The sequence below is a fragment of the Rana temporaria genome, chromosome 13 (genome assembly GCF_905171775.1).
Source record: "Rana temporaria chromosome 13, aRanTem1.1, whole genome shotgun sequence".
In the NCBI taxonomy this organism is placed as follows: Eukaryota; Metazoa; Chordata; class Amphibia; order Anura; family Ranidae; genus Rana; species Rana temporaria.
The window spans coordinates 42,046,907-42,177,520 of record NC_053501.1 but is presented as its reverse complement, the minus strand read 5'-3'; the positions used below and the strand labels follow the sequence as shown (position 1 = coordinate 42,177,520).

Below are 130,614 nucleotides of genomic sequence, written 5' to 3'. Positions count from 1 at the left end.
ATATTTACCTTCGGGTTATAGCGTTTTCAAACATGCGCAGTAGCAAGCATTCATTTTTTTTTTTGGACGAAAAACGCATTAACCTTACGATTTATCGTTCGGCCGTTAAAATTTTTCCAAACTTGCCGTTCGTTTTTTTTTTCCACAAAAACATCACAAACGATTAACGATTTGTGCCCATTATCTTATCAAAAAACAAACAAAGTGTCTCCATGAGCGATTTTCGGCCGATTTTTCGTCTAGTGAATGGCCAGCATTAGCTTTTGTTCACACTATGAATAGTATGTGAATCACACAGGAACCGCATTCCTGTTCAATTCACATGCAATTCAGTTCGGTGCGATTTGAGCCCGTTCATTTTGAGATTTGAGTATGCTTTGACACTAAAGAGCATAACCCAATCCTAATCCGCAGCACATCTACACTGAGAACCAAGTGATCGAACACTACTAATCAGGGCTCAAGTCTTGCGGGAACGCGTGGGAATGGAGTCCCTGCCCTTTCTTTCTTAGCAGGAACGCAGTTCCCTTTGCAGGACTAGAGCAGCCGAGAGCAGCCGAGCAGCCTAGCCGCCCGAGCCAATCCTTCACTAAGCGGCGATGCCCAGCTCGAGTCACTGTCAGGGGCAGGCGAACCTTCGTAATCCTTTATGTTACTGGCCGCTTCCTGTATATGGATTTATCAGGTAGTGTGCGGGTATTCCGTCACTTCCTCGATGCCGCAATGTCTCCTGGGAGCTTTTGTCATGGAATACCCGCACATTACCCGATGAATCCATATACAGGAATCGGCCAGTAACAAAGGATTACCAAGGTACAGTGGATCGAAAAAAAAAAAAAAAAACATGCGGTTTAGTAATTATGCATATGAGCGTATCTTTTTTTTTTTGGTGGGTGGGAGTTCCCACACTTTTTTCCCCAGGACTTAACCCCTGCTACCAAATCGCTCGGTTCTCACAGCTTCCCAAGCAGAGAGCAGCATACTATCAATCATAGATCCCTGCTCTGCCCCTCCTCGCTCACTGGAGCGCTGAATTGTGGAGGGGGCAGGGGCGGTCGACTCAGGCTCTCAGTGGCTCGCTGAGAGGCTGAGTCGGGTGTCGGTCGAGGGATCTGGCGGATCCCGACTCCGTGATGACACGGAGCCTTGACCGACTTCTGTGATGTCAGCAGAGCGCGGACTTCAGCCCGCTCTCTGTCGAAAACGGGTCACAGGAGTGCAAAACGAACTGCAGCCAATCGAGCATTGGCTGTACTTCTCCTTTAATGCTAATGACCAGGTCATTGTGCTGCAACATGAAGCCAGTATAACTTATATACACTTGCTGGACTTAAATATCAAAATTCAAGAGGGTACAATTGTCACCTCTACTTATTTTAAGGAGACATAGAGATAGATGCGGGGAGTTCCCACTATCCCTCCTGGCTCAGGTCCGTTTCGAGGAGTACATTTTTAAGGCTCAACATAAATTGTGTTTGTAACGGGAGGGCCCGTGGGACCCAGAAGCTCTTAGAAAGCATGAACCAGAAAATAATGGACAGTCAGAATATATCTTGGACTACCTGAGATGGGACTATTATGTAATTATTATCCACAATATATTCCAGGATAACTGTGGAGAATTGGCTGCTGTTTGTTAATTGAAAAAGTGACTCATTCATAATGTGGGGACACATACTGTTAGGTGTTAATGTCATCAACTCAAGTCATCTGTCTGTCTTGTATGATGTAAATGAATCTAGGATGGCTTGTGCTAATTGACCCTGTATTGTGTGAAGGTCTATTGATGATACATATGTATTGTGAGTTAGCAGACAGCCTGAAGGTCAGGTGTCTGAATTATCCGCTGTAGTCAATTAGCTCATGTAAATGTCAGAGACGGAGTCATGTCGTCTACCAAAAAGATGTGTATTGGGCTCCTTGTGTAATGTTGTGGGTGGAGATGGGTCATTGTTCATTTTGGTTACCAACTGTATATAAGAGCCTGAATTTCTCAATAAAGGCTATTCGTGTGGAACCTCAAACAGAGCTGAATCTTGTTATTGGGGTTCGTTTGCCTGACTGTGGAGTGTGGATAGCTGTCTTGGGTTCGGGAATGGAATATCTTAAACGGCGTTAACCCCTGTGGTATGATTCCACAGCTTTAAAGGACAGCTACAGGAGGACACAGGACAATGGAGGCACAGTATGAATGGCTGAAGCGCTCTACCCTCAAGGACTTACTGGAGAACAGTCCCCACTTCCTGGTTGTCTGAGAAAAGACACACAAAGCGAGAATTCCTGCTGTGGGGAGTAACGTGCTCGCTCCCTCCTCTGTACACTACATCTCTGCGTCTGGACGCTGTGTACGTCTTCCAGACTGCAAGGAGGTGTGAATTACTGGGTGTGTCTGTAACACCCCAGCACCTCCTCTCTTTCATTAATTACAGTACAGCCGAATGGAAGGGGGTGGGTCCGCTCTGCCTCCTCCAGCCCCCTCTCTCACTGTGCCCGCCCACACTTCAGCCAGCCTGTGTTATCCATCGTTGGGCGGTATAGTGGGCGGGCTATTCAAATCTTTGCACAGAGCGCGCGTCCCGGTTTTTTAACTGCGAATGCGCGATGCGCAAAGGATTCTGGGAAATGCAGTTCCCAGCATGACGGCAACGTCGTTTTCATGAACGCGCGCCGAAAATGAGGAAATCAAATGCAGAAACGAAAGTAGATCGCAGAAGGTAAGAGATATGAAGGGATTTAATCCCTTTTCACCATTTTTAAAACTAAATCAATAACCTATTAAGACTTTATACGATACTGCAGTGCATTTTAGCCCAATTATTTTTTTCCTTTAGTGATCCTTTAATATAATTTATGTATTAGGTTGCAATTTAGTCTTTGTACCACAAGATGGCGCACATTCCCTTTCCGCTCTGGGATGAGATGACATTTTTTCATAGTAAATAAAATTTACTTTTATTATTTTTTCCCTTTTAGGATTATGCTTATATTTATTAATTGAAAGCGTTTTTTATATAGAATTTATAATGTATATGCCAGATATTTGTTTGGTATTGATGCTAGTGTGGCTGTCGGGCCATATGGTGTATTTGTGTTAAATATATCTGGGTTCCAGCATCGGGAAAATTGCTTTTCCACCTTCTGTGTATATAATGCAGGTTTGCCGCAGCTTAGCCAGCCCCTGATGACATATTTTTATGACAAAACACGCAGGGTGGAGCCTTAGCACGTGAAGTTATTGCGTAACGGTAACAGAGCCGAGTGCGCCTATTTTATGGGTTTGAAACTTCCACAATTGAGCCATCATGCTGTTTTAACTTATGAGTTGCTTTTTAATGTTTAATAAATTAAAGCTTATAAGCATATTGCACTATGAGGACCTGTTTCTTCCCTTGAGATGCATATACTGTGGATCCAATTCTGTGTACCGTTTACTGGGAAAATACCTCTGCATGCCGTTTGACCATCCTGATCTGGAAGGGCTTAAAGTTGGATGCAATAGCCAATGAATCGGATCGTCCTTTGAGCCAACTCTGGGAGCATTACTGTGTGTTTTGACCACTTTTAATAGGGTGGTCAATCGCAATATCGGGGAACTGGAGAAAGTGCAGAGAAGGGCAACCAAACTGATAAGAAGCATGGAGGAGCTCAGCTATGAGGAAAGATTAGAGGAACTGAATTTATTCACTCTTGAGAAGGAGAATAAGGGGGTTTATGATCAACATGTACAAATATATAAGGGGTCCATACAGTGAACTTGGTGTTGAGTTATTCACTTTATGGTCAACCCAAAAGACAAGGGGACACTCTTTACGTCTAGAGGAAAAGAGATTTCACCTCCAAATACGGAAAGGTTTCTTCACAGTAAGAGCTGTAAAACTTTGGAACAGACTCCCTCCAGAGGCGGTTCTGGCCAGCTCAGTAGATTGCTTTAAAAAAAGACCTGGATACTTTCCTAAAGGTACATAATATAACTGGGTACTAGCATTTATAGGTAAAGTTGATCCAGGGTAAATCCGATTGCCTCTCAGGGGATCAGGAAGGAATTTTTTCCCCTGCTGTAGCAAATTGGCTCATGCTCTGCTGGGGTTGTTTGCCTTACTCTGGATCAACTGTGGATATAGAATTTTGTATATGGGATTGTACTATTTTTTTTTTTTTTATGTTTGAACTGGATGTGTCTTTTTTCAACCTGACTATCTATGTAACTTTGTAACTGGTAATAGGCTGTGGGTGCTTCTGTTGCATGTGGTGGTCTTCTGCCTGGGTTATATCCCTACTCACCCTATCAAGGACTGTTTGGGGAGAACGCAAAAGGACTTTATATTCACTTTGGTGTGATATCTAAAGAGCGCTACATTTCTTAAAATCCTTCCATACATTATATGGAGTGTGAATTCAGCAGGCACATGAGGTGGAGGGGTCACTAGCAAATTTTACATTTTTTTTTCAAATATGATGAGGCTGAGGTGAATAGAGAAAATTCTGCACCTTCAATTACTGTGTTTACTAAGTTATGCGTTAAACAGCAGATGTACAGTACATGTCAGGTGTAGACAAAGCTTGTCTAAGGATGGAGATTGCTTCTGACTGTTCATATTCCTTTTAGGTCACCTGTCTACTGGGAGTTTGGACAATTCAATGGATTTAAACATCCAGGCCACACAGTATATACCATTACAGTAGGTACAGTAGACCAGAGCCTACCAAAAGGTTTGTTTCTGGTTCCCACAAAAAAGGAACAATCTTTCCACTGTATAATACTGATGTAGCGCCGTGCTCCCAATGACTGGGGCGCTATTCTAAATTTAGAGAGTGTCTGCGCAAAAAGTGGGCTCAGACTGTTTAATTTCATTAAATTAGCCTGTTCTGGCTATGGTTGGGTTTGATAGGATTTCCCACTGCTGCCTGTAGATGGCGTTACCACCTCGGGTCAATGTTGGAACACAAGCAAACCATAGTGTATTGGGTGACCCTTCTCGGGAAGCAGCCCAGTGGGAGTGGTGCTCGGCTGTGCATGCCAGAAAGGGGTACTTAAGGGGCAGACGCCGTTTTTCGGGGTCCTTTGCCTCGTGGTCCTCCTGATGCGAGGTATGTGTGTGTGATTCCAGCCCAGGGACCACATTGGTCTGAGGCTGCATCTCTATTGAGAAGGCCCAGCTATGTTGGCTGGGGCCTATGATTCTAAAGGGGATCCCAAGCTGTCCATCCAAGTGAGGGAAGCGCTTAACAAAGGTAACCGTGGGAGGACCTGCCCTGGAGGAGACCAAGCAAAGCAAGCTAATGTCTCGGGATAGGTCTGGTGACTTAGTTATACAGGGATCCACAGCTCTACTTGTCTTACAGTTTGCCGGATCGGCTTAAAGGCTCTTTACTGTAAGGCTAGAAGTTTGGGACTTAAATCCTGTGGCAGAGGATTTCTGGCTATCCATGATCATTCTCAGACGGTCTGTGGCAGAGACTGTTCTCATACTGGTTTGTGCATCATCCCGGCTGCTAGGCCATGTGAGAGGGGTCTATCCTGAGCAATACCCACTCAAGAGGGAGTGGTGACTGATTGGAACTTCAGATATTTTTGTGCATTGTGTACCGTGTCCTTGAACCTTCCCCTTCTCTCTATACTCTCCACTTTCTTTACAAGTTTCATGCAGCAAAAATAAAACCCAACAGTTGAAGGTTTTACATCTTGTGTGGACATTGCAATTTCTATAGATTTTCTTCCCCTGGCAACGAAATTAGAGGTAATGTGCAAAACCCAAATCTAAACCAGCAGCTCCTACGGGGGTAGTGCTACACTGAGATGAAATAAAAAAAAATTAAGGATAGAACAGAAGAAAGCAGTCACCAAGAAGTTCAAACCCACTTCTACCATCTTAACTGTCTAGCAATCTCATTCCCTTTTTGTCTTTAACAATATAGTGCATTAAGCCACTGAAGCCCAACACTAATTAGCATTTAATTCTTGAAGCTGATTCGATTGGTTGCTGTATGTTGAAGTTAGTTATTCCAAAATGTCTTTATCTTACCTCTTTAAATATCACAAAATGCATCCTTTGAGTGCATGGGATTTGGTTGAAATTAATGGGCATCTTTTGACCTTTGTAAGTTTGTAACACATTGTAGAAACATTATAGCAGATCGATCAGTGTTATTCACCTTGAAACGTGTGGCCTCTAACTCTTCCTGTCAGTGACTTGCCTAAAGCAACAGAGAGCAGTACAGTATGTAAGAGAGTGTGAAGCATGCTATGGTTTCATAATAATCCTTCGTGCTGATGCAGCTGCTGCTGTCATTCCCTATCCCTCAGGATCCCATAGTAGCAGATCTTAGGTTTTGCACTCCTCCACAAATCAGCTGATGCCCGATTTCAGTTTCAATTTTCTATTTTACTGTATGAATCTGACCCAAAGAAGCCAGAAACACGAGATAATTACAGGATGACAGAAAAGCTAAAAGGGCCTTGTTGCACAATTTATTAAATGATCTAGAACTAGAAATGAGTGACATGATTCCCATGAACTGGGTATTGACTCAGATCATACCGATTTGTTTAACCACTTAAGGACCGCCTCCTGCACATTTACGTCGGCAGAATGGCACGGCTGGGCACAGGCATGTACCTATTCGTCCCCTTAAAGGGTCACTAAAGGAAATTTTTTTTTTAGCTGAAATGACTGTTTACAGGGCATAGAGACATAATAGTTAACTGATTCCTTTTAAAAATGATTAAAAATTGATAAAAAAAACAATCATATATTGTGCCTGCAGTGTAGTTTCGTTTTTGCTGTTGTTTGCTGGTTCTCTGATGTACAGAGAGCCACTAGAGGGCAGTCAGCCAATAGAAAGCAGTGATACTTTGTCTAAAACTCCTCAGCACCAATCCAGTTTCGTTTTACACACAGTAATCACACCTCCTTGATTAGTGACCACCGTGAGAAATCTCCCAGTACTGTGGTTATCAGGAAACAGGCAACCAGGAAGTGTCCAAAACAGAGAGGATTTACAGCAACATCAGAGCAAAAACGAACAATGAGGACATGAAACCAGGACTGCAGAAAGGTAAAGGAAGCTATTTAGCTAAAAAAAAAAATTCCTTTAGTGACCCTTTAAAGTGCCCAGCCACGGGGCCATGACCGCAGGACCCGATCGCCGCCGGTGTCCCGCGATCTGTCTCAGGAGCTGAAGAACGGGGAGAGGTGTGTGTAAACACACCTTCCCCGTTCTTCACAGTGGCAATGTCACTGATCGTCTGTTCCCTGACATAGGGAAAGACGATCAGTGACGTCACACGTCCAGCCCCATCTCCCTACAGTTAGAAAAACATATGAGGTCACACTTAACCCCTTCAGCGCCCCCTAGTGGTTAACTCCTAAACTGCAATTGTAATTTTCACAGTAAACAATGCATTTTTATAGCACTTTTTGCTGTAAAAATGACAATGGTCCCAAAAATGTGTCAAAATTGTCCAATGTGTCCGTCATAATGTCGCAGTCACGAAAAAAAAAAAAAAAAAAAAAAAAAAAAAAAAAATCGCTGAGCGCCGCCATTAGTAGTAAAAAAAAAAAAAAATATTAATAAAAATGCCATTAAAAAAACTATCCTCTATTTTGTAAACGCTATAAATTTTGCGCAAACCAAATCGATAAACGCTTATTGCGATTCTTTTTTGGTGGTATTTATTATAGCAAAAAAAAAAGAAAGTTATTTTTTTCAAAATTGTCGCTCTATTTTTGTTTATAGCGCAAAAAATAAAAACGGCAGAGGTGATCAAATACCACCAAAAGAAAGCTCATTTGTGGGAAAAAAAGGACATCAATTTTGTTTGGGAGCCACGTCGCACGACCGTGCAAGTGTCCGTTAAAGAGACGCAGCGCCGAATCGCAAAAACTGGCCAGGTCCTTTACCTGCATAATGGTCCGGGTCTTAAGTGGTTAAGATGGAATATCTGCCCACTTTTGATGGTTAGTAAGCAAAAGTTTGTACCATTTTCAGTTCTCGGTAAGCTTTGGCATATTGTCTTGTGTGTTCTCCCTTTCTTCTCTGTCTTCATTTCCTATAGCCAAACAAAAAGGCCTGTGCAGAGGCAGCTGCCTATAAGAGCATCAGCCATTGTCATTTTCTAGGCACTTGGAATTGGGGGCCTCTCTTCATTAGTCAGTGCTTCACTGTCATGTCAGGGTACATTTTGGCTCTCCTATCATCCTCACATTAAAGTCAAAGATACAATGCTTGATGCTCAATATTCCCACCCACGGCAAACATGGATGGATGAATCTGCAATGCTGGTAATTCTGACAGCTCAGTACCCGCATCTGTCAGAATACCCAGTGCCATCTTAAAGGATCACTAAAGGAAACATTTTTTTTTTAGCTAAATAGCTTCCTTTACCTTACTGCAGTCCTGGTTTCATGTCCTCATTGTTCGTTTTTGCTCTGATGTTGCTGTAATTGTTCTCTGTTCTGGACACTTCCTGGTTGTCTGTTCCGTACTGGGAGATTCTAGTTTCATTTTCCAAACCATCACTGCTCTATGGCTCTGTCCAGCAAAAATACAGCATAACATGCTAAATTAAAACTAAATGCAAAAACAAAACTAAAAAACTACAGGTACATTATATGATTGATTTTTTATCTATTTTTAATCGTTTTTAAAAGGAATCAGGTAACTATTATGTCTCTATACCCTGTAAAGTCATTTCAGCAAAACATTTTTTTTCCTTTAAAACTCTTGTTTTACGGAAGGTTTTACCCCTTTCATGGCAAGGATGCTAGTTGCTATTTAGCACTGTGCTACTTTAACTAGAAATTTCATGGACTTGCAATGCTGTACCAAAATGAAATTCATATGTAGCGCCCTGGGGTTTAGTCAGGGAGCTCCTCACCAAATTCCTTGTCAGGAGTAGCTACTGTAGAGTATTGTTAGCGATGCATTAAATTCTCCCTAAGTTAGGCCATGTTGCTTTTCTCTTTTGCCACTAGGTGGCCAGGCACTTGGTAGCATTAGATGTCAGAACATTTCAAGGTCACGTTATGGGTATACGGGATATCTCAGCCAATGGGCAGCGGTGTTCTTGAATCCCTTAGCCTGCTGGGTGCCTCTATATATTCGGGTGGAGTCAGGTGATCTGTGTTCTGTGCCAGGGCTGCTAGGCCGGAGATTGGGCCTATCCCAGTGGCATCTGGCTGTTAGGCTGTGTGAGGGCCTATCCAGACGTAAGAGGGCAGTCCAACCAAGAGTGATGGTTCACCTGGCCGGAGAACCTGTCGTGGTCGGAAGAAAAAAAAGGAAAGCTGTCGCCACCAAGTGACCAACCACCTTTATCAGGGACCACAGTGAGTAACTGAAGTACCAGAGCAGTATCCTCACCGAACTGGCATGGTGGAGAATTGGGAAATTTCAGGTGGAGTTCAAGTTAGGGACCCATCCAGTGGAGGTGAAACTTGCAGAGCAGCCTTATGTGTCAAAGCAGGGACTGAGCCGGTCAGCAGGGATGAAGCTTGAAAGGAATCTGGAGTGCCAAGCTAGGGAGCCAGCAGGGAAACGTGGGCGATACCACAGCAAAAGCCTTGAGGAGCTCACAGGATTCACTCAGTGACTCATGGAGTTCAGTGAGAGACTAGGAGCTCAAGGGGCTGAAGAGCTACAAGTGGATATTGTAGTGAGGCTGAGAAAACTGTTGAACTTTGTGAAAATAAAAATCAATATTTGCGGTAAAAAAATCAAAACGCTCAGCGCCAGATAAGATGCAAGAGCTTCTTTTGGTGTATTTGTCACATGTAGGACAGCCCATTTGAATCTACACTGTTGTACAAAAACATGGGTTAGCGTGACGTGCAGCTGTGAATGGAGCCTAACGATCTCAAGTTATCAATCATAATCCGATTATTTGAAAAAAGGATCGTATTCATGAAAAAAGTATTTCAGTGATGCTAACTGATGCAAAATGTTCAATAATATTCTGCCCTCACCAATTGATTGATAGGGAAGTTATGGCTATAGTTTTGACCGATTTGCACATCGATCGAATAATGTATGGTCACCATTAGGGTTGAGCGAACCCAAACTGTAAAGTTCGGGTTCGGTACGGGTTTTTCTCGAACCCGGACCCAAATAATTGGAAAAAGTTCACCCGCAGCCGTCGCAGGATCAGGACAACGTTGAAGCAGGAACGAGTGGATTATCATCGCTGGAGTTTTTTTCTTTTTTTTATTAATGAAGGACTTCACTACACTGTACCCCATTACCATTTCACACAGGGGGGGTCAGGATCTGGGGGTCCCCTTTGTTAAAGGGGTCTTCCAGATTCTGATAAGCCTCCCGCCCGCATACCCCCACAACCACCGGGCAAGGATTGTGGGGAGGAGACCCTTGTCCCCATCAACATGGGGACATCCAACCCATGTTGAGGGCATGTAGCCTGGTGCGGTTCAGGAGTGGGGGGGGGGCCGCACTCTGTCCCCCCCTCTTTTCTGTGTCCGGCCAGGTCAACGTGCTCGGATAACGGGTCTGGTTATGGATATTTAGGGGGAACCGCACGTCATTTTTGTTTTAAATTGAAGGGTCTGGTTATTGAATTTGTGGGGACCTCCGCGCATTTTTTTTTCTAAAAGTCTGTGTCTCGTTGACTACAATGGGGTTCGGAGTTCGGGTTCGGGTTCCCGAACTTTTTTTTTTTTAAGTTCGGGTTCGGACCCGAACATCCAGGTGTCCGCTCAACTCTAGTCTCCATTAGGAGGATTAAAAAACTTTTGGAACTGAATTACTATGTTAAATATTAGTTTATCGATTGGATTTAGCTCTACTTAGGTTACTATGCGCTATGTTAATAAAAGGTTCACTTACCCGTTTCTGGGGCGTCCAGGATGTGGTCATAGTTCTCATGTATGTAGAATAAATATCTGCAAAATCGGACAAAAGAGGAGGCCAGGGATAGCAGAAAACAAGGCTCCACGTTGTCACCGAGAAACTGCAGACACCTTTTGGCTCACAGCAGTATTGTTAATTCTAAGCCGGCTGGTGAAAATAGGACAAAGGGCAAATTCAATTTCCTGGATTTGTTAGACTTTCTTTAGACCAGGGGCCTCTACAATAACAAGGGGGTCAGTCCAGTGCACAATATGAGAATCTTGTATGACTCCATTGTGGCAGAAATTAGGTTTTGAGGTGACAAGAAGCTCTGGATTAAAAAAAAAAAAAAAATATTGCTCCGACGGACCATTTTCATCGGCTCACCGCTGAAGCAGACTGATGGTCTGATGTGCGTGTACGTGTGTACGCGGCCTTAGACTGCCAAATTTCCAATTTTTTTTGGACTGACTTTCTGTTAAAAGGGTGGCTATGTTTGATCTCCATGGTCCCACTGTATGTATTAAAGTAGCCACCGTCTCTTGCTTACTCTCAAGATTAGGACAATGGGATGTGTAGTGCGCATACAGCAGTGCACGTGACCACAACCAAGAACGTGCACGGCTAGTTCCAAACAAATAGGAGCGAGTAGAAAAGTAGAGGTTCGGCAGCTCTCCGAGGATGTTACAAAAAGGTTTAAATAAAAAACAGATTACAAGGCCATTAAATTAGAACTATAGGCAAAACCTTTTATTATCAAGGAACAGTTCACAACACATACAGTCCAGTGTGGATAGTTCATGCCAGTGCTGCCAGTTCCAGGGCGATCCAGTTCCAGAAAATAAAAAGAAGTGCATCCGGAAAGTATTCACAGTTTACTTTTTCCACATTTTGTTATGTTTCTACAAATTTGATTAGAGTCCACCTGTGGTAAATTCAGTTAATTGGACATGATTTTGAAAGGCAAACACCTGTCTATATAAGGTCGCACACTTGCAGTGCATGTCAGAGCACAAATCAATCCATAAAGTCCAAGGAATTGTCTGTAGACCTCCGAGACAGGATTGTTTCTAGGAACAGATCTGGGGAAGGGTACAGAAACATTTCTGCAGCATTGAAGGCCCCAATGAGCACAGTGGCCTTGATCATCCATAAATGGAAGAAGTTTGGAACCACCAGAACTCTTCCTAGAGCGGGCCGCCTGGCCAAACTGAGCGATCGGGGCAGAAGGGCCTTAGTCAGGGAGGTGACCAAAAACCTGATGGTCACTCTGACAGAGCTCCAGTAAACACTGGAGCTCTGTCAAAGTGACCATCAGGTTCTTGGTCACCTCCCTGACTCTGTGGAGAGAGGAGAACCTTCCAGAAGAACAACCATCTCTGCAGCACTCCATCAGGCCTGTATGGTAGAGTGGCTATACAGAAGGAGGGTTTAGTTGAACCAGGAGGAAAGCTTATAGGTTAGCAGACTCCTGAGAAAGATATTGCAACATGCATGTTACATGCCTCTCCTGCCACCTGTGCAGCGCCAGACCATAAATACAAGTATTAAGACACACTGGCAGTGTGATTCTATCCACTAGGGATTGTCTGTCCATTGCTTGTTGGCCTTAACAATTAGTTTTACTTGCTTTGCTGGCACTATAGCATCTTGTCAAGTACTGTGTCCTGTGCAACCTCCTTGCCTCCCAGAGATTGCAAGCAAATAAAAGGATTTCCTTTATACTGAACAGGGGAATCAAAGTCAGTCCATACAAAGAATGTCTGTCAAAATGGGTAGATAATCAGTGAAAGTCACCAACACATCCACTGTTCAATAGGAGCATTTAATTTGTCACAGAGACATCCTACAGCATGGATTTCCACAATAAAAGTGGTTATTGACCAGTTTGGTGTGCTAGTACTGTTTGCCGATTATTGGCTCTGTTGAGATCAGTGCCATCCATTGGCTAATACACAGGAGGTACCCATCTCTTCCATAGGAAGTTTTCTCTTTTTATTTGCTATAAGAGGGAACATGTGTCAGAAATGGGTGAATCTGCCCAACTGGTACAAAAACATGACAGATATACACTTCCAACCAAAGTCTACACACCCCTGCTAAAATGTCAGGTTTCTGTGATGTAAATAAATGACAAAAATAAAAATTTTCAGAACTTTTTCCACTCTTAAATGTGACCTCTAAACTGTACAACTCAGTTAAACAACAAATTGAAATCTTTTGAGGGGGGAGTTAAAACTAAAAAAACAAAAATAATGTGGTTACGCAAGTGTGCACGTTGTTCAGAATTAAGCAATTACATTCAAACTCATGTTACTTAGGAGCCAGTACACACCTGTGAATATGCCTAAAAATTCAAATAATCAAAAATAGATACATAATAAAAAATAAATACATAAAGTCCATAAAGTGCAAAGTGATAAAGGTGCTCCAAAAAATATACAGTGGTGATATATAGTGCAGAAATCTTCATCAGATCTGTGACCCATAGGACAGGATAATCCTCCACCAAGGCTAATGGATGGCCTCTCACCTCAGCGATTCGACCTGTGGCTAGGTCAAAAAGCAAATATTATATCCTCCACACAGTAAATGGCAAGCAGCTTTCAGGGTTCAACTCCAAAAACGTCCACCAGATGGAACCAGCAAGCAATAAACAAATAATCTCCCATAGATCATTCAATGGACCGAGAAAGAGTAAAAAACACTCTAAGTGTTCACTGCTTAAAAGGTTTAATAATCACAACAAAAGTTTAAAAACCACTCACATTGTAAAGCACTCTGGTCCGAGTGCAAAGATAGCAGCTTGTACCGCAGCTCAGAGGCCCGGATCAATGTGTACAGCGTGTGTAGGTCTCTGTGAGGCAAACGTGGATGACGTCGTCGTAGCTCCTCCCCCTCGTACGCGTTACATCCCAATGTAGGCGGGACTTCATCAGCATGGGGCGGGGATCAACGCAGACGTCCCACAACACTATATATACACAATACGGTTGCCATAGCAGCACAAAAGGAGCCAATTGACTAGCGCCATCTGGTGTTTGCAAAGCAACACGCCAGGCAAAGGTAAAATAAAATCGAAATAGTATATTTAAAAATAGCCTGAGAATAGCGCCATCTTGTGTACAAACACAAGACTGAAGATACTTAAATCTTAAGGGACAATATTCAGTCGGGCAATCAGGTTAAAACCAACCAATTATTTAAAAATATATAAAAAATATATAAAAAATATATTTAGACGTCATCCGCATCTACCTCACCTAAGACCAAAACATTTACATTGCAAGTTTACAATATATAACTGCATCAACATATAAAGGCAGTTCAAGCTAGAAAAGCAATTATAGTAAAAATTATAAATAATAAAAAATTATATAATAATACCCAAATAAAAATTTTTATTTGGGTATTATTATATAATTTTTTATTATTTATAATTTTTACTATGGTAGATGCAGCATCATGCTTTGGGGCCGTTTTTCTTCAGCTGAACAGGGGCCTCAATCAAGGTAGAGGGAATTATCAACTGTTCAAAATACCAGTCAATATTGGCACAGAACCTTCAGGCTTCTGCTAGGAAGCTGAACATAAATAAAAAGGAACTTCATCTTTCAGCATGACAACGACCCAAAGCATACATCCAAATCAACAAAGGACTGGCTTTACCAGAAGAAGTATAACGTTTTGGAATGGCCCAGACCCAAATTCGAAAATATGTGGGGTGATCTGAAGAGGGCTCACAATCTGACAGATTTGGAGTGTTTTTGCAGAGTATTGGGCAAATATTGCCAAGTCCAAGATGTGCCATGCTGATAGACTCGTACCCAAAGAGACTGAGTGCTGTAGTAAAAAACAAAAAGGTGCTTCAACAAAGTATTAGTTTAAGGGTGTGCACGCTTCTGCAGCCATGTTATTTTAGTTTTTAGTTCCCTCCACCTAAAAGATTTCAGTTTATGGTTCACGAATGTATTTGCAAATGCGTGCAACTAAACCCTTGTTTTTAACGCACTGTGAATTCAGTTGGTTGCTGATTGGTTGGTAAGTTGAGCTTGGAAATTCTGTGTGTTTTTTTAAATGCGTTCGCCCCTTCCAGTGCTCCTTGCTGTGAAGGCCAGTTATAGGTAGGGGCAGTAACTGTTATTTTTTGTATTGTCATTGTGGTCAGGCAACGCACTAGCACCTTTGCTGTCATTGTGCAATATGCTGGGTGTTTAGTGTGCTCCTGCTCCTTTAAGGAGGGTTGGGCTCCCTCCAGTCATCTGCCCTTCATCTATCCATCAGCATACATGTGCTTCCACTGAGGAGACTCTTTAAATTTTAGAGTAAGGGTCTGCAGTACACAGGGAGCCTTGACGGGGCCTGCAGCTTACACATGTATTTGCAAATGCGTGCAACTAAACCCCTGTTTTTAACGCACTGTTCGACAGGTGAATTTGGTTGGTTGCTAAGTTGAGCTTGGAAATTCTGTGTTTTTTTACATTAAAGGTGGAACACGTTCTGAAATTATTTATCTTTGTCTCATATTTTAATTTTTTATATCGCAGAACCCTGACATTTTAATAGGGGTGTGTAGACTTTTTATAGCCAACCAAATATGAAAAATGTATTTAACTGGTGTTTAGCTGAACCTGTGCTTTGCCAATATGGCAACCCCTTCAATTGAATGGACCCTCCAAAGCATATGCTTACCATTTTCCTTTCATGTTCCTGCAGTGCTTACAGTCATTTGGAGCAAGGAATGAATAAAGAAAAAAGGGTGCAACAAGTTGAATCTATTCAGTGCATGTCAAGATTAAATACAAACAAAAATGTCCATATTAAGCAGATCAATACACAGGCCGTATTAATATAAAACAGTGTTGAATTCGGGTCTAACAGCCACCATCGTGCTTACTTTAAAGTGAAGTGTGCATAAACAAGAAGTACTTCACCCGAGGTGACAAATAAATGTACTCACCAGACATAGAAGGCCATAAATGACCATCAGGCATATAGGAGGACTTTAATCCGGATCCTTTCCTCTCAATCAATCTACCACGGGCTGTGATTAATGTTAATTCAAACACCCCATCAATCAAAAAAATTCAGAAATAAAACTCTTCATAAGCTTGGATACAAGACCGTTTTAAGCCCCTTAAGTGTTGCTGCAGTTATAAGGCTCCAATGCATTGAGCCACATAAAAAAGCAAAAAGATAGTATAATAACGTCTTATTTATTTATTTGTAAAAAAACACTTACAGGGCTAAAAAACATGTGCCAGGCATAGCAGGATGGAACTGCAGCTGGAGCAAGGAAGCTCTGTATAGACTTAAAGTTGCTCTAGTCAGAGATTACATTGAGAACCGTCTCTCTCTCTATCACTTGACACCCCTGGTCCAATGCTCCACTATACCCCAGGTATTTTCTTTTGCTTCATTTAACTTAAAGCGATAATATAGGATTTTTTCATTTTCAAACAAACAAGTCAAATGTACCTGCCCTGTGCAATGGTTTTGCACAGAGCAGCACCAATTATCCTTCTCGGATGCTTAGTTGTCGGTCTGGGCTCCTCCGCCCCCCCATTGAGTGCCTGCATAGCAAGACACTTGGTATAGGGGCACTTGAATGAATGAATGAGTGACTTGTAGAGCACTACACATGCAAACTGAATCGCCTCTAGGCACTTGTGTGCACTCAGACCCGAGTCCCGCTCTGTGTGTCCTTTGCCAATGACTGCCACTGCTGTGTCTGAGCAAATAAGGAGGGAGAGATCTGGGAGAACAGCTGCTCTCGTGCACAACGCTAGATCAGGCATAGGTAAGTATTAATCTTCAGCCTTTACCACTTACCAGCAAAACAGACAGGTCACTTCCCTGCCAACAGCCTATGACTGGACAATGAAGGAGCAGCATCAGACTGAGCTCAACTCTGCTCCCCCACCCTGTCAGTGCACACCCGATTGGCGCCTAATACTGCCTGTACTTCTAGTCTGAGGGGTTTACAAGAAGCGGATCACATGTTTAACAAACCACAAAAATATCTTAAATCAAGCACCCATTTTGAATAGAATTATGTAACACTTTTATTTATTTTCACACAGGTAACTGAAAGTGAAAAAAAAAAAAAGAAAGATGAAATTGAGTAAGCTTTCAGCCTCATGAAAAAAAGTAGAAACTGTTTTTTGTTTTTAAGACATGGAAAACATTTTACTTAACAAATACTTTAACTTCAGGTACAAAATTTCCATAAATACAAGCCAAAAAAATTCACAAGTTTCTTGGAATACTAAATAAATATCTAGAATAGTCAAAATACTCTGCGCTTGAATTCACCCCACAAAAATAAACCCCAATGAATTTACTCAAGTAGTGTTTGGGATAAGTAGACTCAACTATATATTTTTTTTTAATGGTACGGTATTTTCTCTGGTCTCTCTCTGGTTCTCAAGTTACTTAAGAAGCTAGCCCTTCTTGTAAAGCCAAGTAAAGATCTCAAGCCTGCTGCTGCATTCTTTGTCATTAAAAAGAAAACAAAATGAGAACCCACATGAATGAAAGAAACTTTGCTGTAGAAAAATCTGTGCCAAAGAGATGATAATCTGGTGGGGGTGATTCAACCTGCTTGCATCCACCCAAAACTGAAATGTCAGTTTTAGCCTAGACATTTTTCTCCCAGCTATCCACAAGAAAAAACAACTAAATTTAGGAAAGAAAGAAAAAAAAAAAAAAGGCAGCTCAACAGTAGTTAAACAGTTGTAAATCTGATATACATATACAGTATATATACTTATATAAAATACACATACGTGGTTGGACCCTAATTAGCAGTTATTTGCTGCAATCAATCACCCTGAGTGCTATGTGGTGTAGGAAATCAGTGCTTGGTCATTAGAAGACGGCTGGACTTATTGCTTTACGCGGATGAGTAGCGGTTGGTGATTCAGTTCAGCAGGAAAATAATTTTTCTGAAAACAGAAACTGCAAACCATGACTCCACAAAGTCTCACGGATCAAAAACGGAGATCATCAGATGTGCGACTTTTTGGTGGGTTCAGGAGGAATAATCGGCTTGCTAATAGGAACTTCTAAGCCCAGTTTCTGAGCCTCGTTGACGAAAAAGGATTGCAACCGGAGTGCGGCATTGGCCTCATTGCTTGCGGGTTGGTTATATTCAAAGCAGTTGGAGAACATTAACTGAACATCTTCTATAAATTCAGCTGAAAGCAGAGATACAAAATCACATGTCAGAAGACAGACCTAGACACTTTAAAGGCTAAAATAAAAATGATCCTTTGTTATGTAAAATCAAGAGTAGTTAGATACACCCTGGAAAATTGTGGTCATAGGATAACTAGCACCAGTTCTGAGAAGCAACCGAAAAGCCAGCAAAAAATAAATAAAGGTTTTGGTAGATTTCACTGCCTGTCTCCCAGCAAATCGGAACCGATGAAAGGAAATTTGTACGAAAATTCTTACAAATGTTCTCGTACGACAAAGGCTTTTTTGTTGTTTATTGTTTCTGATCATGCACAGTCTTTCTTTTCTGATTTTTCTTGTACGAAAATGGTACACATTAAAACCAAAAATCATTCGTTCTGTTCCCGTACAAGAAAAATTTTGGAGTTCGCCCCTTTGAAAATTTTAGTAAGGCAAATTCGGCATAGGCTGTCAAAGGGTGTACACCAGGGGTCTCCAAACTACGGCCCGCGGGCCACATCCGGTCCGCCAGGCCATTTCTTCCGGCCCGCAGCTTGAATCCTTAGTTCCCCTGTTAGTTGTGGAACCTGCGCTGCATATTCGCCCCAGGCAATAAGCAGCGCAGGTCCCGCAATCCCTTCCGGCGTCTCACTGTGTTCTTGGCTGCTGGGACCAGGGCATCCCAGCAGCCAATGAGGTGTTTAGTGCAGACCCGTAGCCGCCTCCCGCCTCGCTGTTAACCAGTAACGAGTGTGTAATACCAGCGGGGCGGGAGTTGGGAGGTGCAGCAGCTCTGCAAAGCCAGTGATGAAGACGCGCTGGACACATGCAAGGAGGGGGGCTGATACACTTGTGTGGGGGGGGGGGGGCTGACTCTTATGGGGACACAAATGTGGGGGGGTTGAGGACTCTTATGGCTCCGACGGGGACACAAATATGTGGGAGCTGATGACTCTGATGGGGACACAAATGTGGGGGGGGGGGGCTGATGACTCTGATGGGGACAAATGTGGGGGGGGGGGGGTGATGACTGAGGTACACAAATATCTGTGGGGTCTGATGGGGACACAAATGTGGGGGTGCTGGTGGCTCTTATGGGGACACAAACATGTGAGGAGGGGGAGAAACAAGTAAATAATGCGCAAAGGATACACAAATCTCAGGTGTCAGAACAGCATATATAAATATGAGAACAAGGGGGATGGATAAAAGATGGTTAATATAAACCAATCAAACAGTCTGTGGTTAGTATGTTGTGGGTATACACTTGCAGGGCTGCCATCAAAGGGGAACAGAGACCATGTTGCAATTCTAGGAAAAAAAGCAAGGAGAGAGGCGCCTCTGGGTGTAGTAGATTAAAACAATTTAATTTATAAAAACATGACAAAGGAGTGCAGCAGCCAATCCACTCGCTGCTTTGAAACTCGGAAACGCGTCGCACAGCGGTGACGTCATCCATCCTCGCCAGCTCTCCATCTGCGCTCCACACCTCGGGTTGAGGAAATCCTCCATTCTAAAGGACGTTCATCGCTCCATAATGAAGTGACATCCCCCCCGCACAGCGCTCCCACTGACTGGAGAAGGAACTTACCATCGGATGACAGCTCACCTTCCCAAAGGAAATTCTACATGCTTATTTTACACTACTCAAATGTGAGTGAAACGATCATGTTTTTATAAATTAAATTGTTTTAATCTACTACACCCAGAGGCGCCTCTCTCCTTGCTTTTTTTATGTGAGGAGGGGGGCTGATGGCTCTAATGGTGACACAAATATGCGGAAGGGGAGGTGATGGCTCTGATGGGGACACAAATATGCAGGTGGGGGTGGGCTGTGATGGAGACACAAATATGCAGGTTGGGTGGGCTGTGATGGGGACACAAATGTGCAGGGAGACTCGGATGAATGATGGGGGGGCTCTAATGGGGACACCAATTTGTGGGGATAGCCTGAGTGATGGGGACACTGATGGATGGGGACACGGGTGTAAAGCCTCGTACACGCTGGAAGTTTCGCCCCGCTGCATGATGCTCCAGCGTTTAGGTGCCAGCAAAGAATATAGGAGCACCATCCAGTCCTGCTGTCAGCAGTAAGTCAAATTCTATTCTTCTTCTACTGTGGATTTATTTATAAATTATTTTTCCGGCCCGCGAATATGTGTAAAATATAGAATGTGGCCCTTGAAGTAAAAAGTTTGGAGACCCCTGGTGTACACTATACGAAAATTCTTTGAATGAAAATGTTTGCACTATTTTCTTATAGTGTGTACAAGCCTTTCAATTTTAACCACTTCAATTAAGGGGGCTTTTTCCCCCTCCCTGCTCAGGCCAATTTTCAGCTTTCAGTGCCATTGCAATTTGAATGATAATTGCGCGTCACTGTACCCCCAAAAAAATATTTTATTTCTATCCCCCCCCCCACACAAATTGAGCCTTCTTTTGGTGGCATTTAATCACCACCATGTTTTACATTTTTTGCACTACAAATAAAAAAAAGACCAAAAATGTGGAAAAAAATTAAAAATAGTTTTTGTTTCGGTTAGAACATTTTGTAAATAAGTACGTTTAATCCTTCAGTGATGAGGAGGCACCAATATGCAGCAATGATGGGCACTGATAGACAGCACTCATTGGCTTCACAAGTGGGTATAGGTTAGCATCGATTGGCATTACTGGTGGGGCATCGCTGATCGGCTCTTCTCTACCCGCATCATGTCAGTGCGAATGGAGGAAAGCTGATAAACGGCACTTCCCGATTACCATGTGATCAGCTGTGATTGGACACAGCTGATCATGTGGTAAAGGGCCTACATCTTAGGCTCTTGACCTAGATCAGAGATGCAGTGTTTAAGACGACACACCGCACCACCGATCGCCAGGGGTTAACTGTGTTCCCTCATGTGTGTCCTAACTGTAGGGGGGATAGGCTGCCAGGGACATGGCAGAGATCATTGGGAACAGTAGATTTGTCATGTCACCTATCAGAATGGGGAATCGCCTGGTTTACAAAAGCAGTTCCCCGAACTGCCTCTGTAATAGGAGATCGCAAGTCGCTGGCAGACATAGTCTGTTCGACCTGTGGGCACGTTCCTGCAGCGTGCGCGAGAGCGACACGCGCCCACCATCACGCCTGTGCGAGCCGCCGTACAGCTACGGTGATTTGCACAGGAGAGCCGTCATGCCGCCGTATAACGATGGCTGCTGGTCGGCAAGCGGTTAAAGAACTAATTCAAGACACATTTAACTGATCCATCACGTTACTTACTTGCAGAACTGTATTCACATTTGTTCACCTTCTCGCGGATTATATTTAAGGCAATGGGCTTCTGGATAACGTCAAAATAATCTGGAACCTAAAAAAAAAGAAAAGAAAGAAAAAAAATATATTCTCTTTGAGAAATCAAGACAATTTCAGATGCTAATTAAAAAGCTGTGGTGCTTATATTGGTCCAGCAGTGCACCAACACCTTTGCAGCCATTGTCCTATATGCTGGGTGTTTGGTGTGCTTCTGTACCTTTAAGGAGGGGTGGCTCCCCTTCAGTCCACCTGCCCCTATCTATCCATTAGAATGCACGTGCCTCCACTGTGGGGATGCTCATTGTTTAGTGTTAGGACCACAGATTACAGGGTGCCTTGGCGCGGCTCTGTGGCTCACGCATGCATTTGCAAATGCGTGCAGACAAAACCCCTGTTTTTAACGCATACTGTTCGACAGGTCAATTGGTTGTTCTGCAGGCTGGTAGGTAAGGAGGCTTGGTTTTTCCCTGGGCATTCCCCAGGTTTTGTTGTTAATTAAAAAGCTATCCTAAACACAAAAAAAAAGAAAAGAAAAAGAAAAAAAGACGGCAATAATAAAAAAAAAATCTAACTGGTAAGAGGTAACTGGTAGTGCGATACGTATGTATGTATATGTATAGCGATGACAACACGTCTGTTTAGATTACCTGGGCTTTGGAAACCAGTCTCATGAAAGGCCAGCTGTCATCGTGCCTCACCAAATCTACCACCAACTGTTCACAAGCAGATAACTCATGCACACCTTGATGTCGACCAGAGCTTCTCCTGTTTCCTTGATCGCTGGTAGAGATTTCTGGGAGGCAAGCAAAAATAGCCTGTTAATAAAAGCTGTAAAGTTATTTCCTAGAGCACAGGTGTCAAACAAGCCCGCGGGCCGAATCCGGACCTCCAGGCCGTTCACGTGGCCCTCGCTCTCCTCTGAACCTCCTCAAGACCCATACTTTCTGCTTTTAAGCAATGCATCCAGCTTCTTCCCAGCAGCAGCTTAAGGAAAGAGGGGTGGACTCAACTTCTGATGGTGGAGTGGCTCTTAATATCCAATGTAAAAGGGGAGGCGCTGGACATCTAATCTTACAGATACTACCGGCCCTTTTGAGGGCAATCGTAATGCCGATGCGACCCTCGATGAAATTGAGTTTGACACCCCTGTTTTAGAGCATCCCACTATTTAGACATGACTTGCACAAGGTTTTACCCTGTGTTGCAATTGTTGCAATGGAGTCCCACAACATTTACCAGAGGGTAAAACTAACTTGACTGACAGCACAAAATTAGTCTAGTGAAGCCTGGGGGGGAAAAAAAAGGGACATGCTCTCCTGTTTTTCCTTCAGAGATATAGTATATATATATATATAATAATGTGTGTGTGTGTGTGTGTGTGTGTGTGTGTGTGTGTGTGTGTGTGTGTGTGTGTGTGTGTGTGTGTGTGTGTGTGTGTGTGTGTGTGTGTGTGTGTGTGTGTGTGTGTATATATATATATATATATATATATATATATATATATATATATATATATATATATATATATATATATATATATATATATATATATATAAATAATAATGTGTATATATAAATATATATATATATATATATATATATATATATATATATATATATATATATATTAGGGCTGCGCATCTTCACCGATCTCACGATTCGATGCGATTACGATTATCAAGTCCACGATTCGATTCGATTCCGCGATGCATCACGATTGCAGCGCAAGTGCGCATGGCTTTCATCAAAAAAAAATTAAGTACTCCATGTTTTTTTCTATCTGTTCTTAAAAAAAAAAACACACAATAACACTTCCTGCATGTAGCAAAGTCTAAACACAGCAGACATGCTACAGGAGATGGTCAGAGACTGCAGACATGCTACAGGAGATGGTCAGAGACTGCAGACATAATACAGGAGATGGTCAGAGACTGCAGACATAATACAGGAGATGGTCAGAGACTGCAGACATAGTACAGGAGATGGTCAGAGACTGCAGACATGCTACAGGAGATGGTCAGAGACTGCAGACATGCTACAAGAGATGGTCAGAGACTGCAGACATAGTACAGGAGATGGTCAGAGACTGCAGACATGCTACAAGAGATGGTCAGAGACTGCAGACATGCTACAAGAGATGGTCAGAGACTGCAGACATGCTACAAGAGATGGTCGGAGACTGCAGACCTGCTACAGGAGATGGTCAGAGACTGCAGACATGATTCAGGAGATGATTATTCTACCCCATGCACCGTTGCTACGTGTTAAAACAATGCACCCTCATCTTATCTGTGATCTGTGCTACTGCTAGCCACCGTGGTCACTCAGTGAAAGTGAAACGGTTGGTAAAGTGATCTCTATCTCTCCTTCTCCAATCTTCGTGGCACACTGGCATTGAACAAACAGCTACAACAACATATGCCATTTAATTAATTATGGTTTTATGTATTCATTCTCTTAGTGATTGATTCACATAACTTCATTACTTACCTTGTTTGTATGATTTATGGGTTTGCTCATCACTGCCCCACACATGCACTGCATTGCATGTGTGGGGCAGTGATGAGCTAAATCATACAAAACAAGGTGAGTAATGAAGTTTTGATCAATCAGTAAGACATTGGACAATAGATTAGAGCTAGACCTACATAAACCATAATTAATTAAATGGCAATGGTATGGTCATAAACTCAGTTTAATGTTTAGAAATACAGAATAATTCAGTTTACCCAATCACCATCATTAATATTTATTATTTACAATTATTATTACAGTCATACATTTGCCATATTTGAATTTTACAGTCCACTCCACATGGTGCATCAAAGATATGATAATATATTATATTATATACCTTGATTACAGTTATAAGTGTACTAGTAGTACTACTGTGACAGTCAGTGTCTCTGTTGTGTACCTGATGATGATGATGATGATGACGAGTCAGTTCTGCACTCACTGCTGGAGGTCTCCTCTCCTGTTGCCTGTGAGGAGGACAGAGGACAAGTGCAGCCTGTCTCGCTCGGGGTCTCTCTCCCACAGTCCTGCAGCTGCTGCCCACAGCAGCCAGTTGTGAGTCGGCAACGTTCTCCCCCTGTACCAGGCAGCCTGCAGTGCACGCTGCATAGTAATGGTAAGGAGGACAGCTCTGGGAACTGGGACCGGAACTCACAACAGGTGTCACTCTGTCTCCTCTCACGTGTCTGCCAGTGAAGCAAGTGACACAGGGCGGCTGTGGATGACGTCGGCGGAAGGCGGAAAAAGACGGCGCTTACTTCGGCTGGGGACTCGGAGGAAAGCTAAGTGTCTGAGTGCTCTGGGGGGGGGGGGGCTCCGGGGGAGGGCTACGCTGTGCTGGCGCTGCACGTGTCCGTCTCCTCTCCTCAGGACTCCGAGTGTGACACAGGGGAAGGCGGCAAAACTTCGGCTCCGCGCGGCAGGACGCGACGATGACGTCATCAACATGCATCGATTATTTAAAGCAACCGCATCGATGCAGAAACGCCGGGGGTGGAATCGCGATGCATCGCTGCATCGATTATATTCAACAGCCCTAATATATATATATATATATATATACACACACACACACACGAAACTCGAAAAATTAGAATATCATGGAAAAGTTCATTTATTTCACTAATGCAACTAAAAAGGTGAAACAGATATACGAGATAGACTTATTACATGCAAAGCAAGATAGTTCAAGCTGTGATTTCTCATAATTGTGACGATTATGGCTTACAGCTCATGAAAACCCCAAATCCACAATCTCAGAAAATTTGAATATTATGAAAAGGTGCAATATTCTAGGCTCAAAGTGTCACACTCCGATTATCTAATTGAGCCATAACACCTGCAAAGGGTTCCTGAGACTTTACATGGTCTCACAGTCTGGTTCAGTAGGAATCACAATCATGGGAAAGACTGCTGACCTAACAGTTGTGCAGAAAACCATCATTGACACCCTCCATAAGGAGGGAAAATCTCAAAAGGTAATTGCAAAAGAATTTGGATGTTCCCAAAGTGCTGTATCAAAGCACATTAAACAAAAAAACATGAGAAGCGTCTTTACCTGGGCTAAAGAAAACTAGACCTGGTCTGTTGCTCAGTGGTCCAAAGTCCTCTTTTCTGACGAGAGCAAATTTTGCATCTCATTTGGAAACCAAGGACCCAGAGTATGGAGGAAGAATGGAGAGGCACACACTGCATGATGCTTGAAGTCCAGTGTGAAGTTTCCACAGTCTCTGTTGATTTGGAGCCATATCATCTGCTGGTGTTGGTCCACTGTGCTTCATCAAGTCCAGGGTCAACTCAGCCTTCTACCAGGGGATTTTGGAGCACTTCATGCTTCCTTCTGCAGACAAGCTCTATGGGGACGCTGACTTAAAAGGATCACTAAAGGATTTTTTTTTTTTTTAGCTAAATAGCTTCCTTTACCTTACTGCAGTACTGGTTTCATGTCCTCATTGAAGTAGCTGTAATTCTGCTCTGATCTCCACACTTCCTGCTTGTCTGGCTCCTTATGAAAAATACAAAGACAAATCTCCTGCGCTCCGGTATTTTTTGGGAAGATGTTTGAAGAAAAGGTGAAACTCAATAGCAACTCAATAAAAAGGTATCTTCCAAAGTCTTGCAGCCCTCCTCCGAATCGTTGGAATTCATAAAACTAAAGGAAACAAAAGAGGAAAAACGGAGGGCGCACCGACCTAGTGTGATACTGATTGGTGGATTTTATTAAATAAATAAAAACAAATCATAATACTCACAAAAGGAGTGTTAAAAACAGGCCTTGAATCACAATGCAGCAAAGAACCATCACCATCGGCATAGCACGATATTGTTTTGATCCGTGACCCTAGCCACGGTCACGGATGGAAACAATATCGTGCTATGCCGATGGTGTTGGTTCTTTGCTGCATTGTGATTCAAGGCCTGTTTTTAACACTCCTTTTGTGAGTATTATGATTTGTTTTTATTTATTTAATAAAATCCACCAATCAGTATCACACTAGGTCGGTGCGCCCTCCGTTTTTCCTCTTTTGTTTCCTTATGAAAAATCTCATGGCAGCTTTTCACTGTGGTCCAAGCTGTGTGTCTAAAACTCCTCATAACCAATCAGATTCATTTTAAAAACAAAACACTGCCCTGGATTTGTTTGTTTTTGTTCTGTGGGTCTCTTTACTTCACAGAAACCAGTTTAAAAACGAAAGTGAAACTGCAGGTACATTATATGATTGAATTTAATCTATTTTTAATCATTTTTAAAAGCAAATCAGTTAACTTTTATGTCTCTATACCCTGTAAACAGTCATTTCAGCAAAAAATTTTTTTTCCTTTAGTGACCCTTTCATTTTCCAGCAGGAACCTGTCCACACTGCCAAAAGCACCAAAACCTGGTTCAATGACCGTGGGATTACTGTGCTTGATTGGCCAGCAAACTCGCCTGACCTGAACCCCATAGAGAATCTATGGGGCATTGCCAAGAGAAAGATGAGAGACCCGAGACCGAACAATGCAGAAGAGCTGAAGGCCGCTATTGAAGCATCCTGGTCTTCCATAACACCTCAGCAGTGCCACAGGCTGATAGCTTCCATGCCACGCCGCATTGAGACAGTAATTGCTGCAAAAGGGGCCCAAACCAAGTACATAGGCATGCTTCTACTTTTCAGAGGTCCGATATTGTTCTTTGTACAATCCTTGTTTTAGTGATTGCATGTAATATTCTAATTTTATGAGATTGTGGATTTGGGGTTTTCCTGAGCTGCAAGCTATAATCATTACAATTGTGACAAATCACGGCTTGGACTATCTTGCTTTGCATGTAATGAGTCCATCTCATATATTGGTTTCACCTTTTAAGTTGCATTAGTGAAATAAATGAACTGTTGCATTATATTCAAATTTTTCGAGTTACACACACACACACACACACACACACATATACATATGTGCAACCTTGAGGCCGCGTACACACGGTTGGTCCATCCGATGATAACGGCCCGACGGTTAGGCGTCCATCGGTTGAATTTTAAAGCAGGTTCTACATTTTTGGACCAAAGGATAACTGACCGATGGGGCCCACACACGGTCGGTTTGGACCGATGAAACTGAACTTCAGTCCGTTTTCATCGGTTTTGTCCGATCGTGTGTACAGGGCCTCAGAGTCAAAGGAACTCACATTTTCTAGGCGCTCACATTTTAATCCCAAAAGAAAATTTTACCAAGTAGTATGCAATGGTATCCATTGCATGAAAATCTGGGCATGGCTGAATTTATCAATACACAAACTTCCCAGGAAAATAACATTTCCAGCACTAGATTATGCCCCACCATGAGAAAGCGTTACCCTGACTTGCAAGAATTCTTCAATGGGCCTTTGACAGACACCCTAAGGAACACATGCATGGAGAGAACATTTACATACGTATATAATAGGAATCAAACACAACGGTTACCTATAGTGACCTATTAGGTTTACCCTTTTAATTTCCCATAAAATTAAACAATTGATCCGATTGATCACCGTGGAAACAACTTTAATTTTTCCCAGTTTCGTTCCTCTAATATTAAACGGCCTCCCTAATATAAGTCTTCACAATAAACAGTAGCTGCTCATATCTCCTCTATTTCAAAAATGTATATTACAATGGTGGCTAAGATTCTGCCAAGTTCTTCTTTGCCATTTTCTGTAAACACTAAGGGCAATTAATAAAATGTTTTATTAGGTAATCGCAGTGCAAATACAGCAACATTCAGGGGCCAAAAAAACTTCTACACGCCAATTTGCTTACTCATGCCAAGTTTTTTCTTGGATTCCGTAGCTGCAATTGCCTTGTGTTTACCTAATCAGCCACTCTGATGAGCAATATCTGCCAAGTTTGAATCATTGACTTCTAGAAGCAAGTCAATTTCTTATACAGGAGAAACTGAAATGGCAGTTAACATCTGACAATAAAATCCAGAGCCTCATCTGCTACAATAACAGAGCAGATATGGAAAAGAAAGGGAATTCATCATTGTTTTTACAAGCAGATGAGAGATGACCATTTGAAACCAAAAGAGGGAACCTGTCATAAAAGAAATTCAAGACTGCAACTGCAGACCTCCTCCTGTGAATATTAGAGACTTGGCTGTCATATTTTGTGACTACTGACCAAAACAAGTGTGCAGAACAAGAAAGTGTGACAAAAGTATTTGTCTGCTTGATCCATGTGCCATGCCTCCACCAATAGTAGAAACACGCTATAGAAAGGTACTATTGGTGGAGGCATGGCACTGTGGAGTTGTTTTATGGTGAAGGACTGATGTCAGTCTTTATTTTTCACTGAGGACTTTACCGTATATGATTTAAACGATTATGATTTAAACATTATTATTTCAGTCATTAAGTCTTATGGACACTGATCTTAACTACTTGCCGACCAGCCGCTGCAGTTATACAGCGGCAGGTCGGCACGGCTGTGCGAGATCACGTAGCTATACGTCATCTCGCCTTTCAACCAATAGTGGCGCGTGCGCACGCCCCCCGCCGGGCACCCACGATCGCTTGTTACAGAGCAAGAACCGAGAGCTGTGTGTGTAAACACACAGCTCCCGGTCCTGTCGGGGGGGAAAAGACCTATCACCTGTTCATACAATGTATAAACAGCGATCTGTCATTTACCCAAGTCAGTCCCACCCCCCCCTTCATTTGGAACACACCCAGGGAACATACTTAACCCCTTCCTCACCCCCTAGTGTTGACCCCTTCCCTGTCAGTGTCATTTTTATAGTAATCAATGCATTTTTATAGCACTGATCGCTATAAAAATGCCAATGGTTCCAAAAATGTGTCAAAAGTGTCCGCCATAATGTCGCAGTACCGATAAAAATCGCTGATCGCCGCCATTACTAGTAAAAAAAAAAATAATAAAAATGCCATAAAACTATCCCCTATTTTGTAAACACTATAACTTTTGCGCAAACCAATCAATGGCCTAAACTGAGGGAAAAAAAATAGTTTTGTATATTTTTGGGGGATATTTATTATAGCAATAAGTAAAAAATATGAATTTTTTTCAAAATTGTCGCTCTATTTTTATTTATAGTGCAAAAATAGAAAAACGCTGAGGTGATCAAATACCACCAAAAGAAAGCTCTATTTGTGGGGGGAAAAAAGGACGCCAATTTTGTTTGGGAGCCACTTTGCACGACCGCGCAATTGTCAGTTAAAGCGACGCAGTGCCGAATCGCAAAAAGTGGCCTGGTCATTGAGCAGCAATATGGTCCGGGGCTGAAGTGGTTAGAGGTTGTAAACCCTCGTGTTTTTTTCACCTTAATGCATCCTCCTACAACACAAAACAAAATAGATTTTAACGTTACATGCCACTAAACCTCCAGGACTAAACAAATCTTTAAGCGTCAAGTCCTGCCTTTAATTTCCATTCAATCAATCTTCATTATTTTCTATCACTTAGCTTCAATGCTTCAGCCAGGTGCATAATCTTACAATTTTAGCCACTATTGATTTAAGTGACTGTATTCTAATAAAACATTTTTTTAATTTCAATATTTTTTTTTCTATACAAATGTTGTGTCTTCAAGAATTTCCATGCGTGCTCCATTGGTCCTAATGTATACAAGCTTTTCTCAATGCAAGTTGCCAATCTTTTAATTAATGTTGTTTTAACCGATTTACTACACTCAGATGGCACTTTGTTTCTCTGTTTTGATTTATCTTGCAGAATTGCTTCCTACTCCTTCAGCTAGCAGCCATTTGTACAGTGTATCTGGATTTATACATGGACTAAACTCTGGACTTATTTTATACTGCTTTTGTTACTGGTCTCCCTTCCCCTTTTCTCTCTGTTCTCAGAAGATAATGACAACTCACCCGTTAATCGCCTTTTGCCCCTTCCTCTGCCTTTCCGAGTAGGTGTAAAGATCTCAAACTGTTCCTCTTCTTGTCCAACAGGTATCTGTTTAAGGTTTTCCAAAGTAAATGGACGAAAGGCAAAGGGGCTGAACTCTGGGGTATTATCAACAGATTTAATCTTTTTTCCTCTTCCTCTACCCCGGCCAATGCCTGGTGCAGATACCAACTCTACCAGAGATGTCTCGTGGCCTTCAGCACTGGGCTGTGGAGTGTGCACAGAATGACGAGCTCCACCTTTCTTTTCTTGTGGAGGGGCAGAATGGACTTTTCTTCCTCTGCCCTTTGAAGCAGGTGGAGTGGTTTTTGGAGTTCCTTGCTGACTTTTCGGTGATTTCGCAGACTTTTTCTTAGGTCCAGGCTTTCCTTTTACCTTTAAAGGCAATTGTACTTTGGCTTTGTTTTTCTTTTTTGTACTAAAAAGAACAAAAAAGGTATAAAGTGTAAAGCAAGACTAAAATAGTCACACTTGAATCGAAATTCCACTTTCACTAAAAGACATTTGTAATTTAAATCTATTTCAATCTGCAGCCAATTAGTATTCTTTACAACTGCCAAATTCCAATGGCAGTGGTCTGTACACAGCATGCTTCAGAAATCCCACTCCCAGCTCATTGGATTGGCTTACTACATTTCCTAAAATGTTGACTATTGTCCTAACATTCACTTGTTTACTGCAAGGATCTATTGATATACTGGGAACACATAGGTCTACTTGAGTTCTGGATAAGTATGTGTTCCCTTATTACAACATTGGAACTTATTTATAACATCAGGTACACCAGATCACCCAGGATTGAGGAAGTTACCTACTACAGTGGGCTATCTGTATCTACAAGATAGCGGGCAGAAGAAAAACCTCAAATGTACTCCTGAAAAGTTCAGGCACTGTTTGGAGAACCAACATATGGCAGCCTGTGTAATGAATGTTAGCCTTCTGCAGCTAGAGGGGTAATGGCTACAAACCACTTGGAGGTATACCTCAGAAAAGCTTTAAAAATGTCTATGCCACAGCTTGTGAGTAAAAGATTTATTATGAAAGTCAAAGGATTCCAAGAATGAAAAAGTTAAAATATGGCTGACAATCAACGTTAAACATCATGCTCGATTATGAACCTTGATCTTACCCAAACCTCGGCAGGCTAACTCAGGCATATCAGGATGCTGCAGCTTGTGTAGTAGGGAAACACTCACCACAACGAGGCTTGGGATGGAACCTAGATGTGGTAGTAGAGCAAATGGAAGGCTGTTGTCATGACTAAAGCCTGCTGACAGATATCCTCTACTACCGCATCTGCATCCCATTCCGTGGCGAGTCAGTCCAATATCGCTCCGTGCTGGGGACGTCACATCCGGCGCACTGTCGGACTACACCAGCTGCACTATCTGGCAGTTTGGAGTCCTCTGCCTGGTCCCATTAGGGGCCTCTTTACATCACAGACCCTTACAGGTTCAACCAGTGGTCTTCCATCCCTTCGATTGGGATGATGCCCAGGGAACATTTTGTGCCTACACACCTTTTGGGTGCCCCCTGCACCGCCCTGATATGCCCGAGTCAGCTGAGGTTTGGGCGAGATTGAGGTTCATAATCAAGCATGATGTTTAAAGTGGAGTTCCTCCCAAAAATTGAACTTCCGCTTTTCGGAACCCTCCCCCCCCTCTGGTGTCACATATGGCACCTTTCAGGGGGAGGGGGTGCAGATACCTGTATAAAAAAGGTAATTGCACCCACTTCCGGGGAGAAACTCCCACGGGAGTCAATCCACTTCCCGTTCCCTCCCTGCTGCCTTATGGGAAACACACTGGTCCCAGGAGACAGCGGGGATCACTGGGAAGGCGCCTTCGCAGCAGGGAACCGGGCAGTGAAGCCGCAAGGCTTCACTTCCCGATTCCCTCACCGAGGATGACGGAGGGGCAGCCGAGAGACGAGCGATTGCTCGTCTTCTGCTGCCGACATCGCGGGCACCCTGGACAGGCAAGTGTCCATTTATTAAAAGTCAGCAGCTGCAGTATTTGTAGCTGCTGGCTTTTAATATTTATTTTTTTCGCGGGACCTCCGCTTTAACACCGTTTGTCAGCCATATTTTAACTTTCTATTCTTGAAATCCTTTGACTTTGATTTCAGAATAAATCTTTGAAATCACATATTGTGGCATAGACATTATTATTACTTTTCTGAGGTATGCCTCAAGTGGTTTGTAGCCATCAGCCACCAGCACTGGATTAAGAGGAAACTTTTGTTGTTTATTCAGCGGCAGAAGAGACTCTGCAATAAAGTTTTCTAAAACCTGTGCAATGTAAATTGCTGTCCTGGCTAAGGTTACGGTTTTGCCGCATTTACATGCCACGTTCTGAAGCTTTTTTTCCACAAACATTTTTATTTATTTTTTTCAAATAGCCCAAAATTTAAAAAATGCCTGCAAATGAAATGTGCATAATGCGAGTTACTGTGGTTTACAAGCTGTTACAGGCATTTGGCGTTTCAAATACTTCTGAACATCCGTCCTGAACGTATTTTATTGCGTTTCAAAAAATGCTTCTAAACTCAACTGCCTAGAAATGTGTACATGTGTTGACAAGATAACAGAGGGGAGTTCAGGGGCAGCTGAAAAAAATTGAGAGGATAGAATCTCTCCTTGCACAGGTTCAGGGGCAGCTGAACAAAATGCCCAACTTCTCCTAAACATCCGTTAACCAGCAGCAGTGTACACAAGGCTTTAAACTGATGCAGTCTTGCAATTTTCTGAATCAGTACCTCAAACAACAAAAACCCAACAAGTTCTAAAAAGCAAGGAACCAAGATTATTATTTTTTTTTCTGGGCTGTTATCAAAAATAGAGAGTAAGAGCAACAGCTAGGAGACTTATTTCCAGACAGGGGTCAGCAATGGCTACCTCCCATGTCTCTCTCATAACATGTTTGCTACTGCTGTGAATCTCCTCCCTTTCCCTCGCCTACCTCTCTTCCTCACACACGATTGTCTCCTCTTCCTCCTTCTCAAAATCTCTCTGCAACGCATCTTCTTCTGCAAAATCCTCCTCTTCCACATCATTATCCACAGGGGGCCTTGGCTTTGGCTTTGGCCCAGGTTTGCGGCCTCGTCGTCTAGGTCGGCACACAGCACAGAACCAGTCTCCATCAGGAATAAACTGTAAGAAATACAAAATTCTTTTCAGCATTCAGGACCTTAGTTGGTGGATCTATGAACTCTTTTTGCATTTCTGTATCAGTATGGCTTCAAAAATTACATTCATCTAGGCAAATGTTTTTCAACCTTTTTTCAGTCAGTGCACCATTCAGAACTGTGCACAATCCTGGGGCACACAAGTTTGAGGGCTTGTTCAATAATAGTCTGCTTTATGCTCTTGAAACACACAAAAATGGGGCTGGGATGATTTTTAAATTGCATCCCACCAAATTGCATGGTACTGCGGTACCAATCGTTTTGTGGGAGCAAATGTACATGCAATTATTGGGTGCGTTGCAGTACCATTAAAAATAGCAACTGTGTGCATCTACAAAATGCAGCGTGTTGCAGTGCAGGAAAATGGGCGATTTTACATGCATTACCACACTGCACATGGTGTGAAAAAAAGCCCTAAAAGTTTATAAATGCAGAATTAGGTGGTCTGTAAGTTGTAAATCTACCCCCTCCAAATCCTGCTGCCGGTGATCTGTCGAGAAGTGCCCGGCTATCGAACAATGCCCAGGTGCAACTCGATTGCGACGCACAGAGCGGCAGAAGAGCCAAGTTTAGGATTAGCTGTTGTCTCGCGTGGCACGTTCATGTAGGTGAGAGGCGGATATTTACATGAAGGGGCAGGATTTTTCAATGATGGGCAGTGCTGGGGGGCAGAATTTTTATCAATGGCCAAAGAAATCTTTATGTGCTATTCATTTTGAACGCTTGCAAGGCATGTTTAGTTAATTGAAGGGCGGCTTTTTCTAAAGATTTCTTTAGCAGATTTGTTTGGCCATTGATAAAATTCCGCCCCCAGCACTGCCGATCATTGAAATATCCACCCCTCACCTAAATGAGCGTGCCTCGGCCACACGCGACAACAGGTAAAGTAAACTCTGCTGTTCTGAGGCTCCGTTCTGCGCGGTTCTGACCGGGCATTTCTCAACAGAACACCAGTGCACACACACCCCCCCCCTCCTACAGGAATAGTGACAGCAGCAGAGGGAGTGCGCACCCTCTTCAAGCCCCACTACCTCTCCCCTCTGTCAGAATGTGCTTGACAAAGGGGTCCTGCATGGCTCCAAAACGTTGCACATTTGTGATGTGATCTCTTTTCATTAAAACTTTCTGGATAAAATTTGTCGATCCATGGTGTGCTGGAAAAAATGTACGCTTATCTGCTGTATACAGACAGAGGGGAGAGGTAGTGGGGCTTGGAGGGGGTGCGCTCTCCCTCTGCTGCTGTCACTACTCCTGCGTGGCTTTAAAACATTGCACCTTTGTGATGTGATCTCTTTTCATTAAAACTTTCTGGACAAAATTTGTCAATCCATGGTGTGCTGGCGAATATGTACGCTTGTTTGATGTTTCCAGGACCCAACTGGTAATCGCTGCAGCACCCACCATTTTTATGAGCCATATCTACCAGGAACGCGTGCGATAAGAATATTGGTCAGACTTTATACAACAGATAACCTAGAACTCCAAGATCAGACTGTACAGGTTTTGGAAACATTACATTTGTACAAATATTTATATGCGATATATCACTATTCCTCTTTTTCTAGCCAATACGCCCTTTAAGTATTGTTGAACATCTCTTTTGTGCATGAGGCTATTGGGAGAAAACATATTGGTATTAAAAAGGTACAAACTTTTTAATGTTGCTTTGTGTTTAATCCGGTTTGTTTTTTTGTATGGGTTTTCAACATTTATGCATTAGCCAATTACATAACCATGATTTGGAACAGACTGGGGATTCCTATAGAGGTGGTGCAGCTGGGGCCTGTTGCTGCTGTCTGTGGGCCCTCAGCTGGTTCTGACCTATGAGCCCTTTATTTCCCCCCATCTTGTGTGTGCCCAGGGGTGTTACCCTAATAACCTATATACCGAGATGAAGCATATTGAATATTTTTGGTTGTTTCTGTTTAGATTATTATTTGAACAAACATTTGATGACTCCTGAGGAAGTGGATCAAGTCCATGAAATGTGTTGGGTCGAAAGGAATGAATCATCTTTGACGTAATATGTTGCTTTATCACACTTTGACGTTTAACATGTGTATTATATGATGTTCTATGGATTAATATGGAAAATCTGCTTTATGATCAATGATCATTAATAAAAATAGGATTTTTGTACTCACTGTAAAATCAATTTCTCCGAGTTCATGGACGGACACAGCAGCCTTTGACCTTAGGGTTATATACGCTTCCTTCAGGAGAGTTAGGCAGAAACAAAGCACTTTAAGTGTTAACAACACTTTCCTCAGTGCAGCTCCTCCCAGGGGGCGTGGGGTGGGAAAAACAACACAGCAAACCAAGCTTACACCCCAAACAAAACCGGAGATACTCAAATGGAGGAACTCCAACTTTAAACTACCGCCTGCAACACCTTGCGGCCGAAGGAGGCATCAGAAGATGCACTCACATCCACCTTGTAAAACTTTGAAAAAGTGTGGACCGACGACTAGGTCGCTGCCTTACACACCTGTAACACAGAGGCTTGATGCCGGAAAGCCCAAGAGGCACCGATCGCCCTGGTCGAATGCGCCGTAACCCGAAAGGGAGGCGCCCGCCACTTCAGGGCATAGGCCTGAAGCACAACCTGTCGGAATCCACCAAGAAATGGTGGCTGACGAGACTGCTAGACCTTTTTGGGGACCAGCCACCGACACGAACAGTGAGTCCGACTTCCGGAACGGAACCGTAGCCGATAGGTACACTAGTAGGGCCCGAACCACATCCATGGAATGTAAAGTGGCCTCCTTCTGGTTTTTAAGCTGAGGACATAAGGATAGAAGAACAATGTCCTCATTAATGTGAAAAGCCGAAACCACCTTTGGGAGAAAAAAGACGGCTGAGGTCGCAGTACCACCTTATCCTTATGGATGACAAAGTAGGGAGCCTTGCAAGACAAGGCCGCCAGTTCAGATACTCGTCTGATCGAGGTAATTGCTACCAGAAAAACCACCTTCTGTGACAAAGTCAACAAAGGGATCTTTCGCATGTCCTCAAAGGGAGCATCCTGAAGCACCGAAAGGACTAAATTCAAGTCCCATGGGGGTAGAGGATGGCGCACCGGAGGGGCCACATGCCGGACCCCCTGCATAAACGTACACACCAAGAAATGCGACACCAAGGGGCGCTGAAAGTAAACGGCCAGAGCCGAAATCGGACTCTTAACCGTACTCAAGGCGAGAGCCTGATCCACTCCCCGCTGTAAAAACAGCAGAATCCTGGATACCACGTATGTACGGGGGTGCCACTTCATCTCCTCACACATAGAGATGTAGGCTTTCCACGTACGATGGTAAATCCTTCGTGAAGTAGACTTCCGTGCACAGAGCATGGTAGAAACCACAGAACCAGATAGGCCCCGGTCCTTCAACACCTGGCTTTCAACAGCCACGCCGTCAAAGCCAGCGACTGTAAAGCAGAGTGGAAGATCGGACCCTGCGACAGAAGATCTTCTCCCAGGGGTAGACGCCAGGGGGCGTCTGCCACCAGACGCACCAGGTCCGCATACCAGGAGCTTACCAGTCTGGGGCGATCAGGATTGTTGGAATCCCTTCGGCTTCCACCCTGCGCAGCAGGCGAGGAAGAAGCTTCAGAGGAGGGAAGGCGTAAATTAGGCGATAGTGACCCCAAGGTGCCACCAACGCATCCGCCCACGGGTCCTTTGACCTGGCCACGAACCGTGGCACCTTCCGATTGAGATGGGACGCTAGGAGATCCACGTCTGGAGTGCCCCACTTTTGGCACAGACTCTGAAACACCTCTGGGTGGAGTGACCACTCTCCTTGGTCCAGTGTTTGGCGACTTAGGAAGTTGGCTTGCCAATTCTGTACTCCCGGAATGTACACGGCCGACAGAGCCGGAACGGACCTTTCGGCCCACCGAAGGATGTGCGCAACTTTCAGCGCTGCAGCCGAGCTTCGTGTGCCTCCCTGATGATTGACGTACGCCACAGCCGTGGCCTTGTCGGACTGAATCCTGACCGGTCGGCCCTGCAGCTCCAGGGACCACCTGGCAAGGCACAGCTTGATTGCTCTGAGCTCCAGTACATTGATTGGAAGGCGGGACTCCTCCTGAGTCTAGCGCCCCTGGGCTGACTGGATGCCCCAAACCGGAGAGGCTGGCATCCATCGTTACTACAGTCCATTGGCACGGCAGAAACGACTTCCCAGTCCGAAGCACCGGAGATGTCAGCCACCACACCAGGGAAGACTTGACTAGTTGACTCAACTGAATCTGGTAATCCAGAGAAGACGGGAGCTTGTCCCAACGTAACAGAATCTCCTTCTGTAGTTCCCTGGTGTGAAATTGGGCATAAGGAACTGCCTCGAAAGACGCCACCATCAGACCCAGAACTCTCATGCAGAATCAAAGAAACTACCACTTCTGGGTCAACAACTGCTGCACCGCAGAATGCAGTGTCTGGAGTTTTTCCGGTGGGAGAAAAACCCTTGCCTCCACGGAATCCAGGACTAGCCCCAGGTATTCCAGTCGCTGAGATGGAACCAACACTGACTTCTGGATATTCAGAAGCCAGCCGAACTCTTGGAGAGTGACACGTGATAGACACGTCCTCCTCTAACTCTGAGAGGAAGCTCTCAGGAGAAGGTCGTCCAGATATCCCACGATAGCGATCCCTCGCTGTCTCAGCAGGGCCAGTATCGGGGCAAGCACCTTGGTGAAAACCCGTGGTGCCGAAGCCAGGCCGAACGGGAGGGCCACTAATTGAAAGTGGTCCTCTTCGATCGCAAAGCGCAGAAACCTCTGGTGCTTTGTGCAAATGGGAACATGCAAGTATGCGTCCATGATATCCAAGGATGCCAGGAAGTCCCCCTGATGAAGTGCTGCTATTACAGAGCGAATCGACTCCATCCTGAATTTTTTCACCTTGACAAAAAAATTGAGGGCCTTGAGGTCCAGGATTGAACGGACCCCTTCCTTCTTGGGGACTACGAACAGATTGGAGTAGAACCCTTGAAACCGTTCCAACGAGGGAACTGGTACAATCACTCCCCTGTCCAGTAGATTCTGGACAGCCCCTGACAGAGCCTGTCGGAGAACCGGAGGAAGCTGGAGGTTGGAAGGAAAAAATCTGTTCGGTGGACAAGAGAAACTATCTTGTCCCCCGATGAAACTACTTCGCAAACCCAACGGTCGGAGAGAAGAGACCTCCACCGAGCCGTGAATTCGCGAAGCCGGCCCCCCACCCGAGACACGGGCGGGGGCAGACCTTCACGCGGAAGCAGGTTTGTCCGCAGGCTTGCGGAACCAGGGACGCTTCTGCCCTGCAGCGGGCGTCTTAGCACCTTGCGAATTCTTTACCGTCGCACTGGGCGCACAAAAAAAACGCTTTGGGGTAGTAAAAGAGGGCCCTTGCCTACGGCGAGGCTCCTTGACCTTCCCAGATTGTGGAAGCAGTGTGCTCTTACCACCTGTGGCATCCTTAATGATGTCATCCAGGGACGCCCCAAAAAGCCGGCCACCCTTAAAGGGTAAACCCACCAAAGCCTTCTTTGAGGATTGGTCCGCAGACCAGCATTTCAGCCACACAAGGCGGCGTAGTAGTACCACCGCATAGGCGGAGGCTCTGGAAAGCAAGGGAAGCGTATCCAGGGCCGACTCAGACAAAATTTAGACCCTGAACCAATTGTTCAGCCAGGTCCTTGCAGGTCTCGGAAGCATCGTGCTCCTCCAGCTTCTGCAGCAACAACTTTGCCCGTTCAATCAGTGTCTGCAACACCAGAGACCCGGCCACAACCGGTCTCACAGCCGAACCCACAACTGTGAACATAGAGCGGGCCACAGCCTCCACTCTATCAGTGGGGTCCGTAAAAGTGGGAGCCCCTTCCACAGGCAATGTGGTGGCTTTACTCAGTCTGGACACGGGAGGGTCCACTGATGGAGGAGAGACACACTTTTTCAAAAAGCCCTCCTCAAAGGGATAACGGACCGCAAAGTTTTTAAGAACAGCAAAAACTTGCTGTGGCGTGTCCCATTCCTTACAGAGCAACTGCTCCAAATATGGAATACAGGGAAATACTTTTGCGGTGCTGGGTGGTTTACGGAACCCAAAAGGGACCGGCACATCCGGTCCCCCCGCCAAATCCTCAAGTTTATGAGTATCACACACCGCAGAAATAAGAGCTCCAACAAATTCACTATCATTCACTGACCCCGAGACAGAGTCATCCTCACAGTCCTTGTGGGTTAAGCCTGCATCATCTGACATTACAGAACCAGATTCTGAAGCAACAGCTGGCAATGAGTCTGTGTCAGAGACATCCCCAGAAGCAGGCTCAGGGAGGGGGCGCTTTGTACCCCCCTTCTGGGCACTAGCTGCTTCAAACCTGGCGAGAAACGCCTCAAGGACAGCCGACATTGCCTCAACAGATGCGGCAGGGGGATTAAAGTATAACTCAGGCATTGTTGGGGCAGAAACACCAGGTTCAGGTTCCATGTTGCCCCACCGCTGTGTACTGCAAGGCATAACAACCCACCGGTCTCCTCCTGGCTGCAAAAATAGAAGCAGAGGCCTCCCAGGGACTCACCACCCCACCCGGTTACAGAGAGCGCTGAAAACCTGAGATGTGCTCTGTTGTGCTGGCTGTGCTGCGTCTGTCACCTCGGGGAAGATTCACAGCGTTTTGCAGCGCTAAAACTGTCACAAGAGGCCAAGACATTTCCAAGATGGCCGCCGTCTGAGGTAAAAATCACCAGCGGGCTACAGGAAAATGGCCGCCGAGCTATGTAAACCGCGACCACGGCAAAATGGTTGCCGTGGCGCAGTTTCAATTCCCCAGTGATGCACCAAACACTACACAGCAGCACCCCCCAGAGAAAAAACACAGTCCCCCACAACACACGGGCCCCGGTTGGTAATAAAGAAGCCCCAGGAGGGCCCCCCCCCTCACAGCCGCTATCCAGTCTGGGGAAGGAGGGAGAGGAAAGGGAGAGAGGAAAGCAGGGCGGACCCTCAGTCGACCCCCCCCCCCCCAGGGAAAACACCAGCCAAACCACCTTGCCAGGGCAAGGGGCCACTACTTACCCGTCCTGCGACTACCGGCTGGAGGTATCCCGGACAGAACCAACGTCCACTAACGGCATGGCTGTCGGCCAGACACACTGTGACAAGGCCATAGAGACCGGTCATGTGTGTGTCCTGGAACATGTAGTTCCCCGGCCGCCCCTGGGGCCTGTCGTGGACGACCCAGGGCTGAGTCAAGACCCAGCCTGTCACCCAGGATTAACAGTTGACTCTCTCAATTCTCCAAAGTCGCCCCAGAAAAATTGCTAGCAGCTACTAATTTCTATTACAAGCATTGTTTTCCTACTTTCCTTTCCTATGGTAATCCACTAGAATCCTTACATCTCATATAGGGTACACATAATTTATGCCTATTTGGAATAACCCCAAAATTACCATAATTGGCAAAGTTAGAGGGGGTTGAGTTCAAAAAAAGAGCAGGCATCATTCCTTCACCAGTAGTACGATAAGGATGTTTTCTTCCCTTTGAATGCATTGGCAGAGCGTTACCAGCTCCCTAACAAGCGATTTTTTCAGTATTTACAGTTGCGCCATGCTTTACAGTGGTGTCAGGCCACGACTTTCCAGGTAAAATTGAATCCCTCTACATTACAAAAACTATGGCGGTCATTACTTCTAGCCCCAAAATAGGGCTTATAAGGGACCTTTACTCCACACTACAGGTAGCCGTTAGTGCTCAAAACACAAGTAAACAGTCTCCATCTCTGGCGACAGGACTTTGATTCAATAGACGATGAATGTACTCAGGCTTTGGAAATTATAACCAGAGTATTCTTTCCCCTCCCTCGCAAAAATGTACCCAATTGTTTATTGTTCACAGGGTGCAGAAACTACACTCTTGTGGGAGGGCGGCATCTCCAACTTGCCCCAAATGTATTACGGCCACAGGAACACTTATTCACATGTTATGGTGCTGACCCAAACTTCATCGACATTGGATGTCTTTTTTTTTGCAAACACTTAACACGGTTTGTTCAACCCATGTGTCTTTAGATCCCACGCATAATCCTGGAAGAAACCCTTAATGAGGAAATGCATTTAACCACTTAAGCCCCGGACCATTTTGTTGCTAAATGCCCAGGCCAGGTTTTGCGATTCGGCACTGTGTCGCTTTAAGACAATTGCGCGGTCGTGCGACGTGGCTCCCAAACAAAATTGGCGTCCTTTTTTCCTCACAAATAGAGCTTTCTTTTGGTGGTATTTGATCACCTCTGCAGTTTTTATTTTTTGCGCTATAAACAAAAATAGAGCGACAATTTTGAAAAAAAATGAAATATTTACTTTTTGCTATAATAAATATCCCTCAAAAACATATATTAAAAAAAAAATTCCCTCAGTTTAGGCCGATACGTATTCTTCTACCTATTTTTGGTAAAAAAAAAAAAATCGCAATAAGCGTTTATCGATTGGTTTGCGCAAAATTTATAGCGTTTACAAAATAGGGGATAGTTTTATTGCATTTTTATTAATTTTTTTTTTTTTTTTTTACTACTAATGGCGGCGATCAGCGATTTTTTTCGTGACTGCGACATTTTGGCGGACACTTCGGACAATTTTGACACATTTTTGGGACCATTGTAATTTTCACAGCAAAAAAATGCATTTAAATTGCATTGTTTATTGTGAAAATGACAGTTGCAGTTTGGGAGTTAACCACAGGGGGCGCTGTAGGAGTTAGGGTTCACCTAGTGTGTGTTTACAACTGTAGGAGGGTGTGGCTGTAGGACTGACGTCATCGATCGAGTCTCCCTATAAAAGGGATCACTCTATCGATGCAGCCGCCACAGTGAAGAATGGGGAAGCCGTTTTTACATACGGCTCTCCCCGTTCTTCAGCTCCGGGGAGCGATCGCGACGGCTATAAACGAATAGCCGCGCCGTCGTCCCAGATCGCTCCCCGCGGGTTACCGACCGCCGCACGTACCGGGGGGGGGGGCCCCCGACCCACGGAAAGGTGGGGACGTACATGTACTCCCATATGCATGTACGTGCCATTCTTTGGACGTACATGTACATGCGGCGGTCGGCAACCGGTTAATGTGGACAAGTTCCTTGTTGCTGGTCTGTAAACTTAATTTTGCAAAAAAAAGGATATTGCCCTCGCCCCCAACATTTTTACAGTGGTGTGAAGTGCTACATTTAGATTTATGAAAAAGAGCTCTCCTATAAAAACTTAGGGGATGTCCCAAGAAATTTAAAAAAACTTGGGCCCTGTGGTTATCCTCTAATCAGTCCAAACACCCCTATTCATCCACAACAAATGAATAAGGGAGGGTGGTGGTGACTGCTCTGCCAATTGCATGTGGTATTCCATCAATTCCACTCAATTACTCCTGGAATATTGAATAAGACATTGCATTGGTGATCTTGTGCAGGTATGCCTCTTGCTGTACACAGTTGGCAATTGTCATAAGTTACGTTAAATTATTGTGTGCACAATAAGGAGGAGTTCAGGCGTGTTCGCAAACCGCACGTGCAGAGCCCGCCAGGAAGTCGGCACTGCACAGCGCTAATCACAGGCAGCGAGACTTTTCCCGATCTCTGCATCGGGAGAATGTCTCACTGCTTGCGATTATCGCTCCGCAGTGCCGACTTCCTGGTGGGCTCTGCACGTGCGGTTTGAGAACACGTCTGAGCTCATCCTTAATGCACAATAATTGTTCTGTATATCTTTTATACCATCTTGTTTATATTGGGCTTAGTATTGTATCTCTCCTCTAAACCAAGACACCTCTGTTGAATTGTTCATTATTTTCTAACTGCAATTGTTGGAAGAAAAATTTTCAATAAACATTACCCAATTTAATAAAATCAAATAATAAAAAAAACAATATCCAACCAATCTGCGTATCAATTAAAATAGTCTCTGAAAATACCTGTAAAGAACACAATGAAAAGATTTTCGTCAAAAGGCCTCAAAAGAACTCACCTTCAGTTTGGGTCGTACACAGTAGATGTGGTGAACTCTCTCGCAGCCTTCACACAGGATCATACTCTCGCTATCTCCTTTCTTACGGCACACCTTACATCTGAAGTTCAGAATGGACCGTGACCACAAGATGCTGCGGTCCAAGGTGGACAAATGAAGGAAGATCTGTGACAAGTTACCAGATGACTGTAATGATTCACGCCATCGATCCAGTACTGTCCTTGGAATGCGACCACTTTCATTAGTATCTATGATGAGAAGACAAAAAGGAATTGTGATGCAGCAGTAAATTTCATATCTTGCAGTACAGGACACAAAAAATCTCTTAGGTCATGGATTATATGCCACTACCTTCAGGTGATTGGACACTGGCAAACACTTTGCTGGGACCACTCCACACTGTATCCATTTAACCCCGCTCACACCATGAAGCTTCAGTTTTCTTTTTCGTACGGAGATCAAGGGGGGGGGGGGGGGGGGGGGAAAGGAAAAGGGTGATACGTCCGAGGGCATCCTGAGCAGATACCCAAGCATCCCTATGCTCCTCGGTGGGGTCAGCAACAAACTTGGCCTCCAGCTCAAGTACCAATTTTTCCACCCCCTCCCTCTGTGCCCCCGACTTTTTTAAATACATTAATTTCTGTAGTGAACAATCCTCGCAGAAAGGCCTTACATGCTTCCCAAGCCACCCCCTCCTCCGGGTAATCTGCCTGGTCTCCCCAATAGTCGATAATTTTTTGCTGCATCAGCGCAGAGTCCGGCAGGTCAAGCCAAAAGGCATTTAGTTTCCAGGGGGCTCTGCGCAGAGACGAGGGAGGGCAAACCTCCAGCTCTATAACCAGCGGGGCATGGTCTGAAATTTCTCTAAGTGCATACGTTATTTCCGTCACTGATCGCATCGCTGCGTCTGAGCATGCACAGGTCAATACGAGACAGGGACATATATGTTTTAGAGAAACACGAAAATTGGCGCTTCACAGGGTTTCTACTCCGCCACAAATCCACCCACTCTACCTCCTCCGCTAGTTTCCTCAGGGCCGTGCGACTAGTACCGCGCCCCACCGTCATCGGGGGGTGCTTGTCCAGCCGAGGATCCATGTAACAGTTAAAGTCCCCCAAGATGTACAGAGGTACCTCCAGGCGTTCCAACTGAAAGTCCAGGACTGCCCGCAGGACCTGGTGGCTATACAGAGGCGGGATATAAACAAAGGCAAGTATACATTTCAAAGAAAACAAACGGCAATGTAATATAACATATCTTCCCTCTGCATCGATCACCATGCCAATTTCTTGATAATCCAAAAAACTGTGCATCAAGACACTCGCCCCCCTGGAGAAGGAGGTATGGGTGGAATGATACGCTTTCCCCACCCACCAAAAGATATTTTCGCAACAATGTTGAGACCATCGTGCGCTTGAGGGGGTCACCAAGCCCCAGAACATTCTAGGACACCACCTTCTTAAGTACATTAAACCCATCTGCCATATTTGACTTAAAACCATGTCCTGAAACAGTAATCCACTCCAATTCAGTGTACCTCCCCTCTCCCCCGACTCCATCCCCTGTGAACCGTAGATGTGGCAATGTCCAGAAAATTTGCCCATGAAAGTGTTGCAAGTTCGGTGCTGCACTGTAGAAATACATCAAAACAGTTTGAACCTCTGAGCGCGATGGCACTCTAACTTCAGCATGAACAATCCCTTGAAATACGGCCTTAATACAGACTGCCAGCAGGTAATCTAGTGCCCAGGCCCCCACTAAGACGCCGGGGCCCATCAGTAGGAAACTGGAAACCTGGGATTGCATCGTAGAAACAGTACTAGGACAACATGTCCTGTCTCCCGCTGGCATCACAACCACCATACGGATGCCTGCCAATTTCTGGGCATAGTATCTAATGTCCGTAGGGAGGGGGTCAGCGCTGGCACCCTTAGGAGTTTTGGGAGGTTTACTCACTCCGTCCTTCGTTTTGGAGCCACGCAGCTGCGGTCCCCCTGCGGCGCCATTTTGGATCTCCGGCCGCAGGGGGCCCTACCATGAAGAATGCAGTGGGAGCCAAGGCAGAACTGAAGTAGTTTTTTTTTTTTTTCTTTCAAGAGGCCCTTATAAGAGAGTAACCAATTTGAGCACACATAGAGGGTTCTGCATGGGGGGCAACAGCACATAAGTAAGGCCCCAAGGTGGCAAAGCAAGTCACATTGGCAACAAAGAACAGCAATTTCTTGAAAAGAGGAGTGCACAGGAAGTGCAAAATCAAAGTGTTAGGAAGGTTGGAATGTGCCCAACTGAAGAATATGAGGGAATTAGGGATGCTGGGAAATCCATGGGTGGGAGTCTGTAGACATAACTGACGTTTCTTGAGATGGGCAGGCAAGTGCCAAGGTACCTACTGACTGAATGTGGAGTGAAAACAAACACCTAAGATGGGGCACCGACAACAGGAGCAAAGTGACCTTTTCTAGTACTAGAAGCTGACTGATGCCAAGGCACGTTCTTCTGAGGAAACAAGAATGGAAGGACCTCGGAGTTCACAAAATAGATAGCTCCATGATCCCTGATACAGGGATCACATCTCAAAACTCAGGGCAGAGCCTAAGAGTTTATAGGCTAGAAAAGTCTGTGCAGGAAAAAAAGGGGTCCATGTAATGAAGCTAATCTCTGCACGAGTAGGGTTCCAGTGACCCGAGTAGAGAAGCTAGGAATTGTCTGTTTCAAAAGAGTTCGCCAGTAGAACCAGAGATATTCTATGAAGATGCAACAAAGGGAGTCACGGACAGCATGTTCTTGAACATGGAGTCAGTGACAAAGTGTCATTACAAAGTAATGTAATTGTAAAAAAAAAAAAAAAAATTTACCCAGACATCCCGAGTAGTACAAGGTGGGAAAGAACCCAAAAGGTGCAGTGTCAACATGGATGGAAGTGATAGCATCCTTGCTTGGGCCTGTGAACAGATTTGACTCAGGGACTTTTGAAGGAAGCAAGGGCTATGTAGGTAAAGGGTTTGATTAAGGATCCAATGATATAACACCACAAAGTGGTGGGGTGTTCACTGAAGTACAAGGTCCCTTCCACATGGGCCAGCCCTCCGTTGAGCAGGCAGAGGGCTGGTTCGTGTCTGCTCTGCTTATGCGGACACAGAGACGGCCCACTCTCCCCTATGGGCGTTCGGATGTAAACTGACCGTCTGTTCGTATACACCCGACTGACCTGCCCCGTCTCTTGCTAGTGTATTAAAGCTGACTGACCTTTATAGGTTAGGTTGACTTTGTTGCAAATATCTTAAAAGGACTTAATAAGTACAACTGCAGTAAACGCATGCTGATAAATGGGCAGGCAATGAAATATTCACATACCATCTTTTTCACTAGTTTGATCATCTTCTTTCTTTTTCTTCTCTTCCTTCTTTTTCTTGTCCGATTTTGAGTTTTTAGTATCGTCTGCATCCCCTATTAAAAATAACAAGCAGTGGAAAGTTTTTATTTTAGCTGGGGATGGGGCCCTTCTTTAAAATCATGAAACAAAATCAGACGTCTATCAAAGAAAGGTCATGTAGGGGTTAGCAAAACAGTAATGACAAAGTTGTTTTACAAAGTAAAAAAAAAATCTTAACTAGCCCAGGATCCTTGCAAATTAAATACCGGTATACTGCATTTGTTTGTTACCCAAATCAGAGTGTACATTGTAGCGGGTCCTGATACCTAAGCATTTCTCTCTCAGGTCACCATACATGGTAATTCTTAGGCGCGTTTTACAGATAGAAAGTTTGTCTCTTGAAAGTTCTTTCTGATCTCAGTATCAAGTGAGTATTGCAGCAGCCGCACAGACTATCCATCCGCTAATGGTTAGCTGACATAAAAGGGAAGTCATGTGCAATCCCCATGGTCAATGATAAAAGGCTAGACAGCTATATGAAAGTTAGGTTAAGCCCAGGATCACATTTGAGCAATTTGGTATATGATTTGACACGTTTGATTTGACTTGACATCCCATATTGCCATCAATAGCACTGTCTGAACTGGTGCAGCGCCGCACCGATTTCCTAAAGTAGTGCCTGAACTAATTTTGGCAACTTTGAGGGGGTGGTTTGTATAGACATCTGTGCAGGAACCCGCACAGATGTCTGTCAAATCACCTCTAAAGTCAGACTGCATTGTCTGGTTGAAATCGTGTGAGTTCAGCTGAACTCTAACCTGCAGCAATGTGAGCCTAGGCTAAAGATGTGTGGAATGTTGATGCCAATATGACAAAAAATAGGCTTAGCTTAGCAGATACATCATATGAAAAACGGTCTGATCCCTCCAAAAAAAAAAAAAAAAACAACACACAAAAAAAAAAAAAACACGCATCACCTGACAAAGACCCCGTAATGCAAGGATGTAAATGTTAAGGATGAGTCAGTGGGCGCTTGAAATAGTACTTAGTGGTTAGCTTTTCACTATTTATTGTCACTACACAGAACTGCCAGTACTGATATGGAAGACATCACCAAATTGCAATATCGCACAGTTCTTAACAAAACCTTTAAAATGTATTGCCATTGCAATCTGCATTGCTAGCTGCCTGCAATTCTTGCCAAAACCATCATACCAAGTGGAGCCTTTAAGTACTTGCGTTCCACGCCTTGCTCGATCTGTAGTAATGCTCGGGCAAGATACTGTAATGAAGTAGCTACTGGCTGAGGGGTGCTGGCGTTTGTGGATGGAACACTTGACTCCTCATTTTTCACACCTTGTAACCTACAAGAAAAGATGTAAAACAATTATAAAACAGATATAAGTTGCCCGGGTCTTATATTAATTTTGGCAACAGAATACACACACAGAAGGGCTTATTTTCGGGGTAGGTCATTCCATCTAATGTGTCGTCTTCTCTCCCCCTCTCTCTCCCTATTATGAACCAAGTTAAATTGCTTGTAAAATCCTATAATCCACTCTAATACAGTACTATATAATGTACAATGTGTGCGTTTCTGTAATATATTTGTGCCAAATACCTTCGTTAGAGCGCTGATCTGCGCTTCTGTGACCCGCCGGAGCTCTCTTCCCTGCAATTATATTACAGAAACACACACATTGTACATTATATACTACTGTAAGAGAGTCGATTATAGGATTTTACAAGCAATTTAACTTGGTTCATAATTTTTTGTTTATGTTCACAAGATGAATTACATGAAAAATGGATTTGTTACTGCATGCCACCATCTGTACAAAAAAATACAACTAATATAATAAAACTGAAACAAGGGGGGTGATCCTCTTTCCAACTCGGCGGTTTCTGCTTTTTAATATATATATATTTATTTTTTCCTGACATGTCGGTGTTCTATCTTTCACTTGGATGTTATAAAGGTGCACTGACTAAATTCAGCTGGATAAAACAAAAACTCTGTCTTCATTTCAGGCAGCAAAGCATAAAAATTTGATTTTAAGGGGGGGGGCTTGATTCTTTTATATACCCACTGTATGTTGCCCAGAGATAGACTGTACTATAGGGTTTTAATATAAAAGAGGTATTACAGACAATTATGCAAAGTTTCTAAAGCTTAATGTACAAATACACCAAAAAGTATACAACTAACCCATCTTTAATGCTTTGACTGCCATCCACTTCCATCTCCTCCACATCATTGTCTTCTACTTTCAGCGATTTGTCCTTCGGGTCATCGTCTAAGAGTTCATAAGAACAATTCTCCAGTGCTGCCCTCCACAACTGCCTGTCTGGCACCTGTACACAAGAATTAATCAATGACCAATAAATCTACAACACAAAATTAAAGCACCACAGTCATATCAGCTGCCAATTTAAAGCAGTATTAAACCCTACATGTAATATATTGCAGATTATCGATTCTTGGATGTGGTGGCTGCATTTGTTTTCTCCATTTTAAGCTTTTCTCCTTTATTTTCACAGGTTGATTTGGTCAGTAAGCATTATTTTTCAACTTCCTTGAACAGACCAATGCTGTCTAGCAAAACTGCCAGTTAGAGGATTGGGACCAACCATTGCTTACAATAATCAGCTTTTATTCATTTATGGAAAACCTTTACCCCCCCCCCCCCCCAAAAAAAAGCAAAAATGTTGTTGCAACTTCTTTAAAAATGTTACCTTGAGTTCGGCTTTAATTTAGTCAAAAATATCTAAATTTGCTAGTGCATCTAACAATAATCTCTCTAGACTGTAAATGCTGCTGTCCAAAGTTGTCTCATGTAGTGATCATGTATAGTGTCCAGTACTCCGGTCAGATAATTAATATTTTAGATGTTTAGTATAATGACCATAAATTATGTTGTTCCGCAGCAACTCACACGAGGCTCTCCAGAGAACGCATTTAATGGATCTTCCAATAACATACAAAATCCAAATTCCACAGATGATACAAGAGTCCAACAAAGTAATGTAGTGTCAAAGTCTCATCTTAGAGAATACATGTTCTGATCCCTTCTAGATCTGTGCCTTCACATGTTCTGTGCCCACCAACAGGCCAGGTATGCAAGATAACTGAAATATATCACAGGTGATGTCATTTGCGTCCAACTTGCTGATAATAGCTTTCTTGATCCTCTTCAGTCGGGATTTCGTCCTCAACATTCCACAGAAACTGCTCTCCTAAAACCAAACAATATATACTAACGGCCAAAACTAAGGGACACTATTCTGTACTCCTACTCCTGGACCTCTCTGCTGCCTTTGATACGATCGACCACCCCCTCCTCCTCAAAAAAACTCCATGCCTTCGGTCTCTGTGACTGTAATCTTCGCTGGTTCTCTACCTACTTATCCAACCGCACTTTTAGCGTTGCTTACAATCCTACTTCCTCCTCTCCTCTTCCATTCTTTGTTGGGGTCCCCCAAGGTTCTGTTCTTGGACCTCTCCTATTTTCAATCTACACCTCCTCCCTGGGTCAGCCAATAGCCTCCCACGGCTTCCAATACCATCTCTACGCTGATGACACTCAAATCTATTTCTCTACCCCTCAAGTCACTCCTTGAGTTTCCTCACTTATCACTAATTTACTATTAGATATATCAGTTTGGATGTCACGCCACTTCCTGAAACGCAACCTATACAAAACCAAACTCATTTTTCCTCCCCCACGTGCCTCTTCCCCTTGATCTCCCTGCCAAAATTTATGGCACAGCTATCAACCCATCCCCACATGCGAAGGTCCTAGGAGTAATCCTGGACTCTGAAATCTCCTTTAAGCCCCACGTCCAATCAATGTCCAAATCTTGCCGCCTCATCCTCCGCAACATCTCCAAAATACGCCCCTTTCTAACCAACCAATGACACAACAAAGCTCTTAATTGACTCCCTGGTTATCTCTCGCCTTGATTACTGCAACTCCCTCCTCATTGGCTTACCTCTGCATACTCTAACCCCCCTTCCGTCCATCATGAATGCTGCTGCCAGACTCATCCACCTTACCAACCGCTCTGTCTCTGCTACTCCTCTCAGTCAATCCCTCCACTGGCTTCCGCTCACCCAACAAATTGAATTCAAAATACCAACTACCTACAAAGCCATCCACAACTCTGCCCTAGTGTCAAAATACCAACCTAATCGTTCTCTTCGTTCTTCTCAAGACCTCCCACTCTCTAGCTCTCTCATCCCCTCCTCCCATGATTGTCTCCAGGACTTTTCCAGAGCCTCTCCAAGTCTATGGAACTCCTTACCCCAATCTGTCCATCTATCTCCTTCTCCATTAGCTTTTAGAGGATCCCTGAAAAGCCTCCTCTTCAGGAGAAGCCTATCCTTCCCACACCTAACCACTGTATTTTCATTTTGTCCATTTGATCATCCCCAACAGCTACTACCCTTTGTCCTACTTGATCCTCCCTCCTAGAATGTAAGATCTAACGAGCAGGGCCCTCTGATCCCACCTGTATTGAATTTTATTGTAACTGTACTGTCTACCCTGATGTTGTAAAGCGGTGCGCAAACTGTTAGTGCTATATAAATCTTGTATAGTAATAATAATTATTTGCTGTTCAGTGATTGCAGTATTCAAGTCTCAATCTCCCCAAGGAAATACATAAAATCTGGCCTGTTAGTGCGCCCTGATGACAGGGTTGATGACCACTGATTTAGAGCATGCAGTAACCAACACAAAAACCGTAACAGGTGCTACACTATAAGATAGATAGATAGAGATATCTCTCCATCTATATATTTTTTTAAACCAAGTGATAAAATCTAATTAGGATGTTATAGTGTGCTGTCCGTTACAAACATGAACAGATGTTGCCAGAGACCCTCAGACACATGAGAAAGCAGACAATATATAGACTGACCATGTACATATCCACTAATGATCCTTCAACTCATCCCTATAACAAATATCTTCAATCCATAAAATGACAGAACATCTATTCTAAGCAGCCAGAGTGCAGTATACAGTGCTGTGGTAATACCTGAAGGCTTTATCTTCAAGCTCTGACTACATACCTTTACAGTACCAAGACTGCCATGGTAGATGCGATCTTCAATGTCCAGCAAAAGCTCACACAGCCGCAGTTCTAGCTGCTTGTCTCCTGAAATTGGGGTGGAACCAAGTGCATTTAATGATCTTCCCCGTCCAGGTTTTGTTTCTTCAGAGGATGGTGGATTTTCTACATAAAAAATTATATGGTCTTGAGATTTAACAGTACTATATATAGTACATGCAAGTATACAAGTTTACAGGAATGTAAGTCTGAACTCCAGACAAACCGCTAAATACATCAGCCAAAGTATGTCAAAATTTGTCAATTCACTTCAGAGATTCACACATTCCTGACACAGCACAGTCAGGCTGTGACCCCGATATATATCTACTGCCATTAAGCAATACAGCTTTTGGACATTCAGCCAGCAACTGGGCAATTAGCAGCACATTACAAACTTCAATATCGGCCACTTTTATCCACTTCCTGCCCAGGCCAATTTTCAGCTTTCATTGCTGTTGAATGACAATTGCACGGTCATGTACCCATAAGAATTTTTTTCGCACAAACAGAGCTTTCCTTTGGTGGTAATCACTACTGGGTTTTTTATTGTTAGCTAAACTAAAAAGACAGAAAATGTTTCTTCTTTTCAGTTATAAAATTTAGAAAATGTTCCTGCAGTACTGCGTTATAACATGTGTGGCGATAATAAGGGACACTGGTGGTAGTATGACCCCCTTTCACACTGGGTCACTTTGCAGGCGCTAGAATGCAAAAAACAGCGCCTGCAAAGCGACCTGAAACAGCCGCTGCTGTCTCGCCAGTGTGAAAGCCCCAAGGGCTGTGTATATACTAGAGCTGCACGATTAATCGCGGAGAGAATCGGAATTTCTCCCAGCCCGCGATCTCCCCGCGGGATGACCAGCGATTCTTCTGTTTTCACCGCTGGTTCCACGTAACCAGCGTGGAACGCAAAAGCCGTCGATATCAAAACCGACGTCGCTTCAAGTCTCACAGTTCTGTACAACAGTAGTTTGTATCCATGCGCCACCCAGTGGTTGCCGGCGATACTGCTTGTGATGTATTAATCCTTCTCACAGTTCTGTACAACTGTGTGTATCCATGCGCCAATCAAACTTTGATTCTGCTTTTTTCATAGGAGTTCTATGATCTTTAACATTATAGACATATCACTGGTCTCTTTTTTTATATATTCATATTTTTCAGATAAATCACAGGTTTATTTATAAAAAAAAATTGGGGGAGGGGGGGGGGGATTCTGGCATAAATTTTTTGAGAATCGTGATCTTTAGTCTAAGCAAAAGAATCGTGATTCTCATTTTGACCAGAATCGTGCAGCCCTAGTATATACATGTATATACAGTGTGTGTGTGTGTATATACACACACACACACGTATATATATTTTGAAGGGGGACTCGTTATTTTAATTACATTAACCATGCGGTCTGTCAATGTAATGAGCTGTGATAATTTATCGCTGCTCAATAAATTGACATCTCGGTTTTTTTGTGAATTTCTGGTACTGTAATCTCGTAAAGTCTCACGAGATTCCAGTATCAGGGGCCGTTCTCCACTGTTTGAAGCGTTGGCAGATCACTTCACTCCTCCAAGGGTGAAGCGATCTTCTCTGCTTCATAAACAGGCACACAGAGGAGAAAAATCTTCACTGTGAATGCCGGAGAACAAAGCCGTGAATAGAATTCACTGCTTCATAAAAGGACACCAAAGTCCTCACGAGTTATCACTATTTGAACACATTTGCCACCATATGCCTCTCTCCCCTAAACCGATCTATATTCTCAACTGAATATTTCAAACCATCAGAATGATCACGTTTATGTTTCCAAGTGGGAGACATATCTCTGGAACACCAGAAATAGGGAAGATTGGTTTCAGATCTGGGCCACGATAGCCTACTGGCTCTATTAATGTAAACACTATCGAGTCTGCATTAAAAACAGTTACCAGATGGTACCTGGTCCCATCACACGTAGCCCATACTGGCCTGTACTTTCATGGCTGCTGGGCAACCTTTTACATACATGGTGCACATGTCCCATGTTCACATGGTTTTGGACCATGGTCTTAAAGCTGAAAGCGCATACATTCCGTGTTCAACTATCCTTTCCTCAGGAAATCTTTAGTATGCCTTACTATACCTTACACCAGATATGGACCCCATGGATACAACACGCCAATCCATCCATCCATGGAGATCTATATTTCATTAGATCAGTCCAATTTTGGGGTACTGGTTTTGGGCATTCTTGACGTTCACTCCCCTCCTTTACCTTTTCACCCCACCTTCCTACTGTGGCCATCCTTTCTTCCCCTTTCCTTCGCTCTCATTTATTTGTTGCAGATTATGTTTGTTCACACTTGACATCCTGATCTGCCTAATGTTTTTCGGGACTGCCGCAACTGCTTGTTAACCACCGGCCATCATATGATGGCCAGACGGTGCATCTCTCGTTCTGGGCAGGTGTCATATGACGTCCTCGCCTTCCCGAGCCACTAGGGGGCGCCCGCTCCCCCCCATGTCACTGGGAACCCGATGTGCATGCTCGGCGGCCGCGATGTCCGCCAGGCACCTGCGATTGCCCAGTAATGAAGCAGGGCCATGGATCTGTGTGTAAACGTCCTGTCAGGCGAGAGACCGATGTGTGTTCCCAGTACAGGAACACAGATTGGTCTCCTCCCCTTTGAGTCCCCTCCCTCTACAGTTAGAATCACTCCCTATGACACATTTAACCCCTTGATCGCCCCCTAGTGTTAACCCCTTCCCTGCCAGTCACATTTATACAGTAATCAATGCATTTTTATAGCACGGATCGCTGTATAAATGTGAATGGTCCAAAAATCACGTCAAAAGTGTCCGATATGTCCGCCGCAATATCGCAGTCACGATAAAAAAAAAAAAAAAAAAAAAAAACAGAGATTGCAGCCATTACTAGTAGAAAAAAAAATGCTATAAATCTATCCCTTATTTTGTAGGCGCTATAACTTGTGTGCAAACCAGTCAATATACGCTTATTGCGATTTTTTTGTACAAAAATATGTATTGGTCTAAACTGGGGGGGGGGGGGGGGGGGGGGGGGGAATGGATAATTATTACAGCAAAATATAGTGTTTTTGTTCAAACTTGTCACCCTTTTGTTTATAGCAGAAGAAATAAACGCAGAGGTGGTAAAACACCTCCAAAAGAAAGCTCTATTTGTGGGGGGAAAATTATAACTTCATTTGGGTACAGCGTTGCATGACCACGCAATTGTCATTCAAAGTGTGAAGCTGGAAGCTAAAAAAATGGCTTGGGCAGGAAGGGGGTGAAAGTGCCCTGTATTGAGGTGGTTATTGTGCCATTAATACTGTTGGATGTTTTTACATTCTCGGCAGCTACGTTCCAGCTGTCTAACATCTCCCTGTCCATTTCAAAAACGTTTCTTACACTATGCTTTGTATCGCAAATTTTTTTCAATAAAAATGTATTGAAAGTGAAAATCCCTTCAACTGGCGATTAGCGCCAAACTATCACAAAAGGAGGCAATAGCCACATTAAATGCTTTGAACTTGACCATGTTACATTATTAAAATTATTGTCTTAGAACTTGTTATCACCCCATCTACAAAGTGCCTGAGGAACCTTATGCCTTAAAAATCTGGGAAACACGTTTTACGCTGAAAAGCCCAAACAGCAACCTTATGGTGTCCATTTGGGATTACATCTTTCACAGCGTGAATCACAACCTAAAACTAAATAAAAAATTCCACCCAAGTTTTACTTTAAAGCTGAAGCGTGGGGAAAATCCAAAAACTGCCCTTGCAATGGGGCTCCCACTGCACGGGTTAAATGTACTTTTTGCCTAGTGTACAATTGAAATCTTGATGCACTGCTTCTATTGCTGTAGTAGGAAGGAAATGACGTTGATTAAAGAATCTGAAGTAAATAAGAACTAGTTAAGTATAGAAACGACTTCATAAGGGTGATGTGATCCATCACCTATAGGACACCAGCAAGGATAGGGTTGGGTTATGAAGGTACGCCAGAAGGGGGCGTGTCCAATCGCCTGAGTGTAGCAGCCTATAACCCAGGGTCTATGAATACATAGCCGTTCTATGTCTATATATCCTGTATAGCACTTTTACTTAACACTTGGCTCTCTTATCTCCGCATGACGGGTTCCCCAGGGCCACTGCTCTTCAGTGTTCGGATGGTCACAGGCACTCAAATGTTATTTTGTACAAAGCATGAGCAGCAGCAGGCACGTCCACAACCCAGAGTGTCACAGGAGAAGAGCGACAGCTGCTTGGAGATCGAGGGATAAGCTGGTAAAACCGCTTTTTAATGGTATGCTAGACAAAAATTGTCAAGGTCTCTGCCATGAAATGCAAGGGTAACATTAATACAGCTTTAGGGGCACTGGTTACCAGGCTTCTGGGAGCGTCCATGCCTGGTTATACCCCAATTTTAAGTTAACCATTTAAATGGCACCTGTAGAAAACAATTGAATGTTGTAGGACTGTAGTGTTTAAGAGCGGGTTCGCGCTAGTGCGCTGCGATAAGGGCGGAGTGTACCTGTATGCACGTTTTACACAAGGCTTTAGGTGCGATCCCATTAACTTCTATTAGACTGTACGTTTTCTAAAAGCGCATCAAGGATGCTTCTATTGTTCTATTCTATTGTTAAAATAAAAAAGGATGCTGCATGCAGGACTTTGATGCACTTTCATGAAAATGAACAGAAGCCAAAGAAAGCACCTAAAACCACAGGTAAAATGCGCCATCGCACTGCACCCAAACCGTACCACACCAGTGTGAACCCACTCATTTTTTTAATACATACCTGAAACATTGAAGCATTCAGCTGGAAAGTTACTCAGTTTCTGACATATTTTTGATTTCTCCTGTACCAATGCTTCCTTTAATGTGCTCTCTCTGTATCCCCGTGTGTTCAAACTACCAATCAGCTGCTCCAACTGTTCAACTGAGCTGTAGTAGCACCAACGATTTGCTTTGTTCACAGGTTTGGGGGCCTCCGGTTCCTCCTTTATATCGTCCACAGAATCACCATGGCCATTGACTATAGGTTTTGTTTCTGGTTCTCGATGTGAGGCAGGACGAGGTTGCAGCATGTCTTCAGTAATCCCAGAATAGTCCTCTTCCACAAACAGTCCCGGAATAGAGAAAAAAGTCCAGAACCGCCTGTACCAGCGGTCTCGGCCTAGAGGGGTGATGTTCGTGCAGGCTGTGACTTGCTGGATCTTCTCTATTAACTCTTGCTCTTGTCTCTCAGTTTTCTGTTTTTCCTCATCTACAGGTTCTGTTTCCTTATCCAGATTTCTGGATCCATTCTGACTTCTCATGCCTATGTAACAGAAATTACAAAATTTAAAAACAATTTCCAACATGTATTTAGAGCATATATAAACCAAAGAACAAAAAATATAATCTATAGCAGATTAGCTGTCCTTAAAATGTGGTAGCTGCATTAGTTTACTTTATTTAAAGCGGGGGTTACGCAGGTTTTCGTTTTTTTTTTTTTTTTTTTTTTTTAATGCTTTTGCCGCTCTTACCTGGTTTAAATAAGCACCCATGTATCCCAGTTTTTGCTGCCCGCAGCATTGCATTTGTCACGAAAAGGAGATGTTTTAAAATCCCGAGATGGACATTTCCATGTTTACTGTGGGCACTGTGAAGCCCATCAGCTTGTCCTTCCGGGATACAGTGAATGCGGACGTCCCAGCATTCACCGCTCTATCCCGCGCATGTGCAGTGTTGACGGCGAGCGTCGCCGTCAAAACACTGCACTGTTGCCATCACAACGGCCGGTGTAGGTCACGTGACCCGCGAGATATCGCGGGATTTCAGCACAGCGCGTCTCCTGGGATTCTCCTCACTCACTCCCAGGAGACAGCGCTGCTCCTGGGAAAATTGAATACACGCCCACTCCCGCGGGGAAACATTGATTGACGGGAGAGAAATGCTCGATTAACAAGGTAAGGACGGCAATTAGAAAAAAACAAAAACCGGATTAGGTATTATCAATGGCTGTTGTTTTAATTCAGCCAAACATGAAATTTAGGGTGAACCTCCGCTTTAAGCCAAATACATTTTCTGCAAGGACAGAAAAATCAGTTGATCATGACAGAAATCATGTGTTCTTGTAACTTCCTGTGGACGGAACTAAAATCTCAAACAATCAAGTTATCAGCCTTTCCAGCTATTTTCTGTGAACTTCAAACACGGCCTATATAAAAGAGATAAGGAGGGGGAAATAGGTTTGCAGTCCAAATCAGAACAGCAGCCTAGAGTGACAATGCTGCTCCTTAGTAGATACAGTTGGGCGAGGAAGCATGGTCACTCTAAGACAAGAAAAGTATTACTGCACTCACCAGGTAAAATAAAAGCCTAGGAAAAAAAAAAAAATGCCTTCACTCTCCTGGGTGACTTATGGCCAGTACACACGATCCGAAAATCGGACGACCGATCGTGCGACTTTTTTCGCTTAATAGTCGCAAGTAGAAAATTGAATAACTTACTAAAGTCATGAAAATTCTCGTACGACAAGAAAAAATAAAAAATATCGGAAGTGATGTCACGTGTTGTAAAATATTGTCCGGTATTTGAATTTTCGGACGACAACTATACTAACTAAACGAAAATCGTACAATCTGGCATCATACGAGGAAGATTTTCATAATTGTCAGGATCGGCTCTCGAAAGCTCAATACCAACAATCCGATTATCGTACGATTCTTCTTTAGATGACCGTTTCCGTACGATATTCGGATCGTGTGTATGGGCCATTAAGGTCCCTGCACTTGCCTATATCCACTCCTGCAGTCTCCTTTGATTACCTTGTCACATATCTCAGGAGGCTGCAGGAGTAGAGACACCAAGCAAAGGGCAGACATGTCATGTGTCAACGTGGACCAGCTGCCTGAACACAGGAAACGCTGCATAACAGGTAAGCAAAAGTTGAATAAAAAAAAAAATTAGGGGGAAGTGAAGTTCCCCTTTCATGTACAAGGAAACTGCTACTTGGTCCAAAAGTGATAAATGCTTCGCCCATACAGGGGAGCAACAGATTCAATTTAACCGCTTGCTGTCCAGCATACATATACAAATGCCCTAGGCAGCAAGTGGTTAAACCAAAATTTAAGGATGCAGCTATGATCCTGGAATAGTTTTGTCAGCCGATGATCAGTTTTCCTGTAAAACCGATAACTTGTTCAGTGATGCAGAGATCTCTCTGTTCCTCCCCACTGCTGTTCCCACAGTGGGCCTGGGCTCCTGGGAGGTTGGGTTGGCTGCCCACAGAGATGGAGGAAAAGCTTTTCCCCCCAATTTCATCTGAGATGAAGTAGCAAGCATTTTTACACTACCAGTTTCAGGTCATTGCAGTCAAAGAATCATCTAATCAAAACAGATGTTCAGACCCCTGATACCCCCACATAAAGAGTACCTGTCATTGCCTAAAGCTATTAAAAGGGGCTTATGAAATTACAATCACCCCCTGTGCAATTGCAAAAGCACACACAGGTCTGGCACACACCTGTAAACAATTTCACCACACACAGGGTATCCCTGTAAACATCAGCATGAGAGCATCAATTCTAGCACCATAGTACATGGTTAACGCTAAACTGCTAATCTCTAAAGGCTTTTAGAGTCACCTATGGACAATTTTAGGTACTGTAGTTGGCATTTCACAGGCTTGTACAATTTCAAATCTTGACATGTTTGCCATCTGACACATTACCATATTTTATATATGTTACCAAAAAATTGGGTATTATATTGTGTTTGTGTGCATTAAAATGCATTTAAGAATGTTTCCCCAAAATTTTGTATTTGATAAAACAGCTGTACAAATATTGCGCGATTTAAAAAGTTGCAACAGCCACCGTTTTATTCTCCAGGGCTTGCGTTTTTAGAAAAAAAAGAAATTTTCTATCAAAAAAATAAAAAATTATGTTGGTGCAAGTGTAACCCCGACAACGATCATATTTGTGTTCTTTTGGTCGGGGAAATACACCAAAGAAAGCGTTCCGTTACATCTGTTCAATTAAAGCAAAACATATATTCTCAGAAATTTACAGCCGTCTTGTGCACACTTCCTATGCTGTCTCAAATTGTCTAATAAGCCCTCCCAATTCTTCTCTTGGGACTACAGATCAATAGGGCTGGCCATACATTATACAATTTTATTGTACAAATTTACCAAAACTATATGGGAGGTCAAACCTAAACATTTTCAATTTGTATGAAATCAGGCAGGCCCTCGAACTACATAGTTGAAGGTAAAGCTAAAGGAAAGGGAACTGGATTTTCTGATACGCAGCGTAAAAACCCTTTCTCAGAGTTCATTGATGGACACAGCTACTTCTTTATTCATGACCAAACAGGGTTTTATAGTCCCACCTACAGGAGTAGGACACTAGGCAGGAGAAAAAAAAACCCCTCCTATGGGTAGTCCTCTTGGGGCATAAAACTCCCTCTCTGCTATAGGTCTCCAGTCAGTCACAAGCAGTGTCAAAAAAATAAATAAAAACACCACCAGATGGGTGGGTGCTGTGTCCATCATCAATGATCTCAGAGAAACTGATATTGCAGTAACAAAAAAAATCCAGTTTTCTGTTAAGGTCATTGACGGACACAGCTTCTTCTTTATCCGTGAGCAAACAGGCAGGGCCCCAAGCAGTGCCACAATGAGGGGTGGGCAAACCAACTAATGGAGAAAACAACCCCCAGGGCAACATGCCCACACTCCAAAAAACACCAGGTGCCCGAGAGTCCCAAACAGCCACCTGCAAACTTTTGCGGCCAAAACCAGCATCGGAAAATGCCAAAACACTAATGTTATAAAACTTTGCAAACATGTGCACAGACGACCAGGTCGCCAATGTGCCAGCATAAGCATCAGAAGCCTAGTGTCAGCACGCCCAGGAGACGCAATCCGCCCAGGTGCAGTGTGTCGTAACAGGAAAGAATGGTTTCGGTTCATAATGGCATAAGCATTCACAATCTGCTCCCAATTCCAACGGCTGCCAAAGAGATCACACAAACCAAGTCCAATGAACGCAAAGCCAACCTCCTCAGTGTACCATGGGCCAAGGACACAGAGAAGGGACAATGTCCTCGTTCAAGTCAAACTCCAACACCCCCATTGGCAGAAAAGAGTGGGAAATTCAAAGCACCACCTTGTCCAAAACCAGAGAAGATGGCTTCTCATGCTGAACCCCCTGAATGAAAGTGTGAACCGAAGAATGCATGGCCAAGTGATGCTGAAGGAAAGAATCGCCAGAGCGGAAACTTGACCCTAGATTGCGATGAAAGCCGACACTCGAGCCACAGATAGGGCGAGGATGGAACCTCAAAGCTTTGCACTAAAATATATAAGTTTCCCTTAGGTACGATGACAAATCTTCCTGGAGGTAGACTTACGAGCCTTTAAAACATAGTCGGAATCACTGAGCCAGACAACCCCTGCCATTCAGAACCTGGCGTACAATAGCCATGTCAACAGTAGGGTTTAACACTGGCTCCTGAAACAGAAGATCTCTGCAGAAGCCACCAGGGAGCATCCACCACCAACCTTGCCATGGCGGCATAACATGAATGAGGAGGTCAGTCTGGAGCAACCAGGACAACAGGAAGCCTTCCTGCCTCAAGCCTACGCAGTGGGCGAGGCATCAGCCGGAGGGGCAGAAGGCGTAGATGAGACTGTATGGAGCCCACGGCACCACTAACGTCTCTATCGCATCTGCCAAGCTTGCCACGAACCATGGATCCAGATACTCCAAAACGCAGGGATGAAGTTAACAGACTCCCTGGGGCTCAGTATCCTACCGAAGTCCTGCAGGAAACACATGGAGATCCCCAACCTGTCCATCAAAGGCAAGCAAGTCTCTGCATGCAAAAGCAAAGTGCCTAGGAAACAGAGCACATGCCAGGCCATGACCGTGAGGACACCCAGATATCAAAGGCACAAATGAAGAGCAGCACTACAAATCAATAATGCACATCCCTGATAGCAAGGTGAAGGACAATGTTGATGTCCCTTGCAATCTGAACCTACAAGGATGAAGACCGTGCCTTGAGGTCTAGGAACAGGCGAACTCTGTCCCATCTTGGAACTGAAAACCGAGCGAAGACAAAACTGCTCAGATTTGGGCAATGGGACAATCGCTCCTCAAAAAAGTAGATCCCACACAGTCCCATAGAAGGCCCTCTAAGTGCAGCATTATATTCCAAGGATAAGTAATAAAACTCACAAGGATATCATCGCATGTAGTAGTATTACTAGGTTCATTCACTCCAGGAGAGGACGGTCTGCGGTAAAGGATAGAGGTTGTCGCTGGTTCCGGCTGTGATTGTGGCTCCCAGCGCTTCCTGGGACTCAAGTACACTCAGAGCTGCTGATATCACATCCAGGTTGATGGTGGAGCGGGCGGTGCGTGTGTTCGGAGCATGCGTGCTCCTTTGTCAGGCAATAGGTTCGGCCATCTTAGAACAGGTATAAGTAGGGGGATCTGGGTAGCCGGGCGTGTCGAAGCAGCACCATGGTAAGAGACCCGCAAACACACCCATGCTAGGCTAATAATCGATGGAAAGTACATTTAAAAACTAGTACAGAAAGAAGTGGATTACACAAATGGGTGACACGTTACAGTTAGAGAAATACATTTTCCAGCACAGAGGCTGCACAGGAAAATTTGACATGATGATCATACCTTCTTTATTCTCAGGTATGTAGGATCCTCTGCATCCCACCCTGCTCTGGTCACTATCATCTTCTCCTGATCAAGTGTGGCGGGCTGGGCAATCTGATTGGCTAAGGGGGTGGTGATAGGTGGAGCAACTTAGAAGTCACGCCCTCCGACTCAGAAGAGCAGCGCTATTGGCTGCCTGACACACTGGTCTGTCCCTCTCCCTCCAGCATGTAAAAGCCGTGGGAGGGAGAGGGGGGAAGCTGCACACCACTCTGCAATTAATAACACCCGCAGTGAGCGCCTTGCTGTCCGTGGCCCTCAATCCTCTGCCGGGAGCCCTGCTGCGACTCAAATTTTGTGAGCTGTGATGGCCGCACGGCGCCCCTGTTGCCCATGGCGCCCTGTGCGGCCGCACAGCTCGCACACCCCAAAGGCCAGCCTTGACTGAGCTGCAGGCTCAGAGGACTACAGCCCTCGGCAAGGACTCCAAAACTTAACTAATGCGCTGTGAAGGTTGGACAAGCTGACCTACGCAGCTCCCTTCCTTCTGGGCCTGACGACGGAAGACACCCTTACCTTCCAAAGGTAGGGCTGCCCAGCCCTTTTTGAAAGTCAAGTTACACAACCAACACTGCAGCAACGGTACCACTGCCAAAACAGAAAGTTTGAAGAAAAGTGGGGCTGCGGGAAGAGATGTGGTAATCAAATTTTAATCCAAGGACCAACCATTCCACCAGGTCCATAAACACTAGGGCAGTGGTTCTCAACCTTCTAGTGCCATGACCCCTTAATAAAATTTCCCAAGTTGTGGGGACCCCTAACAGTAAAATAATTTTCATAGCATGAGTTGAAAGCACCCAAGGCAAGACAAATAATTTGGATGTACCACCCTTCTTTGTTCTCCTTTCTTTCCCGTTCATCTCTCTCTATCCTAATTCCTTGTTTTTTTCCCCATTTTTCCCTCTGTCTTTCTTGCTCTCTATATTTTCCTCTCTCTCCCTTTTTCTTTATTCCTCCCCCTCTTATCCCCCTTCCTGGAAGAACCGTGTGGGCTTCAGGAACAGCCCAGGATCTGGTGACCCCTGGCAAATCATCATTTGACCCACGAGGTGGTCCCGACCCCAGGTTGAGAACCACTGCACTAGGGGCACTTGGCTAGAAGTTAAGGCTTGTTGCAGAACCTTGGCTCAAGTTTACAATGTCACCAGGACCAAGGCCAAACATACGCCGGAGCACTGACCCAGCAGTAGTGAACGTAGAACACACTGAGCCTTGCAGACTGCAGGGACCCTACAAGCAACAGATTCCCTAACTGGAACCACCATGGTCCTGAAACGGTAGGAACCACCCCAGGGGGGAAAACGCCCACTGCATGCAGAAGGACCTCATCAAAAATCGAACTCTCTGCGAAGCGCCTGGGGACCATAAGACACGCTGGTCATTCCTAGCTTATAAAAAGTTAGAAACATATGAAGTACACGGAAACCTAGGCAGGGGTAGCTAGTCTGAGTGCACACACAGGGGCGGCCACCATATTGTCAGCGCCAGCTGTGTTCATTGGCCCAAATGTCCCCCATGATCAACTAGTGCAGTCACCAATGGGGTGCGGGAACGATGGCAGAGAGCATCACGACTGTGGAAATGCAGACCACAGGGCAAGTCTGCACACAAGAACCCATTCCCCCCCCCCCCCCGAGGAGCCCACTATGGAAGGGGGGGGGGGGTACCAGCAAGATGGTACCTCAGGAAATAGTACAGGCCACTACACTGCCACATTGTCCACTGGAACAGTAGATGGAGAATGCCCCCTCATGAATGCGACGATGGCCACGGTAATACGCCCATCTCCCACAGAGTGCAGTCACAGTGAGGTACTAACTTATTTTTTATTTTTTTTGAACGACGCCCGAAGGCAGGAGAGCGGCGTTACAGCCTGCCCAGCACCTGACGGCCACAGCAACGAGCAAGCCAGAGCGCTCTGCAAACACTGCCCACCAAGCAAGTTCCACTCAGGCAGCAAGTGTAACCCAATCATCTCGCAGCTGTGGCAGTGTAACTACCAGGCATCATACAGGTACAGGCACAGCCCCAGGAAGACGAGCAAACCTGCTCACACACCTTACCCCCACAACTGCCAGGCACACCCAGATTTGGAAAAGGGGGAAACTGACTAACAGGTGTACCCCAGTACCAGTGGACCCTTTAGTAAAAACTAAGGGGCCGACAACCTCAGCATATGCAGGAGGGGCCGAGTTACTGCTTCAGTTGTGGAGGGAATCCCGCAGGGCTGACCACCCCAGGGAGTACCCGCATACCACACAGCATCCAGGGAAGGAAGGGAGGGGGCAGTTCTACATACCAATCCAGCTGGAGCATGTGGTAGTGCTCCCATGACAGATGCTCTTCTCCAAAGTGGGAGGATTGTCGGCCAGGGACAAAATTCAGACACATACTATAGGCGCCTGGTCATTTGTGTCCCCGCAAGATGTTTAACTCGCTGGCTGCCACGTCTAGGATATAGCATTGTCACGGCCGACCTAGCGCAGAGCTACTGGGCCTGTGTGCTCGGATAGACGATCTCCACAGGAAAAAAGTTAAAATTCCCGAAAAAAAAAAAAAAGCTATGGGAACATAAGTCCCAGAATAAAAAAAACATGTCTATACTCCTGAAGACACTAGGCAGAATGACTGGAGGCCTATAGTAGAGGGGGTTTCATGCCCAGAGAGGACTGCCCATAGGAGGTGCTGAGTTTTTTTCGGCCTAGTGTCCTACTCCTGTAGGTGGGACTATAAAACCCTGTTTGGCCATTGACAAAAAAGCAGCAGCTGTGTCCGTCAATGAACGCAAGAGAAAAAAAAAAGCATTCTATAATGTATGGTCAGCTTTAGTCTTTACTTAGTCTCACTGACCAGGCCATTTTTTGACATACAGCCCTGCGTCGCTTTAACTGACAATTGTGCGGTCGTTCGACGCTGCACCCAAACAAGATTGATGTATTTTTTTCTCACAAATACAGCTTTCTTTTGGTGGTATTTGAGCATCTCTGCAGGGTTTTTTTTGCGCCATAAACAAAAAAAATATATTTTGTACTTGCTATAATAAATATCCCCAATTTATTTTTATTCTTTTAAAAAAGCATTTTTTTTCCTCAGTTTAGGCTGATATGTTATGATCTACATATGTTTGGTAATAAAAATCACAATAAGTGTATATTGATTGGTTTGCACATAATAGGGGATAGAATGGCATTTTTATTATGATTTTTTTTTTTACTAGTAATGGCAGTGATCAGCAATTTTTATCGGGACCAAGACATTTTGGCGGACAGATCGGACACTTGACACATTTTTTGGGACCATTGACAATTATACAGCGATCAGTGCTATAAAAATGCACTGATTACTGTGTAAATGTCACTGGCAGGAAAGGGGTAAACACTAGGGGGCGATGAAGGGGTCAACTGTGTTCCCTCGTGTGTTCTAACTGTAGGGGGATGGGACTGACTGGAGAAGATGACAAATTAAATATCAGGAGTTATCATTAAAACAGGTACCTCTCCTTTTCTTGATAGGAGGCGGCATCTCTTCATCTTCAGCGGCTGCATCCTTCTCCTTCTGCTCAGTATCTTTATTCTCATTCCCAGCCTGCAAATTCTCTTGCTCTTCATTTCTGAAAACATGTGGAAAGTGCATATGATTGACTGAAGATAGTCTAATATGGTGAGGTAACAAGAATACAGAAACAAGTATATAGAGTCACACTAAAACATAAAACCTATACTGAGCCGTTATAGTCCAGTTAACGTAAAAAAACAAATATAAAAAAAAACAAAAAAACAAACACATTCTAACCCTGCTGCTTTAGGCACATTATCTTCTCTCAATTGATCTTCTTTATCTTTTATCTTCAGCTCTTGTTCCTTCAGCTTCTCCTCTCTTCGTTTACGGATCCTGGATTTTACCATAACACAGGCAGGGGGGAAAAAACAAAATCCTCTTTAAGTGAATGGTTCCAATCACATTTACAGAACAGCATATACTTCCTGAAGCTGTACATTATCTATTGCATATATACCATCACACAAAAATATTTTAACCTTTTAAGGGCCAAAGTGGATGAAAAGGCCAAAAAAAGTTGTTGTTTTTTTTTTTTTACTTTAAAGGCAGAACTTCACTTCCTCAAGCAACATATACTATTTTTAACCATTTCAATGCATTTTCATCCCCTTCCTGCCCAGGCCAATTTTCAGCTTTCAGCGGTGTGCCAATTTTGAAACACTTTTTTTACCATAATAAATATCTATTTTTTTTATTTTATTTTTTAAAAAAAATTCCCTCAGCTTAGACTGCTCTGTATTCTCCTACATATTTTGTTTTTGTATATTGATAGGTTTGCATAAAAGTTATAGCGCTTGCAAGAAATAGGGGAAAGATTTTTGCCATTTTTTTTACTAGTAATGGTTGCGATCTGTGATTTTTATCGTGACTGACATTGCGGCGGACACCATTTTGGAATCATTTCCATTTATACAGCGATCAGTGCTATAAATATGCACCGATTACTGTGTAAATGTCACTGGCAGGGAAGGAGTTAACACTAGAAGGGGCGATCAAGGGGTTTAAATTAGGGCTGTGGAAAATTAACTATTAATTCATCGATTAATCTTAAAAAAATTTTGATCGATCACATTTTTTTTGATTGGTACTCACCTCTCCGCCGGCTTTCGGGCCTTCAGGGAGTTGTCAGAGATCTGGTGACGTCACGGACACCGGCGGGGCTTGCTGCGTCCATCTGAAGGGCTCCTTTGCTGTGCCTTCATATCTGCATGGCGGCGGGACCTCACTATCTGCCACATGCAAGGGCGGTTACACTTCCCTCTATCACTTCCCTCTATCAACCTGGGATTCTACAACCATCCACTGGGAGTTGCGATAGTTCCCTTCACGGGACATCTACATGCCAACAGACTGATGTTAACCCCTCCTCATCTGGATTCAGCAGTGGTATCGTTGTACACATTTTTATACAAGTATCGTACTTGGCTACATGTTTTTATGACTGCTTTTGCTACCGTTTGGTATTACTCGTACCATTTTCACAGGTTATGTAGTTACATCGATTTTATCTCCAGTGCAATATTTATTTTGCTACCTACTTGAAGACTATAAAAAGTTTTAATGCTATTCCCATCTAGCGGGAAAAGAAAAATGTGAATCTGCGCTACAGAATATTTAAATATAATAATTACGCTCTCAGGTATTGAAAGGTATATAGTATAATGAGTATGAGGGGCTGCCCCTGCAGAAAAATCCCCACAAAATGGAGAAAGGTGTGAAATAATATAGAAAGCAGGTGGTGGCGCCAACCTAAAGTGTAGACTAAATGTCAAATAATAATTAATGTTGTATGGGTGATACAATAAAAAGGCCTAGTTAGACTTACCGGTGACGGTATTTCTAAGAGCCTTTCAGGACAACCTTGGAGAGAGCGCAGCTCCGCCTCTTCTGTAGGAAACACCCACAGGCTTTAAATCCCTCCTCTTCCACCATGGCTTCAGTTATTGTGTGGCCTCCGGCACTGGAAAACAAAGCACAGAGAACCACAACACCATGATAGATATATACTTTACTTTTTTATACACATTTAGGGAGGGAAATAGCGGTTGTCCTGAAAGGCTCTTAGAAATACCGTCACCGGTAAGTCTAACTAGGCCTTTCTCAAATCGCCTTTCAGGACAACCTTGGAGAGGATAACCAAGTAACTTACCCTAGGGTGGGACTACTGCCTGCAGTACCTTCCTGCCGAAGGCTTGATCTGCGGCCGACAGCAAGTCCAACCTGTAGTGCCGAATAAAAGTTGAGAAACTGGACCAAGTAGCAGCCTTACAGATCTGATCAGGCGTAGCACCGGCCCTTTCGGCCCAGGAAACTGCAGTTGACCTCGTAGAGTGAGCAGCGATCCCAGAAGGAGGAACTTCTCCTTTTGCTTGATAGGCTTCAGAAATTGCTTGTCTAAGCCATCTACCGAGCGTACTCTTAGAAGCTTTTTCCCCTTTACGGGAACCAGAGAATACCACAAAAAGAGCGTTTGATTTCCTGAACTCCTTGGTGACGGAAAGGAACTGTAACAGACATCTCCTTACATCCAGTGTATGGAAAGCTTCTTCTCCTGCATTAGCCGGAACTGAGGAAAATGTTGGTAGAATTATTTCTTGCGACCGATGGAAAGTTGAGGCCACTTTCGGTAGGAAGGCTGGATCCGTTTGAAGGACCACTCGGTCTGGCAAAACTCTAAGGAAGGGTTCCTTAATTGCTAGAGCTTGGAGCTCACTGATTCTCCTTGCTGATGTAATGGCAACTAAAAAAATTGTTTTGAGAACTAAACTTTTTAACGATGCACTCTGTAAAGGTTCAAACGGAGCTCCCGTGAGACCTTGCAAAACAATAGATAAGTCCCAACAAGGGAAAACTTTGAGGGCTATCGGTCTATTTCGAGCCAGAGCCCTAAAAAATCTAGAAATTAAAGTTTCTTTGGATAAAGATCTTTCAAGATAAACTGAGAGAGCCGCTACCTGTGTTTTCAGGGTGCTGGCGGCTAGACCTTTCTCCATTCCTTCATGGAGAAATTCCAGAACTGAAATAGTACTCTTGATTTCGAAACTTTTGGAAGAACACCAAGAGTTAAATTTCTTCCATACCTTGAGGTAGATGGACCTAGTTACCTCTTTTCTACTTGATAGTAGAGTTTTAACTACTTTATCAGAAAGTCCTTTAGATTTTAGAAGGTCTTCTTCAGAAACCAAGCAGTTAGATGTAGCCTGCTTGCTTCCGGATGGCACACAGAGCCCTGTGTCAATAGATCCTTCCTGTATGGTAATCTCCAGGGAGGTTTTGAGGCCAGGTTTAAAAGTGTTGCAAACCAAGGCCTTTTTGGCCAAAAAGGAGCGATCAGAAGCAAGTTGGTGTTCTCCTCCCTGAATTTCCTTAGGACCAGAGGGATTAGTGGAAAAGGCGTAACACAGCCGGTAATTCCATGGGTGTGCCAGGGCATCTATCCCCACTGCCTGATCCATTCTGTGAATTGAAAAGAATTCCTGGACCTTCGCATTTTGTTGACTTGAAAATAGGTCCACTTGGGGATGTCCCCATTCCTCCGATATTATATCGAACACCTCCTGGTTCAGACTCCATTCTGCTTCCACCACTCTTTTTCTGCTTAGCAGATCTGCTAGGAGATTTTGTGATCCCTTCAGGTGGACTGCCGATAGGGAGGCCACATTTATTTCCGCCCATGACAGAAGATGATTGGCTAAGTCCATGAGCCCTTGGCTCCTGGTTCCCCCTTGCTTTAGCACATAGATCACTGCTGTCGTATTGTCTGACAGAATCTGTACATGATGTCCTTTGACCTCCTGTTGAAAAGCTATCAGACCCAAATGAATGGCTTTCAATTCTCGCCAATTTGACGATTTTCTTGCCTCTATTTTTGACCACTTGCCTTGAGCGGTTTGACCCTCCAGGTGGGCTCCCCAACCCCAGGAGCTTGCGTCGGTTGTTAGACGCTTGTCCAGGGGAAAAAACCATGGGAGACCCTTCGTTAGATTGGAAGGGTCCCTCCACCACCATAGTGCTCGTTTCACTTTCGTAGAAAGTCTGAAACGCTTCTCGAACGGCACCTGGTGTGACCAGACCTGCAAGATGTTTTTCTGAAGTGGTCTGGAATGCAGTCTTGCCCACTGGACTGCCGGAATTGTAGCTGTAAGAAGGCCCAGAACTGACATAACTGTTCTGACTGGTACTGAAAGGTTCGTCTGGATCTGACCCACTGCTGACAAGATTTTGTCTATCTTTTCCTGAGGCAGGAACACTTTTTGCACTACTGAGTTTAGGGTGTAGCCCAGAAACCTCATCTCCCGAGAGGGATCTAGATGCGATTTTTCTAAGTTCAAAATCCAACCTAGATTTTTGAGATGAGTCTGTGACGTTTGGAGGTTCGTCACAAGCTGATCCCTGGAATCTGCGAAGAATAATAGGTCGTCCAGGTATGGCACGACCGAGATCCCCCTCAGTTTTAGAGGCTCCAGGGCTTCCGCCATAATCTTTGTGAAAACTCTGGGGGAAGATGACAGGCCAAATGGTAGGGCCCTGAATTGGAGATGCCATACTGATGTTCCCAGATTGATGGCTAGGCGAAGGAACTTTTGGGAGGCTGGTGCTATTGGCACATGTAAATAGGCATCCCTTAGGTCCAGGGATGCCATGAAGCAACCTGGAGACAACAGTTTTGTGATGGAGTAAATTGTGTCCATACGGAAGTGTTTGTACCGTATTGATCTGTTCAGGATCTTTAGATTCAGAATCAACCGGTATTTGCCTGAAGGTTTTTTTACAAGAAATATATGGGAATAAAACCCCCGACCCTCCTGCTGTTTCGGGACCTGGACAATGACTTCTTGTTGAATCAGATCCTGTAAAAGGTTCATCATGGCCGAAGCCTTTTCTTGGTCTCTTGGAAGGGCTGTGATGTAAAACCTGCTTGGCGGACATTCCGAGAATTCCAGTTTGTAACCTTGTGAAATGATGTTCTTCACGAAAGGACTTGTGGATATTTGACTCCACTGAGGGAGAAAGGATGACAGTCTTCCCCCTACTGGAGTAGTTACGTCATTTGTCTTTAGGGTTTTGATCTGGAGGAGATCTGAAGAGAACCCCACCTCTTCCCCTACCCTTTTGAGGAATCCAACGTTTTTTGTTGACATCTTCTCTATTTTTGTAGGGTTGTTGAACAGCACGAAAATTCTTTTTAAACGTCTGTTTCTTCTTGGCTGGGAAAGCCTTCTTTTTATCGGCCGTTCTATCTAAGACTGTTTCCAAGTCTGGCCCAAAAAGAAAATCCCCTGAAAAAGGGATGCCACAAAGTTTAATCTTTGAGGCTGTATCCCCTGACCACGTTTTTAGCCAGACTGCACGCCTAGCTGAATTGACAAGTGCTGAGGATCTGGCTGCCATTTTAATTGATTCGGCTGATGCATCAGCCATGTATTTAATTGCATTAAGGATTAGAGGAAAGGAGTCTAAAAGGTCTTTCCTATGGGTGCCTGCTTCAATGTGGCCCTTCAGTTTCTCTACCCAGCATTCCAGGTTTCTTGCTACCACCGTGGAAGCCATGGCTGGTTTAAGGCTGGCGGATGCGGAGTCCCAAGCTTTTTTAAGGAGAGCATCTGCTCTTTTGTCCATCGCATCTTTCAAGACCCCCATGTCTTCAAAGGCCAGATCTGTCCTTCTAGAAACCTGTGAAAAGGCAGCATCCACTCTGGGTTTCTTATTCCAAACCTCAGATTCTTTGTTTTCAAAGGGAAATCTTCTCTTAAGAGATTTAGGAAGGAAGGGACCTTTTTCCGGGTCTTTCCATTCTTTCTTAACTGTGTCAGATAACACTTTATGGACAGGAAAAACTCTATGTTTGGAGTCATCCATACCCTGGTACATTTTATCATGGACTGATAGTTGTACTCTTTCCTCCTGAATGTCAAGGGTAGTGTAGATTGCACCTAAAAGTTCATCCACATCCTCCAGGGATAATTTATATTTAGAGGTTCTGCCTGTATCCTCTTCTTCCTCTTCCTCAGAGTCTACAAGTGAGGGAAGAGTACTTGTCCCCTCATCCCCAGAGTCCACCACTACCGGCCTGGAGGTGGAAGCTCTTGGGCTTGCTGGTGGTTGCTGGGGCTCAATATGGACCGCACTCTGCACTAGCATGGATTTCACTGAACTAAGTGAGTCCGAGAGTTCCTTGACAGATGAAAATAATTCTTTAATTTGCTGAGAAGATTCCTCTTCAACTATGTCTTTAATACATGATCTACACATGGCTTTCTGCCAAGAGTCTCTCAAAGGGTTTTTACAGGAAGGACATTTCCTTTGGCTTGGTGGATTTGCTGGTTTAGATTTACTAGCAGTTTTCTCCTGAAATGAGAAATTAAACTGACTTAAATAAAAGCTCTCTTAGCTAAGCAAGGGAAACCACCACCGTGCTAATACCACCACCAGAGTGAAAAAATGTCCCCTTTAAGAAGAAAGATAGAACATAGCAACCACCAGAGTTTCTGCTAGATGGCCCAGCATAGGCTTCCATCAGAGCTAAGCAGGCTCCCATAAGGAGGAAAACAACCAAACACAATAGAAAGCCCATAAGGATAAGAATAAAGGCACCAATGTACCCCTCTTACCTGGGCCTGACCGGTGCTGACGGCGCCTGCATCCGCCATCGCTGTAACTCTTTCCTCCATTGCAGAGAGACAGCTGTAGAGGAAAACGCTGGGCTTTTGAATTTCCCGGGCTCCGCGTCATCAGTAGGAGCCGGAAACGGAAACGCCGGTCAGAGAACCCGCCCTCCAGTCCCTGCGTTCCAGGCGCCAGGAGCCACGAGCGCCACGCCTCCACAGGAAACGCCGCGTCGCCGGCGTGACGTCACCCGCCAGACCGGGACCCGGAACCGACATGCAGGACATGTTTCTTGAAAGAAACGGTACCTGCCCGACCACCGGGGTCAAAACCTGCGGACTCCGGGCACCAGACGCAGCGTCCCCTATGGATCCTAAAGCTCCCGTGAGCAGGCGAGACCAGAGGACTCCGGAGCATCCCCCCTTAAAAGGTACAGCGGAGGAGCTGGGATGGTTCAGTCACCACCTTACAAAAAAGGTAAAACAATGAGGGAAAAGCCTGTCTCCAGCCTTGGAGAGAACGCAGCTCCCTGGCTCCAACCTGATGCTTCCACCATGGCGGAGGAAACACAATAACTGAAGCCATGGTGGAAGAGGAGGGATTTAAAGCCTGTGGGTGTTTCCTACAGAAGAGGCGGAGCTGCGCTCTCTCCAAGGTTGTCCTGAAAGGCGATTTGAGAAAATGTTGTATGGGTGATACAATAAAAACAAAAAACCAAAAATGTTGCGTGGTGATCCAAATAACAACCAGAGTAATTCAAAATACAAATAAACTCAAAAAAGTGTTCCAGTGCTAAAATCTCATTCCATCTCTGCTTCATGCAAAAATTAAGTGAATCAATGAAAATAAATATATATATAGTGCAGTGTGCTTTCAACAAACAGTTTTCATACTGTAAGTAAAAAAGTCTTTATGCAAAAGAGTTCCATGCAGTAAATAAATAAATAAATAATTGAAAGTGCTGTGTGCTTCTTCCACGTGAGAACAACGTAGATATAAATCTTCTGTGCAAAAATCGTGCTCACTCCCTGTGGTCCCGCACTCACCAGATACTTGAACCCCTGCAGGGGTAACAGGCGTTCACAGTATAATATACTGACAAATCCCTGGATCTTCCCAGAATCTAAAAAACTCCACCGCTCAGAAGAGGAGACAAATAGATTGCCCAATAGCGTGATACCGTTTAAAAATGATGAACAATTTTATTCACATTTAACAGGGTACTCACATTTGGTAGAAAGGTTAATACACATAAAACATAAAAACGTGCTGCAGACGCTACTCTAAGCTACAGCACGTTTTTATGTTTTATGTGTATTAACCTTTCTACCAAATGTGAGTACCCTGTTAAATGTGAATAAAATTGTTCATCATTTTTAAACGGTATCACGCTATTGGGCAATCTATTTGTCTGTCTCCTCTTCTGAGCGGTGGAGTTTTTTAGATTCTGGGAAGATCCAGGGATTTGTCAGTATATTATACTGTGAACGCCTGTTACCCCTGCAGGGGTTCAAGTATCTGGTGAGTGCGGGACCACAGGGAGTGAGCACGATTTTTGCACAGAAGATTTATATCTACGTTGTTCTCACGTGGAAGAAGCACACAGCACTTTCAATTATTTATTTATTTATTTACTGCATGGAACTCTTTTGCATAAAGACTTTTTTACTTACAGTATGAAAACTGTTGAAAGCACACTGCACTATATATATATTTATTTTCATTGATTCACTTAATTTTTGCATGAAGCAGAGATGGAATGAGATTTTAGCACTGGAACACTTTTTTGAGTTTATTTGTATTTTGAATTACTCTGGTTGTTATTTGGATCACCACGCAACATTTTTGGTTTTTTGTTTTTATTGTATCACCCATACAACATTTTTTATTGTATCACCCATACAACATTAATTATTATTTGACATTTAGTCTACACTTTAGGTTGGCGCCACCACCTGCTTTCTATATTATTCCCATCTAGCGTTGCCTTTGTGTGTTTTTTGTATCCTGCTATCCATTTTTCCAGTGGTTGGTAGCTGCACTGTGAATCAGCCTGCAAGGAGATAAGCTAAAAGTAGTTGGATCTGTATGTGTGTTATAATTAATCGAAATTAGTCGATTAAAAAAAAAAAAAAAAAATTGATTAATCGAACACAAAAACTTTGATCAGTAAAAGCCCTAGTTTAAATGTGTTACCTAGGGAGCGATTCGAACGAGGGGGGGGGTTTGGGTGGATGAGACCGACTTGGGGAGGAGACCGATCTGTGTTTCTATATACTAGGAACACACGTTCTGTCTCTCCTCTCCCCTGACAGGACGTGGATCTGTGATTTACACACACAGATCCACGTTCCTGCTCTGCGACGAGCAATCACGGGTGCCCAGTGGACATCGCAGTCGCCGGGCACGCACATGGGCTCACGAGTGACGCGACGGGTGCCTCTGGCGGCACGCATGGGCCCCCTATTACTGCCAGGACATCATGAATTTACGTGTGTAATGAAGTGGTTAATCCTTCTGCTGCTAGCATTAGCAAATGGATAAGAAAGTATGTAATTTTCTTATCTTAAACTTTTTTCTGGTAATATCTGGTTTCCATGCCTAGGCAAATTATGTCATACATCCCAGGAGTCTTCAGTAGGAGCTCTCTCAACTAAGAATACCCTCTTTTGCTTTTATGCGAGCCAAGGTCAGGTAGATTCCAGGAAGTAAATGAAACCACAGTCAAATACTAGAGGGGTGTTTTTCTGAACAATTTCTGAACAAAAAGCATAGAGACATGGATGGATGGGGGAGTTTTCGCTAAACATTAAAAATTAATTAAATAGCACTTTTGGTTTGTGGTGCTCAGGTGAAGTGTAATTCCACTTTAATGTGCTCTCTGCACTATGGTAAAAATCCTTTGTCTCTGCATCCCCCACCGCAAACACTTACCCGTCACCACTCAATCCAGCGTTGTCCCCATTTTAAGCCCCGCTTTCCCCTCCTCCTACTTTCATAGATGACAAAAGATAGCAGCTGGAGCCATTGGTTTCTGCTGCTGACAGTCAAATCCTGTATCGAGAGAGCAGGGCCGAGTTGCAGTGTGTATCAATAGAAGCACAAGGCATGAGTGGAACCTGTCCTGTTAAACCTCTGTATGGTCTTGGCCACCGTGCTGCAGCTCAGTTTTAGGGTCTTGGCAAACTTCCTTTAGCCTAAGCCATCTTTATGTAGAGCAACAAATTTTTTTTTCAGATCTTCAGAGAGCTCTTTGCCACGAGGTGCCATGTTGAACTTCCAGTGACCAGTATGAGTGAGAGCGATAACACCAAATTTAACACACCTGCTCCCCATTCACACTTGAGACCTTGTAACACCAACAAGCCACATGACACCGGGCTCAATTTGGACATTTTTACTTAGGGGTGTACTCACTTTTGTTGCCAGTGGTTTAGAAATTAATGGCTGTATGTTGAGTTATTTTGAGGGGGCAGCAAATTTACATTGTTCTACAAGCTGTACACTCACCACTTTACATTGTAGCAAAGTGTAATTTCTTCAGTGTTGTCACATGAAAAGATATAATAAAATATTTACAAAAATGTGAGGGTGTACTCACTTTTGAGATACTGGACTCTTGCCAGCTATCCATGCTGTGATTTATGGCATAACACAAGAACATTTGAGGCTGAATTTCCACAGACTTGATACCCATCATCTGTCAGATCTCTGGACTACTAGGGCTCATCACATACTGGTGATAACTATCCTGTGCGGTCTCTTCTAATCCCACCTTAATAGCACTCTTACCCATCAGCATACACTAAAACAAGCACTCTCACTGCAGGTGTCACCTATAACATGCAAACCTAAAGCAAAAGGTTTTATTATAAAAAGTGCCTTACATACACATTTACTTTCCGAGTTAAAATATCCACAAAAAATGTAACCATTAATATTCAGGTCTTGTTGCCAAGGAAAAGAAGAAAAAAAATATATATATAACAAATTGGACCCAAACTTGGGTTTGTCCTCTAATGCCGCTCCAAGCAGGGTTGAACAGGGTTGTCTCACTGGTGCTCAAAAGTGGCTCAGTCACCCTGGCACAGGGTGACTGAGAAAATATAATCTTGGAATACTTAAAATACTTAATATTTATCCACAATATCTCCCAGGATATATGTAAAGACTATTCTTGGTCTGAACTCAACATGTTAGTTGAGAGAGCTGACCACATTGGCCTCTGTACAATGTAGGAGACAGGCCGACTCCTGCTGGAGCTCCTGCTATTGTGAGAAGGTGTCCTGTGTTTATACTTATGATAATGTATCATCTACTGTGTGAAGTTCGGTGATAACAAGTCTGACCTGTAGTGAAATCCTGACGGGTACAGAGTCACATCGTCTGCTTTAAGGCCTGATTCCCACCTATGCATATTTAGTGTTTTTTGCATTTTGCACTACAGAACGTGTTCCATAGGAAACCATGTTAAATGGACTGCAGTACAAATCTGCAAAATGCAAAAAGAACTAAAAATGCATCGGTGTCGTGAATTAGGCCATAGGGATTAGTTAATTAGCTTGTGTTAATTTAGGTTTCTGGTTACAAGTGTATTGTTAGAGTAATATGAACAGGAGGGCGGAACCTCCTCTAACTGTATATAAGACTTGTATTTTGGTTCCAATAAACAGTCCATGGTCAGCAATCAAACAAGTACGGTCTTGTTTGTTGTTTTTCGTGGTTAGAATATCTGATATCTAAATTCAGAATGGAAGGAAGCAGTATATGACAAAAGCACTCAAGCAGAGTGTGGGAAGATTCGTTACACTTGGTTTAAGAGCAACTTGGTTTAAGAGCAACTTGGTTTAAGAGCAACTTGGTTTAAGAGCAACTTGGTTTAAGAGCAACTTGGTTTAAGAGCAACTTGGTTTAAGAGCAACTTGGTTTAAGAGCAACTTGGTTTAAGAGCAACTTGGTTTAAGAGCAACTTGGTTTAAGAGCAACTTGGTTTAAGAGCATTTTGCAAGACAAGCAAAATGTATTAATACATTTTGACTTGATATACAAGCGATGTCTTGATATACACGTAGCGTCACGTCACAACTGACTTTAAAAGAGAAGAGAGGCTCCTCCAAGTGTAGAAATATGGTTACATTTAAAGCGGATGTCCGCTGAAAAAAAAAAAAAATTAAAAGCCAGCAGCTACAAATACTGCAGCTGCTGACTTTTAATATTAGGACACTTACCTGTCCTGGAGTCCAGTGCCGTCCGCAGCAGAGGACGAGCGATCGCTCGTCACTCTGCTGCCCCCCCCCCATCCTCGGTGAGGGAAACAGGAAGTGAAGCGCTCCGGCTTCACTGCCTGGTTCCCTACGGCGCATGCGCGAGTCGCGCTTCGCCTGCCGATTGGCTCCCGCTTTGTTCTGGGAGCAGAGTGGTCCCAGAACACAACGGGGGGGGGGGGACAGGAGGTGCCGCAGTTTACCCGAGACTGGTATCTGCACCCCCCTCCCCCCTGAGGTGTCAAATGTGACATCGGAGGGAGCGAGGGTTTTCCGATCAGTGGGAGTTCCACTTTAGGGTGGACCTCCGCTTTAATGAAGGTACAACATTTATAAACTTGCATGGTTGATGATTAAACAGGCACATCTAAGGATGCAGACATCCGAGGTAAAGATGTCCACATCGTCATTGACATGTTCTCTTCCACGCTGCACTCCATGAGCGGTTCAAGCCTCATTTTCAGAGGGTAGTCTTCCCAATCGAGGGTAGACTTCCTGGTCATGATTGCAGACAGCTTTACCCCAGATGCCTGTATACTTAGATGTGCCTCTTTTAATCAACCATGTGAGTTGCCAATTGTTGTACCGTCATTAAATGCAACCATATCGTTACACTTAGAGGAGCCTCTATTCTCTGTTATACTCTGTAGCTCCTGGTGGATTTTGCTTCTAATCCCCTTGTGGAGGCTTCCATATGTGGATGGACCTTTTTTTGGTAACACAGCCATTACATTGCTATAATCTTTTTATATGGACTATGAACTGATGGACCTATGAATAAATGGTTGTAGAACAAATCATTTGAGTTACCATTATTTCTTATGGGGAAATTTGCTTTGATATACAGGTGCTTTGGATTATACATGTATTCAGTCCTGATTAACTCACAAACCCACTGATTTATCCATGAACATTAAGATCTTTTATACACACCAATGTGAAGTTTTGTTAGAGAATTTTATACAAACCTGGCAGCAGCCTCTTCACGCTCTCTGCGGTTTTGTCCGGCTTTCAGCTCTCTGAACTCTTGCTTTGCTTGTCTCAACTCTTCCACAGAATCTTCAATGTAGTCTCTCGTGGACACTAGCGTGAGCAGCTTGCCGCATAGGGCGTGGATGATCTTCAGCTTCTCATCTAAAAAGGCACAGTGTAAGGATAAGGCACCAAGGATAAAATTACCTGTACTCCACCATTACCCTCATGCTGAGAGGAGAAGAATAAATCCCAGCATGGCAAAAGTTGATTAATTGTCTCCTATTCACTACAATAAAGAGCAGACCCCACACGTTTTGGCCATTACCTTTTATACTGCACACAGTAGTCAACATCATAAATACCACAAAGTCATTACTTGTCCCAACTTATCACCTAGGAGCCGGGCCACACCTCTCACTAAAACCCAAAAGGGGTCATTATTGGCTACCATGGCACGGTCACTGGGAAATGTAAGTCGAGCAGAGCTAAAAATTTAAGTTAGACTTACCGGTAACTTGTTTTCCCAAGAGTCTTTCAAGAAAGCAACTGAAAGAGTGTCTCCTCCCACTTTGCAACAGGAAACACCACTTTCACCAAAGTTTAAAAGGAGGCTTTTCCCCACAGCTCATCAGTTGTAGCAGAGTACCTCCAGCCCAAGCTGGAACATATAATCAAAATATGGTCATATCATAAAACAAAGGCAGGTCGTTGCTGTCCTGAAAGACTCTTAAAAAACAAGTTACCGGTAAGTCCAACTTGAAATTTTCACGGTTTGTCGAACGACACCAAGGGGTTGGTTTACTAAAGGCGAAAAGACGGTGCCCTTTGCAAAGTGCAGTTGCTCCAGAGCTTAGTAAAATTTGCTAAATCTTCACTTTGTAAAGAGTACCCAATCACGTGCAAGGAAACAAAAAAAAAAAACGAAAAAAAAAAAAAAAAGAATTTTTGCTTGCACATGATTGAATGATGGAAGTCAGCAGAGCTTCTACTCATTTACCAAGCTCTGGAGCAGCTGCCCTTGCAGAGTGCAACTGCATGTGTATTTGCGTTTAGTAAATCAACCCCCAAGTATTGTAGACTCTTCAAACTTTAGCGTAAATCGCTCTAGTCACTTTCTTCCTACTAGAGAGCAAAGTAGTTACTAGGAGGTTCTGACAAAGCCTTTGCTTAATAGCTGCTCCTCAGATATCAGGCGGTGAGGCTTAGCCTGGCTATATCCGGGAAATATACTGGGTCTTGAAGCAGTAAATCCTGTTTTAGAGGAATCTGACAGAATGGTTTATCTGCCATTTGTAGACTGGTAGAGAAACGGGCTCTTTTCGGTCAGAATGGAGTAATGGTTTGTATTTTCCTTAATACCAAAGGAATTAGTTAGGAAGGGGGGAAGGCATAGGCCAGCTGAACGTTCAAGGGATGTGCTAAGGCATCATCACTAGAGAACCGCTGTCTCAGTAAAGAGAAAAGAACTGAGGGAGCAATGCGTTTTCTTTTGAGGAAAGATGGCAAAAGCCTTTTGACCAAATTGACTGACTTTTCCACCACCAAAGGGTCCTCTTGACCATGGTGGGAGGGCTTTACTTTTGTGTCCAAGGCTTCTGGACTGTGGTCCCAAACTGTTAAAAGAAAACTCCGGAGAGGCCTGAAATGAAACCTCGCCCAGTGAATGGCCGACATTGTTGAGGTTAAGGTTCCCAGGGCTGACATAACCTTTCTGATCGACACTGCCCGATTTGTCTGTAGCACACTGCTACATTTCTGACCTTGTTTTTCTGCTCTTCCAGAAAAAAAAAAAAAAGAAGTTTCTTTGCTCTACTGAATTAAAGTTTGATTTTTGAAGGTTCATGATCCAACACAAAAGCTTCCAAATGACTGCGGGCCTTGCCCAGGTCTTCCAGCAATTTCTCTCTAGAAGAGACAATGAAGAGGAGGTCGTTTAGATAGGGGATTACTGCAATTCCCTGAAGACGGAGAGGGACGAGGGCTTCGGACATTATTTTTGTAAACAATTGTGGGGCAGGTGAAAGACCAAAAAAGGGAGGGCCTTGAATTGTAGATGCAGAACCTCCTTTCCCCATATTTACTGCCAGCCTGAGGAACTTTTGGGACTGAGAGGCTATAGAAACATGCAGGTATGCATCTCTTAAATCGATTGATGCCATGAAGCATTCCTTGGTTAACAGACTTCTGACCGTAAAGATCGAGTCCATGTGAAATTTTCTGTATAGGACCGATTTGTTTAATGGTTATAAGTTGAGAATGAGACGGAAGCTTCCAGATGTTTTCTTTACCAGAAAAATATGGTAATAGAAACCCTGCATGACCTTCCTCTGGAGATGCCTGAATCACAACCCCCTGTTGCATCAGATCCTTTAAACAGGTTCTTCATAGCTAGGTCTTTTGTTGCGTCCCGTTGATAGGTTTGTTACAAAGTATCTTTCTGGAGGAGGATCCGAAAACTATTTTGTATCCATGGGACAGCATGTCTAGAAAAAGCTGAGTTAGGCTTACCGGTAACTCCTTTTCTGAGAGTCTTCCAGGACAGCCCATGAGACCTAGGGCTCCTCCTACCAGGACAGGAAACACGTTAACCCCCACCAGATAAAAGGGCGGTCCTCCAGGCCCCATGCCAGTCTTCTCGAGAACCGTAGGACTACCCTGAAAAACATATGCATTAATAACACATAACTTCCATACAACAAAACCGGGTGGGAATCCGGCTGTCCTGGAAGACTCTCAGAAAAGGAGTTACCGGTAAGCCTAACTCAGCTTTTCTCTCAAGCGTCTTCCAGGACAGCCCATGAGACGATGAGCCAGAACTTACCAGTCTAGGGTGGGACAACTGCCTGAAGGACCTTTCGACCAAACGCCTGATCTTGAGCTGATAGCAGATCCAGGCGATAATGCTTAATAAAGGTCGAGTAACTGGACCATGTGGCAGCTTTACAGATTTGTTCCGGTGAAGCACCAGCCCTCTCAGCCCAAGACGCAGCCAAAGCCCTTGTTGAATGCGCTGTAACAAAAGGTGTGGGAACTTCTCTGATTTTATAGGATTCTGAGATTGCCTGCTTGATCCATCTAGCCAATGTGGCTTTAGATGCACCTTTACCTTTGTGTGTACCTGAAAATAGTACAAATAAAGCGTCTGTCTTCCTGAAGGTCTTGGTGACCTCTAAATATGCAAGAAGGGTTCTTCTTACATCCAAAAAACTAAATTTCTTTTCCTGATCACCCTGTGGTGAACTACAAAAGGATGGCAGTACAATGTCCTGTGATCTGTGAAATGTACTAGCTACCTTAGGCAAAAAAACCTGGATCAGTTTTTAATACAACTCGATCCTCTAGAATCGTGAGGAAAGGCTCCCTCACTGATAAGGCCTGTAACTCGCTTACTCTACGAGCTGAGGTAATAGCTACTAAAAAAATTGTTTTTAAGGTAAGTAGCTTAACAGAAATATCCTCTAAAGGTTCAAAAGGAAACTCTACCAGAGTTTGAAGTACCAGGGACAGGTCCCAAGTTGGACAACTTCTTACCACTACCGGCCTGGCCCTTGAAATGGATTTAAAGAATCTAGCTACCGTGGGATTTTCCAAAAGAGAAAACTGGAGGAAAACGCTGATAGCTGCCGCCTGTACCTTCAAGGTACTAACTGAAAGACCCTTGTCGACACCCTCTTGAAAAAATTCCAAAATAGAAGGAACATCATGCGTTGATCTTTGGTTTTCAGACAACCATGAATTAAACTTTTTCCAAACTTTGGAATAAATGGCTCTAGTGACTGGTTTTCTGCAATTTACCAAGGTTTTAATCACCTTGTCCGAAAACCCCTGAGCCTTCAGTATCTTCTCTTCAGATACCAAGATGTTAAGCTTAATGAAACCACCTGTGGGTGTGACACTGGACCCTGCGACAGCAAGTCCTCTCTGTTCTGAAGTCTCAGTGGAGGCTCCGAGACCAGAGACTGTAGCAGGGAAAACCATGGCCTCTTGGGCCAGAAGGGGGCGATCAAAATAAGGTCTGTCTCTTCTAGGAGAAACTTCCGGAGTTCATCCGGAATGAGTCTGATCGGCGGAAAGGCATAGCAAAGGTCGAAGGGCCATGGATTTGCTAGGGCATCTATCCCCAGAGATCGATCCCCTGGGTTTAGAGAAAAGAACTCCTCTGTCTTGCTGTTTTCCTGATTCGCGAACAAATCTGCTTCGGGATAACCCCATTTGTTGGTGACCTCCGCAAAGACTTCTGGATGAAGTGACCAATTGTCTCGCTCCACCCTGTGGCGACTGAGGTAGTCTGCCAGACTGTTTTGTGTCCCCTTCAGGTGCACTGCTGAAATTGAGCCTAGATTTACTTCTGCCCAGGACAACATTTCTTGTGCTATTCCTTGAAGAATTCGACTCCTCGTGCCTCCTTGTTTGTTGAGGTACGCCACTGTCGCAATGTTGTCTGACAGAATCTGGAGATTGTGACCCCTGATCTCCGATTGAAAGGCTTGCAGGGCTCTGTGAACCGCTAGGAGTTCCCTCTGGTTCGATGAAGCTCTTGCTTCCTTCAAGGACCATTTTCCCTGTGCGACCTGATCTTTGAGGTGGGCTCCCCATCCCCAGGCGCTTGCATCTGTCGTGATCCTCTTGGATATCGAGATGGACCATGGCAGGCCTTTTGTTAGGTGCAGATTCTTTCTCCACCACCACAAACTTCTCTTTACCTTGGTAGGTAACCAAACTTTTGACTCTAGGGACCTGGCGTCCCCATCCCAATTTTCCAGAAGGAATCTCTGCAATGGTCTCTGATGGAACCTTGCCCATGGTACCGCAGGGAAACACGAGGTCATGAGACCTACCGTCCTTGAAATTTCCCTCAGCGAGACCAACTGATTGGTCTGTAAGGTTGACACTGCTTGCACCATCTTGGAGACCTTTTCTTCTGGGAGAAAAACTTTTTGGACTACTGAGCAAAAGTCATAACCCAGGTACTTCACCCTCTGGGCTGGAACTAGGGAAGATTTTTCCCTGTTTATCAGCCAGCCCAGGGACTGAAGAAAGTCTAGCACAGTCTGGAGATCTGCTAGTAATTTTTGGTGAGATTCTGCCACTATTAATAGGTCGTCCAGGTAAGGGATGATAGTTATCGCCTTTAACCTTAGTGGAGCCAGCGCCTCCCCCAATACCTTTGTGAAGATACGAGGGGATGAGGACAGACCGAAGGGGAGGGCCTGAAATTGAAAGTGCCTGATTTCCGTTCCCATTTTTACCGCTATTCTCAGGAATTTCTGGAAAGCTGGGTGGATCGGGACATGTAGGTAAGCATCCCTTAGATTTAATGTGGCCATAAAACAGTTTGGGTAAAGCAGATTCTTGATAGAGAACACTGTCTCCATCCTGAAGTGCTTGTACCTGATCGATAGATTTAGAGATCGAAGGTTCAGAATGAGCCGATACTTCCCTGACGGCTTTCTGATGACAAAAATGTGGGAATAAAACCCTTTGTTCTGATCTGACCGGGGAACAGGAATCAGGACTTTTTGGTCTAACAATTCTCCTACTTGGAGACCCAGAGCTCTTGCTTTCTCCCGATCTTTGGGAGGAGAGGTGATCAAAAGACGTTCTGGTGGCTGGCAGGAAAACTCTAGTCTGTACCCATTTGCCACCAGATCCAGGATGAAGGGACTTGAGGTGACAGCTGCCCATTGTGGGAGAAAGGCCTTCAATCTTCCCCCCACTGGCAGAAGCTGGTCATTGTGGTTTGGCGGGTTGCTAAGGTGTGTTAAATAAAACACCTCCTCTACCTTTGCCTTTGTATCCGGTCCAATGTTTCTTGGGCCTATTGTCCTTTTCTTTAGGACCCTGTTGCCATGGCAGGCCTTTGTTTTGGCCACGAAAAATTTTTCTTCCAGTCTGTTTTTTCTTTTCTGGAAAGGCCTTTTTCCTATCGGCCGTACGTTCCAGAGCTTCCTGCAGACCTGGGCCAAAAAGATGCTCCCCTGTCAGCGGCAGCGCACATAATCTTAATTTAGATGCTGCATCCCCAGACCATGTTTTAAGCCAAACACTTCTTCTGGCTGAGTTCACCAAAGCTGAAGTCCTGGCTGTCATCCTTACTGATTCTGCCGAAGAATCAGCCAAAAACCCCACAGCACTAAACAAGAGAGGAAAGGATTTTAAAATCTCTTCCCTAGAAGTACCTGCCAAAAGATGGGTTTGGATTTGTGTAAGCCATTCCTCCAAATTCCTGGCTACACAAGTGGAAGCTAAAGCTGGTTTGAGATTCCCCATAGTTGAATCCCAAGCTCTATGAAGAAGGACGTCACATTTTTTGTCCATAGGATCCTTAAGCGTACCCATGTCATCAAACGCCAGGTCCGAATTTTTTGAAACCTTTGAAAGAGGAGCATCTAACTTAGGGTTTTTGTTCCACGGTAGCGCTGCGTCCTCATCAAATGGAAACCGTCTTTTTAGGTTACCAGAAAAGAAAGGTTTTCTCTCTGGATTCTCCCACTCCAGTTTGATCGTATCAAGGAGGGAATCGTGCACTGGAAAGTTTTTACTTCTCTTTTTGTGAAACCCTTTGTACATAAGGTCATGTTTGGACATTTGTACCTCCTCCTCCTCCATTTCAAGGGTAGTATAGATGGCTTTTAACAAGTTATTCACATCTTCTAAAGACAGTTTAAACCTTGAGCCCTTAGAGGATACTCTATCCCTAGTCTCTGTATCTGACCCTGAGCCTTCCTGAGAAGAATGGGTAGATTTGGCTTCAGCCTCAGAGTCTTCACTCTCTACGCTCACCTGTGGGGTGCTAGCCACTGAAGCCTTTCTTTTTGAAGATGTACCCTGTTGGGGAGCCTGCATTTTGTCAATTAGATTTCTAAATGAACCAAAAGTAGAAACAAGCTCATCCCTGACCGAAGTCAACATTTTTTGACATGAGGTCACTGGGTCATCCTTCACTAAAGCATCTATACATGTGCGACAAACTGCTTTGTTCCAAGTGGAGCTCAGTTTGTTACCGCACACCGCACACTTTCTCTTATGTGGCTGCGCTTGGGATTTTTCCTGGGTCTTGCCCTGGAAGACATAAAATAAATAAATAAATAAATAAATAACCCCCATAAGTAACAAACCACAAATAAATACTCCATCACCACGTGCAGGAGAAGGGAAAGTGTGTCCCCTAACACCAAATCCTATGATTGGGAGGGGGGGGGGAAGAACACTCATCAGGATAGCAAAAAAAGTCCATACTTAGAGCTTACCTGAGAGGTGCTGGTGTTGGAGGATGCATCTGCCTGAGAAGGAACTGCAGGAGAATCCATGCCGCCCGACTGGTATTCTAACAGCCTGTGCTGCTTCTACCAGCGATCACCAGCCAGCCATTTAAAGCTACTTTTTCGCGCCGTTTTGGAGACTGGAACCGCGTCTCCGGCGCCCGATGAAGACGTCATATGACCCGGAAGCGACCCCTCCGGATCTTCCTGTGGGCCAGCTTGGAGCGCAGAAGCCCCGCCCCTCCAGCGCCAGTGACTTCCTGGAATCCTAGCACGAGACAGCCATGCTGTGTGCGGGACCCGTCACCATCAAACGGCTGCAGCGTTTGCCAAGACGCTAGGGACCCGACGCCATCCGGTCTTGGCCCTCTCCAGGCACAGAAAAAAAGAGCCGCAGATTACCACCTCTCCAGTGGACACTGCACATGGCACGGAGGTTAGTTTAAAAATAAGCACATACCCCATAACAGCCGTTAGAGCCTCTGCTCATGAGACCTAGGGGACCAGGTTCCTTGAAACATGTTACCCCCCGTCCGGAGGAAACACTAATACTGGCATGGGGCCTGGAGGACCGCCCTTTTATCTGGTGGGGGTTAACGTGTTTCCTGTCCTGGTAGGAGGAGCCCTAGGTCTCATGGGCTGTCCTGGAAGACGCTTGAGAGAAATATTGGTTTTCGGTCGCGCTTACCCAGTGAGGGAAGAATTCGTGAAGCCTTCCTCCCACTGGCAATGAAGAGTCATTGCATTTTATTGGTTGGCGCAGGAGAATGGAAAAAGACATTGCCTTTGCTCTTCTGCGCTGACCAGTTTATTTTCTCCTGGGACTTACTGCTTTGTTCCTGACCTTTGAGGTCGAAAAAGCCGTTTAGCTGGTTGCTTTTCCTTCTTAATACGAAAGTTATATTTTTCAGCTATCCTATCTAGAACCGAATCTAGATCAGGACAGGATAAAAGATCTCCCATAAACGGAATACCACAGAGTTTACTCTTGGATGTCGCATCCCCTGGCCAGGTCTTCAACCACAGTGCTCCCCTGGCTGCGATTCTGCAGAAGCATATGCAAATGTACGCTACAGCTGCCGGCAGGGATGAGAACAAATCAAGGATTTCTTGTTTGGGTGAATCCGGTATAATGTGGGCTTTTAGCTGGTTTACCCAGTACTCCAAATTTCTAGATATGCAAGTAGTAGCCATAGCTGGCTTAAGATTTCTCATGATGGATTGACAAGCCCTCTTAAATTGTTGATCCATCCTTTTATCTTCTTTCAGTATTCACATGTCCTCAAATGCCTGGGTCAGTTGATCTGGATACTTGGGAAAAGGCTGTAATCAGTTTAAAGAATCTTATTTCAAAGTGCCGCCAGTTCTTTATCAAAAGGAAAACTTCATTTTATGTGCTCTAGTGACAAAAGGCTCTCTGGCTCTGTCAATTCTTTTTTAATGGTCTCAGAAAATACTAAATGTACAGGGATAGTTGTTCTAAAGAAAAGACAGTTTGTATTTTGAGGGTGCATCTTCTGCCCCTTCCTCCTCCTCAGCATATTTTACTGGGCAGGATTGAATTCTAATTGTGATCCATTCAATCCTGCCTAGCAGCAGCACAGCTAGCTTTCACAGCAGGCTGTGTATATTATATGAAGGCGTTTCCTTATTGAATAATGCTGTGATCTGTGAGGCGACACTTGGGAGGTTTGGACCCTTCCTGCAAGTGTGACTGGGTGTGATTAAATGCCAATTAGGATGTATTCAATTCCACCCACCATCAGAGCTGTGAAGGAAGTTACATCATGTGCAGAGTCTGAAACACTTCAAAGGAAAGTGTACATATTCCAGCTGCTGCAGGAAGTGGCTGTGGAAGGGACAAAGTCTATCAGCAGGATATATAGTGTCACATGGTACAAAGCCACAACTAAACCCAGAATATCTGCAGACAAAAGAGTAACATGGTACAGAGGTATGACATATGCTGGGATTGATCATTCTATTCAGTTCTAGTGAAAGTTTCTTTAAGAAAGAATTTGGCTAATAAGGGAGGTATCTGCTTGCACCTTTTTTTTATGTCTGGTCATTTGGTTAAAATGTTACTGAACTGGACAAGTTTCCTGTAAAAGGAATTTCACATGTTTAAAGAAGCGATTTCTTCATTTCTGTTTGTGGCCAATGATATACATGTTATAGTAAAACTTATCCTGGGTAGGATTTTTACTTTCATATGGTGACTGAATTCGCTTTTCTTACCAGGGGACAAGGAATAAACAGAAGTAGTAGTCAGTTTCTTCAGAATTGCAGGATGATTGAGACGAAGCTCCATACAAGCATCATCAGTGGCTACAAAGCCTCCCTGTTTTTGATATCGATATTTGGCACTGGCTGAGTTGGAGTCAGCTCCCGAAGACAAAATATGAAGACGAAGAATCTCTGAAAGAGTGCAGCTATCCAGATTTAGCTCCTTCAGACTGCAGCCTGCAAGAAAACAGACAACAGATAACCAACTAAAAACCCAAGCCCTGCCTTTCAACATGTAAAGCATTGTACTTTGCTGCTCTTCATCTTTGCTGAATAAGTTTCTTTGTTTAGGAACTGAAGGTCACCAGAGAAATGACCTTCTGTTCTATATATATTTATAAGGAGTTTCAGAAGAAAGTTTTAAAACAGACTAAGCAAGCCTTAGGCTCGATTCGCATCTATGCATGTTGCTTTTGAGCGATCCTGCAGTGCTTTTTGCTGTGCTTTCTCCGTTGTTTTACAGACTTTGTGATTTGACCACAATTTTGCCACAATTTGCACCTATGTTTTCTGAGGGGGAGTTTGTTGTTGGGCAGATTTAGAAAACCCAAGATGCAAATCGCAGCAAAATTGCACTACATGCTTTCCTACAGCTTCTCCATTGACATCTATTGAACCAAGAAAAGCAAAAAAAGTCCTTGACCCTTTCCGAATAATGTTTCATATTCCCATCGCACACATTCCTGGTATAAGCTCTCAGAAATGGGGTGCTGTAGCAACAACCAGCTGGATACTGGTTCAAGTCACAAGGTAGATATTTGCCAGCACACCAAGGATCAGCACAGAGTGGGTCCAAATGGGTAGTTTATTGCACGATCACAACACAAGAAAAGTGCAACGTTTCGGAGTCACGCAGGACCCCCTTCGTCAGGCATGTGCTCACATGCCTGACGAAGGGGTCATGCGTGATTCCGAAACGTTGCACTTTTCTTGTGTTGTGACCATGTAATTAACTACCCATTTGGACGTCACTCTGTGCTGATCCTTGGTGAGCTGGCAAATATCTACCTCTTGACCCTTTCCAAAAACACAGAGGCACAAAAATGCATTGACATGTTTGTGCTCCGACATGCACTGTTAACTGTGGGACCTATATAAAAACAGGCGTATGCCCTTCCAAATCATGTCCAATCAACTGAATTTACCACAGGTGGACTCTAATTAAGTTGTAGAAACATCAAGGATGATCAGTGGAAACAGGATGCACCTGAGCTCAATTTTAAGTGTCATGGCAAAGGCTGTAAATACTTATGAACAATTTGCTAAGATTTCAAACAAACTTCTTTCACATTGTCATTATGGGCCATTGTTTGTAGAATTTTGGGACAAATAATAAATTCAATCCATTTTGGAATAAGGCTGTAACATAGCAAAATGTGGAAGAAGTGAAGCGTGGTAAATACTTTCCGGGTGCACTGTACTTCTCAACTTTAAAAACGTTGAATTCAATCAAATAGACAAATAAGGCTTTACAGAACTTTGTTCTGAATTTCAGTACCATGCAAACTCGGGTAACATGTGCAATCAAAGTTAATCATGCTTACCAATTACACGCAACTTCCAAACACCTACAGGATTTTCAAAATGTATTAATCTCACTCATACACCCAAAAATACAAAAAAAAAAGTCATACCATGATTTAACTGTGGCCAAGCTGCTGCCAAAGAGGCTACAGCGAAGAGGGCATAATTTGTAGAGTCTTTACCTTCACCCAAAGCTTCTTTCAATCCTGTAAAACAAAATTATAAGCATTGTAAAACTTAGCAATTTCACGGTTATCCAAACATTTTTAACCACTTGCTGTAATAATTCATAACAAACTGATCTGTGGGTTCCGGGGGCTCCATGTCCTCCAGCACCCGCCAATCATTAATAAAGCACAGAGAACTGAGATATGCCTATTTAAACCAGGCTCATCTCATCAGTTGTCTGATCCTGTGTCTAGCAGAGACTAGAATTTAATCTTCCCCCAGTGAAAGCGCCACACTGTGTACACAAAACACTGGCTAGGTGCACAGTTAACTCTTTGGTAACCCTAGATGTTTAAACCCTTCCCAGCCAGTGTTCATTAGTACAGTGGCAGTGCATATTTATATCACTGTTATTAGTGTCACTGGTTCCTGCAGTGTCAGTGTTCCAAAAGTCTGCCGCAATATCACAATCCCTCTATAAGCCACCAGCAGATAAATTCATTGATGACTCTCTGGAGCCTCCCATGTGTAGATTGCTACCTCCTCCCCTTCCCTCCCTCATTTTAGCTTTATCCTCCCTTTACTCTCCCTTATCCCTTTTTCCTGGTTTGTTTCACGCTCTCCCCTCCAACCTTCTTTCACTTTTATGGACATGAGGTTATGGTTATCCTAACTGTAGCACCACTACATTTTCATGCCATATTTGTCGCACATTTTTGTTATAACTCGGCTCCTGATGGTCTACTGGTTAATTTAATTTCTCTGCAGTTACTATGCTCATTTTACCATGCCTTTGTGTCCTATGTCTTATCATATTCATGTGATAATTTATCCATTATGATCCTAATGTATACTTGTGCATCTATTTAAATTCAGCTGACGCACTCATGTTTTCATTCTATATTGTCTGATACTGTTTAAAACCTAATAAAAAAAGATTCAACATAATGTGTGCCTGTTAGTGTGAACAAGGCAATTAGCGCTGGTGTGCAGTTGATACAGTGCGATCACTGCAGTGCAGATGCACCGATTGTGGAACATCACACTGTTCAAATATTTTTTTCAAAAGCAAACTTTATTGAAATGTCACGGGTATTTTATGTATACTTCCCCCGCCCTCTTTTCTTACTTTTATGAGTATTTTGTAAAAGTTTGAAAAGCATAAAAAAAAAAAAAAAATAAATAAATAAAAAAAAAACATACCTTGAGTGTCACAGACATTTCATTAAGCTGCATCATGCAAAGCAGTGGTCTGCCTCACACTGTGCTGCGCTGAAAAATGTACACTGTTTTCAGGCCTGTCAACCAATCACTAGGGTTACCATTACATAATCATGAAGATGACACTACCCATGGTTGCCAACACTACCGATTTCAGTGCTAGCTGCTCAGACAGCTAAAGGAGTTCAGGCAAGGCAAGTTAAAGAGGCCCATGCAGAAACACTGTCACTTTTCCCTCCATAAGCAACAGATACAAAACATCTGATTTGGTACATCTACTTATTTCTGCTAGTGAGAAGCCAAGCACTAAATCATTTCAATTAGCTTCTGTTGCACCACAGGTAAAGAGAAAAAAACACATACAAAAAAAAAAAAAAAAAAAAAAACTTTCCAACCAGTCTCATCTCTTTAAAATAAAAATGAAGTTTCTCCATGGCATCAATTCATCATACACAGTTCGAAAGCTACACAATCAACTGTATAGCCGTAAAATAACTTAAAAAAAAAAAAAAAGAAGAAGAAAAACCAACTTCTGGCTTCAGCCTCCGTTATGTGATCTTTTGCGGCTTCTTCCTCTTCTTCGCACATGGCCTGGAATATCGCACTCAAGAAAAAGAAAAGCAGTTCACACAGTGGGCCTTCCGGGTCGCTGCCAACCAAAGCATCTTCAAGCATGTCTGGAAAAAAATAAATATTATAAATTATAATATGATATACACACAGAGAATATGAATATATATATATATATATATATATATATATATATATATATATATATATATAAAAACAATGCTGGAAAATGAAGCCCACACATTTATACAGTGAGCATTTTATAGCACCCATAAAAAATAAAGACACACATACCAAAGGACATTCCCTCTGGAAACTCATCCTTAAGGTCAAACAGGTCCCCAAACGCATGAAGGAACTCTGAAACCATAAGAGCATCCCCAAAGCACTCAGGGGGAAGTCTGGTTTTTACAGGAGTGGCTGCAGGAAGCTCCTAAAATAGATATGATTATTGTTTAGTAAAAGCTCCAAAATAACCAATACCTAAACTGAAAATTTTAGACAACTACCATATAAAACAAAAAAACACAAAAGCTGTAGGTCAACTTTCATCTCTTCACAACCATGCTATAGCCGAATGACGGCTACAGTGCGGTCGCACATTGCTGGGAAGGCGTCCAATGGTGTCCTCCCGTGATTACACTTCTCCCGCATGCATCTATGATCGCTGTCCTTGGGACACAGCTGATCACAGATCATGGTAAAGAGCCAATCACAGCAGCTCTTTACAACATGATCAGCTGTGTCCAATCACAGCTAATCACTGTGTAAACAGGATTTGCCGATTATCAGCATTCTACACCGACAATCCGTGCAGCCCCAACAGTGTGGCCTCATTAGTGAAGGAGAAAATATTTACAACAACATTTTATAACAGAAACTAAGGAAATAACTTTTTTTTTTTTCTGCTAAACAAATGAAAAAAAAACCTAACAGTGGTAATCAAATACCACCTAAAGAAAGCTCAATCTTTAAAAAAAAAAAAAAAAAAAAGAAATAGAATACAAATTTTGTTTGGGTACACAATTGTCATTGTCAGTGTGACAGCACTAAAAAGCTGAAAACTGGCCTGGGCGGGAAGGGGGTAAAATGCCCAGTAGACAAGTGGATAAAGCTGAACTGCAGGCAGATATATAGACAAATACATGCAGCCCTGTATTAGTTAATACATCCTAAAAATTTATTAATTTTTTAAAAAGGAAAGCAATACAAGTACCAAACGTTTGCAGTCCCTGTCTAGCAGAGCTAAAACTAAGAGGAAGAACCAGCATAAGGAAATAGTTGTGCTGCAGTTCAAGGAGAATGCTGATGGAAGGAGAGGGCAGAGTTAAAGATTAGCTCATTTGTCTGCCGTTTCAGCCTGCACCCATCACTTTCCAGTCACAGGGTGGGGGTGACCTATAAGTATTACTGTACTACAGCTGAGAAAAATACGTGCCACCTTCCCACCAGTGAGTGATATCTGGCACAGCAGTATGAATCCCAGGACTGCATAAAACACATATAATTAGACAGGTAAAAATGTCCTTATATGTATTTTATCAGTCTAATTAGCGATATCCTGGAGTACAGCTTTAAGTTTACTTTTTAAACTGATGTTTTATCTGTTTTTCCCTATCCATAATAAATTTTTGTTTTAGAAATACACAGCTAATAGATGACAAAGGAATTCTCAGAGCACAATAGGTGACTTTTTTCCATGCATTTAAAAACTAATTTTTTTTACTATAAACATGCAATACTGGATGCACCTTTGACATGGGACTCCCAGAGAAATTATGAAATCTTAAAAGATAGCCCAGCCTTGCTTCTACTGTACTATCTCCAATTGAACCTTGATAAGCCCATCTGAACAGAACACGTTGGGTGAGAAAAAAACACAAAAAAAAAAAAAAAAGTGTGAAAGTTGTTAGCCAGCCTACACATTTTTTTGGTTTTATTTTTTTCCCCCAACCAGTGGATTAAAAAAATAAAAATAAAATGTATCCGATTCCCACCATACACACATTCAATGTAAATGGGGGGGGGGGGCTTTCCCACTGTGGTATCGATTTGTGACAGCTGGAAGCCTTTCCCGCTGTCAGTATACAAAACTTGGCATTGCTGGCACTGAACATAGTGGAAAAAACGAATAGACTGACTTGTGTACAACCAGCCTGCCAATACAAGCATCGAAATTTGGCCAGTCCCTACTGAACTGAATTTTCGATCCATATATGGCCGGCCTTACAGTTTTTCAAATGGAGACAGAAAAGCAGACACATTTCTCGATGAATCTAATAAGAAATGAGTAATTGTGTCATCGCTCATCTAAGCTCTGAGTGAAAATTTCACTTCAAGTTCTGTAAATAGACATTTTTCAGCAGGTGGTAGGAAAGAGCAAAAATAATAACAATATTAATATTATATATATATATATATATATATATATATGTGTGTATGTGTATGTGTATGTGTATGTGTATGTGTATGTGTATGTGTATGTGTATGTGTATGTGTATGTGTATGTGTATGTGTGTGTGTGTGTGTGTGTGTGTGTATGTATATATATATATATATATATATATATATATATATATATATATATATATATATATATATATATATATATATATATATATATATATATATATATATATATATATATATATATATATATATATATATATATATATATATATATATATCGCGCCTCACCTGCTGGCAGGCTTAAAGACTATGCGATGAGATTCACATGCTATATTTCATGTTATCAAAAAATACTTTTTATCCCAATCAGAATAAAAACATGAAACAAAATACAAAACCAGTACATTATTTAACCATGCAACAAGCAGTCTAGCACTTCCAGTAACATACTGACCTCAAGATCCTCGCACTCCATATCCTCCCGCCGTTTATGCCACATTTTCAAGCGTTCTGCGTATTTTCGTTTCTCTTCACGAATTTTCTCTCTCTCCTAAAATATAGAGCAACAAAAATGATCTGCACTGGAAAGGAGACCGAAATTTGAGACGCTACCTGAACCTATCCTGAGTTAGACTAGTCATAAATGGGTCGAAATTCCGCTGGTTCAGCAGGGAACAGACGAATGTCAACACATCTATGGCCATTCCCGCTCAACAGAAGTTTTCATTCAATCAGCAGCTGCAGCCCTGATCAGTATATTCTGCCAGAGTCCTGCAGTCAGAATACTAAATAGCACAGCATAGAGAACTCCTTCCTTGCTATGAAGGATGACTACAATTGGACATTGTTAACACTTGATTTTCTCTCAACACATGGACTATGCTTTTGAATGTTTCAGATATGTTTACTGCATTTTCACTAATGTTGTTTTTATACATTACATTCCTTGCATTAAGGTAAGAAACTTAGCTTACGGTCCATCCCCTTCCCTTTGCATCATTTAATTTACAGAACATGCCCACAACTTTGAAGATTTTTTTTTTTTTTTTTTAAATGTGAAGCAAACATTTAGGACAAAATAACAGAAAAAGTGAATGTGCATAATTATTCACCCCACCTTAAGGCAATACTTTGTACAGCCACCTTTTGTGGCCATCACAGGTCCAAGTCGCTTTGGATAAGTCTCCATGATCTTGCCACATCTTACCACTGGGATTTTTGCCCATTACGCCTTGCAAAACTGCTCCAGCTCCTTCAAGTTGGATTGTTTGCGTTTGTGAACAGCAATCTTTAAGTCCGACCACAGATTTTCTATTGGATTGAGGTCTGGGCTTGGACTAGGCCAGGGATATGCAATTAGCGGACCTCCAGCTGTTGCAAAACTACAAGTGCCATCATGCTTCTGCCTCTGGGTGTCATGCTTGTGGCCGTCAGTCTTGCTATGCCTCATGGGACTTGTAGTTTTGCAACAGCTGGAGGCCCGCTAATTGCATATCCCTGGACTAGGCCATTCCAACACATTTACATGTTTTTCCTTAAACCACTCAAGCGTTGCTTTAGCAGTGTGTTTGGGGTCATTGTCCTGCTGGAAGGTGAACCTCTGTCCTAGCCTCAAATCACACACAGAGTGGTACAGGTTTTGCTCAAGAATATCCCTGTATTTAGCACCATCCATCTTTCCCTCAACTCTGACCAGTTTCCCAGTCCCGACTGATGGGGATGGTGTTCTTTGGATGATGTGATGCGTTTGCGCCAGACATAACATTTTATTTGATAGCGAAAAAGTTAGATTTTTGTCTCATCATGCCAGAGCACCTTCCTCCATACATTTTGGGAGTCTCCCAAATGCCTTTTCGCAAACTGAAAACGTGACATTTTGTTTTTTGCTGAAATTAATGGCTTTCTTCTGGCCACTCTATGGAGCGTACGGCTTATTGTTGTCCTATGTACAGATACTCCAGTCTCTGCTGTGGAACTTTGCAGCTCCTCCAGGGTTACCTTAGATCTCTGTGCTGCCTCTCTGATTAATGCCCTCCTTACCCGGTCCATGAGTTTTGGTGTGCGACAGTCTCTTGGTATGTTTGCTGTTGTGCCATGTTTTCCGCTTGGTTACAATAGATTTGATGGGGCTCCTAGGGATCACCAAAGCTTTGGATATTTTTTTTATAACCTAACCTAACCCTAACTTGTACATCTCAACAACATTGTCCCTTACTTGTTTGGAGAGTTCCTTGGTCTTTATTTCAGTGTTTGGTTAGTGGTGCCTCTTGCTTAGGTGTTGCAGTCTCTGATGCCTTTAAAAAAAAGGTGTGTATATCTAATGACAGAAAATGTGGCACTTAGATTGCACACAGGTGGACAGCATTTCACCAATTATGTGACTTCTGAAGGTAATTGGTTGCACCAAAGATTTTTTGGGCTTCATAACCAAGGGGGTGAATAGATACACACATGCCAATTATCAGTTTTTTTTATTTCTGAAAATTGGTTTTATGTATACATTTTTATAATTTTACTTCACCAACTTAGACTATTGTGTTCTGATCCATCACATATAATTCAGATAAAAAAAATATTGCACTAAAGGCTGTAATGTAACAAAAAATAGGTAAAAAGCCGGGGGGAATACTTTTGCAAGACACTGTATAACATGTTTATTTTACCTTAAAAAAAATCCTTTAGTAACACTTTAATATGTATCATGGAGATATTGCTATTGTTCAAAAAGATAGTGCAATTGTTTTTTGGTCACAGGATATGTGGACTTTCTGGATGCAAAAAAATACATCCAAAGTCGGGGGTCGTCTTATACGCCGGGTACAGTCTCAGTACTCACTTTTTTTCCCCATCGCTGACAGTCTAACATGCTGCGATCGCGAGCGTGTATTGATTTCAAAGCCGCGCCTTCTCTTCAGAGTGTTCTGTGATAGGAGGAACAAAAATCTTGCCAGCAGCGCCTCTGTTCTTTGTTCCTCCTATCACAGATGCCTTCTCATCCTCGGACGAGATGAGAAGACGTCCGTGATAGGCGGAAAACATAACAGAGGCGCTGCTGGGAAGATTTTTGTTCCTCCTATCACAGAACACTCTGCAGTGAAGGCGCGGTTTTGAAATCAATACACGCTCGCGATCGCAGCATGTTAGACTGTCAGCGCTGGGGAAAAAAAGTGAGTGTTATTGCACTGGGGGGGGGCAACAAGTTCAGGCACAGTGGGGGCAAGTGATGGCAATGTGGGGGCATGTAATGGCACAGTGGCAATGTGGGGGCATGTAATGGCACAGTGGCAATGTGGGGGCATGTAATGGCACAGTGGCAATGTGGGGGCATGTAATGGCACAGTGGCAATGTGGGGGCATGTAATGGCACAGTGGCAATGTGGGGGCATGTAATGGCACAGTGGCAATGTGGGGGCATGTAATGGCACAGTGGCAATGTGGGGGCATGTAATGGCACAGTGGCAATGTGGGGGCATGTAATGGCACAGTGGCAATGTGGGGGCATGTAATGGCACAGTGGCAATGTGGGGGCATGTAATGGCACAGTGGCAATGTGGGGGCATGTAATGTAATGGCACAGTGAGGAATGTAATGGCACAGTGAGATTTGAAAAAGCCTGTTTCTGTCAGCGGTTCTGGCTCCCCCTCAGCTTCCAGAAAGACTAGTAAGAAGGGGGTAGTCTTATACAGTGAGTATATCCCAAAATCAAAAATTTTCCTGGAAAATTAGGGGGTCGTCTTATACACCGAGTCGTCTTATACGCCGGAAAATACGGTAGCTGCACTTTCTATTTGCCTTATTTTTTTGTTAAGTCACTTGCCATTTAGTGAAAAAATTATTGAACATTGTATTTGCACATACTTTTTGCACATTGATTACTGTTTTATGGTGGTTCAATCATCCAACTTTTTTTGGTTGACTTTTAAAAAAGGGACGCAACCATTTTAACCCATTTTCATCTAGTTACTGTATTCTGGCAATTATTCAATGCTGCTGTCCTTTGTACTTGTATTTAGAAAATTAGAACAATTGATAAAAAAAAAAAAAAAAATGATAATGTGTTTAGTGCGACTTTAAACTTGAGTGGGTAGTCAAGCAAGTAAAAAAACATACAATGCATGAGCCAAGGTCTATATCACAACAGCTTTATGTATCTGGTGTGATGAATAATTGATACTGATCTTAATTACAGTAATTTTAACACAAATTAATTTAAGACCTGAGTACACTGGAGGTTGCGCTATAAACCCCATTGAGACTCAAGGTGCATGTGAAATATTTACTCAAAATGTCTGGTTTAATTAAAAAGCTGGATATTGATTTCAAAGAAGAAAATGTTTAAATAAAAAAAAATAACTCATCTATTCTCACAGTGCAATCCATAAACTATCTCTAGGTTTAATATCAATATGAAAATTACAAGTATTTTAGATTTAATTTTAACTCCATGCTCAATGGGTCTGATGTATTAAAACTGAATGTGTTCTCTCTCTTTCCTCCAATTTATTGAATCAGTTTCACCTTTTTAACTTATAAAGCAATTATGAATCGCAACTGTCACCATGAGCAACTGCTTAAAGTAGAACTAAAAGCACAATTTTTTTTTTTAGTTTTGGACAGAGTAGAGAGAGGTTATCTGTGCCCCCGTTAGGGAAATTCAACTGCTCTATTAGTCCTGTTTTACTTTCACTTTCTTTGGCAAAAGTTTAAGAAAATACCAAGTTTTGGGTTGTCCACCAGAACAGGAACAGTGCGGATATTTCCCAATGAGAATGTTAGTTCTGCCGTCAACTTCTTCAACTTCCTGTTTTGACTATGGGACAGGAAGTTGAGGGAAATCTGCCCAATGGGACACAACAAAAATAAAAACTTTACAGGGGTTATAACCCTCCCGTGCTCTAATAAAAAAAGGAAAATTAAAACCCGAATAACACAATTTTCACCTTCGTAAATAAATGCCAAAATGTATTTAACATTTTTAAGAGAGTAGGAAGAGTAACAAGCCCCTGTCTGGTTTTTGTTGGGCATCACTGCTATGAAGTTTCACCCTCTCTATTTGCACAGGCAAATGCTTCACATTATAAAGCAAGAGAAAAACAAAATTAAGTTTTGTTTTTAAACAAAACAACTTGTTGGAAGCCAATATTTTGTGGGAAAATATAAAACAAGTGCACATAGCCAAGCAAAAATTACTGTCCTACATGACATCAGATTCAAAGTCCCAGCCTCAGCAGGACAATTACCTTGTCTCTTTCTAACTTAATGCTTTCTCGCTCTTCTCTTTTTTTAAGTCTTTCAACTTCAGCAATCTTCTTGAATTCGTCCTTTTGATTTATTTCGTCTCGTCTTTCTCTGGCTCTGGATTTTATACGATCAGCACGTACACGTCTTAATCTCTCTCTTTCCAGATCTAAAACGAAAAACAAACAAAAAAAAAAACCACCACCATAAATAATTGTAAAATAATTTTCAAAATTTTCTCAGGAGTTCACCAAGAGAAATAGCCTTTGATCGATAGGAAGAGAAAACAGAGGAAGCGCAATCAGCATATAAAGATCAAAAGTAGGAGACCACCGCACCCTAGGCAGGGGGAAATAAAAAAGAAAAAAAAAACCCCAACGCATCTTGATTTGCATATATTGAATTTAAAAAGCAATATGTACTAACAGAATGCATAAGCCTCCATTTGACATACTTATAGTACGGGGGTAAAAACCCACTCTTGTTCCCAATAATATTCTTCATGATCTTGTACATAATTTTGCCAAAAAGGTGAATCCAAAAGAGAACATCAGCCATGGTCTTCTTGGAGGTCTTGCTCCTAAAGCACCAAAACGCCAGCTCAATCTGGCCCAAAGGAGTCCACTTCATGACTAGTTCAAAACCCTAGCCTGCCCCAAAATTGTCTAGGACAGCAAGGCTAAAGCCAAAACTGTCTAACTAGAAACCAGACAGTAGAAGAATCATAATACTGATACTTTTGCCGATTGGTCGATTCCATAAATAAAGGAAGGACTTTTTTCTCCAGAATGACTGGTGTGTTGTCTAGCTTCCAAGCAGGTGAGTCCACAATCCACAAGGTAGCCTACTTTGTCAGGAGGTCATCGGCAAAGACATGGCTCAGTCACTACCATTTTGTGTAATGAAGGCTGACTCTAAGGCCTTTTCTTCTCCACTAACAAAACAGATTACTCCGTCTACACAAGTGAGGACTACTCCACTGTTGGAAAACACTGATCAGCAGCAGTTGCAGATGACGAATCGAAAAAAAGTTACCCAACATTCTAGTTTGATAGAAGGTAAGAATTAGATTGATCTCCGTTAAATGGGAACGGCCGCCGATCGATCGAAGTTCATTCTATACTTGCTGAACCAGCGAATTTCGATGCATCTATGGCCAACTTAAAACTTGAACATTCCGAGATAAAAATCTCTAATGAGGCACCAGAGACCCCACAGAAGGCATTAAATAAGGTCTCCAAGGTATGCAAGTTGAAGGTTAAAAGGTGCCACAGAGTGAAGTTGCCCAAGGGGTCATCAAATTTTACATGACAACTAGTGCATGCTCAAAAATCTCAGGTAAAAAAGATCAGACCCTGCTTTGCCTCCAATATTTGGCTAACAGGTGACACAGAGCACCAAGTATGCAGCAGTGACTAACACAACACATAAGCTACGTGACAAACAAAAACAAATACCAACCAGCTCCCAGGCAGTAATAAGGCACTTATACAAAGACACCCCTAACCAGAAGTACTGCGTGATTTTTTTCGTTCTTTATTTTTAATAAATTTTCAAATATTTTAAACAAACGACTTTCACATTGTCATTATGGGGTATTGCTTGTAGAATTTTGAGGATAATAATGAATTTAATCCATTTTCGAATAAGGCCGTTACATAAAATGTGGAAAAAGTGAAGCACTGAATACTTTACTGATGCACTGTATGCAACATATTATAAAAGATGAACTTCTCCTTTAAGTCACAGGACGGAGCCACACCTTTGTTGTTGTTTTATATATATATTCACCCAATTCTTTTTTTTTTTCTCTTCTCCCCTTAGATTCCTGCTCGTTTTGTCTAGGGGAATCGGCTATTTGTTTTAAAATATGATCCGTACTTACCCGTTTTCGAGATGCATCGTCTCTGTCGCTTCCGGGTATGGGTCTTCGGGAGCGGGCGTTCCTTCTTGATTGACAGTCTTCCGACGGTCGCATCCATCGCGTCACTCGTAGCCGAAAGAAGCCGAACGTCGGTGCGGCTCTATACTGCGCCTGCGCACTGACGTTCGGCTTCTTTCGGAAAATCGTGACGCGATGGATGCGACCGTCGGAAGCCTCTCAGAAGACTGTCAATCAAGAAGGAACGCCAAGTCCCGCAGCCCATACACGGAAGCGGCGGAGAAGATGCATCTCGATAACGGGTAAGTACGGATCATATTTTAAAACAAATTGCCGATTCCCCTAGACAAAACGAGCATGAAGCTAAGGGGAAAAGGTGTTGGCTATGGGTGAACCTCCGCTTTAAAGCGGAGTTCCAGCCACATTTTTCACTCCTCACCACACAGCAATAATGTGCATCCTTAAAATGAATTGGCAATTTATTTTAATTTTTTCTGTTCACTTACCTGATTTATGTCTATATCTAATGTCACTTCCTCTTCTGGTTTTGTATTGGCTCCTGGGAGATCTTGGCCAACTTGGTATTGCACGACTCCAGTAACATTTAACATTGGCGTCCATGAAAAATATTGGTCAACTTGGCATGGCTGTGCCTTGCAAAGCTGACCAGAATTGCAGTGCACTGCACATGCACGAGTTCGGCAGGTGCATACTGGGTAGCCAGCATGCACAGAATCCAAGAAGAAGGACACAGACTTTAGATTCCCACACAGGAGATGGCCGCACTGTGCAGAAACTTCACAAAGTAAGAAAACAATGCTGCACAGATAGAAAACTGGGCATAGTTTACAGCATACCTTTGTTACATTGCACGAGGCTAGTTCTAATTGATCAAAGCTGCGACTCTTAATGAACAGAGAAACAATGACACTAACGAAAATCCCCTACTATTCCATCATTTCAAAATGATCTTACCCATAGCTCTGAGCTCTCTCCTGTGCTGCTCGATTCTCTCCCGTTCCTTTGCAGCAGCGAGCAGGCTTTGTCTGGGTGTGAGCCCATTTTCCTACAACAGTAATCAGCAACATTAGCAAAAAATGACAAAATTTGATGAGGGACATTTCTAAACATTACCAAAGTTAGCAAATAAGGACAAGAATAATGGGATTTTTTTGTCACTTGCCGTAAAATCCCTTTCTCAAAGTTCATTGACAGCTGTTCTATTATTGACCATAGGGTTATATCGCCATGCACAGGAGAAGGACACTAGGAAGAAAAAGAGAACACAGCGCTACCTATCGGCCGTCCTAGCTAGTATAAACACCTTCTCTGCCATAGGCAAGCTGGTTATTCACACAGAAGTGTAAAAAGGATAGAAAAAAAAAAAAAAAACCCACACCCAAGAAGAGGGAAGTGTCTGTCAACGAACTCAGAGAAAGAAATTTTACGGTAACAAAAAAATCCTGGTTTTCTTTTATGTTCATTGATGGACACAGCTCTCCTATTCTTGACCATAGCAACGCCCCGAGCCAGTGCCTGAATGAGGAATGGACACAAAGAACTGGAGAAAATAGTTTGGGTCAGCACCCCCCTGAAGCAAGTGACCAAAATTAAAACGCAATACCACTTAGTGCTAGAGCCAAGGGCAGCAGTGCATGTCCTCACACTGACCCAGGAAGGGGGACTACATGCAATGAAGTCACCAAGACAATGGCAAACGATCTCTGGCCGAGACCAGGGGGGCACTGAAATGCCCCAGAACACAGGTAGGGCTACCTGACACATGAAGGTACTCTGGCCCCAAAGGGGAAGAAAAGGGGTCAGGTACAGGAGCCAAGACCTGTAGGGGAAGAAGGAGAACCCCCCACAGGACCAACCACCCCAGGGAGAGTGCTCATTCTACACCACATCCAGGGAGGGGACATCTACTTACCAATCTAGTGGAGCATGCAGATAGGGCTCCAATGACAGATCCTCCTCTCCACTGAAGTGGGGGCTGTCGGCCAGGCAACACTGACATGGACTGCAGGTGCCCCGTTATATGTGTCTGTGAGATTTTTAACTCACTGGTCACCCTCTTCCATGATGGGTCTGTCACAGCCGACCCAGCGCGTAGCTAAAGGCCTGCGTGCACTTGTTAGCCAGACTGGGGTGGTGACCATCAAGCCCAGCTGGTCTACGCAGGTAAAATTCCAGGAAACACTAGGCAGATATAACTGCCTTGCCTACAGCAGAAAAGGGGGTTTACTACCCAAAGGTAGTGCTGTGTTTTTTTTTGCTTAGTGTCCTACTCTTGTAGGTGGTGATATAACTATGGTCAAGAATAGAAGAGTCATGTCCATCAATGAACATAAAAGAGAAAAGTTTTGTGCTAGCTGTGCTTGAAAGCCCAACTCCAGATCATCTTTAGTTTTGCATAGTGTACAATTACTTGGTTAGATCTCCTCTATGGAGAGACAGCTATTAAAAACTAGACAGGAGATGTTTACTTTCTTTCTGTTCTGACACCCATCGCCTGAAGAACAAATCTGTCATTTGAAAAACAATACAATTTTTAGGAGGTTCTAAAAAGTTCTGCGATTTACTAGAAATTTGTTTTTCTTGCCTATGTCACAATTACTGAGATGATTTCATCTTACTTCCTCTTCTACACTATCCAATACAACATTAGGCTACATTATCAGATGGAGCAACACTCCAGAATGTCCGTGCAACTCAACAACCTTTGTCCAGATGTGTATTGTAACGTACCCTTGGCACAGGTTTTCTGTCTGCTGAAGGCTCAAACCTAGGAGGTTCATCAGGAAAATAACGGAAATAATTCTTTTCCAAGATCTGGTACTTTGAAATTGTATTTGCCTTAAAATTAAAAAGAAAAAAAAAGTGATAGTTAGTTGAAGTTTTCAAAATTTTCATGACCTCCAATATACAAAATTTCCAGTCCTTTTTACCTTGGCTTTAACAAAACCATTCTGTATTTCACAGTGCAGCTTCAAGAAATATTTCAGTCTGTCTTTAGAAAATATGGAAGACTTTCGACTAGAAAAAGATAAAGAAAATGGTCAAAAGGTCAATCCACTGAACTGTATTGTGTATGCCAAACTAGCCAAGATAAATTTTCCTAAAATAAATAAAAAGGTCATCTAAAAGTATTAGTGCATCTTTAATTCTGATAGCCGGAGCAAAATTCCATAAATCCTCCAAAATTGCGAGATATGCTGCTAATTTTTCTGGATTCAAATAGTGGTATAAAAGTGTGTACTGTACTAGTGTTTAAAATTTACATAAAATGCAACAAACAAAATAAATAAAAAAACACAATAATGTTTAACAAGGGGAACACAAAAGATTTCTAGCATACCCCACTCCAATCAAAAGAGGAAACAAATGTGTCTAGAAGTCTACTTTAAGTAATTAAATTGGGGAGTGGAAGTGGAGAGTTAAGATTTCAGTAGTTACACTTCATATTGGGAACTTTAAGAAAGCAGCCATTGATACAGAAACAAAAAGGCAATTACATGTTCTGACAGTTGCCTCCCCTTTCAGTTACACTGCAAATAAAAGCACCTGTCCTGCAGCTTTTTTCCCCAAAATTCCACTGAATCATTGCCTTGCCTAATGCTGCATTATTCTTGCGGTGCTGCAAGAGCCATAGTTCATATGCATACCTGACTTGGCACTGACGAACGGTAACAGATTCGTACATTGCTTCTACAACAGGCTTCACTTTGTACTTGAATAAAGTTGGGTCGATTGGTTCTATTTTCTTCCTAGAGGAGACAAATAAAAAAAAAAAAAAAAGTGCAAATGAGACCAATTCCTTTTTGCCTGAAAATCGTAAACCAGACAGTATTTGGATTGTAAAAATGTGTAGTGCATTAGTGCTTGAAAATTATCACTCAACTCTCAACAAATAAGTGAACCACAAATGTAGTCATACAGATGAGCAATACTGGCTGAAAATCAGAACTTGAGTCATATTTGGCTTAACAAGGTTTCATTTTTATACTCATATATTTGCAATGATATTCTAGATTATATCACCACTGGAGGCCCAACAAATAACACAAACATGCAGCTACAGGACATATGTGCACAATGCCTTCACCTGTCGCAATCACTGCTCAGTGATTAAGCAACCTATTGCCAGGCAGAGAGCAGACACATAAGTGGTTTGAGTAGCTGTATGTACATATTAATGTGAGGATGTTGTGTATGATTTCTGGGGAGCATGGTGAAGGTAGCAGCAGGCACTTAAAGGTCTCTGCTGTACAGAAATGATCTTACTTTGCTTTCAGTTACCAAATCACAACATCTCACACATTGGGGGGGACTGAAGGACAGCTCATCAATTTTCCAACATTTATGACACATTTGAAGTTTTGTAACTGGTTCCAATCATGGGATGTAAAATGTAACTATTTCTAAACTATATATAGTAACCTTTGTACTCCCTGTACAAAGGTCTTATGAGAAGCCAATGGTCTCTGAAACTAGGATGGAAAGGGCAGAAGCCCATAACTTGATTGTGCAGAACACTAAACACTGCTCCAGACTCCAGGCCGCAGGAAAGAGATTTTGTCCCACAGATCAAGTCCTGGGGTGGTAGCCTTCAGACTCATAACAAGTGAAATATAGAACGTACAATAGGAAGTCTAACTTGCCTACAAGGTCTAACTCTTATTATCATAGGAAAAGGACTTCTAGAAACTGTCCCCTAGAACCTGGGATTCAACAGTTATTGAAGCACAATGGCAACTTGGTCCTTGGTGCAAAAGATCTTGAAGATCTGGCAGTGCCCACTGAGTGTCTGCTAGAAGCTTTACCAAGTCAACGTACACCCACAGCAAAGCTCAGGAATCATTTATATCCTGGAAAGATAAGGACATGTAGGCAAGCATCTTTAATGTCCACACAAACCAGAAGTTCTCCCTGACGAAGGAAAGCGATGACAGGATTGTTAGATTCCCGTGCGATTTTTGTAGCCGATTTTAAACATTCAGGAACTTTGAGATCCAGAATGGGTTGAATGTCTTCTTTGGGCTTGGGAACAGTGAGCAGATAGTAAAAACGTCTACCACAAGAACCAGGGGAATGATACCTTGATCCAAATGACCAGAGATTGATGGAGATCTGCTAATCTGAGTGGTGACACAAAAGGTTAAAGGTGACGAAGGGGGAAGGGAATGAAATTCCAATTTGAAGTCCTGGGATACCCCCTTCTGCACCCAATTGTCATAAGCAAGCTGTCCAAGTATACACAAAGGTTAACAAAATGCCTCCCAATTGGGAAAGTGAGGGCGCACCTTGACGCAGAGGAAGGCTTGTCGGAGGATTTGGCAGACTGTGTGCTAGACGGACACTTGTGGGTGGATAGGCAGACAAGCTTGGAGGGATTCTTTGAGAAGCCAGGAGGGAGTGGAAGATACAAAAAGGAACATTTAACAGACAGGGAGACTTCCATACTGGACTAATGTAACTGTGCAATTAAATCTATACATAACAGACGATGCAGAATAAGCTGGGGTTTTAACAAATATGCAAGAAACAAAGATTTAATTATTACGTTCTGCTTACCAGCTATCTGGTACAGTAGGCTCGTCATCATCACTATCACTGATGACAATTGTGTCATTGTCAACGGTATTACCATTCACCATGCCATTCTGCTGTGGAGGAGCTTTAATCTCCAAAACTGTGCACTCCAACCTGATACAAAATATAAAGAAAGCCACTGATAATCACACAAAGGATATACAAGTTTGTACATGCTGCTACTGCTTTAAAAGGATATATTCAAACTAACAAAAAGCACTTCAAATCAAGTTGCAGAGCCTTCCATGGTCTTCCATCTGTCAATCAGACAAAGCTGAGGACAAAGGCTTCTTTTCATAGAAAAGAGCAAACATTTTAGAAAAAATTACTAAGCCAATTATACATAAACTGCCTTAAAAACTTATAACAAAAAAAATGCCTTTAATACAATTATTTTATTTTTTTTGGTTAAAAGGGAAAAAGGAGGTTATACTTAACTGCTCAATACAACTATGTTTCAAAAAAATGCAGCTTCCCCCCTTTTTCTGCTAGTCCCCGCAGGTGCTGTTAAAGCGAAGCTCCACCCACTTTCTGAACTCCACATCATCCGCTTCAGACCCTGACATACTTTCTTTAATGGGCATTTTTTCACAGCTATTTTTTAACCTTATTTAGAAAGCATTCTCCACTTCCTGTCTCTGCCATCTGCGGCTAAGCGCGCAATATCCGGCTGCGCACTGGCTCCAGGGAGAGGTCTGTCAGAATTCCCAGGAGTCAGTGGGCATCAGCTATTCTCTTTATGGCGATAATACAAAAAAGTTGTGATGGCAACCATAGAAGTTTCCTGCCCTGCGAGTTTGTTAGAATGCCAATGTGCGGGTACGGGCGGTACAAACTGGGTATTCAGCAGAACCGTATTCCGGAAGACTATCCTAGTGGGCTGCGCATGCCCACTAGCAAGATGGAAATGCTCAAGACATAGCAATCTAAAGAGAGAAAATAACCGCTCAGTAGTCTTCAAAGAACCTCCTCACTGGAACCAAACCATGGGTGCCGGCAATGCAATAGTGATGCAAAAAACTAAGGAAACTTGGACAGCCGCACTCCAAAAACGTTCTTTTAATTAAAATTGATCACAAAATGAACATGCCACAGCAAAAAAAATTGGAACAAAAGCCAACGTTTCGCACTGCAGCTTCAGTGCTTAGTCATAGATAGTACCAGCTATGACTAAGCACTGAAACTACAGTGCGAAACGTTGGCTTTTGTTCCAATTTTTTTTGTGGCATGTTCATTTTGTGATCAATTTTAATTAAAAGAACGTTTTTTGGAGTGCGGCTGTCCAAGTCGCATAGCAATCTAAGGTTAGTTTTAAAATAAGATAGATAGCAGTGTGATTGATGAGAATAGTGCATGCTGCTAAAATTACATTAGGATGATAACAGCAGATGGCATTAAAAAGCCCCTACTCCCTCCTCATAGGAGTTTGGCTGACGTCAGTAACAGCCTTTGGCTCCACATGCCTCAGTTTCCCCTGTGATAGGAGGAAGTGAGAAGAATAGTGCTGAAGCCAGAGAGTGTGCTGAAGTGGTGGCATCTGAGCTAGGTTAAGTGTTTAGGGAGCGAGGATGGTAGGAAGGAAAGGTAGACTTGGGTATTGTAAAATTTGTTACAGGCCAGTTAAAAATACAGCTACAAGGTTGCAACTTTTTAAAAAAAAATTAAGAAAAAAAAAAAAAAGAAAACACAATTAAAAAAAAAATTATTTTTAAAATCAGAAGTTGTGTGCGTTTTGTAATCCGATGGTGCCACCATTGATTTTCAAAATTCGGCCAACCAAGCCTTCAAATTTCACCTCATGTTGCTACAGAAAATAATTTTCGTGTCTGGGAATTTTCTTTTCTTGCACTGAATTCCTTTTTCAATTATATTTTCACACGATTTTCCCATCATTGATTAGAAATTGTTTTTCAAAAAATTTCCAACAACATGTCCGATTACTCAAATTCAAAAGCCGCACGAAAATCGGCCGTTGTGTCCCACTAATGGCGCGAAATTAGAACGAAAATTCTTTGAAAAGATTTTCGAAAAACTCGAACCCTGTATAAGGCTCCATGTTTACTGGTGTTTTTTTATAAGCTCAAAAAAATGGTAGAAGAAAAGAAACACACTAGACTTTTGTGACAGCTTGTAGTAGTCTTTTAGTAGCTTTTAGGAGTGTTAGCGTTTTATTAGCATTTTTACAGTACATGCAAAAAAAAATAAAAAACTAGGAAAATAAAAGCTTGGAAAAAAGCCGCTAGGAGGATTTTAGTAGCGTTTAGGAGCATTTATGCCAAGAAAACAATCCCAGAAACGACAAAAAAAAATATAAGTAAAAAATTCTGCTCCTACACACTGAAGCTTGAAAAATGCTTCTAGCATAAAATAGTGTGCATGGACACATAGGATAACAGTATTAATAGCCAGCCAGAAGCTTGTTGAAAATAAACCTACATTGTATGGGTCTCTGCAATTGTGGCAATGAGACTTCCTTTGGGACAGGCAGTGAATGAAAAACTACCCACTAGGACACAGACATCAAAAAACATGCTGAGGTTAACATCCGTTTACATTGCAATGCAGCCAGGAGTGCAGTGCACTAAAATTCAGACATGTAGCATTGAGTTTACCATAGTGCACTCAAATAGAGACATGAATAAAGTGTCACTCTGATACTTACAAAAAAGGTAAAAGTTAACATTATAAATGCTGAAACAGCTGATAAGTGCACGTACTGCAGCCCGCTGTGCTAAAACACACATTACATTCTCTTTACCTCCATCTTTCTTGTTTCTTAATACGTCACCATACACTGCAATTGAAGTGTACAACCCATTTATAACTTAAATAGATGTTACTTGAAAGATTGCAAGACTACTCCCAAAGCATGAAGATTCTGCCTGTAAAATATAACTATAGACAATAGGGTTGTCCCGATACCGATACTAGTATCGGGACTGATACTAAGCATTTGTCTGAATACTTGTACTCGGGCAAATGCTCCCGATGCTTCACCCAATACTTGTACTGTCAGGGGTGATCAGTGCATGGGGAAGTTACAGGCACCAATCACCGCTATATAGTGTATTCCTCCGTGTATTCCTGCCGTGTATTCCCGCCGTGTTTCTCTCCCCTTCCGTGCTCCTCCTTCACCCCCTGGAACTGTCAGGATGGAGAGCGGGGTATGAGCCGGTAAATCCAGCTCCTTACTGCTCCGAAATGGACAGAGTCAGTGATTACTGACTCGGTCCATTCACATAACTGAAACATCGTAAACTGTGATTACAATGTTTCAGTTTATGAATGAAGAGAAGACGCTGTCTTCACTCCATTCATTTTCAGCGCAGCTGATGCTGCTGAGAAAGGGACTGGGGAACATGTGTCCCTAGTCCCTTTCTCTGTCTTAAAAGGGGAGATGTCAGAGGTCTGTTAAGACCCCTGATATCTCACCAAAGCCCCCCAACAGGGCTGAAAAAAAAAATGATTGGAGAAAATAAAAAAAATAAAAAAAAATAAAAGAAAAACAGTCCACCCCCCCTTAAAAAAAGAAAGCATTATAAATAAAATAGTAAAAAAATAAATTGTAAAAAATTAAAGCAAATTGTTAAAGATAAAAAAAAAAAAAAAAATACTGACATGTGCTGCCGTCACATGATTAAAAAAAAGTATTGGTATTGGCGAGTACTTGAAAAAAAAGTATCGGTACTTGTACTCGGTCTTAAAAAAGTGGTATCGGGACAACCCTAATAGACAACATCAAGAACTACTTCAGTCATTGTACCATCAACAATCATCATATTATAAATCAAGTCATTTTTCACAAGTCCCCCAGTGTCTGTACCGTAAACCAATAGATATTACCTTGCACCGCTGTTTCTCACAACAGTAACAGTTTCCCCAACAAAGAAGCGATCCTTCACATACTCGTATACATCATCGCACAGGTCTGATAATTTCTGATGGCTGGCAAGTGTAGACAAATAGAGCACTGGCACCGCCAGGGACTCGGGGAAATTCTGCAAACTCTTCTTTACTTTCTTCTCAGATTCAAGTGCTTCTTGAAAGGTAAGCCCAGACTTTCCAGTGAAGGAGCAGCTCCATACAAGGCTGTTGCACAGGATTGTGCGCTCAAAAAACTCACTGTGTTGAAAAGAGAAGGGGGGGGGGGGGGGATATTTAAAAATTTCTGTATACGAGGTCTAGAAATATAGAAAGCATTAAAGCTGGGTGAGAGCTGAATTACAGGATAGGATACACCAATAATCTGTACACATGGCTTAATCCACACACTGCATTGGACGAGTAAACTCAGCCAAGGCTGCAACATGATTGGATTTTGCCAGTGGGGCAGCGAATAATGTTAACCACTTGGAATATAGAAAGGCTAAGCACCTGCCCGTCTTATTCAAAAGGTGCGAGTTAAAATAACCTATTATACTTTGAGACACAAAAAAAAAAAAAAAAAACTTTCCCCAGAAGAGATAAAAAGTGGCAACCTTCCTACTTTCTCAGAACAGGTTTCCTTTATATAACATCCAAAACCAGTTCTCAGTCCAGACACATTCAAATAAAACATCGACAGTAAAACAACCCTTTTTGGCCTAGTCATCTCCTGAAAGGAAGGTAGATAACCCTAAGGTCATTTGCTGCTGTGTCCTTCCATGCACGGAAGAGAAACAGGGAAATATACATGATGGCTCGGACAGAGCGGCGACCCATCTGTGTTCTAGGCACGTTTCTCCATATACCACAATATGGTTCAACCCATCCAGCCAGAATTTGCCTCAATACCTGATCCCCAGATCTGGGCTGCAAAAGGCATTACATAATCGGGACCAGATCTGTTCAGGACGCGAATTGAGGACATTTGATGCTCTGAAGACACAGTTTGATCTTCCGAACATATCATTTTTTAAATATTTGCAGCTCAGGCATGCATTTCATACACAATTCAAAACTTCACCTTGAGACTGTACTGAGAGATGACCCCCTAGGTAAGCCCCTCTCAAATATCTATAAGGCTATGCTCCCCTATGTCTACTCAGGACTTGAAAATCTTCGATCTAAATGGGCATTTGACTTCCCTGGGTTAGATGGAGGACTGGAAGGAACTATGGGAATGTTCCTTTCTCCAACTAATCTCAGCTAAAGATAGAATCGGACAATATAAAATTGTGCATAGAATTTCTTTCACTCCTGTGCGACTACACAGAACACAGCTCTCCATTCCTGCGGTGTGCTGGCGGTGAGCCACAGACTTCATTTATATTTTATGGCAATGTCTTCATATTTAAATGTTTTGGGTGGGTGAAATATTTATCTACTCAGTGACCACCATACAGATACCTCATACAGTGGAAGTCTGTCTGCCGAACCCCCTTGGCCCACCACAGATCCCCAGGAACGCTTGTTGGACTGCTTTTATTTTATGCGAGGAAAAGCTATAGTGCTCCAGTGAACATCTACATCTGCTCCCACTTTAACACAGTGGAAACAATTAATCAACTCTCAGCTACCCTTATACAAAGCCATATATTATCAAAGTTATAAAAAAATTCCACAAAAGTGTGAAACATTTAGATTCAGGCCCTCGTCTACCAATGCAGACCAAGACCTTTCAGATTAAATAGCCAATTTCCCTGTGACTGAAGCTAATGCAAGAGCATATACTACAGACCATACTTGCAGATAATTGCAAAGTGGAAGAAAAATTATAAATGGTTATCAAAATGGTTTACAAATAAATATCTGAAAAGTGTGGCATGCATTTGTATTCAGCCCCCCCCCCCAGTCAATACTTTGTAGAACCACCTTTCAAAGTAATTACAGCTGCAAGTATTTTTGGGGATGTCTCTACCAGCTTTACACATCTAGATTGTGACATTTTTGCCCATTCTTCTTTGCAAAATAATTTAAGCTCCATCAGAGTGTCTGAACAGCAATTTTCAAGTTGTACCACAGATTCTCAATTGGATTGGACTTTGACTGGGCCATGCCAACACACATTATTATATATGCTTTGATCTAAACCAGTGGTCTCCAAACAAAAAGGGCCAGTTTTTTTCCCCCTTAAGACTTTAGGAGGGCCAAATTGTGGCCAGCGGAGACAAATGTCCCGGGCCCAGCATCTCTGACAATAAATGTGGCTTCAAGGTTGGTCTCAGGAGTAGTGCCCTTATTAGGAGGAATAGTATCCCATCATTGGTATCAGTGGGAGAAATAGTGCCCCCTTGTTGGCGTCAGTGGGAGGAATAGTGCCCCAAGGGCAGGATAAAGGCTAGTAAAGGGCCACATCTGGCCCCCGGGCCACAGTTTAGAGACCCTTGATTGAAACCATTCAATTGTAGCTCTGGCTGTATGTTTAGAGTCGTTGTCCTGCTGGAAGGTGAACCTTCGCCCCAGTCTCACATCTTTTGCAGACTAACAGGTTTTCTTCTAAGATTGCCCTGTATTTGGCTCCCATCATCTTCCCATCAGCTCTGACCAGCTTCCTGTCCCTGCTGCATCCCCACTACATGATGCTACCACCAGGTACCACCTGGTACCTACGTGATGCTACCACCTGGTGTGTTCAGGGTGATGTGCAGTGTTAGTTTTCCATGACACATAGCATTTTGCCTTTAGGCCAAAAAGTTAAATTTTGATCTCATCTGACCAGAGCACCTTCTTCCTCAGGTTTGCTGCGTCACCCACATGGCTTCTCGCAAACTGCAAATGGGACTTCTTATAGATTTCAACAATGGCTTTCTTCTTGTCACTCTTCCACAAAGGCCAGATTTGTGGAGAGCATGACTAATAGTTGTCCTCTGGACAGATTCTCTCATCTGAGCTGTGGATCTCTGCAGCTCCTTCAGTTACCATGGGTCTCTTGGCTGTTTCTCTGATTAATGCTCTCCTTGCCCAGACTGTCAGTGGTCAGCCATGTCTTAGTAGGTTTGCAGTTGTGCCATACGCTTTCCATTTTCAAATGATGGATTGAACAGTGATCTGTGAGATGTTCAAAGCTTGGGATATTTGTTTTATTTTTTATAACCGAACCCTGCTTTAAACTTCTCCACAACTTTATCCCTGACCTGTCTGGTGTGTTCCTTGGCCTTCATGATGCTGTTTGTTCACTAAGGTTCTATAACAAACCTCTGAGGACTTCACAGAACAGCTGCATTTTTACCAAGATTAAATTGCACACAGGTGGACTCTATTTACCAATTAGGTGACTTCTGAAGGCAATTGGTTCCACTAGAGTTTAGTGAAGGGTATCAGAGTAAAAGGGGGCTGAATACAGATGCACACCAAACGTTTCAGATATTTGTAAAACATTTTGAAAAAAAATTTTCTTCCACTTCACAATTATGTGCCACTTTGTGTTGGTCTATTACATAAAACACATTTACGTTTTTGGTTGTAACATGATAATGTGGAAAATTTCAAGGAGGTATGAATACTTTTTCAAGGCACTGTACATGAAATTATAAGCTTTTGTATGTCAGTAGTATACAAAACGTGCAGCGTTGCACTTTTTTCATACTACCGATTTGGATCATGGGGTTGGTCATCCTTTTGCTAGCAGCTTCACCTCTTAAGCACTCACTTTACCTTATTTTATATATGTACAGCATCTCACAAAACTAAGTACACCCCTCAAATTGTATTATATCTTTTTATGTGACAACACTGAATAAATTACACGTTGCTTCAATGTAAAGTAGTGAGTGTACAGCTTGTATAACAGTGTAAATTTGCTGTCCCCTCAAAATAACAGACAGCCATTAATGTCTAAACCACTGACAACAAAAAGGCGAGTACACTCCTAAGTGAAAATTTCCAAATTAGGCCCAATTAGCCATTTTCCTCGCCGATTCCATGCCACTTGTTCGTGTTACAAGGTCTCAGGTGTGACTGGAGAGTAGGTGTGTTAAATGTGTTATCACTCTCACACTGGTTCACTGGAAATTAAACATGGCACCTCATGGCAAAGAACTCTGAGGATCTAAAAAAAATTATTTTGCTCTACATAAAGATGACCTAGGCTATACGAAGATTGCCAAGACCCTGAAACGGAGCTGCAGCACGGTGGCCAAGAACATACAGCGGTTAACAGGACAGGTTCCAATCAGAACAGGCCTTGTCATAGTTGATCCAGAGGTTGTCTTTGGGAAATAGACATAGGAGTGCTGCCAGCATTGCTGCAGAGGTTGGAGGGTTAGCTTGTCGGTGCTCAGACCATAAGCTGCACACTGCATCAAATTGGTCTGCATCCCAGAAGGAAGATGACGCACAAGAAAGCACGCAAACAGTTTTCTGAAGACAAGCAGACTAAGGACATGGATTACTGGAACCATGTCCTGTGGTCTGATGAGACCAAGATAAACGTATTTGGTTTAGATGGTGTCAAGTGTGTGTGGTGGCAATTAGGTGAGGAGTACAAAGACAAGTGTGTCTTGCCTACAGTCAAGCATGGTGGTGGGAGTGTCATTGTCTGGGGCTGCATGAGTGTGGCCATCATCGTGGAGCTACAGTTCATTGAGGAAACCATGAATGCCAATGTGTACTGTGACATACTGAAGCAGAGCCCCTCCCTTCAGAAACTGGGCTGCATTCCAACATAACGACCCCAAAACACACCTCCAAGACCACCACTGACTTGCTAAAGGTGGACTCCAGACCTAAACCCTATTGAGCATGCCGTGCCCAAGAGGGTTAAGGCAGTGCTGGAAAATAATGGTGGACACAAAAAATATTGATGATTTGTGCCCAATTTGGACATTTTCACTTAGGGGTGTACTCACTTTGTTGCCAGTGGTTTACGCATTAATGGCTGTGTGTGGAGTTATTTTGAGGGGACAGCAAATTTACACTGTTATACAAGCTGTACACTAACCAGGGCTCGACAAATCCCGGTCACCATGGCGACTAGAAATAGGGTCCTGGCAACTTGGCTTTTTTTTTTATATATATTTTTGGGGGATATTTATTATAGCAAAAAATATAAAAAAAAATCATAATTGTCGCTCTATTTTTGTTTATAGCGCAAAAACTAAAAACCGCAGAGGTGATCAAATAACACTAAAAGAAAGCTCTATTTGTGGGAAAAAAAGGATGCCAATTTTGTTTGGGAGCCACGTCGCACGACCGCGCAATTGTCAGTTAAATCGACGCAGTGCTGAATTGCAAAAAGTGCTCTGGTCTTTGACCAGCAATATGGTCCGGGGGTTAAGTGGTTAAAGTGGATGTAAACCCACTCTCATCCTTTCTAAACTACTGCCATGGTGCTGATCTATAAGGATATAGATGCCTCCTGGAAGTATCCTTACCTGTCGAATGTCTCCCCTCTGTCTGTTAGGAGACCTGGAAAAACTGCAGATTCTGTGGGTGGATCTGTTGTCTGGAGCTCGGTGGGTGGAGTCGTGATGTCAGTAGACTCCCCGCCTACCTCTACACTCCCCTTGTCAACATGCATTTTCCCTTGTATTTATTACACTGAATTCTGCTATAATCACTAACATCCAGTCAAAATCCAGAAAAGGAGTGGGGGTGGGAATTAAAAAATAATGCCCGTCTCCAGGCTAGTGCATGAGATATGTAAATAATCTATCATTCACAGCAAGGGGGCGGAACGGACTAAGGTTTTTCTCTGTAAGGGCCCTTTCACACGGGGCGGATCAGTAATTATCCGCCTCGTGAACCTCCACTTGCTCAGCGGCGATCGCTCTGTTGATCCCCACTGAGCCGGCGGATGACAGGGCGCCCAGTCTTTTCTCCGCTCTCCCCTATGGGGGGGGGGATTGGGGGAATCGGATGAACACGGACTGTATGTCCGTGTTCACCCGATCCGCAGACGGAAGGAAAAATAGAGTTTTCCTCCATCTGCAGAATCGGAGGAAGGTGGGGTTCACCGCTTCAGGGAAATCCCAAGTGCAATTGTGGATAAGTCCAGGTGGATGTGGGTGCTGGCAATGCACTAGGCAATGGAAAGTAGCAAAGGACGGATGGACGGCCGCACACCAAAGAACTCTTGAGTTGTCTTTATTGAAGGAACATGAGCAAACACTGCAAATACACAGCAGAAATCAAACAGCGACGCGTTTCACACTTAGTGCTTATTCATGGCCTGAATCGAAGGAATGCGGAAGCGGGCGAGATCGGGTGTCAGCGGATGTTCTTCCACTGACACCCGCGATCTCATAGGGACCAATGTATGTCCCCTTTTCAACCGCATACGGATGGATGAAAAAGGGGACATACGGTCCGCAGGTGTGAAAGGGGCCCAAGTCTGTTTTATTTCACTGAACAAAAAAAAGAGGATTGCTCAGAGCTGGATTAACTGTGTGGCAAGACTGAGCACAGATGATAGGAAATCTTATACTGTACATTGTGACATAAAAAAATAATAATACAGGTTTACATCCACTTTAAACATTTGATAAGTTTTCCATTTTGAATAAAATATGGGGTTATGACAAATCATTGCATTAGGTTTATATGTAGATTTTACACAGCATCCCAACCTTTTGGAATTGGGGTTGAAAAACAAAGGAAGCCTGTGTGAATTGGGCTCAAAACAGCAGAAATAAGTTGGCACTCCAAGAAAATAAAAAGTAAAAGAAATAATCGTTTCTATACTCTTCACACCCCATTGACCACACAAGAAGTGAAAAAAAAAAGCTCTCAATAAGAATGAATAAGCAATAAAAACAACTTATATAATTACTAACTTTTTCCCCTAAAACTTGGAAGTTTTGGCTGGAGTACAACATAAGAACCCTTGTCTGACCCTGGAAGATTTACAAGAGAGCCAGTTGTCTACACACGGCTTATAGTTCTCTGTTAAATTGGGACCTCTACATTATTTAACAATACTAAGCGAGTCACAACCATGAATAAAAAGGTATGCAAAAAAAATTATATATATATATATATATATATATATATATATATATATATATATATATATATATATATATATATATATATATATATATATATATATATATATATATATATACATATATATATATATATACACATATATATATATATATACACATATATATATATACACATATATATATATACACATATATATATATACACATATATATATATATACACATATATATATATACACATATATATATATACATATACACATATATATATATATATATACACATATACACATATATATATACACATATATATATATACACATATATATATATATACACATATATATATATACACATATATATATATATACACATATATATATATACACATATATATATATATATATATATATATATACACATATATATATATATATATATATATATATACACATACACATATATATATATATATATATATATATATATACACATACATACATACATACATACACGGTATATTGCAAAGCTCAACATTTTCTACCAAAAAGTCCAAATGATTCTGACATGGATTGTGAAATTGTGGCAAATCAGAAGTGAGAATATGTAAATATGGCCATGACAAAGTTTTACTTAGAAAAGCACATGTGGGTAGATTGCTCGCAGAACAATAACTTCCAGTACAATACATATCGCCAAGCTCTCAGATTACACACAGGCTTTGTGTCTTCAGATGCATTTCACTGCAACCAACAACTCAGCTGCACCAGGCTCTCTGCATGTCTGCCGTCCTCAAAGGGAACAACAGTCATGGAATTGTGTCTCTCACACAAAAGCTGCTGAAAACAAAGAGGAGGAAGATGGCCAGCATGAAATCACACAGGATTATCACAAACTCTAAAAGTTACAGCCAGCAATTTATTATCGGATTGAGTATTAAAGAAAAAAAACACGACAGAAACAAGTCGCAGCGAAATCTATAAATGACAAAAACAAATGTTTAGCCACATGTGTGAATGAGTGCAGGAAGGTGCAATGTACCGAGCCGAGGTTTTATGACGGTGACACACAACGACAAACTTTACAGAAATGGCAAATCAGACGACTGAAGCCAATGAAAAACAAAGACATGTCAAACTCTAGTGGACATCAATCTCCAGCCGGTGACAACCACCTTGCCATCAAGTCCCACAGCACTGACCTAATAAACCTGTCAGGAAGGCTTTGCCACTGCTGTTCTCACTTTCTGGAAAATGGCAAATGTCATACTGGCCCCCCTCGTATCTCCACCCCCCTCGTATCCCCACCCCGAGTCGCTGAACCAATCGCAACGCTCAGGTGACGACCTCCGGCTGTCCTGACATCCATACTTGCTCCTGGTCATCAGAACAGCCAGTCAACTAGCATTTTCTTTTTTTTACGACAGATCCACCTTGAGCTTATTCTAGCATATTACATACAAGAAGACTGTATACTATGGGGGGACGGGGACACAGACCGTATATTATATGGGGGGGGGGGGGGGGAGTATACAGACCGTATATTATATGGGGGGGGGGAGTAGACAGACTGTATATTATATGGGGGGGGGAGTAGACAGACTGTATATTATATGGGGGGGGGGGGGTAGACAGACTGTATATTATATGGGGGGGGGGGAGTAGACAGACTGTATATTATATGGGGGGGGGGGGGGAGTAGACAGACTGTATATTATATGGGGGGGGGAGTAGACAGACTGTATATTATATAGGGGGGGGGGAGTAGACAGACTGTATATTATATGGGGGGGGGGGAGTAGACAGACTGTATATTATATGGGGGGGGGGAGTAGACAGACTGTATATTATATGGGGGGGGGAGTAGACAGACTGTATATTATATGGGGGGGGGAGTAGACAGACTGTATATTATATGGGGGGAGTAGACAGACTGTATACTATATGGGGGGGGGGGGGAGTAGACAGACTGTATATTATATGGGGGGGAGTAGACAGACTGTATACTATATTGGGGGGGGGGAGTAGACAGACTGTATATTATATGGGGGGGGGGGTAGACAGACTGTATATTATATGGGGGGGGGGGGGGGAGACAGACTGTATATTATATGGGGGGGGGGAGAGTACACAGACTGTATATTATATGGGGGGGGGGGGGGGGAGTACACAGACTGTATATTATATGGGGGGGGGGGGAGTACAGACTGTATATTATTTGGGGGGGAAGTAAACAGACTGTATATTATATGGGGGGGAGGAGAGTATACAGACTGTATATTATAGGGGGGGGGGGGGGGAGAGTATACAGACTGTACATTATATGGGGGTGCACAGACTTTATACTAAAGGGGAGTAGACAGACAGGTCGGTCCCCTCACACAGTGACATGTGCCGGGGGAAGTTGTGGAGTACAATGGCCGGACAACAAAGCCCGGAGCCGGCCTCTCACTCACTCGTAGTCCCTGAACACCTCGTTGGTGACCCGGCAGTAGAAGAGTCTCTCGGTCGGGTCCAGGTCGGCCGGTAGCGGGGTCCGGGTGAACGGTTTCCGGTGTAGAAGCGGCATGGCACTGAGGAGACACAACAATAACACACAATTACACAACTTATCATGGCGACCACCGGAGAGGAACAGGCCCGCCACGAGGGTGATAAAAGCTCGGTACCCATGTGATCTCCGGTAGTCCTCGTCCTCTTAGACAGCTCGCCGGTGATCGCGCTGAGCCAGGCCTGCCGGGCACTTCCGGTAGCGAGCAGCTGGAGGAGGTCCGGTAGGCGGGAAGAGATGGAGGTGGCGGGCTGTGTTGTTGTGTCGGTGTTGCCGCTGGCGGGAGAGGAAAGCTGATCCGGATCTTCCCCTATTGTGTGCTGACAGCACGGCCCTCTCCGATTGGTGGCTCTGTTCCCTGCCTGAGGCCTCATCCATGCGTGCTGTAACCCATAGCAACGTATCAGGAGCCTCTGTTCATGGCACACCGACGCCACGTGGATTTTAATTGGTTGCTATGGGTTACTGCACTCAGGCTGATTTATATTCTTTCCATGTGGTCATGGCAATAGTATTCTATAGGCATTTATTTATAATATCACATGGATTGCTTTAGAATTAGATCCGCCTCCACAATGCAAATCAAACTGTTCGGTTGAAGCTTTACACTAAAAACGTCACATGTTCCACAATCACAGGACATTTCTTTTATTCTCACTCCCACCTCAGACACTGTGTGTGATGGACTGGCATTCTTCACCCATCACCGCAAGGTGGCATAGAAAGCCATTGGAAAACAACACCGCCTTCGGGTGGGCCGCAGTGCAGGGTTGCCAACTGTCAGTATAATTACAGACAGTTTGTAAAAATCACTGACTTTTACGACTGTCAGCAGCTGATAATTCGCGGGCAAATCACTTGCTATGTGTATTGTCAGCATTTCCATATTGTTGTTTAAAGCGGGAGTTCACCCATTTATAAAATGTTTCCCCTTTTCCCCTTAGATTCCTGCTCGTTTTGTCTAGGGGAATCGGCTATTTGTATTAAAATATGAGCAGTACTTACCCGTTTTCGAGATGCATCTTCTTCCGTCGCTTCCGGGTATGGGTCTTCGGGAGCGGGCGTTCCTTCTTGATTGACAGTCTTCCGAGAGGCTTCCGACGGTCGCATCCATCGCGTCACTCGTAGCCGAAAGAAGCCGAACGTCGGTGCGGCTCTATACTGCGCCTGCGCACCGACGTTCGGCTTCTTTCGGAAAATCGTGACGCGATGGATGCGACCGGTCGGAAGCCTCTCGGAAGACTGTCAATCAAGAAGGAACGCCCAGTCCCGCAGCCCATACCCGGAAGCGACGAAGAGGATGCATCTCGTAAACGGGTAAGTAATGCTCATATTTTAAAACAAATAGCCGATTCCCCTAGTAAAAACGAGCAGAAATCTAAGGGGAAAAAGTGCCCTCTAAGGGTGAACCACCGCTTTAAATATCGATTGTCTTTGTTTTGTAATAAGAGTTCTGTCGTTTTTCAGGTTGTCAGAAAAATTGCGCTCTGACAGTACATTTTCTAAGTTCTGTCAGTAAAAAATGCTACTGGAGGTTGGCAACCCTGGCACAGTGCGTTGTGGAAAATAACATCACATCGGAGGTCACCTGAGGGATAACAACTGTGCTTTTTCACACCACAGCTCAGCTACAGTGCAGAGCAATTCATAAAATGTAACTGACATTTCGATAAAGCTCACAAAACTTTATTGTAACTGACATTTCGATAAAGCTCACAAAACTTTATTGTAACTGACATTTCGATAAAGCTCACAAAACGTTATTTTAACTGACATTTCGATAAAGCTCACAAAACTTTATTGAACTGACATTTCGATAAAGCTCACAAAACGTTATTGTAACTGACATTTCGATAAAGCTCACAAAACTTTATTGTAACTGACATTTCAATAAAGTTCACCAAAACGTAACCGTGCCTTGTGTTGTATTGTCCCACTGCCAGAACACAACAGACACCAGTCCGCACATCAATAGATCTATCAACAGCTTTGCAATGTATAGGCCTGCCTGCATTCAAACTCATTTGGCTGTACAGGTAGGCCTTCGTGTTACATGGTTTTGGTAAAGCTAAAGCCTTGTACACACGATCACTGTATGCTCCATCGGACAATTGTTGTTGGATTGTCCAAAAATTGTGTAATGAACGTGTTTTGTCGGATAATCCAACCGTTTGTATGCTCCATCGAACAATTGTTGTCGGAATTTCCGACAACAAATGTTGGATGGCCATGCTCTCAAATTGTCCAACAACAAATGTGTTCCGTCGGAGTATCCGATCGTGTGTACACAAATCCATGGGACTAAAATCCAAAGTACAAACACGCATGCTCTGAACCAATGCTAACCATAGCACAACCTAAGCAGAAGTTGCCCAAAGGGTGGCACTAAAGAGCTGAAAAACAATGTAGTTTCGTGTATGTTGACTGAAAATGTTCTGCTGTCTGTATGCAGAACAAGTTCACGGCCAACGCCCTCCTCACAAAACTCCACGGATTTGTCCGATGGAAATCCGATCGTGTGTAAGAGGCTTAAGGCTTGATGTATACAGGACATTTTACAACCTCTCCTGAATGATTTAACTTGACAGATTGTTCGTTTAGTGGCGTTTTGACGCATTTGCATTGAAAAGCATTTCTAAAAATATATATATATATATATATATATATATATAATATACAGTGGGGATCGAAAGTTTGGGAACCCCAGGTAAAAATTTGTATTAATGTGCATAACGAAGCCAAGGAAAGATGGAAAAATCTCCAAGAGGCATCAAATTACAGATTAGACTTTCTTATAATATGTCAAAAAAGTTAGATTTTATTTCCATCATTTACACTTTCAAAATTACAGAAAACAAAAAAAGGCGCCTGCAAAAGTTTGAGCACCCTGCAGAGTTAATATCTTGCCATAGATTTTCAATCATGTTGAGGTCAGGAGATTGTGAAGGCCATGGCAAAACCTTCAGTTTACGCCTCTTGATGTAATCCCCCGTGGATTTTGAGGTGTGTTTAGGATCATTATCCATTTGTAGAAGCCATCCTCTCTTTAACTTCAGCTTTTTCACAGATGGCATCAAGTTACCATCCAAAATTTGCTGACATTTTATTGCATCCATTTTTCCTTCAACTCGTGAAATGTTCCCTGTGCCACTGGCTGCAATACAACCCCAAAGCATGATTGATCCACCCCCATGCTTAACAGTTGGACAGAGGTTCTTTTCATTAAATTCTGTGCCCTTTCTTCTCCAAACGTACCTTTGCTCATTCCGGCCAAAAAGTTCTATTTTAACCTCATCGGTCCACAGAACTTGTTTCCAAAATGCATCAGGCTTGTCTATATGTTCATTTGCAAAGTTCAAACGCTGATTTTTGTGGTGAGGACGTAGAAGAGGGTTTCTTCTGATGACTCTTCCATGAAGACCATATTTGTACAAGTATCTCTTTATAGTGGAATAGTGTACCACAACTCCAGTGTCTGCCAGATCTTTCTGGAGGGATCGTGCAGTCAAACGTGGGTGTTGAATTGCTTTTCTCACAATCCTGCGAGCTGTTCTGTCTGATATTTTTCTTGGTCTTTCAGATCTTGCTTTAACTTCCACTGTTCCTGATGACTGCCATTTCTTAATTACATTCCGAACAGAGGATATTGACGTCTGAAAAATGCTTTGCTATCTTCTTATAGCCTTCTCCAGCTTTGTGAGCGTCATCTATTTTCAGTTTCAGTTTTCTAGACAACTGCTTAGAAGAACCCATGGTGCTGATTGTTGGGGCAAGGTCAGATGAGTCTGGGCATTTAAAACCTTTGAGATTGACATCACCTGGTCTTCCCAGACGATGATTGAGAAGAATCCATGACACTGGCAGGTCTCAGCTTTGCAAAGGGGGGAGTGCATGCTATAAATTCTGCAGGGTGCCCAAACTTTTGCAGGTGCTATTTTTTTGTTTTCTGTAATTCTGAAAGTGTAAATGATTGAAATAAAATCTAACTTTTTTTGACATATTATAAGAATGTATAATCTGTAATTTGATGCCTTTTGGAGATTTTTCCATCTTTCCTTGGCTTCGTTATGCACATCAATACAAATTTTTACCTGGGGTGCCCAAATTTTCGATCCCCACTGTATATGTATGTATGTATATAAATATATATATATCACAAATAGCCAAAAAATAAAAACACCTGTAAACGAAACGCGGGTTACCGCGTTAAGATGCGTTTGGTGCTTTAAAAAAAAAGCCTCTAAACTCAACTGCCTAGAAACGACTATAAATGACCCTGTGTACATGTACTGATAAGATGACATAGAGGAGAGTTCAGGGGCAGTTGAAAATGCCCAACTGCTCCTAAACGTCCGTTTACCAGCAGTGTACATGAGGGTTCATTTACACCTGACTTGGGGTTAGGAGGAAGTAAAAAATAAATAAAAAACAGACAGCTGAGCTGTGTTTTTACCACCCCAACCACCCCTCCTTAACGACCTCAATACAGGGCACTTTTACCCCCTGCTGCACTTTGAATGACAATTGTGCGGTAATGCAACACTGTACCCAAATACATTTTTAATCATTTTCTTCACACAAATATAGCTTTCTTTAGATGGTATTTAATCACTGCTGGGTTTTTATTTTTTTTACTAAAGAAAAAAGACCGAAAATTTTGAACAAAAAACAAGTTTTTCTTAGTTTTTGACAGTAAATTTTGTAAATAGGTAATTTTTCTCCTTCACTGATGTGCTCTGATGAGGAGGCACTATTATGCCGCACAGATGAGCACTGATAGGCTGCACTAGGGGCACTGATAGGCAGCACTGATGGGAATTGATGAGCAGGCACTGGTGAGCACTAAAAGGCACAACTGACTTGCACCAGTAATGAGCACTGATTGGTGGCACTACTGCAGCTTTACTGTAATTAGGGTACTGATGATCACTAAGTGCCCCAATTACTTTCCTTGTTCTCCCCTGCGAGGAGATGCCGCAGATCGGCTCTCCTCGCCACACACTCTGTCAGTGTGAAGCGAGGAGAGACAGTTTATGGCACTTCTGCATTTACATATTACCGGCTATGATTTGACACAGCCAATCACATGGTCAAAGAGCCGCGTCAGTGGGTGTAAATACGTCTGTGATTGGACACAGCCGATCACAAGGTTAAAGAGCCATGGCTCTTTACAGACATCGGGGTCTAGCTTTGTCCTAGCAACACGGCGACGCCACGATCACCACACCAGCAGCCATTCTGGGGCGCCGTCATATGACATCCATCCAGAACGAGAGCCGCACCGTCCCTCTGTCATTTGATGGTGGGCGGTTGGCAAGTGGTTCAACACCCACCTTCTCAATGTGGGGAGAACAAGCATCCCACTGTTATGGAGACATGCCGGCATCACAACCAAACAACTTTGGTTCAAATTGATAAATAATATTTACGAAATGAAAGATGTAATGGAGAAGAAACACAGCTTTATGGAAGGCTCCATTCACTCTTTGAGTAGTGGGAATGCACCCTCTTGCTTGCATTTTTTTTTTTTTTGCATATTTTTATTGTACCTAATGCCTCGTACACATGATCAGTGCTGTTGAGTCGGAGGAGATTTTGGGTACCTGTAGTCGGAGTCGGCAAACAATGCACCGACTCCGACTAAATTTAGATTGGAATTAAAAAAGCAAGTTTAAATGTCCCAATTCACAAAAAGTTATAATTAATGACTTCTCTACTGTAAGAATAAAGACCAATGCATGCAGTGCCTCACGTAACCGCAAAACGAACACGTTAAGTGACCGTGAAGAAGCATGCTTTTCATGTGCTTCATTATATGGCACGCACTGCACAATTAGGAGCGGCAATACTTATACTTTCCATAGTGTTGTGTTCTGCTGTTACAGGGAACGCAGCGCCCATGGGTAACCTAGCCTCTCACTGATAAGGGATTAAGTAAATATGTTTTTTGCAGGACTAGAGACACTTGTATAAGTGAAGGGAATGGAGGGTCAATAGTTCAAGACTGAAGCTGTAAACCATTGGAAAAACTGCTGTCATTCAGCTAAGGCTATAAAAACTCCTGTGGTAATGACATGTACAGTATGTTGCCTTTCTTTCCTTCAAGGAATGTATAAAATACATTTGCATATTAATACAGAGGGGTCGGAAGTACAAAAAACTGAGGAGTCGGAGTCGGAACATTTATCTATCGACTCCACAGCCCTGCACATGATCAGACCTTTGTCCGACCAAACTCACATCGGAATTCCCATGCAATTCCATCGGAGTAAAAGAGAACATGTTCTCTATCTAAACTCAGATGGAATTCCTCGGAATATACGATGGAAAAACTCAGATGGGCATTCACACGGTCGGAATTTTCGATGGAAAAAGTCAGTCTGACTTTTTCCATCGGAAATTCCGATCGTGTGTATGAGGCATTACATATAGAGTGAACAGATTTTACGAACCTGGGTCCAAAATGGACAAATTTGTGAGCTGTGCCAAAAAAAAATTGCAAAAGAGGCCTGATGGATTCAAGCAACTCCAGGTAGGCTTTGGTGAAATTAGTTTGCATATTGTACTTAAATTTCCTGATATAAAGGTGGAACATAATCCTCTGGTGGGGCAATAGGAAGTTTCTAAGGGCAATAGATGAGGGTCAGTAGGATGAAGGATGCGCTAGTAGGATAAAGGATGCTCCTTTTAGCTTGGTTAAGAAAAAGGTTACCCTCTGCGTAGAACCAGCTGCCACATCCGTAACAACCAATGAGTCATCAACTGTCAGCGGAGTTCCCCACTGATAGTTGAATGTAAAAAAGAAAAAAAATGGTGAAAAAAACAGCCTGGATTCCCCGTCCAGGTCCATACCAGGCCCTCCGGGTCTAGTATGGATTCGGAGGGGACCCCCCTACACCAATTAAAAAAAAAATGGCATTGGGTCAACCTCAAAATCCATACCAGAACCTTATCCGAGCATGCAGCCAGACAGGTCAGGAAAGGGAGGGGACGAGCAAGCTGCCCTCTCTTCCTGAACCATACCAGTCTGCATGCCTTCAACATGGGGAAGGCAAACTGTTCAAATGACACCAACCCAGATGGGCCAGTTCCTGCAATATACAAATGCGTTCTTTGGCCTGTTGGTCCAAATGGCTGCCGCTTCTGCGCCTGCACACTTGTTACTCTGCGGCGCAGGTGTTGGTCACCCTCTTTAGATCCTGGGCTCACTTGCATCAGCTATGCAGAGCCTGGGATCACACATCAAACCCAGCAGCAAACAGGTAAGCCAAAAAAAATGCAGTGGTGATCAAATACCACCAAAATAAAGCTCTATTTGTGGGAAAGAAATTACATACATTTAATTTGGGTACAGCATTGCATGACCACGCAATTGTCAGTTAAAATAGCGCAGTGCTGTATCGCAAAAAATGGCCTGGTCATGAAGGGGGTAAATCTTCCAGAGGTCAAGTGGATACTGTACTACTGCTATTTACACTACTGGGTTTACACTATCAGACTTTTATAAATGGATCCATGTATTAGCACGGTGGAACTTCCTGTATGTTTGTCTACACTGAAGGATGGACTAAGACTGTCATGTGTTTGTTTAAACAGTCATAGTGTGACAAGAGCATATGTGGTTCAGTCGATCATACTGTATGATTGGTTCTGAAAAATAGTGTAAATCAATATAATGTAGTTTTTTTCAGAAATAAAATATTTAGGAAAGCCCAATATAAATTAATGTTCTTCTGCACAATTAAAATGGTTATAATTGAAAGTATTGTAAGAAGAGAAATACAGTAATCTGGTAAGATTGTTGCTTTACAAAATTGAATTTAGTAAAGAGGGTTCAAATAAGAATGTAGATTGGATTAATTATATTTACTATAACCAACAGAGGTTCGTTAACTATAAACAGGGATGCACATCAAGGTGTAGCTGAACAACTAGAGGCCACTTCACAAATGACTTTGTAAAATCGTATGGCCCTAGACATGATTTTAGCTAACAAGGGGGGTGTATTTAGAATATTACCTGGGGACAGTATTTTGGGTGATAACGCATCTGTACTCAGGTATAGCAATTTTGTTTCTGCTTATATAGGTTACGATAATGTTTTGTTGTATTGACCATATCCTCCATTACCGTCCTTACCTGTTAAGAAAAACACATACCACATTCTCAAGTGAGGGAAAGAATAGTGTTTGACCGCTTCCTGAAGTTTCGTTGAAGAAGGACTACGGATAAGCCCTGTCTGGACGATATGCGAAACATAAAAGATGCAAAAATGTATAAGAAACTGTATGAGAGTGTGAAACGCGTTAGCCCTTTTTCCTGATTTTTTGCTGTGACATCCATGTTGTGACCAGTTTTTATTAAAAGGAACAATTTTTATTTTTGGAGTGCGGCCGTCCCGGTTCTTTCTTATACATTTTTGCATACTATGTGCCTGCACCCAAGTGTTTGGACTCCACTTTGCAGTTCTCTGGGACCTCTGAGCGGTAAACTTTCTTTCTTTTTCGAAACATAAAAGAGTTGACAGTAGGGAGGCCAAACCAGGGACAAAGAGAGCATAGGGACAGTACTGATAAAATAGTCATTTTAAGGGGGGTAAATAAAATGAATATTTTTGTGTTTGTTACTTTTCTCCTAAACCATTCAAATGTTGCTTTTCTTTCCTTATATTGTTTTATTTCTTGATATCTATATATATATATATATATATATATATATATATATATATATGTGTGTGTGTGTAGCGCCTGTGTACTTTTCAGTACAGGTGCTATGTCAAATTTAGTGGGATGAGAGAGTTATTTGCTCTCATCCATGTTGATTTGTTTAAATTCGCCCTGAACTATCCTGTGGGTCGTCCTGTGCTCCAGAGATGTAGTTCCATCTCTGGATGGCAGGTGGCGCCAGAGGGGTCCAGGCAGAGGCGCCCTTTCTCCAGCAGCCAATTAGAGCAGTGTTTCTCTCGCGGGGCATGTTGGGGGAGGGTATTTCTGTGGCAGACGGCATTTTTCGGGGTTCTTCGCGGGTTCCTGGTTCCAGGTGCGGCACCCTCCTTTAGGGTGTGCGCACATCACGGGCCCCGGCGATATGGCCTACCAGGCCGGGGTGCACATGCTACGCGGAGTTCCTGACTTTGGGCCCTCATGGCCCGGAGCAACTGATGCTGCTAAGGGGCCCCAGTGACTTACTGGGTCCCCCATCTCTATTAAGAAGATCCCAAGCGAGTTGTGCTGTTCGGTGGGAAGTCGATCTGAGGTGAACCCGGAGGCAGGTGATCCAATAGGGCTTAGACGAACCATTGGGGATCTGGGTGACCGGACACTAACAGCTTGTATGCTGCAAACTGAGGTAACATAATTAAGCCGATCCCAAATCTAACCAGCGGCCCCTGAGGAGGTAGCGCTACACATACATATATATGTGTGCAGGTATTGCAGTGTTAATATCCTTAAATGAAGTTACAGATTATAGAGTTAAATCTCGGCTCAAAAGTAAGAATGAAAACAGATGTCTTCAAACCCCTCCCTTGTACTCTTCACTCCAAAGCCCCTCCATCGAAGGAAGGAAGATGGCGAATGTTTGTGAAATGAGTGTGCCACGAGGACTCCGTGCCAAGAATAGACTCACAGGAAGAGACCCTTATATGGACTAAGCCAATCAAATGTGTTCATATGAATGATGTAATTTTGTCTATAAAGCTATAGTAGCAATAAAGGCTCCTCCTCTTTGCAGCTGGACACAGGAAGCAAGCAGTCTGTTCCTCGCTCTCTGCATGTTTTCATAATTTGGATCAACGGCAGAATAGTTATGCTCTAGAGTTGTGGTAGAGATCAATCCTTATCATATATATATATATAATCGTTTATAGACGTCATAGCTTTTACGCAATCAATATACACTTATTGGGATTTTTTTCCAAAGGCATGTAGCAGAAAACACTTAAATTCATGAAGAAAATAGATTTTTTTTTTATTTATTTGATGTTTTATAGCGGAAAGTAAAACATTT

At 43.1% G+C, this 130,614-nt stretch overlaps 2 protein-coding genes across 2 annotated transcripts; both read right to left on the bottom strand.

Annotated features, from left to right (window-relative positions):
• Positions 1–16,039: 16,039 nt before the first annotated feature.
• BAZ1A (bromodomain adjacent to zinc finger domain 1A) lies at positions 16,040–120,991 on the bottom strand. Its single transcript, XM_040332098.1, has 28 exons — positions 120,725–120,991; positions 120,512–120,628; positions 111,032–111,310; positions 107,171–107,302; positions 105,262–105,363; positions 104,545–104,632; positions 104,345–104,452; positions 102,569–102,659; positions 99,714–99,880; positions 94,928–95,023; positions 92,359–92,497; positions 92,025–92,171; positions 90,216–90,311; positions 88,534–88,758; positions 79,027–79,192; positions 66,423–66,521; positions 66,125–66,240; positions 56,699–57,220; positions 51,857–52,020; positions 48,989–49,134; positions 47,995–48,143; positions 46,761–46,853; positions 43,406–43,653; positions 33,192–33,382; positions 30,195–30,649; positions 21,967–22,112; positions 21,287–21,374; positions 16,040–18,041 (listed from the first exon to the last, which is right to left on the bottom strand). Exons 2-28 carry the CDS (start codon positions 120,622–120,624, stop codon positions 17,851–17,853), a joined length of 4,557 nt encoding a protein of 1,518 aa, XP_040188032.1. The 5' UTR covers positions 120,625–120,628; positions 120,725–120,991; the 3' UTR covers positions 16,040–17,850.
• Positions 81,584–85,598, bottom strand: LOC120920173. Its single transcript, XM_040332099.1, has 2 exons — positions 81,855–85,598; positions 81,584–81,688 (listed from the first exon to the last, which is right to left on the bottom strand). Exon 1 carries the CDS (start codon positions 84,406–84,408, stop codon positions 82,867–82,869), a length of 1,542 nt encoding a protein of 513 aa, XP_040188033.1. The 5' UTR covers positions 84,409–85,598; the 3' UTR covers positions 81,584–81,688; positions 81,855–82,866.
• Positions 120,992–130,614: the final 9,623 nt, after the last annotated feature.

Bases quoted from the DNA above. Each gene is read 5' to 3' on its own strand.
- LOC120920173 (XM_040332099.1), bottom strand. From the start codon at position 84,408: ATGGAGACAGTGTTCTCTATCAAGAATCTGCTTTACCCAAACTGTTTT.
- BAZ1A (XM_040332098.1), bottom strand. From the start codon at position 120,624: ATGCCGCTTCTACACCGGAAACCGTTCACCCGGACCCCGCTACCGGCC. The intron at 107,303-111,031 runs GTAATATCTATT...ATTTTGTATCAG, and splicing joins GTGAGAAACAGCGGTGCAAG to GTTGGAGTGCACAGTTTTGG. The intron at 66,241-66,422 runs GTTAGAATGTGT...ACATGTTTTCAG, and splicing joins AATGTGCCTAAAGCAGCAGG to AAATGAAGAGCAAGAGAATT.